The sequence below is a fragment of the Oncorhynchus tshawytscha genome, linkage group LG30, assembly GCF_018296145.1.
Source record: "Oncorhynchus tshawytscha isolate Ot180627B linkage group LG30, Otsh_v2.0, whole genome shotgun sequence".
In the NCBI taxonomy this organism is placed as follows: domain Eukaryota; kingdom Metazoa; phylum Chordata; class Actinopteri; order Salmoniformes; family Salmonidae; genus Oncorhynchus; species Oncorhynchus tshawytscha.
The window spans coordinates 26,007,217-26,151,395 of NC_056458.1; the positions used below are offsets into that span (position 1 = coordinate 26,007,217).

The following is a 144,179-nucleotide window of genomic DNA, read 5'->3' on the forward strand; positions in this document are numbered from 1 at the left end:
ACTACAATAAAATGGGAAATGCATCTTGTTCAGAAAGCTCTTCTAACCGAGGATTGAAGATGTTTGCTATGGAAAACTATTACTTGCAATAAATGAAATTACCTTTTTTATAAACATTTCCCAACTTTTATTGCCCAGGTCCTTGACTGTCAAGATTTTATTTAGTTATTTCTCAGATGGGATTAAATATTTTCAGCATGCTTTCTGGCTTTTGTTGGAAGTCGACACCGAAGCACTTTTTTCCAACCTGAAAATTACCACTACCAGGAAAAAAAACAGCTCCAATGACTAATTTCCCAGATTTTTGGCAAAGAAGCCATTTGCCTACTTCCCCAGTCTGAACAGGAACAGCTGGCATGCTAACATCCTGTCAATGTCATTGCGCTAACGTTAATTAGCATTGGCTCGTGAAACTACCTCAAACTTTCTTCATACTGAATGCAGAGACAATGATATCCACGATGGTATTGTTGCAAAAATACCAAAATATTTTAATTGTGTACCCCCAGTTTTAAAAGATCATGAGTAGAGTTTGCTACAGTTGATGTAAACTCAATGCATCAAAGAATGTATGGAGATTAAAAACTGCTGTCACACTTGAACCATGAGACCAACAACATGAGAACAACTCCCCTCCAAGGTGACAGCCCTGTAAATCGGCGAAGCTGAAGAAAAGATCTCCACCCAGACAAGTATGTGGGGCTAACTGTTCAGGCGGAGTTAAAATGAACACATTTGAAAAATAGGTAGTACTGTACATGCATTACTTTTATTCTCCAGATACCATTCATATTTGTCTGTGTATAAAACCTTATGAAGACTCATGTATACAACATTTTCCCATTTCAATGACTGGTTCCAACAATCTGACATTATGGCTGACAATGCCTTATGAGTCAGAGTTGGCATGTCATGAGACAGACTATTTTAGCAAGCGTTGACTAAGTATTCACAACAGCGCTTCATTATTATTTTGGTTGTTTGGAAAGCAGTGGGATAGCTGTATATGAAGGATGGCTCCCTTAACGGACTCAGAAACTGAAATGGTCCTTGATCTGTTTCATAATTTCTCCTATGTGCTCTCCCCTGGAAGAGAGGGAAACAACACTGCTAGATCATATTAAACAAGACTGAGGACCAACATTAAACAGTAGGGACAATGTAAAAAATTTGGGACCATATCCAAACAACGGGTCAATGGGTATCATACAACCAGCAGGCTGGCATAACACCCAGGGAAGAGCTGCTCATACTCACTGTTCTTTTATAACCCCCTGGACATACTTCCTCTGGTGCAAGTTGAGGGTGACAGTAGCCCTGGCTGGAGACACCCCTTTGTCCATCTGTTTCTTCTGGTACTCCTTCATATTTACCTGGGAGAAGATAAGACACTAGCCCAGTTATTGCTGTGAACCAGTACGAGGCTCCATGAGGATGACGGAGACCCCAAGAGGGCAGCTCACCTGTTTGATGCTGTTGCCCAGGTGACGCAGCTGGTCGTTGATAGTCTGGAGCTCTTTCTTCATGTCTTTCTCACTGTCAGACAGAACAGGCAGCTGACTGCGCAGACTGCCCAGAACCTGCTTCGGCCTGGAATAGTTGATGTAATAGAAGCTCTGAAGCAGATAGCTTTTTTTGAGAGAGAGTTAATCAGTTCTTATGTTGCTTGGGTGTCTGACTGTTTTGAAGACTTTAAAAACAAAATGTATAAACAAATGTAGACTTCTGAAACAAGCCATGAAGATTAGATTAGATTTGAAAGAGGAGCGTAGAGTGACGGGTGTATCTAGCTACCTGTTCATGGTGGCCTCCTGGCGATACTTGGCATCCCCGTACTTATCAGCCAGACGCTCTGCAGACTCTCGCAGTCTTTTCCTATTGATAGAAAAATAAACACAAGATGAAGAATAGCTCCAAAGTATATGAAATGCATGGTAAAGCTCATGAAGCCTCAGTACTTCCATCACTGTAATTCAAAGAGTTATGTTTGGCCTCTAATTGCATTATCAACCCCAGACTGCCAGTCAAACCAAATCAGTCACATCACATTCAATTACATATGAATGTGACCTCATTGAATAATCATATTATATGTACACTGGGAGCAAACAGGATAACAAATACACATGAGTACATTTCTACCAATGCTGATATCTAAGACGCACTGTGAGAAGCCTTTTCCAAATCTGCAGCTACCACTACCTATTCTTCATGCAATACATGTCCCTGTCTTTACCTCATCCTGTAAATAGAAAAAGCATAGCATAAGTAAAAATGCATTAGTATTACAATGTTTCATTATTATTTTAAGTGCTTTCATTGTTATAGCACAATTCTGAGTTGCTGTAAGCCTTGGGAGTGCATAGCTATGGCCATCAAGCACTAAGTTTATTGGGAAACTCTATTTACCTCTCCTCTCTGCACAAGGCTAGGTCCTCAAGCTGCTTGTTCCTCTGTCCTGTCAGCAATTTCACCCTGAAGAAGAAAAACCCATCAACAACATGCTTCCTGACATGGCCGTGTCCAATTACCCATACTTGAGTTCTAAATAGTACGCTTTTTGGGTATGCCTGAAATGTTTAATAGTATGTGACATTTTGAAAGTTTTGTATGCTTTAAATGACAGGATGTCATACTCAGCATACTTTTCATCAGGTAGAATTCACTGAACACATTGAGGAAGAGAATAGTCTTTTCACATTCACGTGTTTGACACAGCTGATAGTGTTTGACACTGAAATGTACGATTGGCGGGGAACTAACACGATTGAAATTTAGATGACGCCTTCTCAGTGTGGATGAGTAGTATGTTGATATGTGTTGCTTACTGCATATGTTTTTACACAAAGTACGTTATAAATAGTATGTAATAATATTAGTACACAGTATTGAGTTTTAGTAAAAAGTAAGCAAGAAAGATTTTGTACACGGCCTGTGTGTGTGTATCAGAACTACAACTACAAGTGATCATGTGTGTTGTTGATTAAATGTGTGTGTATTTATCTGTTAATGAGTGACATTGACCTTCTCTGCATCTCCTCGTGGGCCATATCCTGTTTGAGGATGTACTCCTCTCTGAACACATGAGTGGCTCTGCTCAGCAGCTGGAGACACTCTGGAGGGGACGATGTGTCCTTGTCCCCTGCTCTAAAAGCACAGGACAACACGATTGAGTCCACACAATAAACTAAGCATAATAGTGGTCTTTTTGTTTATCGTGGAAGCTGGGCATTCTGTAAAATGTGATCTAACCGTTATCAAGCCAGTTCATTGAGAATAAATTGTCATTCCAAAAACAGCCACAAGGGAGGATACTAAATGTCAAAATGGCTCAGCATGATGCCAAAGCATGTTGCTGTGGAGTCTAAATAAGCATCTGTACAAATCCAAGATCATCCTACAGGGGTGTTTTCAATGTACTGTGGTGAGTGTGTTACCTCAGCATGAGAGGATTTGTGGAGCTTTTGGCTAGGATGTTTCAAATGTGCTGTTCAAAGTAGTCGTTGTGCAATCCACACAGAGGAGAGCTAGCTGAGCCTACCCCTGGGTAGGAACACAGCAGGAGAGGAGAGGAAGGCCGGATGGAACTCCTAGGACACACATAGACATGCACCATCAGCCTGTGACACACTTTCCTATCCATATATATTTTTTAAACGTTTGGACTGATAATGCTCCCTATATAGGGTTGCACATTTTGGGGAATATTCAGAGGCGGAAACTTTCTGTGGGAATTAACGTGAATATATGCAAATGAACATGAATACCATTTAAACATAGATGTTTTTTGCATTGAATATATTTACCATATCATATGGACAGAAACAAACCTTTTACCTTATCATAAGTAGACATAATTGCAAATGATTAAATCCTTCCATTATATATATATTTTTTAAATTTAGTTATGAATTGAACTTGAATTAAATGAGTTGACTCTTCACATGGGATGATTTCACTGAACAACAAAAGGGAATATTGAATGATCCATCGCATCTCCCAAAAACATTTTTAACATACATCAGTAAAATTATAGTCTAGAAACAAAAGCTTTGGTTATCTTCCTCTCAGGCTTCAATGTCTTATCCCTGGACATCCTCAATGTCCACCCCTTGAACATCAGACTCTGAGGCCTCATCTTCACTGTCACTTTCCAACCTGGTTGAGGATGGCTCGTTGTCAGGCTCAAAAAGCCTCAAATTTGCCCAGATGGCCACCAATTTTTCAACCCTTGGTCAGCCTGTTGCATGCTTTTGTGAGTGTGCTCCCAAACAAGGACAAGTTGCGCTCTGATGTGGCTGATGTTGGAGGGATTTTGAGGATGATGGTGGCAACAGGGGAAAGAGCCTCAGATCCACAAAGTCCCTTCCACCAGGTGGCTGATGAGATATGTTGGCACGACTGCCATATTGCATCTCCATCCCAAAGCCCTTGCTTGGAAGTGTACTTCGCCAGACTGCCAAGAACCATGCATTCATCCAGGCCAAGGTGGCGAGACATGGTAGTGATAACACCATAGGCCTTGTTGATCTCTGCACTAGACAGGATGCTCTTGCCAGCATACTTGGGGTCCAACATGTACGTTGCGGCATGTATGGGCTTCAGGCAGAAGTCTTCACACTTTTTTTATGCATTTCAGAACTGCAGTTTCCTCTGCTTGGAGCAACAGTGAAGTTGGCAGGGCAGTACGGATTTCTTCTCTGTCATCTGCAAGCAGAGTCTGAACATCAGACAGGATGGCATTGTCTCCCTCAATCTGTGCAATGGCTACTGCTATAGGTTTCAGGAGTTTCAGGCTGCTTACCACTCTCTCCCAAAATACATCATCCAGGAGGATCCTCTTGATGGAGCTGTCCATATCGGCAGACTGTGATATGGTCATTTAGATTGCTGCTATACCTTGATGACCCTTCACATACATAACCATTTCCTTGGCTCTCTTGTAGAGTATGTCCATTGTTTTCAGTGCCATGATGTCCTTGAGGAGCAGATTCAATGCATGAGCAGCACAGCCAATGGGTGTGATGTGAGGGTAGGACTCCCCCACTTTAGATCAAGCAGCCTTCATGTTCGCAGCATTGTCTGTCACCAGTGCAAATACCTTCTGTGGTCCAAGGTCATTGATGACTGCCTTCAGCTCATCTGCAATGTAGAGACCGGTGTGTCTGTGCTCTTGTAGAATACTGGTTGAGGGGTGGAGATGATGCAGTTAATTATTCCTTGCCCACAAACATTCGATCACTCATCAGAGATGCTTGCAATACAGTCTGCTTTCTCTATGAATTGCTTGACCTTCACTTGAACTCTGCATCCAGCAAATGAGTGGATAAAGCATGCTGGTTGGAGGGGTGTATGCTGGGTGAAGAACATTCAGAAATCTCTTCCAATACACATTGCCTGTGAACATCAGAGGTGAACCAGCTGCATACACAGCTCGAGCAAGACATTCATCCGTATTTCTCTGACTACGTTCCTCCATTGAGTCAAAAACACTTCTGATTCCAGGAGGACCATGGGCTGTTGCTATCGATAAGGTGTCCGATTCACCATTTTCACCTTGAATAGAAGTAGAGGGACTTTTGTCAGAGGTTGCTTGTTGTGAGCACTGAAGAAACGTTAAGCACTTGGCCAGATGATTCTGCATCTTTGTTGCATTCTTCACATATGATTTGGCACAGTATTTGCAAATGTACACAGCTTTTCCTTCTACATTAGCTGCACTGAAATGTCTTCACACATCATAGTCCCCGTGGCATTTTCCTGTAAAGATTAGGAAAAAATGAGTAAAAAAACAACAAATACAATTCCATGTACAGATAGATAGTTAAGCAGTTAGATTAAACAACTCTTTTGTAAGATAAATGTTTTTAAATGAAACATGTATGGAAACAGGTGAATTAACACTTCACAGTTAGCAGGCTCAGGCAAGCTAAAACCCACTTGGTAGCAAAACTAACTAGCAGAAAGTGGTAACAAGTTAGAAATGATTAAACACACTTTGCTGTAGGCTACTAGGATTTACTAGTTAACAAAAAATAATGTATGTCATATAAAATATATTCACCCCACCCAGTATTGTAATCAAAACTCACCCAGAAAGCATGTAGTCCTTGGCTCAGACAGTGTAGTAGTGTGGGCTCAATAGCATCTCATTAGTGTGCAAGATCTTGAGAATCAGCTGTACATGTGATGGAAGAGTGCACTGCACATGTGATGGAAGAATGCACTGTACATGCAGAGAGTTGTAATTCCATTGAATTGGCGATAGTTTAACCAAAATATGCCACAAGACCTAGAATTGCCTTATGTGTATCCCACAAAAAAGGTTCACTGTTATAAGCTAACTTTTTTGATGAATTTAAGCAAAAATTCCAGGCTTAACTTCCCATGGAAAACTTCCGGAAATTTAGCGGAAAGTTCCCGACCCTTTGCAACCCTACCCCTATATAATGAAATAAAAAAGAATAGTCTTTTGAACCGTACAGGAGAGGCAGTCGTAGACACTCATAATGCAGATTATGCAGCACCCAAAGACAGGTCAGACACAATCCAGAAGACCCGTACTGGAGCTGACAAACTGTGGCCAAAGAGCGAGAGAGAGATGTTTTTTACATTTTGAGAAAACAACATTTACTGCCACGTTGACAATCTATGACAACAGTCCCAAGTTGGTACTTATGACTAAGGAGTGCCAAGCAGAATCTCAATCTAGTCAATGACGTCATATTAATATCTGGTGCCTTGATAGTTGTAGTGCTACCTTCTACTAAGAGGCCTGGTACAGAGGATGTGCTCTACGACGCAGTGGTGTTCAGCAGCCAGCTCCTGAAGACTATCCTTGTCCTCCTCATCTGTGGAGAGAGCATTATGGCACATCAGGCAAATTAATGCACTAACATGCACTAACCACCTCCGATTTATGTGGTAAACAACGCAATTGAATTGACACCCCATCTGGACATGAAGACTGGAGGAACTTGTGCAGTTTGTTGAACCAAGTGAGGCCTACACTGTGCACTCCTGTCTCATGCCTGCAGTGGTATCTGTGCTGGCACAGGGGGTCTGCAATAGGGCATGAAGCAAGTTTCAATGAAACATAAAGAACACCACAGAAGAAAAAAGATCACATTCAAAGTACATTTGACAAACATGATGATGGGGTGTGGACTTTGATACATCGAGACCTGGTGAGAAGCAACAATGGATCCCATTATAGAATTCAACTATATCATCCAATCAGCATGACTCACTCACCACTGTGCAGTCTGATTGGGCAGGTGAAGTCAGACTCCACAGGTGCCTCATCATCCCCAGCGGCCAGTTTGAGGGTGAGCTACAGCTCCACACACTCAAACACATAGAGAGAGGGCACCACCTCCCAGCCCTGCATCCACCTCTCCACTGCCTGTCAATCACACACAGAGAAGAAAATTCCTCCATGGACATAGCGTGAGGTGAAATGTTCAGAATTGTACAGATATATGTAACGAATAGAGCCAACACGATTCCCTGTTCTACTGGATAGACAATCATATCTGTTTTTCACAGAACATTTCTATCTAAATATTCTGTTGTACTGTCTGTACAGTACTTACTCCTGTCTCCTCCTCCTCTGCTTCCAGCACCCCGCAGTGATACAGTGTGCCCGTTTCCATGGCGATGACCAGGATGTTGGGCACGCAGGGCAGGCAGAGCACGGCACAGTTATCCTCTGCCGCGGGGTACATGGGTAAGGGCCCACTGGGCTTACTGAGGCTACCTGAACTGAAAGACAGAAAAATAGGGTCTAGGAATGAGATTCCTATTATGGATGATATTTTATTACATTTTCCTCAAACAGTAGCATAATATACTGAACAAAAATATAAATGCAACATATAAAATCTCCCATCCGCACAACAGGCGTATTTCTCTCAAATGTGCACAAATTGGTTTACATCCCTGTTAGTGAGCATTTCTCCTTAATAATCCCTCCACTTGACAGGTGTGGCATATCAAGAAACGGATTAAACAGCATGATAAGTACACAGTTGCACCTTGTGCTGGGGACAATAAAATGCCACTAAAATGTGCAGTTTTGTCACAACACAATGCCACAGATGTCTCAAGTTGAGGAAGCGTACAATTGGAATGCTCACTGCAAGAATGTCCACCAGAGCTGTTGCCAGAGAATTGAATGTGAATTTCTCTACCATAAGCCGCCTCCAACTTCGTTTTAGAGAATTTGGCAGTACGTCCAAACGGCCTCACAACTGCAGACCACGTGTAACCACGCCAGCCCAGGACTCCACATCCGGCTTCTTCACCTGCCGGATCATCTGGGAACAGCCACCTGGACAGCTGATGAAACTGAGGAGTATTTATGTCTGTAATAAAGCCCTTTTGTGAGGAAAAACACATTCTGATTGGCTGAGCCTGGCTCCCATGTGGGTGGGCCTAAGCCCTCCCAGGCCCAACCATGGCTGCGCCCCTGCCCAGTCATGTTGAAATCCATAGAATAGAGCCTAATTCATTTATTTAAATGGACTGATTTCCATATATGAACTGTAATTCAGTAAAATCGTTGAAATTGTTGCATGTTGTGTTTATATTTTTGTTCAGTATATATTTATAATGTCGACTGAATAAGCCTCACCGTGTTTTATTCATTGGAATTCAATCAGAACAAGCCAGACAACACAACTAACTGGAAGCCGACTCTGGCTTTCCCAGCCTCATACAAATCTTGGTCGATCGAGTCATCTGTTCTTTCCACCAATTGATTGTTCGAAATGTTAAAACATGCATATCTCCATACATACAGTGCATTCGGAAAGTTTTCAGACCCCTTGACTTTTTCCACATTTTGTTACTTTACAGCCTTACTCTAAAACCGATTAAACATTATTATTTTTTATCAACTTATACACAATACCCAATAACAACAAAGTGAAAACAGGTTTATACATTTTTGCAAACTGAAATATCTTATTTACATAAGTATGCAGACCCTTTGCTATGAGACTCGAAATTGAGCTCAGGTGCATCCTGTTTCCATTGATCATCCTTGATGTTGCTACAACTTGATTGGAGTCCACCTGTGGTCAATTCAATTGAATGGAAATTATTTGGAAGGGCACTCACCTGTCTAAATAAGGTCCCACAGAACAAAAACCAAGCCATAATGTCAAAGGAATTGTCCGTAGAGCTCCAAGACAGGATTGTGTCGAGGCACAGATCTGGGGAAGGGTACCAAAAAAAGTCTGCATCATTGAAGGTCCCCAAGAACACAGCCTCCATAATTTTTAAATGGAAGAAGTTTGGAACCACCAAGACTCTTCCTAGAGCTTGGGGGGAGAAGGGCCTTGGGGGGAGCAGGGCTTAGGTCAGGGAGGTGACCAAGAACCCAATGTTCACTCTGACAGAGCTCCAGAGTTCCTCTGTGGAGATGGGAGAACCATCCAGAAGGACAACCTTCTCTGTAGCACTCCAATCAGGCCTTTATGGTAGAGTGACCAGACGGATGCCACTCCCCAGTAAAAGGCACATGACAGCCCGCTTGGAGTTTGCCAAAAGGCACCTAAAGGACTCTCAGACCATGAGAAACAAGACACTCTGGTCTGATGAAACCAAGATGGAACTATTTGAATGACAAGTGTCACATCTGGAGGAAACCTGGCACCATCCCTACGATGAAGCACTGTGGTGGCAGCATCATGCTGTGCGGATGTTTTTCCAAACGCCAGGGACTGGGAGACCAGTCATGATTGAGGAAAAGAACGGTGCAAAGTACAGAGAGATCCTTGATGAAAACCTGCTCCAGAGTGCTCAGGACCTCAGACTAAGGTGAAAGTTCACCTTCCAACAGGACAACAATCCTAAGCACACAGCCAAGACAAAGCAGGAGTGCCTTCGGGACAAGTCTCTGAATGTCCTTGAGTGGCCCAGCCAGAGCCCGGTCTTGAACCCTATCGAAGACCTGCAAATAGATGTGCAGCAACGCTCCCCATCCAACCTGACAGCGCTTGAGAGGATCTGCAGAGAATAATGGGAGAAACTCCCCAAATATAGGTGTGCCACGCTTGTAGAGTGATACCCAAGACTCGAGACTGTAATCACTGCCAAAGGAGCTTTAGCAAAGTACTGAGTAAAGGGTCTGAATACTTGTGTAAATGTCACAAAATTCTTAACCAGTTTTTGCTTTGGTATTATGGGGTATTGTGTAGATTGATGAGGGTAAACAAGTTAATAATTTTATCAATTTTAGAATACGGCTTTAACGTAACAAAATGTGGAAATAGTCAAGGGATCTGAGTCCTATGGCCTATTTATTGCCTACCTCCTCATGTCTTTTGCACACACTGTATATAGACTTTATTTTTTCTACTGTGTCATTGACTAGTTTATTGTGTTATTGGCTTGTTTATTGTTTACTCCATGTGTAACTCTGTGTTGTTGTCTGTGTCACACTGCTTTGCTTCATCTTGGCCAGGTCGCAGTTTCAAATGAGAACTTGGTTCTCAACTAGCCTACCTGGTTGAATAAAGGTGAAATAAAAAAATAAAACAATCCTCGTTTGGACTGCTCATTGGCCAGCTCATCCTCCACGGAAGTAAGGCATAATACTTTATGAATAAATGGTAAGTATTTTATAGTTTGAGGAGGAGTTTAAGTCGTTTTTTCCCTATGTATGACTTGGCCACAAATACGAGTACAGGACGAGTCAACAGCATTATTTGGGTAGGAGTTAACGGAACATGAACTTTCAAAAGTTAGATTTTCACTGGACAGTTACTTTTTTTAAATTCTCAGCTCTATGACAAAATGTGTAGAATTGCAACTCTAAACGCATTCTGCTAACTTTGACACCGCTGCTGGAAAAAATATATAGGAAATATTGGGTTCAGACAAGGCCAACGTGAAAGTGATTGCATATTGTGCCAGGAATTAATGGGAGTGGCAACTGACTGTAATTACACTGCAAAGACTATTCTATCTAATATAATTCGTTTAAAAAAACTTGTCAGAAAGTAGCTAGCTAGATGAACAACCAACCTTTAAACACGTTATCTAGTAATTTGACGTTACTCACCTGGTATATCACAGTCTCAAAGCTGTCCTCTGAATTGAGCTGCCTAAGGTTTGTCGTGTAAAAAACACTGTCTGCGTCATCCGACAAGAATAAGTCGCCATTGAGGTATAATGTAAGACTCTTTGCAGTTCTTCTGCAATTCGCTTTGGGTTCCAAATCGAGTTCCTCTCGTAATTTATAAAAAAATATCATGACTTGGTAGCTCGCTTCGCCATCGCTCTCCAGCAAACGCAGCCATTTTTCCTGTCGTCTGAATATTACGATTTTAGAATCCTACCAATGAAAACCAACGAAAACTTCAGGATTCATTCAACTCAATAATCCAATCAGATCCAGAGGCAAGCTGAATATGTAAAACAAATGGGAATTTGAGTTTTTACAACCACTGATATTGAAACGAAAGTTAGCTCAAGAGTTGATACATAGTAACAGCATAGTTGCTACAAAATGATGCTATGTAACAACAGTCAAGGAAGTGAAAATGGTTGCAATATTCCATTTGCCAGACTCACACAGCATAACTGCACACTTGCCGACATACATTGAAAATGCTTTCAAATGTAAGGTACACAATGCATTTTTATAATTATTATTACTACACATTTTTGGGTATTTGGGAAATACAGGACTTCAGTAGGCAATTATAAAATACTGCCAAACAAAATTGTGGTAGAGGTTTATTACTGTTTATAACATTTGCTTATAAACGACAATGCCTTCCTGTGGTTGTCAGTGGCATTACGTTAGCTGCAGACGTGTTAAGTATGTGTCCCTGCATCTTGTATTGTCTCTGCCAACAGAAACGTTCCGTTCTCGCTACACGGTCTGCTTCAACACAACACGCGCGTGCGGCTGTGCTATTCACTGCGAACGACATGGAACCAAATGGGCTTAAAAACGAAGTCGTCTGAACTGCTTGTGAATGAATACAATGTCCAATTTTAAGGACACGAACTCTATCCCAGATGGGTACAGGGCTCTAAACACCAGTGAATTGCAGGAGCTTTTACAAGATGAAGAAAAAATGGACCAGATCGTCCGACTCAATGAGAAGGTATTTGGTTCTACAGTGTGATAACTATCGAATAAAACCACAGTTTTGCTAAATGTATCTGTCAGTTACATGTGGTTGATATGACATTTTCCAGACTATTAGGCTACATTCAAACTCAAATAGGTCTCAACATTATGCTCTCTGCTGATTTCTATAGAGCGCGAAATAATTGCTTTGATGCCTCATCGTATGGCACATCATGTAGGCTATAGGCAATGCATGCTTTATTATCCTCCTATGACACTATATTATTGTGCGTGGCTTCCAATGGGAAAAGCCTTTAATGTTTCCCCCCACGTTCTCCTTCAATCCGATAGAGTTTACGTGAATGTAAATAGTATGTACAATTGACATTGTTCACATTCCATTCGTTTTTTACAGAATGTTTTTCCATACCAATCGGCCTGAACAGGGAATTCCTGCTTGCCATACAGGACATGTTCAGTGAGCAGCAGGATCAACCTATTCAAAATGCTATAAAAGCACTAAAATGTTAATTTGAAAACATATAATCAGTCTCTTTGTCCCACACACATGCACATTTAAATGCAAATGCACCTCATTCTGTCTTTCTGTCTTATTCCTCACTAGAACATCTATTCCTAAATATAATGTTAAATTACGAGGGCAGTTTGTTCTTGTTCTATTTGTCTTGCACAGTTAAAAAAAATGTGATTCATGGTACATAGCCCTCTGCTTGAACTCATCAGGTGTGGCATTCATTCTTGGACAGAGAGAAAATCGTTATTCATTTGGGACTGGATGCGCATGTGTCCAATTCAGATCAAGACATGACATTTGAAACCTGCTTCACTGCTGCAGCGAATGAATTAGAGAGATGTTTCCAAAGTGGTTGCATCTCACTGAGAGAGGCCATGGAATGCTCCCAAGGGACTGGATAAGAATTACTTAGCTAGAGGCATGTTAGGGATTTCAGTAATGGTTGTAGTAGCAGCTGCATTTGACTTGACCAAGACATTTGATTGAACATACATTTACATGCAAGTGTTACATGCCAGTAATAAGCTAGGCAATATGATACTGTAGGTTAGTTGAGACATTCACACACAATTCTCATTTACAGTTTGTGTAACTAAACATCAATAGGGTGTCTGGGTATGCCCCCCTCCGATTGTTTTTCTTACAGTTGCCATTGTTAGTTTAATAAAGCCCACATATGCATGGTTGGCTGACATGTGAGCATGTGGTAGTGGTAGTTGAACTTATTGTAGGGGCTGGCTCCACAGCCCCTACGATCCACTGGTGAGCAGCGCTCCAATTCATTAACACTTTGGGGTATCCAAGGGCAACCGCTCTGAAAGCATCATTAATGACACAATAAGATGGACGCTTGTGTATATAGCCCACCTCTCACTAGCTACTGGCTAGCTCCCTCTAGAGAATGTTCTCAGCCTCCTGACTGGCATAATTGCTATCCTCTACTGGCTCCATGGGATTTGACATGGGTAATAAGCACTAAATGGGAAAATTAAATTACAGTCATCTGGACACTGTAACTGCTCCATTTGAAGACACTCAGACGCTGAGCACCTCAGCTTACCACAAATGGCAGTGAAAGAGTAGAGCAACACTCAAGCCCTTTTCCCTCAAGATAAATCTAGCTGGTAAATTCTTGCAGATTGTACAGACTTGATGGAAAAGGAGCCAGTATCCCCACGCTGGCATATTAAATCATAACACATTCATCATGTTTGTATAATATATTTCCCAATATCAAATGTCAAATAATAATATTTTATACTTGGTTCACATACATTTTTATTGTATATCCAGTTTTTGTGTCTTCACAGAAACTGCCACATCAGTACATTTTCAGCTCGAGAAGTTCACACAACATTGTTCTTCTTTCCAAATCTGAAGTGCCCTTCAAGTGTTTTTTGTCAGTGCCGGTGAATACTGTCTGGTGGTTTGCTTTACAACCAGTGCATCATCACAACCACAGTCCCAGGGGCTCCTGAACCTCCCGCTTGCTAAACAGGGGTAGGAGCAGCCACAGTAGGAAATGGAAGGTCTGATGCTATTCCTGTTTAGGGAAAAACGCTAGTGATTATGAATAGCCATGGATGACAGGGATTTGGAGTGAAATAAGCTGTACAGTGTCCTTGTAGTCACAGGAAATTCAAGGGAGAACAGTGGAGCTGCAGTGTCTTTGTGTACACCGTGCTTATTTTGACTCTGGGCCAAATGCTCCAGATTCTACAGAACATGGGGCTCTGATTGCCTTGCAAATGATCATTATACAAACCACAAGTGTGAGAGAAATGAACAGTAAGACACTTGTGAAGGGACTGAAGTAGCCCAGTGTTGAGGGAGACTTTTGAAAAACACTTGGAGCTAAATTACACTTTAGAAAAATCACAGGAACTGTTAGACACTGCTAGAATCTTTAGAGCACTTTCAAATGGGCTGCAAAGATTTGTGGTTTCTCTAAATTGCATGCGGGCCCACACAGTGTGGCGTCATAGAAGTAGTTTAATACCCTGTAGACTTTGCCATCTTGCCTGCTGTGATGTGACAATGCAGATATTTCAAGCTTTTCCGATGACAATAATTAAGTATGCACAAAGAGGTGTGACAAGCATAAGAGACAGGATATTGGCCCAGATACAAAAACTAGAGGGGCTCAGTTTAGAAAGTACGAATGCATTTGGGAATGGAAAATATACTCCATAAACCTACAATGAATAACTAGACTAAATGTTAACATTCAGATTATTTTACTACATGGAATGAGTGTTTTAAATATTTAATTCTCAAGTAAAATGAATACAGAAGTGGAATGCAAGAAGCAAATACCCCACATTTGGAGGATTCGTAACACAGAAAGGAAATCCAACCTCAAAGCAAACACACACACACACAAGTCAAAATGTATTTAAACATCTTTTTCATGCTTATATATTTTAATTTGAACACATTTTAAAGTTACAATATTCTTAAAAGCAATCAACAAGTAATCCCAAAAAATGTAGCCTGTTGGGCATATACTTGTTCAGATTAAGTTGTCAATGAAAAGGTATTGAAATCATTTATCACTCCACTAGATAATCCACATAAAGTAAATCTTGACCTGACAAAGAAAAATTGGTCAAGAAACAGTTCCAGGGAAAAGTGTTGGCACAGTATCTTGGGTAACATCTGTGGAATAAGTCACACATTTTCCTGATGACTTTCACCGTCAATGGTTGCTTTGAAAATTGTCACCTGACCGGCAGTAAAACAGCAGATGAGATGTTTCTCTGGGTTGAATTCTAACCTCTCAGCATCAGATGGTCAAGGTAATCGAAGAGAGCTGTCTAAAACGAGATCACATATGCAGCTGTGATGTCCAGAGCCATGATCCAATTGAAGCCACAGTCTTTTATTCCCTGTGGCTTCCTAGTGGGCAAAAACTGGTTGAATCAACGTTGTTTCCACGTCTTTTCAATGTGATGACATTAAATCAATGTGGAAAACTGATTGGATTTGCAAAATGTCATCAACATAAGGGCATTGTGTTTTGTTCACCCAACTTTAAACCTAAATTCAATAACATGGTGAATTTGTTTGTTGATTTCACATTGAATTCACATTAGTTGACAACTCAACCAAATGTAAATCAAAACTAGACATTTAACTGACATCTATGCCCAGGTGGTTGTGACTGAGATCAGTGGAAATCATATTTCAAGCCATCACTACTTCATTAGATTATGCATTTATCATGTTGTACAGTACATCCCCCACAGTGTATTTTTAGTAATTGTAACACACAGACATACTTCTCATTTGTGTATACAGTCAGTCAGTTAGTGGTCTGAAACATTTGTATGTCCTTACATACCCAATCCTCCTGATGATGCTGAGTGAGAAGGCTGGGCCCTAAGCAGTTCTGAGAAGGCCCCTTCATTCATTTGAGAATGGGAGCCCTTGATAAAAAAGTCCCTAAGACTTTTTGTTCTTTTCCTCGATTTGATTAATCATTTAAAAAAACACAGATTAAAGCCTTGCTTATACATTGCACACTCCCCTCTCCTTTCAGCCTATCATAGCTAAATGAAATACTTTTTTCAAAGTGATTCTTCAACCTCGAAGTCTGAGACAATTAGGGGTTTAAGTATCGAAGGGGAAATAAATGTATTTTGGACCCGCAAAGCTTCTTTGATTATTACAGTGCAAGGTTTGTAAAAAGCCTGATATGTCCAGCCAGACACATTCCACTGAACTGGATTCCTGGGAGTGATGACATAGTTTTGTAGTTGGCCAAAGTTAGAAACAGCCTTCTTCAGGCTGACTGCCAAGTGAAGCTTTTAATTAGCAATTGATTATCACCCTGAGCCAGAAGTCTTGAACTCAACCCTCTTCTCAGATAAGGTGGGCAATTTGAAATGTTCTCTCGTTCCCTGTACATATAACTTGCTCCAATTAAAGAAGTCTTATCTAGCATCTTGCTCTGCAGTTTCAGCTTGCAGGAATGGAAATATTTAATCAGAAGAAGACTATATTCCCTCCATTTTGGGAGGTGTGAGGCATACAATGTGCCTTTGCTTGGAGACCACTATGATTGGATCAGTGGTTTCTGACTTTCTCTGGCTGGGGGGTGGCATTCGCTTTGGTTTCCTGTTGCAAGAAACTCATGTGGTTTCAGTCGAGAAGTGAGGGTTATACGTAAACTCTGAAGTCGAAAGAAACCACTGTTGAGGAGCCATTGACTGAGCATTTCAAAACTGCTGCAAGGAAAGTCAGTGCTACCCAGCTGCATCAATAACAAAGATTACTATCAGTGATTGTGACTCAGTAACTTGGGAAACATGCCAATACAAGCTGTAGATAATAATCCTCCCACCTAATTCCCTTTGGCCACTCTGCAACAGTACGCCCTCTCAGTCTCATTAATTTTACCTCACTTAACACCACTTTCTGATGTCACTGAGAAGCTCTTCCTCCTTGGCTCTTTTTCAGTCTAAAGCACTTTCAACTGACCCACTTTGTTGTGTGTTTGTTGATGATGCAATGAACATAAATTCTCACATTCCTGTAAGCAAATTAATTTCAAGTGGAGGCATGCCCCATGAGGGGAGCCAAACTGTTTTTGGTCACGAGCAGAGTATTAAGTGAGGCAAAAATCTCATTATCATTTAACAAAATAAACCATTTATCCTCGGTATACTTTGGTGAGCTCAGCCAGAGTTAACAATATCCCTGAGGTTTTAAACAGTGCAATTGGCAGCTAAAGAATTCATCATTTTACTTCAGGCAGAATAGCAAATCTCAATAAAAGCCTCCACGCTCTTTTGACTTCAGATAATTTGAGTTAACAGTGGGGTTTGTGGTTTGCCATCCTGTCTGTGCTATGCCAATGTCGTTTTAGGAACAAGATGGACGGCGCTACAGATGACAAGCCACAGAATCCCTTCATCATGCAACTGTGTTTTTCTCATTGGGTCTAAGCGATGCATAAAATGCCACTGGACTCACCATTAGTCCTGACCGCTGGAATACTTTGCAATACATTTTCTAATTGTCCTTTAGTTTGGGGATTATTCCCATATATTGACACTTACTTAAATGCAAAATACATTTTTGTTTAATTGAAACCTTTCACCTCGATCAAACTGACAGCGCCATTGTGTTTTGGTTCACCAGAAGTACATACATTTCCAATGGAATGTTGCGTTTGCCTTGCACCATTACATTGCAGGCAAACACAACCACTATTTATCCAACTTATGCATCAAATTGTATGCGTAGACTTGACAGAAATAGATGCAAAAGGTAAATGTTGAACTTTTGTTGCACATACATTACTAGTCAAATGTTTGGACTCACCTACTCATTCCAGGGTTTTTCTTTGTTTTGACTATTTTCTACATTGTAGAATAATAATGAAGACATCAAAACGATGAAATAGCACACATGGAAACATATAGTAACCAAAAAAGTGTTAAACAAATCAAAATATATTTTATATTTTATATTCTTCAAAGTAGCCACACTTTGCCTTGATGACAGTTTTTCACATTATTGGCATTTTCTCAACCAGCTTCATGAGGTGGTCACCTGGGATGTATTTCAATTAACAGTTGTGCCTTGTTAAAAGTTCATTAATGCGTTTGAGACAATCAGTTGTGTTGTGACAAGGTAGGGTGGGTATACAGAAGATAGGCCTATTTGGTAAAATACCAAGTCCATATTATGGCAAGAACAACTCAAATAAGCAAAGAGTGTCAGATGTGTGCGTACTGGTAGCGAAGTCAGGTGCAGGAGAGCAGAGATTTGTGAACAGGCGCACACTTTATTTAGGCAAAAGTGCAAAACGCGCAAAACAGTCACAAGAATTATGTTTCGCAATAAACATCTTCGTGAAAAAATAACATGGAAAAAACAAGCCAGTCTGGCGCGTCAACAATACACACGTAACACAAACAATCTTACACAAAGACATGATGGGGAACAGAGGAATAAATACATGTAGGTTGATTGGGGAATGAAAACCAGGTGTGCAGGGAGCAAGACAAAAAAACAAATGGATACATGGAAAATGGAGCGGCGATGGCTAGAAAGCCGGTGACGTCGACCACCGAACGCCGTCTGAACAAGGAGAGGAGCCGACTTCGGCGGAAGTCGTGACAAAGAGAAACGACAGTCTATCATTATGTTAAGTCATGTAGGTCAGTCAATATGGAAAATTTGTGAACATTTATTTTTGCAGTTGCAAAAACCATCCAGCGCTATGATGAAACTGGCTCTCATGAGGACCACCACAGAAAAGGAAGACCCAGAGTTACCTCTGCTGCAGAGGATAAGTTCATTAGAGTTAACTGCACCTCAGATTGCAGCCCAAATAAATGCTTCACAGAGTTCAAGTCACAGACACATCTCAACATCAACTGTTCAGAGGAGACAGCGGGAATCAGGCCTTCATGGTCGAATTGCTGCAAAGAAACCACTACTAAAGACACCAATAATAAGAAGAGACTTGCTTGAGCCACAAGCAATGGACACTAGACCGGTGGAAATCTGTCCTTTGGTCTGATGAGTCCAAATTTGAGTTTTTTGGTTCCAACCTGCTTGTCCTGGTGAGACAGAGTAGGGGAACGGAGGATCTCTGCATGTGTGGTTCCCACCGTGAAACATGGGATGAGGAGGTGTGATGGTGCTTTGCTGGTGGCACTGTCTGTGATGTATTTAGAATTCAAGGTACACTTAACGAGCATGGCTACCACAGCATGCTGCAGCGATACGCCATCCCATCTGGTTTGCACTTAGTGGAATTATCATTTGTTTTTCAACAGGACAATGACACCTCCAGGCTGTGTAAGGGCTATTTTGCCAAGCATCAGATGACCTGAACTCCACAATCACCCAACCTCAACCTAAATGAGATAGTTTGGGTTGATGGACTGCAGAGTGAAGGAAAAGCAGCCAACAAGTGCTCAGCATATGTGGGAACTCCTTCAAGACTGTTGGAAAAGCATGAAATACATTCCAGGTGACTACCTCATGAAGCTGGTTGAGAGAATGCCAATAGTGTGCAAAGCTGTCATCAAGGAAAAGGGTGGCTACTTTGAAGAATCTCAAATATAGAATATATTTTAATTTGTTTAACACTTTTTAGATTACTACATGATTCCATATGTGTTATTTCATAGTTTTGATGTCTTCACTACTATTCTACAGTGTAGAAAATAGTGAAAATTAAGAAAAACCCTTGAATGAGTAGGTGTGTCAAAACTTTTGACTGGTACAACATATCCACAAAAATTTTGGATTAGATCATGGAAAAGTTTGACTGAAGAATTTATTACGCAGTATTGATGCAATGATGCTGTCGGTCTGATCAAGGCGTTAGTCTGTGGAACTGTCACTATTAATGACTCTACATGTATACATTTTCTTGCTGTGGTATGAAGATTCTTGAAAGTGTAAGCAATAGCCTGACTTTAGTCTTGAGTTTGGTTTTTGAACAACTTTAAAGGGCTGATATGTGAAGTAAGTAAAATGTTACTTCGCTAGTGCCAAGTCATCAACTGAATCCTCCCAGTGTGTATGCCAAAGCCACAAGCGTATCATGCGGTCCATGTGTAACATGAGTGAGGCTCTTGACTAGGAATTCAAAGTCCGCTATTTGCCAGAGGTGGAAAGTCACATTGGTTTGGGAATGTGGCCTGTAAGTTGTTTTTTTTAACATCAATTTTTATTGATCTTGTTTAACACATCTTGACTTAACCTTCACATGAAATTAACTATCAAATGCCCTCAGTTTTATTAACCCTGACTGGGAAAGTCATTTGATATATTCAATATTTAGTATAGACCTACCTACTGGTTGAAGTTCACACCTTGGAACAAGTTTTTGTTCTTAAGTAACTCACCATCAAACATTCATGTATATACAGTACACCCTTGTTCCTTCCTGTGTTTCTGGCCCTCAATGACCCTGCTGTTTCTCACAGTTTCATACTTTCCACATTGACTAACCCCTTTGCTGTTGCTTTCTCTGCTCAAACCCTTTGAGAAAACATTTTCCAGCTCAATACATTTCAAACTCAGTGTGTAGAGCATTTCCTGCAGAGTGAGGTTAACCTTGAAGATCGATTGTAGCTTGACACATTTTTTATTTAACTATGAATTCTGTGAAGGCTCAGTTGAGCAGATTTGTAAACATCAATCTTTAAATAGCTAAATAAATATGTACATTTCCAACTGTTATGCCAACTTTAAACTCCTATTCATCAAGATGCTATAAGTAGGTTGATACACATACACCTGTATTACTGGAATACTATTTTAAACATGGCACCCTACCATCACAGTCTGCTATTGATTCAGTTAATCCATTTACCTTTTCTTTGTGTGTGCTGAGCTGTACATTCTCAGGGTTCTGACTCCATGCCTGTCTCCAGTTTCAGGAGCTGCAGGTGGACAGAGAGATTCTGCTGACCTCCAACCGGAGCTTGGCCGAGGAGAGCCTCGCCAGGCGACCCCGCCTCAACAACGGCAAACTCCAGCTGGCTGAGAAATATAGGGATCTGACCAATCTGGCAACCGCCTGCTGGGAAAAACAGAGTCGGCTCGGTGAGTCTACATGTGACCAAGAGAGGCAGAGGAGAAAGGAAGATTGTCTCTGTTTCTGGGTGTACATGGAATATTGCTGTCAGCCATGAGTCAGGATTAAGAATATAAAAATACAGCTGGATAAGAATTTATGGAAATATGATGTCTGTGTGCGGAGTGATCATAGACCAGGGAACGAGATTTTGATGAGCTGTTGTAGCTGCAAAATCTACAATGGTTTATTAATAACATCTAAACAACCCCAGGGTGTGTGCCTTTGTGTCTGTGGAAACACATCACAGAGAAACACTGTTCCATAACAACGCCCTAATGTCGGCTGTTTAATTTATGAGGCCCGCGCTGATCAGTGTCGCGACCTCTTGTGTGGATTGTTATTACATTTGACAGGTTGGTGGGTGAAATCTGCTGGCACTGTTGGGATCCAAACTCTGGACCTGGTCCATGCCCCTCCCCTCCAGTCCCGCTCATGGGTGTGAGGGGTGGAGGTGGGGTCTTGCAGAACTATCGTGTCCCCATGGGTGAGCTCAGGCAAAGGGGTTCCCAACTGGCTGTTCCACCTCTCTTTCAACACTAGCCAAGAGTAACCACTGGAGCATGTATGAAATAGGACTCCTGCTCCACATGAGCCTGTTTCATTTCCCAAACAGTTAACAGGGGCGCTCCTCTGCTAAGGGAGCTGTTTTTTAAAATGTTTATTCTATTTGGCCAAAATGACTGAATATTGTGTTTCTCCTGGTTTCCTTCTTGGCAGTGTAAGAAGCTGAGTGTATTCTCACGGTCAGACAGACTCGCACATCTCAGGGTCATCTTTGACTCGCTGAATCAAAGAACATGTTATTTAAACAGACAAACAAATAAACAGAATAACATATTTTTTCTTATGGTACTGTTCATGCAACTTGCTGAGCTACCCATAAGGCCAAAGTAAACTAGGCAGAAACCTCAGTACCCAAAGGAGCGCCATCACGCTAACCTCCTTGGGCTGAGTAATTGCATGGTTTAGTCTGCGGTGGGCCTCATTGCCTTACCTCGTGTTTTCTAAGAGACAAAGGGGCCCCTTTTTGGGGCAGTCCTTCCGAGACTTGAGAGAGAACTTCAGTCTCGCTGTCTTATCGTAGCCCTTTACACTCAGTTGAAAATGGCAGATTTTGGCACTAATACTGTAAGTGCTTAAATTGAAACATAGTGGCTGTACAGTAACATGCTATACATGACGCCAGAGTTCTGGCTCTGCACTTCACAGCACTGTATGGGTTTTGACTGACAGAACTGCGTCCGACAAGAAGTTGGCCCCATCCCTCCCAGTAATTTGAGAAATTTAGAAATGTTTTGGGTTGCCTGAGTGAGGGAAATGCTGTAAATTAAGTTTTGGAAAGACAAGACATTGAGGATTATAAAAAATACCACTTGGATGTCATAAAAGGAAGCCAAACACCCGTGAGTCCAAATGTACACTTCATTTCCAAATCAGAAAACTCATGTCATATACAGTGTCAAAGTTTATGATCACTATGTTTGATGTACAGCTACAAGATGACATAGCTTCATACCCTGGGTTGTTCTGAACAGAATGAGCCTATGTTTGTTTATTGTGAAGAAAGTTGGCGCGTCACACTTCACCTGAATGCATTCATGACCTATGTTCCCTCAAAAATGTTTATCACTGAGCAAATTTCAGGTCTGCTGAGCGCAAACATGAACGCTGTGAAAACTTCCGGGACACGTTTACTGTGGACACAGGCTGTACCCGCTTTAAGTAACAGTTTTAAGTAGGCTACTATGGCTATTTGATCATAATGTAGGACTATCAGAGTGGGCCACAATCAAAAACAATGGACAAAATGCATCCCATATCATTTTAACATGGAAATAGCTGTTCAATCTTCAGCCTACAGTAGCAGCCAATGTGTGTTCATTGTAGCTCTACATTCTATGAGACCTTTGAAAAAAAACATGCAGCACTTGACGTTAACTTGTTTATAACCACTTGTCCTTCAGACAAGGAGGTGACTGAAAATGTTGTGTTGTTTGATGCAAGAAAACACTTTGCAAAATAAAATGCATAATTATTCCCATGCCGTTATTACAGAGAATAAGGCAAATCATGCTACCCTCTGCCAATTGGCTACTTAGCTTATTCAAGCTTATTCAAGTCTCAAAATACAACACTGCACCTTTAAGACAAAAAAGCTCTTTACCTGACTTGCTTTTGAAAGATGAAATGCACAGGTTTTGTAGGAAGCAATCACTCACCCATTGCTGACTACAACTTATCTGTAACTGGGTTAATAACTCAGTAACTAGCAAAGGATATGAACAAATGCACAACTGTGCATACTTCACTACATGTAGCTCTGACTTTGATCTCAAAACAAGCACATCCACTCAGGACCGCTCATGCTGTAAACACAGTCCAGCTCAACGTGAATGGCACAGATCCATATATGGCAATCGTCTATTTGTATATAGGCCTGCTGTAGCTCTGATTGGTTATGGCGTACCGGTCTGTGTAGAGTATGGGCCTGAGTCATGCCTGTCAATGCAATACAATCCTACTCAGATGCATTTCTCCCTACAACAAAATCTCTTCTTGTTTCCGTATGTTGCATTGAAAGCGGCTAATATTGTGTTAATTTGATCACAATTCCCACAGTAAAGGGAAAAGTTGATAGTGTTAACTAACGGGAAAACTCTAGAAAGTTTAGTGAAGTTCAATCTCGTGTTTCTCTGTGCGGGTTTATATTTATTCTGCATAGCAGTCCCGGGGAGCTGCGTGCCCGCACACAGTTTAGAGGGAACATTTCTCATGCCTCCTTTCTATGCACACCAAAATTACGATCTGTTTCTCTGATTTGCCTTGTGAAACCTAACACTGTAAGATCATATTGTATAACATAGCTAGTTATGTTGGCAATAGAACAAGCTTTCAAATCATGCCTACCTGTCCCAGATTGCCATTTATAATGGACCGTTTTTGGGATTGTGTAAACAACAGTAAATGTGTGATGGTGGGTTGTGTTCCAAATGAAATGACTAAAAGTGTGCTTGCTCTAGTTCCTCAATGGCACAGCTAAGAGAGCAAAAAAAAATATTATTCTTTGAGTCATAAAAGTGAATTGACATTGCTTAGGAACTGTGCGCATTTGGAGACACCAGTTCGTCCTCTCATTAAAACCCTTGTAATGTTTTTGTCTTATGTTGCACCTATATAGACCAATTCCCACGAGTGTAAAGGGTTAAACGGTCATCTTTGTTTGAACTCCACTCGGCTCTTCAACAACCCGTGCTCAGCGCATTGCGAATTTAGGGGATCACAAAACAAAGTCTAGATTAGCTATAAGTCTCCCAGGTGCACCAAGTCATGCAGTAGATATGAGGACAAGCATAGGAATGAGATTGCAACACCTTCTAACACTACTTTCATTCAATCCCACTCCCAACCTGCATTTCCCTACAGCCTCAGCCAGTGTTCTAGCATTCAAATCAAACAAGGAGATATTAATTATTTGTTGACTTTACCACCCCCCCAACTGTTGTACAGTCCAAGTGGTGCTGCTGGTGCTGCAAATCTACACTACAGTTCAGTTTTAGAATACCTACTCATTCAAGGGTTTTTCTTTATTTTTACTATTTTCTACATTGTAGAATACTAGTGAAGACATCAAAACTTTGAAATGTGTTATTTTATGTCAAATTCTTATTTACAATGACAGCCTACCAGGGAACAGTGGGTTAACTGCCTTGTTCAGGGGCAGAATGACCGATTTGAACTTGTCAGCTTGGGGATTCGATCCAGCAACCTTTTTTGGTTACTACATGATTCCATGTGTCATTTCATAGTTTTGACGTCTTCACTATTAGTCTACAATGTAGAAAATAGTTTAAAAAAACAACACCAAAACCTTTTGACCGGTAGTGTATATGAAAGGCTTTTGTCTGCTGCTCTCCCACTAGCTGGTAGTTCAAAGACAATGGCACATGACTGTGTAGATAGTTGCTTCGAAAAGCCTCTTAAGACAGACGGCCCACCCCTCAGGCTAGGTTTCTGCTGCTGTAACTGTGTGCAAACTCACCAGCTAATGGTCATGGGAAAGATTGGGCGCATCAATGCCAGCAGGAAACTGAGCAGTTGTCAGGGGATTTGGGGGTGGAAAGGGGCCTTGTCTTTGCTTAGCAGAGGCATGATATTGACAGGGCGACAGTAGAGCTGCACCAGTGGGGTATGTTAGAGCTCTTAAATGCTTTAGCAGAGCAGCAGCCGCTCGGTAGAGGAAGCTGTAAAACCCCTCTTCTTGAGCCTAATGGGTGAAACTCAGAAATATGTTACTTTTTCCTCAATTGGTGATAAAGCAGGTGCTGCTCAGATCCACAAATGTTTAAATCAGTTAAATTGCCGAACACCTATTTTGATGTTTTGACGAATTTATCCATATTATTTACAGAGGAAATCTCAAAAGCACCCGATTTAAATGAACCCTCATGTACAACAGGCATGTTTTGAAGCCAATCGTTCCTCCCCTTTTATCCCCATCTACAGCCTTAGCAGCTGTCCAATGATGGAAGGAGGGTGGAATGTTCACCTTCTTGTCACCACACACACATACTGTACCAACACTCCAGCTGCACCAACAAAGCAGGATGGTTGGGAGTCTGTCCTTCCTCCACAAAACATCTGATTCTCGTTTGGCCAGAGGAGAGGGAAAAAGGTGAAAAAAAGGAAGAATTCCTGAGACAAGAAATCGCAGAAGAGTTACACTGTGTTCTGGCTCAACGTATTGTGTGTATTGCGTAATGCAGCTTGCTTAGAGATGGAAGACATCAAGTGCGGAATGTGGTCAAGGTTGCTGTGGTCACAGGTGGACCTGCAGCCTTTGTCTGTTTGTCTGTCACTTGTCACATCAACTTCCCACCACCAGCTCACATTCTATTATTTTCAGCTTGTTCCCACAATTGATAATTAGTAATGTAATAACCTTGTTAAAACCAGGTATAGAGTTTATTTGTTATAATTAATTGGTATTAGATTTAAAAAGTGATCGAATTGCTCCTGAATTGTAATGTTGTTAATTCATTTCTTCTGAATAAATATTTATTTAATGTACAAGTGAATAGGTTGGTTTACTTTTAAGTTAAAATTTTGACTAATAAGGTAGATTGTTAAGCTGTGGCCAATGGGAGAGTTGACCTCGTTAACAGGAGGCCTGGGGGAAAGAGACATCAGTGTTGGTGAAGAAAAACTATAAAAGATGATAATAAAAGTATAACAAAACCCACATCTACTGAGTTTTGAAGGGAAATACTGATATGATTTTATAATAGAGTTATTATTTTGTTAAGAAAGACTTAGTAGAGACTGAATCTACCGATGTGCCGTCTCATCGCGGAGGTATTTGACAGCTCGAGGTCAGCCTAGCAACGTGCGAGACTTGGAGAGAATTGCTTGTGGAAGATTAACGAGTTCATGTTTCTATGGGATATCTGTTGCTGCTAAGGAGTACTGTCTGCATTGATAGCTGTGCTTGCTGTGGATCTTGTGACACCTGCACGGAACTGCTATAAGTTACTTCACTGAGGAAATGTCTACAAGTAGTGAGTAACCACAACGGTGGGGTGCTTCGGGACTTTGTGTGCAGTCATTTTTTTTTATAGCTCCAACACGCTCCAACGGGTTTAAGCAAGCTTGCAAGTAATTTGGACATGGGTTGTGCACAACTCATTGGGGTTCATTATTTTTTATTTATGTTGATGTGGTACATTGAAAAGTTGGTAATATACATCTTGATCCTTATATCTGTTGCATCGGTGGAGTCATTTACTGTTTCAGTGTCATTTAATGCATGGGAAAGCATATCCTTATATAATAACATAAATCTATAATCAGTCTATCTGAAGTTAATACCCTAATTGTCATCACCCTTGTCACGTGAGCTCCCTCTCCGGCCTCTAGGTCACCAGGCTGCTCGTTATGGTGCACACCTGTCACCATCGTTACTCGCACCTGCGCGACATCAGACTTACCTAGACTCCATCACCTCCCTGATTACCGTCCTTATATATATATATATATATATATATATATATATATATATGTCACTCCCTTTGGTTCCTTCCCCAGGTGTTATTGTTTCTGTTCCAGTGTCATGTCTGTGTGCTGTTAGTGTTTCTTGTTATGTATTATATTCTGTTTGTCTTATTAAAACACACACCTCCTGAATTTGCTTCCTGACTGTCATCGCACATCGTTACAACCCTAGCGAGTTTACAATAGGGATTCTTATTGGAGATGTCCTTCTCACCTAATGTCCCATGCTGTTCAGATATTCTAAGTAATGCCGTGAGAGTCAAATTCGAGCTTGGTGAGAGGGTAACAGTAGTATTGACTTCCAAGCTTAGATATATTTCTCCCCCTCGTTTCAAATTACTGTCAGCTCTGAGGCTTAGGCTTATTTGTGGGATTCAAAATACCCAGAAGGTGAATTCAGAGCTGTTTTCCTTTGAGTTGTGAATTTTGTTTGCACACGTTTGGGCTCTAACTTCTGACAGAAAGTAGGCAACAAATCTGATCTATGTATTTAGAGTATCTTATTTTTCTCTATAGACGGCATGTGTTTCTGACGTCACCTCCTCTCTTCAGAACACACAGAAAGAAACCTGTGGTCGATGCTTCCGCCCACATTGAATGTACACAGAATGGGACTGCTGCAGAAAAGTATGCCCCCCTGATCTATCTACAACGTGGGCTCTTCCCACCCACAGATATCTTTCAGTGTGACTTGAGATACATCTGAAACTATTACAATAAATCACGTCATTATACATGCAAACGTGAAAAGAAGCACCAAGACAAACAAAGCCCACTTCTCTGAGTGACCATGAAGCACAAGGATTTTATTGGCCGCTTACACTCCCACGGATTCAGACTGATTGGAAGCCAGCCACTTTAGTGCTAGGGTGTGAGATTGCACTGTGACTGGTGGGAGTCAGTAATTAAGTCAGTTTCATTTCGGTATGTGTGTTGGTGGGGGTAGTTATCAAAGTTGGATTAAGGCTACTGAACTCCCCTTACACAGACCTTACCACATGGGGGGAGAATGGGGCCCTTTGCAGGCTTTTGTACTCAATCCCCCTGGGAATCAAACCACAACTGCCAGATAGACAAAGACAGCCCTCACTTATGTGTAACAAATGATACATAAAGTAGTTATGTAACAAAGGGAAAACAGTTTTTCTCAACATTGCACATTCCAATGGGAATTGTGTACCCATAGTTTCACACACACACACACAGCTTTGTACAAGAGAGAGAGTAATCTCTGCAGCATGAGGAGACCTTCAGTGGTCTGAACAAGGATTTTTTTTGCCCGCACCCATATTTAACTAAATTCTTCCCATGACCTTGACCTTTTCGAGATCTGTTAAATCTGACGGTGGTGGGTGGGTGGGGGCGGATAATTAAACATGTTAGCATTGGCCTAATTAAACATGTTAGCATTGGCCTAATTAAACATGTTAGCATTGGCCTAATTAAACATGTTAGCATTGGCCTAATTAAACATGTTAGCATTGGCCTAATTAAACATGTTAGCATTGGCCTAATTAAACATGTTAGCATTGGCCTATGTAAGGAGCTTTACCTCCATTACCTCACACAGTGTAGGCCTGCTGTATACTGCCAAGTTGTCATAAAGAGATTGTGAAATTATATGCTTGATGTCAAATTTTTGGGGGAGCTGTAAGGAGAAAATAAAAATACCCAACAAATGTGATATAGTGGTGAGCTGTGAAAGCACACATTGTTGGAAGATATCTAGAGACAAAATCCTTCACCTTTCAACTCGCCTGAAGTTGTAATCAATCTTGCTGGATTTGTGTTTTGAATTCTCATGTTATTTTTTGCTGATGTAGAGAAACAGTTATCGTTAGCTGCTGAAGGCACTAGAAGATGCTAACGGTGTTGCTATTGTCAGACTGTGGTAAAGTAAAGATGAAGCCACTCGGCTCCAATCCGGAGTGCTAGCACTGCTCTAACCTCCTCTGCACACACACACTCTTCTTGGATTTGAGGAGAGCTGAGAAACCATTCTGTACAAATCTCATTACACAAGATGCTGGGGCCTCATTTATAACCGTTTCGTAAGTTTCACACTAAATATCTGCTTGCGCCATTTCTGAAAAGAATACGTACATCTAAAAATATTGAGATTTATAAACTTGGCGCATGCCATACATAGGCTACGCATGTTTTCCGTTCTAAATCAGACCTGTTGTAAAACTGCTGTGCGTGTGTGTAACATGGTGGGTTATGTGTCCACTTGACACCTCAGAAATATGTATTTACAGTGGGGCAAAAAAGTATTTAGTCAGCCACCAATTGTGCAAGTTCTCCCACTTTAAAAGATGAGAGAGGCCTGTAATTTTCATCATAGGTACACTTCAACTTTGACAGACAAAATGAGAAAAAAATCCAGAAAATCACATTGTAGGATTTTTTATGAATTTATTTGCAAATTATGGTGGAAAATAAGTATTTGGTCAATAACAAAAGTTTATCTCAATACTTTGTTATATACCCTTTGTTGGCAATGACAGAGGTCAAATGTTTTCTGTAAGTCTTCACAATTAATTTGATCTATATTTCTGCTTTTTGTGACTCCTATCTTTGGCTGGAAAAATGGCTGTGTTTTTTTGACTTGGCTATGACCTAACATAATCATATGTTGTGCTTTCGCTGTAAAGCATTTTTGAAATCGGAAACGATGGGTAGATTAACAAGATGTTTATCTTTCATTTGCTGTATTGGACTTGTTAATGTGTGAAAGTTACATATTTCAAAAAAATATTTTTGAATTTCGTGCGCTGCCTTTTCACCTGAATGTTGTCGAGGGGTTCCGCTAGCCTGCCCTAGAAAGGTTAATAAAACCAAAAGTTTACCTTTACTTGGAAGAGTTCTAGTGTTGAATGGCCATAACCACCTAGCAAACATAGCATCACTTTCTGTTTGAGCTGGGTGTTTGAGTAGGGTGAACTAGTTAGCTGCATAGCTAAGTGAAAGTTTAAAAAAAACTAAATATAGCTAGCTCTCTCTCTCTGGTTTCTTCTTCATTTTTAAATGAATACATTTGTTCAAAACTGTTCAACTATTAACTACTCCCCACATTTTATGCACTGCATAAATGTACTAGATTAAACTAGATTAAATGTAAATGTACTTCAGTACTAGATTCATTCTCTGATTCTTTGATTGGGTGGACAACATTTCAGTTCATGCTGCAAGAACTCTGATAGGTTAGAGGACATCCTCCAGAAGTTGTCATAATTACTGTGTAAGTCTAAGGAAGGGGGTGAGAACCATGAGCCTCCTAGGTTTTGTATTGAAGTCAGTGTACCCAGAGGGAGGACGGATAATATACACAGAGTAATGAGGGGATGTAAATCAGGTGTAAATCAGAACGCCACCCGAACAAGGAGAGGGACCGACTTCGGCGGGAGTCGTGACAGGAGCCTCCACTGATTTAGATTTTTTTTTGTCACTGGCCTACACACAATACCCCATAATTTGTACAAATTCATTCGAAATGAAAAGCTGAAATGTCTTCAGTCAATAAGTATTCAACTCATTTGTTATGGTAAGCCTAAACACGTTCAGGAGTAAAACATTTGCTTAACAACTCACATAATAAGTTGCATGGACTATGTGTTAAATAATAGTTTTTAACATGCTTTTTGAATGACTACCTCATCTCTGTACCCCACACATACAATTATCTGTAAGGTCCCTCAGTCAAGCAGTGAATTTCAAACACAGATTCAACTACAAAGACCAGGGAGGTTTTCCAATGCCTTGCAAAGAAGGGCACCTATTAGTCGATGGGTAAAATAAAAACAGACATTGCATATCCCTTTGAGCATGGTGAAATTACACTTTGGATGGTGTATCAATACACCCAGTCACTGCAAAGATACAGGCGTCCCTCCTAACTCAGTTATCGGAGAGGAAGAAAACCGCTCAGGGATTTCACCATGAGGCCAATGGTGACTAAAACAGATACAGAGTTTAATGGCTGGAAAACCTGGTTCAGTTTGCTTTCCACTGGGAGATAAATTCACCTTTCAGCAGGACAATAACCTAAAACACAAGGCCAAATCTACACTGGAGTTGGTTACCAACTGAGTGACTGAGTTAACGTTTTTTACTTAAATCTGATTGAAAATCTATGGCAAGACCGGAAAATAGTTGTTTAGCAATGATCAACAAGCAAATTGACAGAGCATGAAAAATTATAAAATGGGCAAATGTTGCGCAATCCAGGTGTGGAAAGCTCTTAGGGAGTTACCCAGAAAGACTCACAGCTGTAATCTCTGCCAATGGTGATTCTAACATGTATTCACTCAGGGGGTTAATCTAATCAAGATATAATAAATAAATAAAAAATGTAAATAAATGTTAGAATTTTTCTTCCACTTCGACATGACTGAATATTTAGCTTGCATGCTCTAATTGTAATGGCCGCAATAACTCCCTGCTAATTCACAATGATTTTCACACTACATTTCATATATAGTCATTTAACAGACGCTCTTATCCACAGCGACTTACAGGTGCAATTAGCGTGAAGTGCCTTGCTCAAGGGCACATTTTTCATCGAGTCTGCTCTGGGATTTGAACCAACAAACTTTCGGTTTTTGGCCCAACACCCTTAACCGCTAGGCTACCTGCCAAATCAAGAATCTACAGCCATCAACATACTGTTCTCCTGCACGTCTAATGTGCTTCCTTGTGTCCATCGTCAGAATAAACACCAATCAACTGGGATCGCTGGCTGGACAATCCTTTCTTTAAAAACATAACGCAAGAGTTACTTACACTGGTGCCGAGACCAGTCTCCTTGTCTATGCTGGACATCTGTTACATGTGAACAAGCATTAAAACTTTGCCTGGAAAACACCCTCCATTCACCTTTTATGGTGACAATAACACCCTCTATTTTCTGTATAATTTGGCACTATTGGAATTGGACCACTGCAGTTTGTAAAAGAAAGAGCAATGGCATATTTGATCACATTTCTGCAGAGGTTTGGGTGAACATTTAGATATTTTACTGTGAACTTTTCCAACTAAACATGCATGCTGCCTATAGCGAGTGCCTGTCCATGCATTCTGAAAGATTGATTGCATATTGGAAACAATTTAAAAGTAGGCTACACACTTCTATGCAAGAGGACAAATTGTTGTTCAATATTTTGTTCATCAATAGATTGTAGATTGTTGTGTTTCTATATCCTGCTTTGGTATAGGCTCTGAGATAAAGTTGATGATTTTGCGCTCCTATCACACAACAATACTGTAGCCCACCCATAGGCATACTGTCAACTATTTTTGCAGTAATTGATGCTGTATTTGGCAAAGTTATGTGACATTTAATGAAAGAGAAAACAATAGCAAACCTGTCAGCAGAATGTTTGAATCCAACAATGTTTTGCTTTGACTTTTCCCCCAACCTTTTCCCCCTGCGAATTATGAAACATTGTCTAGGCTAGTCAAAAACAAATTTAAATTACAGTAAGCTACAGTGGTAACATACACTACATGACCAAAAGTATGTATGTGGACACCTGCTCATCAAACAACTCATTCCAAAATGATAGGCATTAATATGAAGTTGGTCCCACCATTGCTGCTATAACAGCCTCAACTCTTCTGGGAAGGCTTTCCACTAGATGTTATAACATTGCTATGGGGACTTGCTTCTATTCAACCACAAGAGCATTAGTGAGGTCAGGCACTGATGTTGGGTGATTAGGCCTGGCTCGCAGTCGGTGTTCCAATTTATCCCAAAGGTGGTTCGTTGAGGTTGAGGTCAGGGCTCTGTGAAGGCCAGTCAAGTTCTTCCACACCGATCTTGACAAACCATTTCTGTACGGACCTCACTTGTGCACAGGGCATTGTGATGCTGAAACAGTAAACAGTAAAGACTGCGTGAATCATCACTCCAGAGAACGTGTTTCCACTGCTCCAGAGTCCAAAGGTTAAATAAAATACAACTTTATTGATCACATACACATGGTTAGCAGATGTGGTGGTGAGCTTTACACCACTCCAGCCGACGCTTGGCATTGCGCATGGTGATCTTAGGCTTGTGTGTGGCTGCTCGGCCACGGAAACTAATATCATGAAGCTCCTGACGAACAGTTCTAGTGCTGACGTTGCTTCCAGAGGCAGTTTGGAACTCGGTAGTAAGTGTTGCAATCGAGGACAGACAATTTCGGTGGTCCCATCCTGTGAGCTTGTGTGGCCTACCACTTCATGGCTGAGCCGTTGTTGCTCCTAGATGTTTTCACTTCACAATAACAGCACTTACAGTTGACCAGGGTAGCTCTAGCAAGGCAGAAATTTGACGAACTCACTTGTATGTTATTTTTTTTAGGGGGTGGATCAGCTTTAATATTGCTGTCACGCCCTGACCTAAGTTATCTTTGTTTTCTTTATTATTTTGGTTAGGTCAGGGTGTGATGAGGGTGGTATGTGTGTTTTTGTCTTGTCTATGGTTTTTTGTATATCTATGGGCTTTGGTATTGTCTAGGTAAATGTAGGTCTATGGTGGCCTGAATTGGTTCCCAATCAGGGACAGCAGTTTATTGTTGTCTCTGATTGGGGATCCTATTTAGGTTGCCATTTTCCATTTTGGTTTTGTGGGTTATTGTCTATGTGTAGTTGCATGTCAGCACTCGTTATTATTAGCGTCACATTCATTTTGTTAGTTTGTTTAGTGTTCTTCGTATATAAAGAAGAATGTATTCAAATCACGCGGCGCTTGGTCTCATCGTTACGACGAACGTGACAGTTGCGGATAGATTGTTGCTTCCATCAATGTAATTGTCTGCATCATTTCCAATCCCCCATATATTTTTTGGATAATTATATATATATATATACATTTGAAGTTGGAATATTACATACACTTAGGTTGGAGTCATTAAAACTCATTTTTCAACCACTCCACAAATTTCTTGTTAACAAACTATAGTCTTGGCAAGTCGGTTAGGACATCTACTTTCTGCATGACACAAGTAATTTTTCCAACAATTGTTTACAGACAAATTATTTCACTTATAATTCACTGTATCACAATTCCAGTGGATCAGAAGTTTACATACACTAAGTTGACTGTGCCTGTAAACAACTTGTAAAATTCCAGAAAATTATGTCATGGCTTTAGAAGCTTCTGATAGGCTAATTGACATCATTTGAGTCAAGTGGAGGTGTACCTGTGGATGTATTTCAAGGCCTACCTTCAAACTCCGTGCCTCTTTGCTTGACATCATGGGAAAATCAAAAGAAATCAGCCAAGACCTCAGAAAATAATTGTAGACCTCCACAAGTATGGTTCATTCTTGGGAGCATTTTCCAAACACCTGAAGGTACCACGTTCATCTGTACAAATAATAGTATGCAAGAATAAACACCATGGGACCACACAGCCGCCATACCGCTCAGGAAGGAGACGCGTTCTGTCCCCTAGAGATGAACGTACTTTGGTGCGAAAAGTGCAAATAAATTCCAGAACATCAGCAAAGGACCTTGTGAAGATGCTGGAGGAAACAGGTCCAAAAGTATCTATATCCACAGTAAAACAAGTCCTATATCGACATAACCTGAAAGGCCACTCAGCAAGGAAGAAGCCACAGCTCCAAAACCGGCATAAAAAAGCTAGACTACGGTTTGCAACTGCACATGGGTACAAAGATTGTACTCTTTGGAACCAGCTCTATGCTCCAGAACTCCAGTACGGAATCCTCCAGTGATGATCCATGGCACGAAGCCTCTAGTGATGATCCATGGCACGAAGCCTCCAGTGATGATCCATGGCCCAGAGCCTGCAGTAAGGATCCATGGCACGGAGCCTCCAGCGACGGTCTCCAGTCTGGAGCCACCAGCGACGGTCCCCAGTCCGGAGCCTCCAGCGACGGTCTCCAGTCCGAAGCCTCCGGCGACGGTCTCCAGTCCGGGGCCTGCGGCGACGGTCCCCAGTCCGGGGCCTGCGGCAAGGGTCCCCAGTCCGGGGCCTGCGGCAAGGGTCCCCAGTCCGGGGCCTGCGGCGACGGTCTCCAGTCCGGGGCCTGCGGCAAGGGTCCCCAGTCCGGGGCCTGCGGCAAGGGTCCCCAGTCCGGGGCCTGCGGCGAGGGTCCCCAGTCCGGGGCCAGCGACGAGGGTCCCCGCATCAGAGGTGCCACCAAGTTGGGGGGAACCGGAGCAGGACTGGGGACCCTCGCCCCGAACCGGAGCCGCCGCCAAGGATAGATGCCCTCCCGGAACCTATAGATTCAGGTTTGCGGCCGGGAGGCTGCACCTTTGGGGGGGAGGGGGGGTACTGTCACGCCCTGACCTTAGAGAGCCGTTTCATTTCTCTATTTGATGAGGTCAGGGTGTGATGTGGGGTGGGCATTCTATGTTTTGTATTTCTTTGGTTTTGGCAGAGTGTGGTTCCCAATCAGAGGCAGCTGTCTATCGTTGTCTCTGATTGGGAATCATACTGAGGTAGCCTGTTGGTGGGATCTTGTTTTTTGTTAGCTCTGTGAAGCCGGCAGAACGTAACGTTCGTTATTCCTTTTGTTGTTTTTGTTTGGTGTTCTGAGTATTAAAGATCATGAACACTTACCACGCTGCACCTTGGTCTACTTCTTCAGACGATCGTCACACTGGGAATGTGATGAAAGAAATAAAAGCTGAAATAAATCATTCTCTCTATTATTATTAATTTTTTTACATTCTTAAAATTAAGTGGTGATTCTAACTGACCTAAGACAGGGAATTTTTACTAGGATTAAATGTCAGGAATTGTGAAAAACTGAGTTCACTTGTATTTGGCTAAGGTGTATGTAAACTTCTGACTTCAACTGTACGTACTGTTTATAAATGAGGCCCCAGGTATGCATTTTATCCGCCTCATCTACATCCTAAAAGATTTCTGGGAACTCTACCAAACTTGTCAGAGGGAGGCATAGCAGATGTCAGCACAGTGCCTTTATGTTATAAAAAGCTTGAAACATTGCAAAGAGACAGGGTGACACATTCAGGAAACATCACTGTGTGTCTCTTTGTGTGAAGCCCATCAAGCTCATTTTATCATCCCCATTCAAGAGGAGCAGCAGCAGACCGCAGTATTTACAGTATCTCCACATACCAAAGAGAACACCCACTGTTATGACAGGAAGAGTGTGTGCGTGTGTCTGAGGGAGAGGGCTTTCATTTCGCTGAATAAAATGGTCTAGGAGCTTGCGTGCTTTGTCTTTTTCATCCTGACCTAATTTGAGAGAGAAGACATGTTGTGCTATGTAGGCATCTAAACCAGGCCAGGGTCCTGCAGAGTTATAATTTACTGCTGACCCACTGGCTAATTTGAGGGCTCTAATACACCAAGCCCTGCGACACCCCATCTGTGATACTATGACCTATTTGCATAGCATCAGTATACAACAGTATGAACTTCCACGTTAGATGTCTTAATATGAATTCCCATATTAATTTGATAGGACACTACCATTGGAAAAAGTTCATTCCTGTGGACACATGTCCATTTATTTTTATTTAACTAGGCAAGAACACATTCTTATTTACAATGACGGCCTACCCCGGCCAAACCAGGACGACGCTGGGCAAATTGTGCACCGCACTATGGGACTCCCAATTACAGCCAAATGTGATACAGCCTGGTCCTTGCATTGGTGTCTATATGCAGTGCTGCAGGCATACCAGTCAGCAGTAATGCTATCTAATAGCCATTGACAAGAGACAATGTCAGCTGCAGTTCAATCATAAAATCGGTCTTCTTTCTGTTGGCTTGCTTGGAGAACAGACCTTTATACTGTATGTTTTACTGAAGGAGTCCAAGGAAGTGATTGGAATGTACTACATACTATTTTTCAAATGTGCAAAATCCTAAATCCTCTGCTGTGGGTGTCAGCACGCCAACCGCCACTCCCAGAGGATGGGGTGGTGTTGCCCCCCCCCCATTTCCCCCAGAGGTGGACCCGCTACCGCTAGTGCTATTGTGTTAGCCAGTTAGCCTTCAGGCCTGCTGAATTATTTCTGCCCTCAATGTAGGTCACATGCAGCTGCTCCTGTAGTGTTTGGATGTCTGTCTCCTCCCATTACACCCCAACATCTGTAGCACAGGTCATGCACGTGACACTCATCACGATTTCCCACATGCATGGTTCTCACGTATTTGAAGGTACATGTTCACACAGCTCTTGCCAGAAGAGGCTTTAATGTTGGTTTGGATTATTCATGTTCAGGCAATGGAGACATGAATGGAGGCGTAGGTGCAGAGTTGTCATGGGCTTGTTATTGGAATGTTTACTATGGTTTGTTGTTTTTGTGTGAACACTGCCTGTGGTGCTCTGTATAAATCATTAGCATGCTAAATCCATTATGATAGGTCAACTGAAGTGACATGTTAAAGGGAACATCTTGTAGAGACATGTTCAACTAAAACTATGCTGAAAACACCACTAATTGGCTGGACAAACAAGGAGATCTGTGTACAATTAGCTATTATGCATTTGTTGAATAATAGTAGGCCTGTTTGCCACAGCTGTTGGGCTGGTCTTTGCTTATCCTGCATTTTTAGCTCCATCTGTCCAGATACAAGGGTGGGGGCTTCTCTCCGTGGTGCAGAAAGATAGTGTCATCACCGTGACCTTTCTTTGCTCCACGGTTACGCTGGCCAACTTGCCTGGGCGACTTACTACCCTGCGGCCGTAAACAAATGAGGGCACGTTAATATGATGACACGTTTCCATAGTAACAGCAAAGCTACACTTCAAGGGACAAGCCCCCATTTTTCATCAGCTGGGTTGAGCTAATAGATTGTGTTTGCCTTATTCCCCTGCCCCGGGGCCTACCGATGACACTGCAAACATTATTCAATGGAAGTGGAGCCTTGCTGTATGAGGATGCCTCTTTCTTGTGTTGACAGGCTGAGAGAGAAAAGCTAGAGGTTTTTCTTCATTTGGGCAAACCTCAATGTTTTTAAATGTTTAAAAACGGGACAACGGGACGTAGCGCAGTGTTGCAGTGTCGTTTTTCACCACAAAAGAGGCAGTTCCTTGTAATACCTGGAAATTGAGACCCGACGTATCATTCCTTGCGAATACTGAGGGGCAGTATTAAGTTAGTTTTGCAATGTAAGTCCCGTCCCTGTGTCTACGTCATATATTTTCCGGTATCCCTTCTGGTGTAAACACAGAAGAGATGGTCTGCTACTTCACTTCTACTACTTGCAAGCTTCCTTTTTTATGCTTTTTAATTTGAGATTTGCTATGTGCAATTTTGTCTATGTCCAGTTTGGAGGAGCGTCTGTGCGAGTCGATGAGGCAATACGAGAACCTTTACAACCCTTCGATGCGGTTATATTCGGACAAGCCAGCAAAAGTCAACAGCTGGAGGGAGATATCACGGAATTTGAACACCGATACTGATATCAAAGAAACATGTAGAAAGATTCGGAACTGGTATGTTCACAGTCTGAAAAGTGAATTTGGCAAGAGGAGTGGGGCTGCTGGTGGTGTATGTCCCACCGATTCTCAGACAACTAGATGGTGTTCACGTGAAACATCGTCAGACAGACACCGATATGCCAGATACAGTATGTAGTCGTTATGCAGCGAGTCCTTTGTACATTATGTGTGTGGGTGTTTCTGATCTTATGTTTAGCAGACCTAGTTAGAACATATGACATCAGCTCTTTTCTGGATGGGGGAAACTGTGAGTGGGATATATTCAATGCTTGTGTTATAATAATGATGGCAAGTTCAAACATCAGAAAACAGATGGTGTGTGTTAATTAGATTGAGATGTTTATCAAATCAAATCAAATTGATTTATATAGCCCTTCAGCTGATATCTCAAAGTGCTGTACAGAAACTCAGCCTAAAACCCCAAACAGCAAGCATTACAGGTGTAGAAGCACGGTGGCTAGGAAAAACTCCCTAGAAAGGCCAAAACCTAGGAAGAAACCTAGAGAGGAACCAGGCTATGTGGGGTGGCCAGTCCTCTTCTGGCTGTGCCGGGTGGAGATTATAACAGAACATGGCCAAGATGTTCAAATGTTCATAAATGACCAGCATGGTCAAATAATAATAATCACAGGCAGAACAGTTGAAACTGGAGCAGCAGCACGTCCAGGTGGACTGGGGACAGCAAGGAGTCATCATGCCAGGTAGTCCCGAGGCATGGTCCTAGGGCACAGGTCCTCCAAGAGAGAGAAAGAGAGAATTAGAGAGAGCATACTTAAATTCACACAGGACACCGGATAGGACAGGAGAAGTACTCCAGATATAACAAACTGACCCTAGCCCCCCGACACATAAACTACTGCAGCATAAATACTGGAGGCTGAGACAGGAGGGGTCAGGAGAAATCCATTTTATGAAATCCATTTTAACTACATGGAGCCCATAGAGATATTTTAAGATTGCTTGCATTGTATTCTAATGTATTCGCCATGTGCTTGTACTTGTTGGATGGCGGTGATGTTTTGGACAGTCCAGAGATGGAGATGAGGGCCCATCTACAGGTGGTTCATCGCCCCTTGATTCATCATCCCCCCCAGTCTGGTTCATCACCTGTCCGGCACCTCTCTCTAACACCTAGGCCCTTCTCACCAACACCCAACCCACTGTCCAGGCGCATCTGTGCCCTCTGCCATGCAACTCCATCAATCTCCACCCCATCTCCCCGAGAAAGACAGCTGAGGATCCTTTGGACACTGACATTATGCAGTGGGTGGATGACTTAAAGAAACTGCACCAGGAGTTACAGAAACAGAGTCCAGCAAAGGCCGTCTATGATGTCATGGTACAATGGATGTCGTCTATTCCTGATCAACGTCTCCTGATCAACGTCTCCTGATCAACGTCTCCTGATTGTCTCACTGCAAAAACTGTTTCTTTCTCATTCATACATACATTAGGGTGGTGGGTAATTTACTGGGGATTTTTTGTGCAGTACAAGTTTACTGTACATGAAATCAAATCCAAATCAATTTTATTGGTCACATACACATAGTTAGCAGATGTTAATGCGAGTGTAGCGAAATGCTTGTGCTTCTAGTTCCAACCGTTCAGTAAAATCTAACAAGTAATCTAACAATTTCACAACAACTACCTGATACACACCGGTGTAAAGGAATTAATAAGAATATGTACATATAAATATATGGATGAGCGATGGCCGTACAGCATAGGCAATACGCAATAGATGGTATAGAGTACAGTATATACAGTTGAAGTTGGAAGTTTACATACACCTTACACGGAACCAAAACCGGTTGCGCGTGTGCGCCATCGTGCATACATTTATTTCGATTTATTTCGATCACGACACACAGGTTAAAATATCAAAACAAACTCTGAACCAATTACATTCATTTGGGTACAGGTCGAAAAGCATTAAACATGTATGGCTAGTTAACATGCACTTGCTAGCTAATTTGTCCTATTTAGCTAGCTTGCTGTTGCTAGCTAATTTGTCCTGGGATATAAACATTGAGTTGTTATTTTACCTGAAATGCACAAGGTCTTCTACTCCGACAATTAATCCACACATAAAACGGCCAACCGAATCCTTTCTAGTCATCTCTCCTCCTTCCAGGCCTTTTCATCTTTGAACTTATATGGTGATTGGCATCTACACTTTTACCACGACAACCGGTAAAACATTTCGTCTTTCAATCACCCACGTGGGTATAACCAATGAGGAAATGGCACCTGCTTCTATAAACCAATGAGGAGATGGGAGAGGCAGGACTTTCAGTGCGATCTGCATCAGAAATAGGATGACTTCTATTTTAGCCCTTGGCAACGCAGATGCTCGTTGACGCGCGCGAGCAGTGTGGGTGCAATAATTGAATAACATGGATTTCTCAATTTATTTTGCGACGCTCGCGCACGCGACGTGTCCGGTCTGGTCAGCATGTTAGCCAAATACATTTAAACTCAGTTTTTTACAATTCCTGACATTTAATCCTAGTAAAAATACCCTGTCTTAGGTCAGTTAGTATCAACACTTTATTTTAAGAATGTGAAATGTCAGAATAATAGTAGAGAGAATGATATTTCAGCTTTTATTTCTTTCATCACATTCCCAGTGGGTCAGAAGTTTACATACACTCAATTAGTATTTGGTAGCATTGCCTTTAAATTGTTTAAGTTGGGTCAAACGTTTCAGGTAGCCTTCCACAAGCTTCCCACAATAAGTTGGGCGAATTTTGGCCCATTCCTCCTGACAGAGCTGGTGTAACTGAGTCAGGTTTGTAGGCCTTCTTGCTCGCACATGCTTTTTCTGTTCTGCCCACAAATTTTCTATGGGATTGAGGTCAGGGCTTTGTGATGGCCACTCCAGTACCTTGACTTTGTTGTCCTTAAGGTGTTTTGCCACAACTTTGGAAGTATGCTTGGTGTCATTATCCATTTGGAAGACCCATTTGCAACCAAGCTTTTGTTTCCTGATTGATGTCTTGAGATGTTGCTTCAATATATCTACATAAGTTTCCTACCTCATGAAGCCATCTATTTTGTGAAGTGCACCAGTCCCTCCTGCAGCAAAGCACCACCACAACATGATACTACCACCCCCATGCATCACGGTTGGGATGGTGTTCTTCGGCTTGCAAGCCTCCCCCTTTTTCCTCCAAACATTAGGATGGTCACTATGGCGAAACTGTTCTATTTTTGTTTCATCAGACCAGAGTACATTTCTCCAAAAAGTATGATCTTTGTCTCCGTGTGCAGTTGCAAACCAGTCTGTCTTTTTTATGGCAGTTTTGGAGCAGTGGCTTTTTCTTTGCTGATCAGGCTATGTCGATATAGGACTTGTTTACTGTGGATATAGATACTTTTGTGCGTGTTTCCTCCAGCATCTTCACAATGTCTTTGGCTGTTGTTCTGGGATTTATTTGCACTTCTGCACAGAAGTACGTTCATCTCTAGGAGACAGAATGCGTCTCCTTCCTGACCGGTATGACGGCTGCGTGGTCCTATGGTGTTTATACTTGCTAGGAGACAGAACGTGTCTCCTTCCTGACCGGTATGACGGCTGCGTGGTCCTATGGTGTTTATACTTGCGTACTATTGTTTGTACAGATGAACGTAGTACCTTCAGGCATTTGGAAATTGCTCCCAAGGATGAACCATACTTGTGGAGGTCTACAATTATTTTCTGAGTTCTTGGCTGATTTTTTTTAATTTTCCCATGATGTCAAGCAAAAAGGCACTGCGTTAGAAAGTAAGCCTTGAAATACATCCACATGTACACCTCCAATTGACTCAAATTATGTCAATTAGCCTATCAGAAGCTTCTAAAGCCATGACATCATTTTCTGGACTTTTCTAACCTGTTTGAAGGCACAGTCAACTTAGTGTATGTAAACTTCTGACCCACTAGAATTGTGGTACAGTGAATTATAAGTGAAATAATCTGTAAACTATTGTTGGAAAAATGACTTGTGTCATGCACAAAGTAGATGTCCTAACCGACTTGCCAAAACTATAATTTGTTAACAAGAAATTTTTGGAGTGGTTGAAAAACTAGTTTTAATGACTCCATCCTAAGTGTATATCAACTTCCGACTTCAACTGTACATATGTGATGAGTAATGTAGGGTATGTAAACATTATATAAAGTGGCATTGTTTAAAGTGACTAGTGATACATTTATTACATCTGATTTTTAATTATTAAAGTGGCTAGAGATTTGAGTCCGTATGGTGGCAGCAGCCACTCAATGATAGTGATGGCTGTTTAACAGTCTGATGGCCTTGAGATAGAAGCTGTTTTTCAGTTTCTCGGTCCAAGCTTTGATTCACTTGTACTGAACTCACCTTCTGGATGATAGCAGGGTGAACAGGCAGTGGCTTGGGTGGTTGTTGTCCTTGATGATCTTTTTGGCCTTCCTGTGACTTCGGGTGGTGTAGGTGTCCTGGAGGGCAGGTAGTTTGCCCTCAGTGATGCGTTGTGCAGACCTCACTACTCTCTGGAGAGCTTTACAGTTGTGGTTGTGTACCAGGCGGTGATACAGCCCGACAGGATGCTCTTGATTGTGCATCTGTAAAAGTTTGTGTGTTTTTGGTGACAAGACAAATTTCTTTAGCCTCCTGAGGTTGATGAGGCGCTGTTGTGCCTTCTTCACCACGCTGTCTGTGTGGGTGGACCATTTCAGTTTGTCCGTGATGTGTACACCGAGGAACTTAAAAATGTACACCTTCTCCACTACTGTCCTGTCAATGTGGATAGGGGGGTGCTCCCTCTGCTGTTTCCTGAAGTCCACGATCATGTCAAACCTACCACTGTCGTCTGCAAACTTGATGATTGAGTTGGAGGCGTGCATGGCCAAGCAGTGATGGGTGAACAGGGAGTACAAGAGAGGGCTGACAACGCACCCTTGTGGGGCCCCAGTGTTGAGGATCAGCAGGGTGGAGATGTTGTTACCTACACTCACCACCTGAGGGCGGCCCGTCAGAAAGTCCAGGACCCAGTTGCACAGGGCGGAGTCGAGACCTAGGGTCTCGAGCTTGATGACAAGTTTGGAGGGTACTATGGTGTTAAATGCTGAGCTGTAATCGATGAACAGCATCCTTACATAGGTTTTCCTCTTGTCCAGATGGGTTAGGGCAGTGTGTAGTGTGATTGCGATTGCGTCGTCTGTGGACCTATTGGGGTGGTAAGCAAATTGGAGTGGGTCTAGGGTGTCAGGTAGGGTGGAGGTGACATGATCCTTGACTAGTCTCTCAAAGAACTTCATGATGATGGAAGTGAGTGCTACGGAGCGGTAGTCATTTAGCTCAGTTACCTTAGCTTTCTTAGCCGAGGGTTAACACATTTAAATGTTTTACTCACGTTGGCTGCGGTGAAGGAGAGCCTGCAAGTTTTGGTGGAGGCTGTGTCAGTGGCACTGTATTGTCCTCAAAGTGAGCAAAGAAGTTGTTTAGTTTGTCTGGGAGCAAGACATCGATGTCTGCGACGGGGCTGGTTTTCTTTTTGTTTTTTCTTTTCTTTTACCTTTATTTAACCAGGTAGGCTAGTTGAGAACAAGTTCTCATTTGCAACTGCGACCTGGCCAAGATAAAGCATAGCAATTCGACACATACAACAACACAGAGTTACACATGGAATAAACAAAACATAGTAAATAATACAGCGGAACAAAAGAAAACAAAATGTCTATGTACAGTGAGTTGAAATGAGGTAAAATAAGGGAGTTAAGTCAATAAATAGGCCATGGTGGCGAAGTAATTACAATATAGCATTTGAAACACTGGAATGGTAGATGTGCAGAAGATGAATGTGCAAGTAGAGATACTGGGGTGCAAAGGAGCAAGATAAATAAATACTGTATGGGGATGAGGTAGGTAGATAGATGGGCTTTTCACAGACTGGCTATGTACAGGTGCAGTGATCTGTGAGCTGCTCTGACAGCTGGTGCTTAAAGCTAGTGAGGGAGATATGAGTCTCCAACTTCAGAGATTTTTGCCGTTCGTTCTGGCAGCAGAGAACTGGAAGGAAAGACGACCAAAGGAGGAATTGGCTTTGGGGGTGACCAGTGAGATATACCTGCTGGAGCGCGTGCTATGAGTGGGTGCTGCTATGGTGACCAGTGAGCTGAGATAAGGCGGGGCTTTACCGACCAGAGACTTGTAGATAACGGTAGTCATTTAGCAGTGGGTTTGGCGACGAGTATGAAGCGAGGGCCAACCAACGAGAGCGTACAGGTCGCAATGGTGGGTTGTGTATGGGGCTTTGCTGACAAAACAGATGGCACTGTGATAGACTGCATCCGGTTTGTTGAGTAGAGTGTTGGAGGCTATTTTGTAGATGACATCACCGAAGTCGAGGATCGGTAGGATGGTCAGTTTTACGAGGGTATGTTTGGCAGCATGAGTGAAGGATGCTTTGTTGCGATTCCAATTCTAGATTTAATTTTGGATTGGAGATGCTGAATGTGAGTCTACAGTCTAACCAGACACCTAGGTATTTGTAGTTGTCCACGTGTTCTAAGTCAGAGACGTCCAGAGTAGTGATGCTGGACAGGCGAGCAGGTGAGGCAGGGATCGGTTGTATAGCATGCATTTAGTTTTCCCTGCGTTTAAGAGCAGTTGGAGGCCACAGAAGGAGAGTTGTTTGGCATTGAAGCTCGTCTGGAGGCTAGTTCACACAGTGTCCAAAGAGGGGCCAGAAGTATACAGAATGGTGTCGTCTGCGTAGAGGTGTACCAGAGAATCACCAGCAGCAAGAGCAACATCATTGATGTATACAGAGAAGAGAGTCGGCCAGAGGATTGAACCCTGTGGCACCCCCATAGAGACTGCCAGAGGTCCGGACAACAGGCCCTCCGATTTGACACACTGAATTCTATCAGAGAAGTATTTGATAAACCAGGCGAGGCAATCATTTGAGAAACCAAGGCTGTCGAGTCTGCCAATAAGAATGTGGTGATTGACAGAGTCGAAAGCCTTGGCCAGGTCGATGAATCCTGCTGCACAGTAATGTCTCTTATCGATGGCGGTTATGATGTCGTTTAGGACCTTGAGCGTGGCTGACGTGCACCCATGACCAGCTCTGAAACCAGATTGCATAGTGGAGAAGGTACGGTGGGATTCGAAATGGTCGGTAATCTGTTTTGTTAACTTGGCTTTCGAAGACCTTGGAAAGACAGGGTAGGATAGATATAGGTCTGTAGCAGTTTCAGTCTAGTGTCACCCCCTTTGAAGAGGGGGATGACCGCGGCAGCTTTCCAATCTTTGGGAATCTCAGACGATACAAAAGAGAGGTTGAACAGGCTAGTAATAGGGTTTGTAACAGGCTAGACAATCCAGATCGTCTAGCCTGGCTGATTTGTAGGGGTCCAGATTTTGCAGCTCTTTCAGAACATCAGCTATCTGGATTTGGGTAAAGGAGAAATGGTAGGGCGGGTTGCTGTGGAGGGTGCCGGGCAGTTGACCGGGGTAGGGGCAGCCAGGTGGAAAGCATGCCCAGCCGTAGAGAAATGCTTATTGAAATTCTCAATTATAGTGGATTTATCGGTGGTGACAGTGTTTCTTAGCCTCAGAGCAGTGGGCAGCTGGGAGGAGGTGCTCTTATTCTCCAATCCGTGATTGACTGTAGACCCTGTCACATACAGTGGGGCAAAAAAGTATTTAGTCAGCCACCAATTGTGCAAGTTCTCCCACTTAAAAAGATGAGAGAGGCCTGTAATTTTCATCATAGGTACACTTCAACTATGACAGACAAAATGAGAAAAGAAATCCAGAAAATCACATTGTAGGATTTTTAATGAATTTATTTGCAAATTATGGTGGAAAATAAGTATTTGGTCAATAACAAAAGTTTATCTCAATACTTTGTTATATACCCTTTGTTGGTAATGACAGAGGTCAAATGTTTTCTGTAAGTCTTCACAAGGTTTTCACACACTGTTGCTGGTATTTTGGCCCATTCCTCCATGCAGATCTCCTCTAGAGCAGTGATGTTTTGGGGCTGTTGCTGGGCAACACGGACTTTCAACTCCCTCCAAAGATGTTCTATGGGGTTGAGATCTGGAGACTGGCTAGGCCACTCCAGGACCTTGAAATGCTTCTTACGAAGCCACTCCTTCGTTGCCCGGGCGGTGTGTTTGGGATCATTGTCATGCTGAAAGACCCAGCCACGTTTCATCTTCAATGCCCTTGCTGATGGAAGGAGGTTTTCACTCAAAATCTCACGATAAATGGCCCCATTCATTCTTTCCTTTACACGGATCAGTCGTCCTGGTCCCTTTGCAGAAAAACAGCCACAAAGCATGATGTTTCCACCCCCATGCTTCACAGTAGGTATGGTGTTCATTGGATGCAACTCAGCATTCTTTGTCCTCCAAACACGACGAGTTTAGTTTTTACCAAAAAGTTATATTTTGGTTTCATCTGACCATATGACATTCTCACGATCTTCTTCTGGATCATCCAAATGCTCTCTAGCAAACGTCAGACGGGCCTGGACATGTACTGGCTTAAGCAGGGGGACACGTCTAGCACTGCAGGATTTGAGTCCCTGACGGCGTAGTGTGTTACTGATGGTAGGCTTTGTTACTTTGGTCCCAGCTCTCTGCAGGTCATTCACTAGGTCCCCCCGTGTGGTTCTGAGATTTTTGCTCACCGTTCTTGTGATTATTGTTGACCCCGCGGGGTGAGATCTTGCGTGGAGCCCCAGATCGAGGGAGATTATCAGTGGTCTTGTATGTCTTCCATTTCCTAATAATTGCTCCCACAGTTGATTTCTTCAAACCAAGCTGCTTACCTATTGCAGATTCAGTCTTCCCAGCCTGGTGCAGGTCTACAATTTTGTTTCTGGTGTCCTTTGACAGCTCTTTGGTCTTGGCCATAGTGGAGTTTGGAGTGTGACTCTTTGAGGTTGTGGACAGGTGTCTTTTATACTGATAACAAGTTCAAACAGGTGCCATTAATACAGGTAACGAGTGGAGGACAGAGGAGCCTCTTAAAGAAGAAGTTACAGGTCTGTGGAGCCAGAAATCTTGCTTGTTTGTAGGTGACCAAATACGTATTTTCCACCATAATTTGCAAATAAATTCATTAAAAATCCTACAATGTGATTTTCTGGATTTTTTTCTCTTATTTTGTCTGTCATAGTTGAAGTGTACCTATGATGAAAATTACAGGCCTCTCTCATCTTTTTAAGTGGGAGAACTTGCACAATTGGTGTCTGACTAAATACTTTTTTGCTCCACTGTAAATGTGATTGATTGACTTTCTGTACAATAGAAGAGGTTTAAACCCAGATAGCTTTTAGGGAATCACTTTTGACCTTCTCTCATTGGGTTAAGGTAGGCCTAACTTTTCAAAGTACCATTCCCAGATTCCTAATGATGTCTCAGATTTAATCAATCGACAGCCCATGTATCTCGTAAAAAACCGGGGAGCCACAATAGAGCAGGAGTCATGTGACAGCCCTCAGTTGTCTCTCTCCAGAATGAAAGGCCTCCCCCAACCCCCCATAGCCTAGCCTATACTGTATGTCCACATCACATTTCATTAATAACGCTCTATATTCCACACAGCCGGCTCAAGGATCTTTACCATGAGCCACAACCTTCTGGCCTGCAGCCCTGTGTATCAGAATTCCTGCGTTGCCATATAATGCTTACAGTACGAAGTACAGTTTCTAAAACTGCATATTTAAGGCTCTGGTCTGTCCAACAAGTGAGGGTAAACGGTAGACATGTTCTCTGCAATCCCTTTTGTTTTCATTATTATTTTGGGGTATAAAAGGAGGGTCACTTGTTTGTTTTTTCAAGCATTCAGAGAGGGTTTAGGTCAAATATATTTTGCTGAAGACAAGGCCAACCATTTTCATTTCAGAGGTCCGATTTTGAAATAATGTTCATTCCCTGAAAGGTTATTTGTTTTTAAATTATTTAATCTCTCCTGGTTTCTCAGTGACTAAACCACCCTCAGTCTTGAGCTAGTCATAAGTCACTCTTTTGGTAGGCTCTTTTTCTTAACTGTTCCCTCTGTCACTGTCATTCCCTGTGAATAAATTATGTTTCTTTGTCCTTGCAGAGGCCGACATACAGAAGCACAGCCTCCAGACAGCACAGAATCTTCTCCAGGAAGATGTGGCGCGTGCTGAGGAACAGTCCGAGGTAAATCCAAAGCCTGAACTCTAATGTTTAGTCTTAGCATAAACCACTGAGTGTGTTCTTTGCATTGTCAGCACTAGTGTAGTATAATTGAAAAGCCTCCATGCCAGTCAACAGCCAGGCCACTTTTGTTCATTCTGCACTCCGGTAAAGACGGACAGATTACTGCTTGTTCTAGGAATAGTCCATGAAACTCATGCACACTTGAGTATTCAAGAATGCAGGAGTTATGATCCACACTGTACTGGTTGCCTTTTTCAAGTGCGATTTTTAAAAAAGAAGTGTTTTCTGTGCACTATACTACATCTATCTGGTCACGATTTCAATAGAAATGTCTACAGTTTGAAAGAGAGCATTTGCCTAGATCTTTATATTTCAAAAGAACAGGTTCTTTCAAATGTTCATTTGCGCTTTAAACACACAATGTTATGGACAACCAGACAGTTAACAGAAATCCATACATGGGGATGATCCGCTCCATTTCCAAAAATGTCCACCTAGACTGCGCAATAGTGTAATCACTGTTCAAATCAATCGACAGCCCATGCATCCCAAGAGAAACCGGGTAGCCACAATGGAGCAGGAGTCATGTGACAGCCCTCAGTTGTCTCTCTCCAGAATGAAAGGCCTCCCCAACCCCCATAGCCTAGCCTATACTGTATGTCCACATCACATTTCATTAATAGCACTCTGTATTCCACACAGCCTGCTCAAGGGTCTTTACCATGAGCCATAGCACAGAACCCCCCTAACACTTCATCTTAGTACGTGTGATATTCCGCAAATACCTGTGCGTGAAGGAAGACAGGGAATATTGATCATGTTTGCAGTGCTGGGAAATGTAACACTCAAACACTGACATGGTTGAGTGGATTTACAGATATAGGCCTACCTTTGATGAATTATAGCATGTGCCTACATTTACATAGATGTGTATATGTATATTCAGCTACTTTTTAATACGTACTGCAGGTTAACCGTCACGGTTTACTGAAAAATGGAAATACCTCAGTAACCTAAAGCATCAATTTAATATAACTACACTTAACAAAAATATAAATGCAATATGTAAAGTGTTGGTCCCATGTTTCACAAGCTAAAATAACAGACCCCAGAAATATTCACTAAAAGCTTATTTCTCTCAAATTTTGTGCACTAAGTTGTTTACATCCCTGTTAGAGAGCTTTTCTCCTTTGCCAAGATTATCCATTCACTTGACTGGTGTGGCTTATCAAGAATCTGATTAAACAGCATGATCATTACATAGATGCACCTTGTGCTGGGGACAATAAAGCACTACTCTAACATGTGCGGTTTTGTCACACAACACAGTGCCACAGATGTCTCAAGTTTTAAGGGAGCGTGCAATTGGCATGCTGACTGCTGGAACATTCACCAGAACTTGCCAGAGAATTGAATGTTAATTTCTCTACCATAAACCACCTCCAACGTCGTTTTAGAGAATTTGGCAGTTCGTCCAACCGGCCTCACAACCGCAGATCAAGTCCATAAACCGTCTCAGGGAAGCTCATCTGCGTGCTTGTCATCCTCACCAGGGCCTTGACCTGACTGCAGTTCGGCGTCGTAACCAACTTCAGTGGGCAAATGCCCACCTTCGATGGCCCCTGGCACACTTGAGAAAGGTGCTCTTCCCAGATTAAACCCGGATTCAACTGTACAGGGCAGATGGCAGACAGCGTAGCGTGTATGGCATCATGTGGGTGAGCGGTTTGCTGATGTCAAGGTTGTGAACAGAATGCCCCATGGTGGAGGTGGGGTTATGGTATGGGTAGGCATAAGCTACGGACAACGAACACAATTTATAGATGGCAATTTGAATGCACAGAGATACCGTGATGAGATCCTGTGGCCCATTGTCATCAAATCAAATGTATTTGTCACATTGTAACAGTTTTCTTCCGTTGAAGGAGAGGACCAAAGCGCAGCGTGGTTAGTGTTCATCTTATTTAATAATAAATCCAAACTGAACACTTCAATTTTCAAAAACAACAAATGTGAAAACTGAAAACAGTACCGTGTGGTGTAAAACACAGACACGGAAACAACCACCCACAAACACACAGTGAAACCCAGGCTACCTAAGTACGATTCTCAATCAGAGACAACTAACGACACCTGCCTCTGATTGAGAACCATACTAGGCCGAACACAGAAAAACAACCTAGACACACAAAACATAGAATGCCCACCCAGCTTACGTCCTGACCAACACTAAAACAAGGAAAACACAAAAGAACTATGGTCAGAACGTGACACACATACACATGGTTAGCAGATGTTAATGTGAGTGTAGCAAAATGCTTGTGCTTCTAGTTAAAGAATATGTACATAAAGATATATGAATGAGTGATGGTACAGAACGGCATAGGCACGATGCAGTAGATGGTATCGAGTATAGTATATACATCTGAGATGAGTAATGTAGGGTATGTAAACAAGGTGGCATAGTTTAAAGTGGCTAATGATACATGTATTACATAAAGATGCAGTAGATGAGTACAGTATATACATAGAGTACAGTATATACATATGAGATGAGTGATGTAGGGTATGTAAACATAATATTAAGTAGCATTGTTTGAAGTGGCTAGTGATATAATTTTTCCATCAATTTCCATTATTAAAGTGGCTGGAGTTGAGTCAGTGTGTTGGCAGCAGCCACTCAATGTTAGTGGTGGCTGTTTAACAGTCTGATGGCCTTGAGATAGAAGCTGTTTTTCAGTCTCTCGGTCTCTGCTTTGATGCACCTGTACTGACATCGCCTTCTGGATGATAGCGGGGTGAACAGGCAGTGGCTCGGGTGGTTGTTGTCCTTGATGATCTTTATGGCCTTCCTGTGACATCGGGTGGTGTAGGTGTCCTGGAGGGCAGGTAGTTTGCCCTTGGTGATGCGTTGTGCAGACCTCACTACCCTCTGGAGAGCCTTACGGTTGTGGGCAGAGCAGTTGCCGTATCAGGCGGTGATACAGCCCGCCAGGATGCTCTCGATTGTGCATCTGTAGAAGTTTGTGAGTGCTTTTGTTGACAAGCCAAATTTCTTCAGCCTCCTGAGGTTGAAGAGGCGCTGCGGCGCCTTCTTCACGACACTGTCTGTGTGGGTGGACCAATTCAGTTTGTCTGTGATGTGTACGCCGAGGAACTTAAAACTTACTACGCTCTCCACTACTGTCCCGTCGATGTGGATAGGGGGGATGCTCCCTCAGCTGTTTCCTGAAGTCCACAATCATCTCCTTTGTTTTGTTGACGTTGCGTGTGAGATTTTTTTCCTGACACCACACTCCGAGGGCCCTCTCCTCCTCCCTGTAGGCCGTCTCGTCGTTGTTGGTAATCAAGCTTACCACTGTAGTGTTGTCCCCAAACTTGATGATTGAGTTGGATGACCACGCAATCGTGGGTGAACAGGGAGTACAGGAGAGGGCTCAGAACGCACCCTTGAGGGGCCCCAGTGTTGAGGATCAGCGGGGTGGAGATGTTGTTACCTACCCTCACCACCTGAGGGTGGCCCGTCAGGAAGTCCAGTACCCAGTTGCACAGGGCGGGGTCGAGACCCAGGGTCTCGAGCTTGGTGACGAGTTTGGAGGGTACTATGGTGTTAAATGCTGAGCTGTAGTCGATGAACAGTATTCTTACATAGGTATTCCTCTTGTCCAGATGGGTTAGGGCAGTGTGCAGTGTGGTTGCGATTGCGTCGTCTGTGGACCTATTTGGGCGGTAAGCAAATTGGAGTGGGTCTAGGGTGTCAGGTAGGGTGGAGGTGATATGGTCCTTGACTACTCTCTCAAAGCACTTCATGATGACGGAAGTGAGTGCTACGGGGCGGTAGTCGTTTATCTCAGTTACTTTAGCTTTCTTGGGAACAGGGACAATGGTGGCCCTCTTGAAGCATGTGGGAACAGCAGACTGGGATAAGGCTTGATCGAATATGTCCGTAAACACACCAGCCAGCTGGTCTGCGCAAGCTCTGAGGATGCGGCTGGGGATGCTGTCTGGGCCTGCAGACTTGCGAGGGTTAACACGTTTAAATGTTTTACTCACGTCGGCTGCAGTGAAGGAGAGTCCGCAGGTTTTGGTTGTGGGCCATGTCAGTGGCACTGTATTGTCCTCAAAGCGGGCAAAAAAGTAATTTAGTCTGTCTGGGAGAAAGACATCCTGGTCCCCGACGGGACTGGTTTTCTTTTTGTAATCCGCGATTGACTGTAGACCCTGCCACATACCTCTTGTGTCTGAGCCGTTGAATTGCGACTCTACTTTGTCTCTATACTGACACTTAGCTTGTTTGATTGCCCTGCGGAGGGAATAGCTACACTGTTTGTATTCGGTCATGTTTCCGGTCACCTTGCCCTGGTTAAAAGCAGTGGTTCGCTCTTTCAGTTTCACGCGAATGCTGCCATCAATCCACGGTTTCTGGTTTGGGAATGTTTTAATCGTTGCTATGGGTACGACATCGTCAATGCACTTTCTAATGAACTCGCTCACCGAATCAGCGTATTCGTCAATGTTGTTGGGCGCAATGCGGAACATATCCCAATCCACTTGATCGAAGCAGTCTTGAAGCGTGGAATCAGATTGGTCGGACCAGCGTTGAACAGACCTGAGCACGGGAGCTTCTTGTTTTAGTTTCTGTCTGTAGGCTGGGAGCAACAAAATGGAGTCGTGATCAGCTTTTCCGAAAGGAGGGAGGGGGAGGGCCTTATCTGCGTCACGGAAGTTAGAATAACAATGATCTAGGGTTTTACCAGCCCTGGTTGCGCAATCGATATGCTGATACAATTTAGGGAGTCTTGTTTTCAGATTAGCCTTGTTAAAATCCCCTGCTGCAATGAATGCAGCCTCAGGATATGTGGTTTCCATTTTGCATAGAGTCAAATAAAGTTTGTTCAGGGCCATCGATGTATCTGCTTGGGGGGGAATATATACTGCTGTGATTATAATCGAAGAGAATTCCCTTGGTTGATAATGCGGTTGACATTTGATTGTGAGGAATTCAGGTGAACAGAAGGACTTGAGTTCCTGTATGTTGTTATGATCACACCACGTCTAGTTAATCATAAGGCATACACCCACCGCCCCTTTTCTTACCCCTTCTTTACCCCTCTTCTTACCAGAAAGATGGTTGTTTCTGTTGGCGCGATGCGTGAAGAAACCAGCTGGCTGCAGCGACTCCGATAGAGTCTCTCAGACAGAGTAGCGTGTATGGCATCATGTGGGTGAGCGGTTTGTTGATCAAGGTTGTGAACAGAATGCCCCATGGTGGAGGTGGGGTTATGGTATGGGCAGGCATAAGCTACGGACAAGGAACACAATTTATAGATGGCAATTTGAATGCACAGAGATACCGTTATGAGATCCTGAGGCCCATTGTCATACCATTCATCTGCCGCCATCACCTTGTGTTTCAGCATGATAATGCATGGCCCCATGTCGGAAGGATCTGTACACAATTCCTGGAAGCTGAAAATGTCCCTGTTCTTCCATGGCCTGCATATTCACCAGACATGTCACATGTTTGGGATGCTCTGGATCAACGTGTATGACACCATGTTCCAGTTTCCAACAATATCCAGCAACTTCGCACAGCCATTGAAAGAGGAGTCAGACAACATTCCACAGGACACAATCAACAGCCTGATCAAGTCTATGTGAAGGAGATGTGTCATGCTGCATGAGGCAAATGGTGGTCACACCAGATACTAACTGGTTTTCTGATCCACGCCTCTACCTTTAAAAAAAGAAGAAGGTAGCTGTGACCAATAGATGCATATCTGTATTCCCATTCATGTGAAATCCATAGATTAGGGACTAATGAATGGGTGGATCTGTCTCTCAAGTGTAGGGGCCTATGCCCACCCATGGCTGCGACCCTGCCCAGGCCATAGATGAATGAATTGATTTCAATTGACTGATTTCCTTATATGACTGTAACTCAGTAAAATCTTTTAAATTGTTGCATGTTGCGTTTATATTTTTGTTCAGTGTACTTTCAGCTCGATACTACAACCTATACACTACCCAGCAAACATGCCCACATTGGCACGACGTGGGCCCAATGCGGTCTGAAATGTATAGGCTGGCTACATTTGGCTGAGGCAAATTTGCTTATCGGTTCCACATTGGCTCCAATGCGCGTGCATTGCAATGATGTCCAAGGGGAAAAACGATGGCAATGTCTGAATACCCATATTTGCATCCTAAATAGGAGGCCGTTTGAGTATGTGGGAAAATAAAGTTTAATTGTGGGTGACATTTCGAAAATCTAGTAAACTTTAAAATGCACGGATGTCATAATACTTTTGGCTTTGATAACAGCTGATCAATTAGATATGGGGATGCGGTACCGAAATGAACGAATAGCAGGAAACAACGCCATCGCGCATGACGCATTTTCAGTATGCGAAAATAAAAATGTTGCATAGTATGTGAATTTTCTAAAAACGAGTATGCTTAAATGCCAGGATGTTAATGCTAATTTCAGCTCCTCATCTGGCATATCGCCATTGGAAGAGGTGGGTTGCGAGTAATAGTCCCTAGTTCTCTTCAAGTAGCCAAACAATACAACTGGGCTACTTAAATGGTGCCGAATAGCGATGTTTCTGCGTGGTGTTCAATAGTAGGCCAAGTAGTTTTTGTTCTCCTTCAAATTAACAAGATAATTGCATCGTATGTTTTTTGTTTTCTCATTGAAAAGTGTTTCTTGTTAGCTTGGCCTTTGTCAGAGCTTTAAAACTAAATAATCAACCATCTTTTGATTTCTGAATGTGTCAGCAGCAGGGACTCGGGGTGTGGCTGCGTTATTGATGTTAATCAATATAAAAATATAACATACACCATGATTTTGATATTGTTTGTTTTAGTTTTGTAGGCTAGGCTACCTATTTAATTATTTAAGTATGGATCAAGCTTCAGCAGTTAGTCTGATCTCGTTCCCAATTATCAGTGCTTTACATGCTGACCAGACCGGACACGTCGGGTGCGCAGGCGTCGCAAAATAAATGTAGAAATCCATGTTATTCAATTATTGCACCCACACTGCTTGCGCGCGCCAACGAGCATCTGCGATGCCAAGGGTTAAGATAGAACTCCTTTCTATTTCTGATGCAGATCGAGCTGAAAGTCCTGCCTCTCCCATCTCCTAATTGGTTTATTGAAGCAGGTACCCACGTGCCATCTCCTCAATGGTTATAACCACGTGGGTGATTGAAAGACGAACTGTGTTGCCAGTGGTCGTGGTAATACTATGAAAGTTTAGATGCGATCACCATATAAGTTCAAAAATGAAAATGCCTGGAAGGAGGAGAGATGACTAGAAACGATTCGGTTGGCCGTTTTATGTGTGGATTAATTGTCGGAGTAGAGGACCTTGTGCATTTCAGGTAAAATAACTCAATGTTTATATCCCAGGACAAATTAGCTAGCAACAGCAAGCTAGTTAAATAGGACAAATTAGCTAGCAAGTGCAAGCTAACTAGCTAAATTGCCATACATGTTTAATGCATTTCGACCTGTCCCCAAATTAATGTAATTGGTTCAGAGTTTGTTTTGATATTTTAACCTGTGTGTCGTGATCGCGTTTGGTGTAGGGGACAAAGTTTTATGTTGCTGTCTGGCGTTTCTGAATTTAGCAAAGACGACCAAGTTGTTGCTTTCATTCATACATTTTATTAGAGAAAATGTTAAGTCTAATATGTCACATGTACTTAAAGCTGGAATCCTTAAATGGTGAAACTGCCACATCCATTTGCGATATTACAACAACAAAGAAAGCTACTGCAAACAACACTTTTTTTCCACCTCGGACATCATTGCACGTGTGCTAGAAGAGCAAAATATGTACTGTATTTTTTTTTACCATGCTGCACGACGCTCCTCAGCTTGACAACAACAAAAAAACAATTACGGAGGTGGGGCGGCCAGTGGCACAATTTCCCCCTACTGCGGATTCCATCTTTGTCTTTATAAAGACTTCAATGTTGACAGTGTACAAGATCAAATATTTTTGGCGTCACACAACAGAACACTCTCAGTAATGGTTGCACAAAAAGAACTGTGTGCAAACCACACCCCAAAATATTCTAATGAGCCTCTGCCTCTATATTATGAAGTAGCTAGGCTTGGTGTGGGCTAGCCCATATTGGGCTTGGTGTGGGCTAGCCCATATTGGGCTTGGTGTGGGCTAGCCCATATTGGGCTTGGTGTGGGCTAGCCCATATTGGGCTTGGTGTGGGCTAGCCCATATTGGGCTTGGTGTGGGCTAGCCCATATTGGGCTTGGTGTGGGCTAGCCCATATTGGGCTTGGTGTGGGCTAGCCCATATTGGGCTTGGTGTGGGCTAGCCTGTGCACACCTTGCCAACCGCACAGGGCCAATGCAAATAGAGTCATGGGGTCAAATTTCCTGGGCACATATCGGTATGTTTTTACCCTTGTGAGAGAGGTTATTTTTTACCAGACAATTTGTGCAACCTCGACACTGTCCTAGGTGATAAAACATTTTTATTTGGCGAAGAACACATGGCACAACACATTTATTGAGCTTGATCCATTAGCAAGTGGTCCTTATAATCCTTCATTTCACAAACCCTTTAAGTAGGTGACCGAATGCATAACTGTGAACAGACTACAGTCCTATACAGCACGTTCCCATCAAGAGAAAGGCTTACTTCCAGAGACTACCCCCCCACACACAATCCTTCCTTCAGGTTTTGATTTATCCATGCAAGGCCGTCCAGCACAAAGACTTAAATAAACTGTGCTTCCTCCACCTCACACAACCCCGATTGATGGCTCCATTACTCAAAGTTGTTAGGTCAGCAGTCAGCCTGATTGATTGGGTGACCCTCATCATAATAGGACTGTGTTGAGTGATGGCTCTTAGCCAGCACTGAAAAAACATGGGTCTCTCAAAAATAGACGACCCTCAGGCCATTTGTTTATTAGATGGATTTCACAATCTATTTCTCTAACGTATGGCATTAAGGGTGGGTCCTTTTGTGTGTTCCAGCCTTCTGACACCATTTGGTTTTATGTATCGCCACACTATCTTTAGCGGCTCCCTGTTGAAGACGCCAGATTTCAGCCCTAGAGGCTGAAGGTAATATCATAGTGTTGATTATGTCAAGCCCTCTACAGCTGGCAAATGTGAAGAAAGAAACAGTGTCCAGGGCAATTATGGGGGTACTGTGGGGACCATTTGCGCTGCTCCGATATGGAAGAGACACAGTAATGACCCAAGCCTTTTTTGTGTGCGTAGCTAGTAGCCTGTTAATTTAGTAATTTCCATTGGCTGTGCTCAGACAGAGGTTAGAGTGTTTGGGGAGGTGGGCTGTGCAGACTAGACTGTCATGAATTATTCACTCCCCCCATACTGGGCTAGACGGGTCTTCCATCTGCTCCCCATGACTGGGGGCACAGTTGCCAGTCAGACTGATTACAGACTGATTACAATCATTCTAGGGCTGTGCCAGTGGAAGTGTGGTGGACACTGTATTAATGGAAAAACACAAGTTAATGTGAAATCTACTTTTACATGTGGGGCTGTGTTTGAACTGTTCCCAGGGGTTGGGAATCCTTTTGTTTTGAATTCCTGTCTCCTGATACCCATTTATTTGTGGGCCTCTGCTTTGCAGGACCTCCTGGAGAAGTTCATGGAGGGGAACGTGCCCCTGGAGGGGTTTCTGGACTCCTTCCAAAGCTCCAGGAAGAGCTACCACATTCGCCGTGCTCAGGCCGAGAAAATCCAGGAGCTCAACCGAGCCAAACGGAATTCCAGCAAACCCAAAAAGCCAGAGGAGCGAGAGGACAAGATGCGGGACGAGAAGCCGGAACCCCAGCGGACCAACGGCTTCATGGCCCAGGGCCCGCCCCGGGTCTTCCAGCTCCGCTACGGCCTCACCCCCGCCATCCTGCTTCCCCACTTCCCCCTGCCATCCTCCTCCACCACCTCGCCATCTGCCCTGACCCACACCAGTCTACCTCCGCTGGACTCCCAGCCGGGCCAGACCCAAATCCTGAGCCCCAGTGCCCCGCTCTCTGGACATGGGCATCCTGTGAACCTACGGGTCATTGGACAGTTACCCGGAGGCTGGTCAACCAGACCGATGCGGTTACAGCAGCTCTATAGGCCCGCCCCTCACCAGCCTGAGCCTCCATACCGATAACTGAGGCATGGGCCCTAGAGGTCTCTAGACATGGAACCAAACAGTGGCTACCAGACTCATGCACGCAAAGATGGCTTTTGAAGCTTTTGTGGAATTGATCTGAAACATATGTTCGCCATCCATGGCACAAAACGTAAACATACCTAAAATGGGATATAACCAGAAGCCATAAAGCACGGAATAAGTTTAGTTGAAAGCAAGGGAGTAAATGAAGGAGAAACAGGGCATGGTTTTCATTTTTATTTGAATGTTACACTTCCAGGGCATCACAGGGTTGTAAAAGCACAGCTATGATAAGGAAATGTCACAAATGGACTAGTGTCTCCAGCTTGTCATAAAGGACCCCATTGTCCATCCATCCGACTGAGAATTGCAAGGCTTCTATGAAATGGCCTGGTGTCGTTTTGCTGATGATCAATAAAGTCCAAATCATGGTTTTTATTATTAACCTAAATCCTTGTTGTTACTTGTTTTATAGTGCGATCCAAGCAATACAGTCATATTTATGCATCTTTGGAACCATTTCCAAGCCATCTTTCTGAAATTGCAACACAAAGATATGTGGCAGTGTTTATGCAGCTTCCCTTTTCAAATGCACATTTAGTGTAGATGGTCTTCAAAAAATGGTGTTGTCACATGGATTTTTTATTATTAATAAGAGTGGAGTGGATATGGGGAAACACAGTATTTGTTATCTTTGGCCCGGCTCCCAAATAGGGCTACATTTTCTAAAAGGTCACCAAGATTCTCAGCCGAAGTTGATTACCGTCACAAATAAACATTGAAGAGCACCAAACTCTGTGTTATTTCACAAACAGTGTTGAAGCATTCACATCGGCAAATGATTTACTATTTGAAATGACCAGCAACAAAGGCTGTTTATTTATTCTGATAAATGAGAAACTGCATTTACGTTTTAGTAATTTAGCAGATGTTTATCCAGAGTGTGTACAGACATTTTTTTGTACTTTTTCCATGGGATTTGAACCCACAACCCTGGTGTTGTAAGCACCATGCTCTACCAACTGAGCCACACAGGATCTTTCAGGATGTTTTTTTTCTCCTCCCAACTGAGTAGGAGAGCATGTACATTTTATCTCAGTGAGAAAGCCAACCTTCTGCAGGCTGATCTTAGACAGCACATACTGTTATGATTTAAATGAAACAATTTATTTCCTTACTACCAGTCCAGCATATACTGTAAGTGCACTTTGGGGAAAATAGGATAATTAAGCAATAAGGCCAGATGAGGGAGGGTGTATGGCCAATATACCACGGCTAAGGGCTGTTCTTATTCACGACACAACGCTGAGTGCCTGGATACAGCCCTTAGCCGTGGTATATTGGCCATATACCACACCCCATCGGGTCTTATTGCTTAAAGCTCCAAGGTGAGGGTGAACTTTATAGCTCAGATCTTGTGCCCTCTCATAGGAGAAGCCTGCCAGGGCAAGCCAGAGCGAAACCACCATGGCTTCACTGTGGTCACGAACAAGTCTTCCCCTATGTCCTCAATATGTTATTATGGCAATAAGATTGTACGGAGCTCATAAGTGACTTAAGGGCCTAGAATTAGAGGACTTTATTTAGCCCACATTAATTGTTTACCAGGCCTTTCAGCTCATGTTGGGAGTACTGAAGTTACTTGTGTTTTAACACTTGTGACAGTGTGGATTTGAATTCTAACCCAGATAGCGTCTGTTTATTATCATTAGGCCTATCACAGAAAGTCTTTGTGAAAGGGAATGGTGTACATATCAATGTGGGGTTTCCATTCTGTTTCAGGATCACAACTAAAGCTTTTAGCATTTTGTCCAGTATAGTATCCTTCTCTTCCCTCCAAGGTAACTGAATACTCATGCATCTTTCCTGACAATGGATGGGAATGTGAATTACAGTACATCAAATTGAATGTGGTGGTTATTCACTAGCCAAAAACAATACTATTGACATGAAAAGCCTACAGCTTTTCATATCAGTGGATTGTGGTGGCAAGCGCTTCTACAAAATACCCAGTGTATGTCAAAATGTATCTGTGTGTATTCCATTGAAAATGAGCACTATATAACACTCAAGTCAAGTCAATTTCTCCTTTCTGCCTGTTGTGTATTTCCCTGCAATGTCTCTGTATGAATGCGTGTGGCGTATGAAAATATGAGTGGGGCAGGCCGCTCCGAATAAGATTATGGCGTCTCAGTAGGTAAATGTCTACTTGTATGGATGTCTGGACACTGAACTGCCAGTGACCTGATTGCGTGAGGAGAAAAAAGAGTTGGCGCTCTGTGTGGTGAAGCAAACTAAATGAGAGACAACAATGATTCGTTACAATACTTACATCACTTACTATGAATTCATTGATCTCATTATTTAAGCTTGGCCTACATCATTCAACATGATACAATTTTAACACAAAGTAGAAATACACACAATGCTAAGCCTACAGTATATCGTAAATTAAAGACGTTGGCCTTACTTGTATTCCCTGCAGGCGACACGCAGAAAGCCTGGCCATCTTTCGGTTGACTCATCCCACCCCATGGGTCATCTGGAGTCTCATCAGCCTCCTGTGCTCTCTCTAACAGGCCCCAGGGGCAACACAGTGGCTGGACAGAGTGGGCAAGGCTTGACAATGGGTAGTAGAACCACAGGCCTTATCAAAAAAAGGAATGTTTCCTGATCTCTTCAGCAACATTTTATGTCAACAACAGCTTTTGTCACTGGTGGTTTATCTGACAAAATTGCCCTCTGTCAATAGCTCATTTCTAACCTTTAGCTCTATGTCTTTGGGCAAGGAGTTTTATTTTAGAAGTACCCATGCGCTGGGCGTCCTGAGTGGCACAGCGGTCTAAGGCATCGCAATGCTAGGGACGTCACTACAGATCCGTGTGCAATCCCAGGATGGGTCACGACCGGGAGAATCGGCGCTCAATTGGGCCAGCATTGTCCGGGTTAGGGGAGGGTTTGGCCGGCTAAGATGTCCTTGTACCATCGTGCTCTAGCGACTCCTTGTGGCAGCCGGGCGCATGTACGCTGACATTGGTTGGCAGCTGTACGGTGTTTCCTCTGACACAATGGTGTGGCTAGCTTCTGTGTTAAAAGAGCAGTGTGTCAAGAAGCACTGCGTCTTGGCGGGACGCAACATTTGCCTCTCCCAATGCGATGGGACAAGACTGTAACTACCATTAGTGGAGAAAACGGGGTAAAAATAATAACATTTAAAAAAATAAGTACCCATGCTCACTTTCTCCCAGTGTTTTTTGTCCCTGCCAATTTCATCTAAACTCAGCAAAAAAAGAAACGTCCTCTCACTGTCAACTGCGTTTATTTTCAGCAAACTTAACGTGTAAATACAGTGCCTTGCGAAAGTATTCGGCCCCCTTGAACTTTGCGACCTTTTGCCACATTTCAAGCTTCAAACAAAGATATAAAACTGTATTTTTTTGTGAAGAATCAACAACAAGTGGGACACAATCATGAAGTGGAACGACATTTATTGGATATTTCAAACTTTTTTAACAAATCAAAAACTGAAAAATTGGGCGTGCAAAATTATTCAGCCCCCTTAAGTTAATACTTTGTAGCGCCACCTTTTGCTGCAATTACAGCTGTAAGTCGCTTGGGGTATGTCTCTATCAGTTTTGCACATCGAGAGACTGAAATCTTTTCCCATTTCTCCTTGCAAAACAGCTCAAGCTCAGTGAGGTTGGATGGAGAGCATTTGTGAACAGCAGTTTTCAGTTCTTTCCACAGATTCTCAATTGGATTCAGGTCTGGACTTTGACTTGGCCATTCTAACACCTGGATATGTTTATTTTTGAACCATTCCATTGTAGATTTTGCTTTATGTTTTGGATCATTGTCTTGTTGGAAGACAAATCTCCGTCCCAGTCTCAGGTCTTTTGCAGACTCCATCAGGTTTTCTTCCAGAATGGTCCTGTATTTGGCTCCATCCATCTTCCCATCAATTTTAACCATCTTCCCTGTCCCTGCTGAAGAAAAGCAGGCCCAAACCATGATGCTGCCACCACCATGTTTGACAGTGGGGATGGTATGTTCAGGGTGATGAGCTGTGTTGCTTTTACACCAAACATAACGTTTTGCATTGTTGCCAAAAAGTTCAATTTTGGGTTAATCTGACCAGAGCACCTTCTTCCACATGTTTGGTGTGTCTCCCAGGTGGCTTGTGGCAAACTTTAAACAACACTTTTTATGGATATCTTTAAGAAATGGCTTACTTCTTGCCACTCTTCCATAAAGGCCAGATTTGTGCAATATACGACTGATTGTTGTCCTATGGACAGAGTCTCCCACCTCAGCTGTAGATCTCTGCAGTTCATCCAGAGTGATCATGGGCCTCTTGGCTGCATCTCTGATCAGTCTTCTCCTTGTATGAGCTGAAAGTTTAGAGGGACGGCCAGGTCTTGGTAGATTTGCAGTGGTCTGATACTCCTTCCATTTCAATATTATCGCTTGCACAGTGCTCCTTGGGATGTTTAAAGCTTGGGAAATATTTTTGTATCCAAATCCGGCTTTAAACTTCTTCACAACAGTATCTCGGACCTGCCTGGTGTGTTCCTTGTTCTTCATGATGCTCTCTGCGCTTTTAACGGACCTCTGAGACTATCACAGTGCAGGTGCATTTATACGGAGACTTGATTACACACAGGTGGATTGTATTTACCATAATTAGTCATTTAGGTCAACATTGGATCATTCAGAGATCCTCACTGAACTTCTGGAGAGAGTTTGCTGCACTGAAAGTAAAGGGGCTGAATAATTTTGCACAACCAATTTTTCAGTTTTTGATTTGTTAAAAAAGTTTGAAATATCCAATAAATGTCGTTCCACTTCATGATTGTGTCCCACTTGTTGTTGATTCTTCACAAAAAAATACAGTTTTATATCTTTATGTTTGAAGCCTGAAATGTGGCAAAAGGTCGCAAAGTTCAAGGGGGCCGAATACTTTCGCAAGGCACTGTATTTGTATGAACATAACAGGATTCAACAACTAAGACATAAACTGAACAAGTTCCACAGACATGTCAAAATCAAAAGTAATAGTCAGTATCTGGTGTGGCCACCAGCTGCATTAAATACTGCAGTGCATCTCCTCATGGACTGCACCAGATTTGCCAGTTTTACTGTTACACCACTCTTCCACCAAGGGTAAGTTCCCTGAAATTTCTGGGGGGAATGGCCCAAGCCCTCACCCTCCGAGCCAACAGGTCCCAGAGGTGCTCAATGGGATTGAGATCCGGGCTCGTCGCTGGCCATGGCAGAACAGTGAGATTCCGGTCTTGCAGGAAATCATGCACAGAACGAGCAGTATGGCATTGTCATGCTGGAGGGTAATGCCAAGATGAGCCTGCAGGAAGGGTAGCACTTGAGGGAGGAGGATCCCTGTAATGCACAGCATTGAGATTGCCTGCAATGACAACAAGCTCAGGCCGACGATGCTGTGACACACCGCCCCAGACGATGACGGACCCTCCACCTCCAAATCAATCCCGCTCCAGAGTACAGGCCTCGGTGTAACGGTCAGTCCTTCAATGATAAAAGAGAATCTGACCATCTCCCCTGGTGAGACAAAACCGCGACTCGTCAGTGAAGAGCACTTTCTGCCAGTACTGTCTGGTCCAGCGACTGTGGGTTTGTGCCCATAGGCGACGTTGTTGCTGGTGATGTCTGGTGAGGACCTGCCTTACAATAGGCCAACAAGCCCTCAGTCCATCCTCTCTCAGCCTATTGTGGACAGTCTGAGCCCTGATGGAGGGATTGTGCATTCCTGGTGTAACTTGGGCAGTTGTTGCCATCCTGTACCTGTCCCGCAGGTTTTTTAAATTTAATTTCACATTTATTTAACCAGGTAGGCCAGTTGAGTACAAGTTCTCATTTACAACTGCGACCTGGCCAAGATAAAGCAAAGCAGTGCGACAATAAACAACACAAGTGGGATAAACAAGCGTACAGTCAATAACACAATAGAAAAATCTATATACAATGTGTGCAAATGGAGTAAGGAGGTAAGGTAATAAATAGGCCATAGTGCAAAGTATTTACAATTCAGCAAATTAACACTGGAGTGATAGATGTGCAGATGATGATGGGCAAGTAGAAATACTGGTGTGCAAAAGAGCAACAACAAAACAATATGGGGATAAGTTAGGTAGTTGGATGGGCTATTTACCGGTTGTCCTTTGTACAGCTGAAGCGATCGGTAAGCTGCTCAGATAGCTGATACTTAAAGTTAGTGTGGGAGATAAGTTTCCAGCTTCAGTGATTTTTGCAATTCGTTCCAGTCATTGGCAGCAGAGCATTGGACGGAAAGGCAGCCAAAGGGGGTGTTGGCTTTGGGGATGACCAGTGAGATATACCTGCTGGAGCGCGTGCTACGGGTGGGTGTTGTTATAGTGACCAGTGAGCTGAGATAAGGCAGAGCTTTATCTAGCAAAGACTTGTAGATGACCTGAAGCCAGTGGGTCTGGTGACAAATATGTAGTGAGGGCCAGCTAATGAGAGCATACATGTCGCAGTGGTGGGTGGTATATGGGGCTTTGGTGACAAAACGGATGGCACTGTGATAGACTGCATCCAAATTGCTGAGTAGAGTGTTGGAGGCTATTCTGTAAATGACATCGCTAAAGTCGAGGATCGGTAGGATAGTCAGTTTTACAAGAGTACGTTTGGCAGCGTGAGTGAAGGAGGCATTGTTGCGAAATAGGAAGCCGATTCTATATTTATTTTTGGATTGGAGATGCTTAATATGAGTCTGGAAGGAGAGTTTGCAGTCTAGCCAGACACCTAGGTATTTGTAGTTGTCCACATATTGTAAGTCGTGCAGGCGGGTGCTGGCAGCGATCAGTTGAAGAGCATGCATTTAGTTTTACTAGCGTTAAAGAGCAGTTGGAGGCCACGGAAGGAGTGTTGTATTGCATTTAAGCTTGTTTGGAGGTTTGTTAACACAGTGTCCAAAGAAGGGCCAGATGTATACAGAATGGTGTCGTCTGCGTAGAGGTGGATCAAGGAATCACCCGCAGCAAGAGCAACATCATTGATATATACAGAGCAAAGAGTCTGCCTGAGAATTGAACCCTGTGGTACCCCCATAGAGACTGCCAGAGGTCCGGACAACAGACCCTCCAATTTGGCACACTGAACTCTGAGAAGTAGTTGGTGAACCAGGCGAGGCAGTCACTTGAGAAACCAAGTCTGACGAAAAGAATACTGTGATTGACAGAGTTGAAAGCCTTGGCTAGGTCGATGAAGACGGCTGCACAGTACTGTCTTTTATCGATGGCGGTTATGATATCGTTTAGTACCTTGAGCGTGGCTGAGGTGAACCCATGACCAGCTCGGAAACCGGATTGCACAGCGGAGAAGGTGGGATTCGAAATGGTCAGTGATCTGTTTGTTAAATTGGCTTTTGAAGACTTTAGAAAGGCAGGTCAGGATGGATATACAGTTGAAGTCGGAAGTTTATATACACAGGCTGGAGTCAGTAAAACTCGTTTTTCAACCACTCCACAAATTTCTTGTTAACAAACTATAGTTTTGGCAAGTTGGTTAGGACATCTACTTTGCGCATGACACAAGTAATTTTTCCAACAATTGTTCACAGACAGATTATTTCACTTATAAATCACCGTATCACAATTCCAGTGGATCAGAAGTTTACATACACTAAGTTGACTGTGCCTTTAAACAGCTTGGAAAACTCCAGAAAATGATGTCATGGCTTTAGAAGATTCTGATAGGCTAATTGACATAATTTGAGTCAATTGGAGGTGTACCTGTGGATGTATTTCAAGGTCTACCTTTGCTCTTTGCTTGACATCATGGGAAAATCAAAAGAAATCAGCCAAGACCTCAGAAAAATTAAATTGTATACCTCCACAGCCTGGCTAATCCTTGGGAGCAATTTCCAAATTGAAGGTACCACGTTCATCTGTACAAACAATAGTACACAAGTATAAACACCATGAGACCAAGCAGCCAACATACAGCTCAGGAAGGAGACGTGTTCTGTCTCCTAGAGATGAAAGTACTTTGGTGCGAAAAGTGCAAATCAATCCCAGAACAACAGCAAAGGACCTTGTGAGGATGCTGGAGGAAACAGGTACAAAAGTATCTATATTCACAGTAAATGAGTCCTATATCGACATAACCTGAAAGCCCGCTCAGCAAGGAAGAAGCCACTGCTCCAAAACTGTCATAAAAAAGCCAGACTACGGTTTGCAACTGCACATGGGGACAAAGATAATACTTTTTGGAGAAATAGAACTGTTTGGCCATAATGACCATTGTTACGTTTGGAGGAAAAGGAGGGATGCTTGCAAGCCGAAGAATACCATCCCAATCGTGAAGCACCGGGGTGGCAGCATCATGTTGTGGTGGCAGCATCATGTTGTGGTGGTGCTTGGCTGCATGAGGGACTGGTGCACTTCACAAAATAGATGGCATCATGAGGTAGGAAAATTACGTGGATATATTGAAGCAACATCTCAAGACATCAGTCAGGAAGTTAAAGCTTGCTTCGCAAATGGGTCTTCCAAACGGACAATGACCCCAACATGCTTCCAAAGCAAAATGGCTTAAGGACAACAAAATCAAGGTATTAGAGAGGCCATCACAAAGCCCTGACCTCAATCCTATAGAAAATGTGTGGGCAGAACTGAAAAGGCATGTGTGAGCAAGGAGGCCTACAAATCTGACTCAGTTACACCAGCTCTGTCAGGAGGAATGGGCCAAAATTCACCCAACTTATTGTGGGAAGCTTGTGGAAGGCTACCCGAAATGTTTGACTCAAGTTAAACAATTTAGAGGCAATGCTATCAAATACTAATTGAGTGCATGTAAACCTCTGACCCACTGGGAATGTGATGAAAGACATTAAAGCTGAAATAAATCATTAGCTCTACTATTATTCTGAGATTTCACATTCTTAAAATAAAAGTGCTGATCGACCTAAAACAGGGAATTTTTACTAGGATTAAATGTTGTGAAAAACTGAGTTTAAATGTATTTGGCTAAGGCATATGTAAACTTCCGACTTCAACTGTAGGTCTTTAACAGTTTGGGTCTAGAGTGTCACCCCCTTTGAAGAGGGGGATGACCGCGGCAGCATTCCCATATTTAGGAATATCGGACGTTACGAAAGAAAGGTTGTACAGACTAGTAATAGGGATTGCAACAATGGCGGCAGATAATTCCAGAAAGAGAGGGTCAAGATTGTGTAGCCCAGCTGATTTGTACAGGTCCAGGTTTTTTAGCTCTTTCAGAACACCTGCCATCTGGATTTGGGTGAAGGAGAAGCTGGGGAGGCTTGGGCAAGTAGCTGCGGGGGTTGCAGAGCTGTTGGCCGGGGTTGGGGTAGCCATGAGGAAAGCATGGCCAGCTGGGAGGAGGTGGTGACACAGTTTCCTAGCCTCAGTGCAGTGGCCAGCTGGGAGGAGGTGCTCTTATTCTCCATGGACTTTACTTTTTGGAATTAGTGCTACAGGATGCCAATTTCTGTTTGAAAAAGCTAGCCTTAGCTTTCCTAACTGACTGTGTGTATTGGTTCCTGACTTCCCTGAAAAGTTGCATAGCGTGGGGACTATTGGATGCTAGTGCAGTACGCCACAGGATGCTTTTGTGCTGGTCGAGGGCAGTCAGGTCTGGCGTGAACCAAGGGCTATATCTGTTCTTAGTTCTACATTTTTTGAATGGGGCATGCTTATTTAAGATGGTGAGGAAATTATTTTTATAGAACACCCAGGCATCCTCTACTGATGGGATGATGTCAATATCCTTCCAGGATACCTGGGCCAGGTCGATTAGAAAAGCCTGCTCGCAAAAGTGTTTTAGGGAGCGTTTGACAGTGATGAGGGGTGGTCGTTTGACCGCGGACCCATAACGGATGCAGACAATGAGGCAGTGATCGCTGAGATCCTGATTGAAAACAGCAGAGATGTATTTGGAGGGTAAGTTGGTCAGTATAATATCTATGAGGGTGCCCATGTTTACGGATTTAGGGTTGTACCTGGTGGGTTCCTTGATGATTTGTGTGAAATTGAGGGCATCTAGCTTAGATTGTAGGACGGCCGGGGTGTTAAGCATATCCCAGTTTAGGTCACCTAACAGAATGATCTCTGAAGAAAGATGGGGGGAAATCAATTAACATATGGTGTCCAGGGCACAGCTGGGAGCTGAGGGGGGTCTATAACAGGCGGCAACAGTGAGAGACTTATTTCTGGAGAGATTCATTTTTTAAATTAGAAGCTCGAACTGTTTGGGCATAGACCTGGAAAGTATGACAGAACTTTTCAGGCTAACTCCTCCTCCTTTGGCAGTTCTATCTTGACGGAAAATGTTGTAGTTGGGGATGGAAATCTCAGAATTTTTGGTGGCCTTCCTAAGCCAGGATTCAGACACGGCAAGGACATCATGGTTGGCGGAGTGCACTAAAGCAGTGAGTAAAACAAACTTAGGCAGGAGGCTTCTGATGTTAACATGCATGAAACCAAGGTGTTTATGGTTACAGAAGTCAACAAATGAGAGCGCCTGGGGACACACAGGGCCTGGGTTAGCCATTACATCACCCGAGGAACAGAGGAGGAGTAGGATGAGGGTACACCTAAGGGCTATTAAAACTGGTTGTCTAGTGCGATATGGATAGAGAATATAAGGAGCAGATTTCTGGGCGTGGTAGGATAGATTCAAAGCATAATGTACAGACAGGGGTATGGTAGGATGCGGGTACAGTGGAGGTAAACCTAGGCATTGAGTGACAATGAGAGGTTGCATCTCTGGAGGCACTAGTTATGCTAAATGAGGTCACCGTATGTGTGGGAGATAGGACAAAAGAGGTATCCGAGGCATGTTGAGTGGGACTTGGGGCTCCGCAGTAAAATGAAACAATGATAACTACCCTAAATACCAGTATACAAGGCATATTGACATTAGAGAGACATAAAGTGAGGCATAAAGCAATCACAGGTGTTGATTGGGAGAGCTAACTAAGACAACGGGTAAGACAACAACAGCTAATCAGCTAAGACAACAACAACAGGTAAAATGGCAATGAATGGGCAGAGAGGGTCAGTTAACTACACACAGGGCCTGAGTTCGAGGCTGGGGCCGACAGACATATAAAATAAACTAAATGGAGTACCGTGATTAAATGAACAGTCCAGCAGGCATCAGCTATGTAGCCAAGTGATCATAGTGATTTTCAGATGTACCGATCCTGTGCAGGTGTTGTTACACGTGGTCTGCCACTGCGAGGACGATCAGCTGTCCGTCCTGTCTCCCTGTAGCACTGTCTTAGGCGTCTCACAGTACAGACATTGCAATTTATTGCACTGGCTACATCTGCAGTCCGCATGCCTCCTTGCAGCATGCCTAAAGCACGTCCACGCAGATGAGCAGGGACCCTGGGCATCTTTCTTTTGGTGTTTTTCAGAGTCAGTAGAAAGGCTTTTGTGTCCTAAATTTTCATAACTGTGACCTTAATTGCCTACTGTCTGTAAGCTGTTAGTGTCTTAACGACCGTCACAGGTGCATGTTCATTAATTGTTTATGGTTCATTGAACAAGCATGGGAAACAGTGTTCAAACCCTTTACAATGAATATCTGTGAAGTTATTTGGATTTTTACAAATTATCTTTGAAAGACAGGGTCCTGAAAAAGGGATTTTTATTTTTTTGCTAAGTTTATTAGGAAGAAATAGTATTTTTGAATTCATGAAAGCAGCATTGATAATGTTAGAAATATGGACTGATCAGGAACAGCAAATACTTCAGGTTTGAGGTATTCACTTACATTAGAGCACAATGAATGCAGCATTTTGCTCTAGTCTTAACCTACCACACCCTAACATTGATGTGATCTTATAAAATGTGGTCATGTGTGGAATAATTACCATTTTCACCATAGTAACCCAGTCAATGCAAATTAAATGTTTTGGCACAGTGATTAGGTGGGCCTTCAATTTCCTTGAAGCTTATCTCCAGCTCCAATCCTTTGCATACACACCATAAAAATCATCAGCTATATTTCATAGTTGAATGATAAATTTGATCTATGAAAGCAGATTTGCCTTTTTCCTATGTACAGTATAGAGATTTAAGTCTGGTGAATGTTTGATGTTTAATGAAGGCAGAAATATTTATTTTCCCTTCAACTATTCACAGTATGGGATCAGGTGAAAACAATATGTGTGCGTGCGATTGTTTATGTTGCTTATTAGCCCTATCAAATGCCCCTGTAGGGGTTGTTGGGGGATGGGAGTTCAGTCAAGGGAAGGCCCAACAAAAGACAGGGCCAGTTGAAAGGCAACACAGGGAGAAGCTGTGATGTTCTGTCCAGACAGTTATCCGCCTTTGATATTTTAGCAGGGTCTATCTGGTGAGTGGTTTGAGTTAGAACTGAATTTGAGGAGAGGAAGGGGCAGGGCCGATCAATGTCAAATTCACGAGAGCCGTATCAAATTAACATAAGCCCCTGTGCCCCAAAGACAGGGGGCTGTAGCACAGCATATAGTCCATCTCACTCAGTCTCCCTTTCTCTGGCTGATGTTCTCTTGCTTGCTAATCCCCAATTTGGCACCCATCTGCATGTTTTAAACATCCCATCGTGAGTGTGCTACATGTTACGTAACTGGCACATCCCTGCTGACATTAAGATGCTGTGGGCGTAATAGGGAAAATGAAATCATTTTGACTAGAGCCCACACAACGCCTCCAGAGAATGCCACGCAGAGCGAGTGGCATAAACAAGTCCTGTACCCTAGAGAGAAACTCTATGGGAGGTTGGGGGGACTGAGGGGTAACCAAGCAAGGGGTGAGTACAGTGTCCACTTTAGTCAGGGAGCTGTTGTGAGAGCTGCCACAGCCTATTCAAATATGGGCTGACATTAATTGAGGGAGTCTTCGAGTGCATTCACAAACCAGCTCAGACAGAGTTTACTGGGAGAAATCATCCCTGTTGCTTCCGGACCTCCCTCAACCTGTTAAGCATACTTGTATGCACAAACGCAGGAATGAACAAACACACACACAGTAAGTGTGTATGGTGTATGTGTGCCTATTGGGAGTTCAATTGTGTTTATATCTGCCTGGTTGACTCAACATAAACATTCTCCCTACGGTTGATGTGTAAAGGGGGGAAATATCCCTATTGCTCTCTGTTTAGGATGTAACCAGTCTAATCAATTCAGATGCAACGAGTTGATGCATTTTGAGTGTGTATCATATTTGTCTTGCGTAATTGCCGCTCTCGGAGGGACTGAAAGTAAGCCTAATTGAAACTCTGTAACACTGTGGCTTTGACCATTCAGACTATGTTGCATAAGAGTTGTTATATGCTTATTGTCATAACAGAGACCATCGATTGTGTGTTGGCTTTGGTATCGATAGGTGAGGTTAGAGTGCTCTGTACTGAACAACTTGCATGATGTTGATGTTCAAAGTCTGACTAGGAAAACTACACTAAATATAACAAAATATTGCTATTATGGAAAGGAATGGAGTTATTTTTTTAAGGCTAACCTTACGCTCGCTCCTCTCCTGGGTGATGCTAATGCATCATCTTATGCCAACATGCCCAACAAGCATTAGTTGTTGAGCAATGGCCAACAAAGAAATCATGCGTCAAGTAGAGTTGGTTACATTGTCACAATAAATGGGATGTCATTTTTAAGGTGAAAGGGTTGTGGAATATGTTTTTCAAGGCAGGATCAAGCCAAGTATCCCTAGCTTTTGCCTTTAAAGGGGCAAAACCACTGTTGAAACAACAAAGCATTGCCCCCACCACTGTTTCCGTAAAAAGCTGAGGGATGGGGCTGGAGTAATGCAACCACTCAAATTCATAGACAGAGCTATGGATGTAAGTACTGACCATTATATCAAAATTATAGTTTTAAGCTTGTTTTGAGTCTATACAGAATCTGTTTACATTTATTTTGTTCACAAACATTGGAATAAAACAAGCTTAGGCTATATTTTGGGTTCTGATTGGGTATGACTGTTGAACTAAAGCTCATGAGGCATTTATAAGTAAAAATTTATGTGAAATAAATTGCCATCCTTGCACCTTTCTTAAATAATTCCCAATTTCTTCTAAAAAAAAGAGTTGAAATAATAATGAATAACATCTTGTTATTGGAGTTTCTACATTGCAGAACAAATTTGATTTTTTTGTAAACTTAAGTTATAATGGAGACAAATGACATGGACAAAATTATAATTATTGGCACCCCGGAGCTAGTACTTGATTACACAGCCTTTTCCCATGATAACTGCAAACAAACACTTATTGTAGCCATCAATGAGCTTGCTACACCTTTGTGATTTGGCCCCCTTTTTTTTTACCAGCAAACTGTTTTAATTCTTCAATGTTTGAGGGGTGCTCTCCATCAACTGCTGTTTTATGATCTCGCCGTAGATAATCTGCTGACTTCATGATGCCTTGCGCACGCATGTTTAAGTTCCCCAGTACCAGAGGCAGCAAAGCAACCCCACAACATTATCAAAACTCCCCATGTTTGATTGTTTGAGAATTTCAATAAATGTTTTACAAAAATATATTTATTTCTGTAATGTTAAAAATCCAATAACAAGAAAATCCAATAATCAATTTCAATTTATTTTAGAATAAATCGATTTTTTTTTAAAGTGCAAGGGTGCCAATATATATGGCCGCAAATAGATATTCTTCAAAAATCAGTGGGTACATATCATTAATTTATGTCCACAAATGGTAGTAGAAACTGAAGATTGGCCGATTAAACTAGGGCAGGGTTCCCCAACTGGCGGCCCGCGTGCCTAATTTGGTCTGTGGGTCATTTTACTTGGTCCCCAAGTTTTCTGAGCTGACATTTATTTTTAATTACATTTTGTAAATTTTTGGACATAAAATACTCTAAAAACACCAGCTCCAAGTGATTTTAATTTTGGAAATCTGTTCCAAAGTATTCACATGCATAATCAAGAGATATATGGGGCAACGGGGTCGTCTAGTGGTTAAAGTGTTGGACTAGTAACCCAAAGGTTGCAAGTTTGAATCCCTGAGCTGACAAGATACAAATCTCTCGTTCTGCCCCTGAACAGGCAGCTAACCCACTGTTCCTGTTGGTATATTAGGCAGGCACTAATTGACTTGCATAGGTTAAATAAAAATGTGATTGTATACAAATATAAGCAAGGTTTGAAATTACTATGTTTTAATCAAACGTTCTATCTGTTTGGGCTTCATGCGGTCAATTTGCAGTCTACAAATTATTTTTAATTATGTTCCGGCCCCTTGACCATCCGCTCAATAAAAAAAATCGGCCCACATGAATGTATTTGATGATCCCTGAACTAGGGGGAGGAGTGCCCCCTGTTGGCCTATCAAGACTTCTGCATTACAACTTTCTCAAGGAGGTGCTACTTTAGAATAACATGCTGCAAGGTAAATCAACTACCTTACTTTGAAAGAACATCGTTCATTGTGTTTTTCTATGAGTGCCTGCCTAATATACCAGTAAAATAATAACCAATTTAGCACAATACTAATGTATCGTTTCCAGGAATGCACCCACCAGTACGCTAGGCGGTGCTAAACCTTGTACTTACAAATCAATGTAGAAGAAGACAAACATCATATTCGAAAGATGGCGGTGATCAAGGAAAAAGATGGGAGACCAGGGAAACAGCCAGGAAAGGAATCTCAGCCTTTGATTATAGCCAAAACTCCAGCAGAGGAGCAACGCCTGAAATTGGAGAGATTGATGAGAAACCCTGTAAGTGGCTGGGGAGGTTCGGGCCTTTGAGGATATCTTCAAATGGCACATGTTTATCTCCACAGCTAGCCAGGCTAACTAACGACGTTAGCACCAGCGAATATGTGCTTAACGTTACGGTAGATATAACAGTGTGTGACTATAGCAAGTATTTAGTTAATTTATCGTAAAAATCTCTGAATACTCACGTATGTTTGCAGGATAAACCTGCTCCTATCCCAGACCGACCGAAAGAATGGAACCCCCGGGCTCCTCCGGAGTTTGTGCGGGATGTGATGGGTAAGCCTGCAATTTGGCGGATGAATTTGTGAATTCTCAGGTAGCGGCAAGGGCATGTACGATTCCCTTGTTTTGCTGTCCAAGAGTAGAGCGAGCCCTTGCAAGAGAGGCGTATGGACGCATTTTTCAAAAACACTAAAGCCTAAGCAATATGTTTTAAACCCACTGATGAGATATGTAATGAATCTTCTCCAGGCTCCAGTGCAGGAGCTGGCAGTGGAGAATTCCATGTGTACAGACACCTTCGCAGGCGAGAGTATCAGAGACAGGACTTCCTGGACAAGATGACTGAGAAGGTGGGCATTTTTTATTACGGGCTCCCCAAGGACGCCCGACTACATCGTTTCTCATGGGAACCAATTTCTTTCAAGCGGTGGGGGTAACCAATAAGATTTTAATAATAAAATGTTCTTGCAGCAAAAGATGGATTTGGACTATCTTGACAAGGTGTCAGATAACCAACAGGCAGCTGATGTAAGAACAGCCAAACGCAGGAAGAAAAGGTTGGTGCAGTAATCATGGACCCGCTAAATAAAATAAAAATGTATAGAGCATACATGGCCTTTATTCTTTGAATCTCTGCTGTAATTTGTATACTTGATGATGGTTTATGTTACACATATGTATGTGTATTTCAGGGAAAAGCTGAAGCAGAAGAAGCTTATGGCAAAAAAAGCCAAGCAGGATGCCAACAAAGGTGAAGGTAAAAGGAAAAAATGACATTTAAGTGATGGATTTTATTGAAACATGTTCCCCTCAGATGTTCAGAAGTGTGACGAAGAGCAAGTCCACAACTCGTGTTGCTATGGCCACACTTACAAAAAAGATAATAGTTTTGAAACTACAGTAAAAGTGTAGTAACTGCTGTCGACTGTGGTATTTTGGACACAGTAATTGCAGAATTACGGCAGTAAAAAACTTATTTTTGATGCGGTATTTGCAGCATACTGCACTGCAGTTATACTACACTCTGACTGCAATATTCTTCATAAGGGCAGTGCAAGAGCCAAATTGTACTTGCATATTGTGCTACAGAACAGGGCTAGGTTTCCCAATAGCATGGAACTTAAGCCTATGAGTGTTTTAATAATGCACTGTTTTTTTTAACAGACAAATATGTAACATGCGTTTCCCAAAACATATTTTCATTTTAGTAATTTAGCAGAAGCCCTTATCCAGAGTGACTTACAGGAGCAATTAGGGTTAAGTGCCTTGCTCAAGGGCGCATTGACAGATGTCGGCCTTTTGGTTACTGGCCCAATGCTCTTAACTGCTAGGCTAGCACGTAGAGAATGCTCACTAAAGCCTTGTTCACACTGGCAGTTTGAAGTGACTCAAATTCTATTTTTGCACATTTAAATCTGATCTTTTTTCCTATAGTCTGAATAGCCAAAGAGCACTTGGAATCAGATATTTCCAGCCAAATTTCAAACCACTCATAAATAAATCTGATTCCTGGCCATGCAACTCTTCTGAACAGTCAACTAGGTTGTTCAAACTTTACAAACAAATGAGTGATTTCTCGTCAGTTATCGTCACAGCTGTGTACATTCCCCCTCAAGCAGACACCAAGACGGCCCTCAAGGAACTTCACTGGACTCGATGTAAACTGGAAACCATATATCCTGAGGCTGCATTCATTGTAGCTGGGGATTTTAACAAAGCAAATTTGAGGACAAGGCTACCTAAATTCTATCAGCATATTGATTGCACTACGCTTGGGTGTAATACACTTGATCATTGCTACTCTAACTTCCGCGATGCATACAAAGCCCTCCCCCGCCCTCACCTTCGGCAAATCCTAACACGACTCCATCTTGCTCCTACTGTCTTATAGGCAGAAACTCAAATATGATGTACCAGTGACTAGCACCATTCAACGCTGGTCTGACCAATTGGAATCCACGCTTCAAGATTCTTTTGATCATGTGGACCGCGATATGTTCCGGTCAGCCTCAGATAACATTGATCTATACGCTGACTCAGTGAGTGAGTTTATAAAGCAGTGCATTGGAGATACACACCACGGACAAACTGAAATGGTCCACCCACACAAAGTGTGGTGAAGAAAGCTTAACAGCGCCTCTTCAACCTCAGGAGGCTAAAGAAATCTGGCTTATCACCCAAAAGTCTGACAAACAAATAAATTTGATTTGATGATTTGATTTGAAGGCCAAAAAGATCAAGGACAACAACCACCGCCTGTTCACACAGCTACCATCCAGAAAGCGAGGTTAGTACAGGTGCATCAAAGCTTGGACCGAGAGACTGAAACAGCTTCTATCTCAAGGCCATCAATCTGCTAAACAGGAATCACTAACTCAGAGATGCTGCTGCCTACATTGAGACCCAATCACTGGACACTTTTTAATGAATGGATCACTAGTCACTTTAAACAATGCCACTTTAATAATGTTTACATGTCTTACATTACTCATATCATATTTTATACCATCTATTGCACCTTGCCTATGCCGCCCGGCCAACACTCATCCATATACTTACATGTACATATTCTCCTCCATCCCTTTAGATTTGTGTGTAAAAGGTAGTTGTTGGGCAATTGTTAGATTACTTGTTAATATTACTGCACTGTCGGAACTAGAAGCACAAGCATTTTGCTACACTCGCGTTGACATCTGCTAACCATGTGTATGTGACCAATAACATTTTATTTGATGTGCTAGCAAGCTAACCAACCAGCTAGCTAGCTAGTTGACTGTTGTGGTAAGCCAAAAAAGACTTGATTCAAAACATCTTATTCTTTGAGGCTCTAAAAGTGTAATAACACTGATTTTTGAACATTCAAAGCAACTGGGATACTTCCAATGGCAGGCAATGACATCTTAGCTTACCACACAACTTTTGAGTGAGAGGAAGCACCACCACCAATTACCCTATGCCACTGCATGCATACCTGCTGTTACCATGACAACTAGCGTAGCAATGTCCGCAAATGACTACAGTCTGAACACACAAATCCAATGTCTTTTCCGTTCGGACAGTCAGTATTCCAAAAGGGATTTGAAAAACAAAACTGTTTTGAGCATTAAGGCCTGCAGTGTGAACAAGGTTTAAGTGTGTTGTTGTATACAGAGTGAACAAAACATTAGGAACACCTTCCTAATATTGAGTTGCACTACATCCCCTTTGGCCCTTAACTGTTGAGCATGATAAACCCAGCAGTGTTGCAGTTCTTGACACACTCAAACTGGTGCGACTGGCACCTACCATGCCCCGTTCAAAGGTGCTTAAATCTATTGTCTTGCCGGTTCACCCTCTGAATGGCACCCATACATAATCCATGTCTCAAAGCTTAAAAATCCTTCTTTAACCTGTCTCCTCCCCTTCATCTACCCTGATTGAAGTGAATTTAACAGGTGTAATCAATAAGGAATCATAGCGTTCACCTGGTCAGTCTGTCATGGAAATAAGTGTTCTTATTTTTTGTGTGCTCTGTGTATGTTAATATCGATAGGATCGAAAGAAGGCGACACTGCCTTCGGATCAGCTTTCTCTATTCACATTCTTACCCTCACATTAGAATGATTACACAATGACAAATATTGGAAAAATAAGTAAATGAAAATTATTTTAATATGATTGAAATATGTAGCCTATAAAAGCTATCTTGTAACATTAATGCAGTCATTGGTTTTCATTAGATCCTTTTTTATTTATTTTTACCTTGATTCGCTTGTTTATAACATTGCCATCTTCATATTTGTATTAAACTATGACGTTATTGACGGTCACAAAGAGACAGATACACAATTTGATCTGTGTTTGGCTGAGATCTTGTGTGTAAAGCTATATAGAAAGGGAACTCCTCTTTGTTTCTGCCATTATGGTATCTGACAGCATGGATAGCACCATTGAGGCCATCTCAATTTTAATAAAGCAGTACATTTTCTTCGGTTGTATTTATTATGGATCCCCATTTTTTTTTTCTGGTGTCCAGCAACGTACAACAGTTACATACAGTTTAAAATACTACATCGCATTACATTTCATAATTTCCACCACTGCATATTTACAGATTGACATGCATATTATTAATGTTAACTCTCTATGTATATCCAAGGGCCAGCTGTGCTGCCCTGTTCTGGGCAAATTGCAATTATCCTAATTCCCTCTTTGTGGCACCTGACCACATGACTGAACAGTAGTCCAGGTGCAACACAACTAGGGCCTGTAGGACCTGCCTTGTTGATAGTGCTGTTAAGAATGCAGAGCAATGCTTTATTATGGACAGACTTCTCCCCATCGTAGCTACTGTTGTATCAATATGTTTTGACCATGACAGTTTACCTATTTGAACAAACATTAAAAAGGGATGGCTTAATGTCATTTAAACCATGATATTGAGACAAAGTCCTTCGGTGAAGCCTGTACAGCCAACTACACTTTTAATTGTACACAAAACCAAGGAGAAAAAGCCAAACGTGTTGACTGTTTCTGGAGATACGTGAAAAACAAAGTAGGGTGTTAACATTAAAGTGATAAGGTATTTATTAATTAAACAGTAGCCCCAGTAGCAAATATTAAAGGTGAGAGACCTGCCCTATGAACATGGGTCGTATTCATTAGGCACCAACCGGGGTAAAAACAAACTAAAACATGGAGGGACTGGGCCTCCCGAGTGTCGTCGCGGTCTAAGGCGCTGCATCGCAGTGCTAGCGGCGTCACTACAGACCTGGGTTCGATCCCAGGCTGTGTCACAGCCGGCCGCGACCGAGAGACCCATGAGGCAGCGCACAATTGGCCCAGCATCGTCCGGCTTAGGGGAGGGTTTGGCCGGCCGCGATGTCCTTGTCCGATCACGCTCTAGCAACCCTGGCGGGCCGGGCGCATGCATGCTGACTTCGGTCGCCAGTTGTACGGCGTTTCCGCCGACGCGTTGGTGAGGCTGGCTTTCGGGTTTTTAAAATGTTTTTTTCAACCTTTTTATTTAACTAGGCAAGACCGTTAAGAACAAATTCTTATTTTCAATGACGGCCTAGGTACAGTGGGTTAACTGCCTGTTCAGGGGCAGAACGACAGATTTGTACCTTGTCAGCTCGGGGATTTGAACTTGCAACCTTTCGGTTGGCTTGGCAGGGTTGTGTTTCGGATCGGAGGTCACATGGCTCTCAAACTTCGCCTCTTCTGAGTCCGTACGGGAGTTGCAGCGATGGGAAAAGACTAACTACCAATTAGATACCGTAAAAAATTGTCCAATAACAAACACCCACCCAATTTGTTGCAGAGCATTTTGCTGTGGTGTGCTCTATTGAATAGAACCCTGTAGTTGCTGGCATGTGATGCCTAAGTTGCTAATCTTACCAATGGAAAAAATAATTTTAAGTAGTTGGCAATATCAGTGGGTTTTGTGATGAACGAGCCAGCTAATTCAATGAATGATGGAGCTTTTTGCCCAAAATGTCATTTTAAGGTGCTCCAAAGCTTTTTACTATCATTTGTCATTTATCTTTATTTCATAGTGTAGATTTATTTTTATTTGGTTTAATCACATGATTTCTCAAATTGCAGTACACTTGCCAATCAGTTGTGCAGACACTTATTTGCTATTCCTTTTTCCTCATCCCGCTCAGACAAACAATTTTTTAATTAAAATGTGGATTTAAGTTTTTACAGTATTTTTCTTAATGGGTGCATGCTTATTAGTAACTGGGATAAGCAATTTCATAAATGTGTCAAGTGCAGTGTCTGGTGTCCGACCTGCCTATGCCTGACTGTGCCTCTCGCTTTCGCTCGTGCAAGAGTTTCTGTTGTTTGAAGTAGCCTACGGCCACTATTCGGTCTCCTCCGTTGCAAAAATGCTGACTAGGAGTCGATTCTTAGTGAAAGCTAAGCTTTACACCCAGAAATGGGAGTCGACACCGGGAGTCAAAGGGCAAGGAGTCGAGGAATCAATTATTTTGGAGTCGATTCTCCACTAGCAGGTAGTGGTGAATGACTCCGGCTCCTGCTCTGACTGAAATTTGACAAAACGGACCAAAATTAGCACAAGTGCTACAGCTGCAGTGTCAGATGTGCGCACACACTAATTAACTGGGTGATTGATTATGAATGCATATGGAGCCGTCTGACAATGTATACTAACCTAAATATACAAGGCTAATTGGTAGCCTACGTCAGCCTAGCTGCCTAGGCAAATTGTATTTCTTTTTGGAGTCTACTCTCCCACTACGGGGCGGCAGCGTAGCCTAGTGGTTAGAGTGTTGGATTAGTAACCGAAAGGTTGCAAGTTCAAATCCCTGAGCTGACAAGGAACAAATCTGTCGTTCTGCCCCTGAACCCACTGTTCCTGGCCGTCATTCAAAATAAGAATTTGTTCTTAACTGATTTGCCTAGTTAACTTAAGGTTTTAAAAAAAAAAAAAAAATACACGTTTCTCACATACTTGATGTTTGCTAGCCTAGCATGGCTCTCGACTTGGTTTTTATAACGTCATTGATGACTTCAGCTTATAAATGTCCACACTCACCAAGATGATATTTGGTAGCTCATTTCAGCATGGTGGTGATTTTTACGGGTGTATTTTACCATCTTTACAAACCAGAGAACGTGCAGAGTTATGCTCACTGTAGTACAGATAATGGAGGCATTTTGAAGGAGAGTGTGTGCGTTGGGAGGAGATGGAGACAGTTTGATATAAATGCATTCAGGTAGCAAAACAATTATCAATTTACACTACTGAAATTGGGATAATATATCTACTACTTGAATCAAGTTGATAATACATTAATTTTAGCAAATATATTTTGAAGGCTTTTTTTTTTTTCATTCACGTCGGTTACACCATTGTACAATTAGCGTGCCAGCCCTAGTGCCGATCATTGCCTGATCGCTCCCAACCCAGAGAAATCCCCACCCTCTTGACTACTTTTTAAATGGTGGAAGCCATCAATGGCAATCTCTATGCTAAAAGGAGTTCCAGCCATCTAGAGCCAGCTTTCTACCTCAAGTGACTTGGGAATGCAAAATATAATCTAATGACACACTTGGCTGTTCTACGAGTGGTCTGATGCATTTGTAAGATTACAAGTGCAATGTTATTAACAATGGTTTTGGGAAACCGATCAGAGATGTTAACGTTTCTAAACCCGGTCCAGTAGTTTCTTAGTGGAAAATGGTCATGGTAAAAAGTTATGGCAGAAGAGACTGATTTTTACTATTTTTGGTGTCCCCTCTCTTTAGATTCTGAGAAGTCCTCCTCCAGCAGTGAAGAGGACGACCAGGAGAGGGAGGCTGAGGATGATGCAGAGGCGCCCAGTTTCGTCATGGGGAAGAGATGAATGCATGGCCCCGGGTCATGAGACATGCTCCAAGACGAAATTGAACGGTGGGACAACATCTAATACCAGTTCAGAAGTCAACACAGCCTAGCTTTGATCAACGTCATGGATTTGAGACATTATCTGAGCGAACCAAGGGAGATAAGCCTCTGTTAGGTAACTGCTGTTCTTCCCAACTTGTGGTTGTAGTTAGATTCTTTGAATTGAGGATGACAAAGCTGGGTTGTATTCATTAGGCACCAAATGGTCTGTAACAGGGAGGGACTACCTGAACTTGAAATAAGACTTGCTCGTTTTTGTTTTTCGTTGCAAAACCCTTTTGCTACTGTGTGCCCTGATGAATATGATTATCAAGGTGTTAATTTCACGCATGTCTCTACTTTGAAACTTGTTGTGTGGTAGCGTCATTTCTCACATTTTATTTTATACTATGCTTGTGTATATATTTTTCATAAGACATCTGGGAAGAATTGGGCCTATATTTGCTGTATTTTACCCCAATAGAATCTTCTGGAATGTATTACTAAATGATAACCCAATTTCACTAGATATACAATTACTTTAGGTAGCACTTTCAAGCTATTTCCACAATGCTGAGCAGGACATAATACTCATAGGGGTCACTCCACTCATTCCACCCTCCATGTGAAATTAATTTAGGGAAGGATAATAGAATTGGTCTAGTATTTGTAACAAGAGTAGTCTAGTACTAGTATTTGTAATCTTTAATGGAATGAGTTTGAACTAGTTTGCTGGTATGGCATACCTCTTGACCTTGACTTGCAAATCGGCTATTGGCGGTTCCATTGTACAACAAGATTGGTGTAATGCTTTATTTTCCTTCCTCAAATATGTGTATTGTTGGTTGTCAAGGACTATCACCCAGTTACTCAGTTTTCACACCTGCCAGACCGGTTCGGTGGCTATTGTCAAGGGTCCTCCAGTGACCTATCTCTACATAGATGAGGAATCAGGTTTTGTCCTAATTTGAAAAACACATCCTAAACCGTTTAATCTCTGTATCAAGTCCTACAGTAAGTGTTTGACCTGAATAGGATAACTTACTTTTTTCCCCTACTGAACTTATGTGAAGTTTGTGTATACACTATATATACAAAAGTATGTGGACACTTCAAATGAGTGGATTTGGCTATTTCAGCCACACCTGTTGCTGACAGGTGTATAAAATCAAGCACACAGCCATGCAATCTCTGTAGACAAACATTGGCAGTAGAATGGCCTTACTGAAGAGCTTAGTGACTTTCAACATGGCACAGTCATAGGATGCCACCTTTCTAACAAGTCAGTTTGTTAAATTACTGTCCTGCTAGAGCTGCCCCGGTCAACTGTAAGTGCTGTTATTGTGAAGTGGAAAAATCTAGACACAATGGCCCAGCCGCGAAGTCGTAGGACACACAAGCTCACAGAACTCTCTCGGTTGCAACACTCCTTACCTCTGGAAGCAACGTCAGCACAAGCACTGTTTGTCAGGAGCTTAATGAAATGGGTTTCCATGGCCGAGCAGCCGCACACAAGCCTAAGGTACCATGTGCAGTGGCAAGCGTTGATTGGAGTGGTGTCAAGCTTGCCGCCATTGGACTCTGGAGCAGTGGAAACGCGTTCTCTGGAGTGATGAACCACGCTTCACCATCTGGCAGTCCGACGGACGAATCTGGGTTTGGCGGATGCCAGGAGAACGCTACCTGCCCCAATGCATTGAGCCAACTGTATAGTTTGGTGGAAGAGGAATAATGGTCATTGTTTGGGCTAGGCCCCTTACCTGTTGAAAAACAAATGATAGTCCCATTAAGCACAAACCGGATGGGATGGTGTATCGCTGCAGAATGCTGTTGTAGCCATGCTGGTTACGTGTGCCTTGAATTCTAAATAAATCACAGACACCAGCAAGCATCATCACACCACCACACCACCTCCTCCATGCTTCACGGTGGGAATCACTAGGCTACCCTGGGGCGGCAGGGTTGCAAGTTCAAATCCCCGAGCTGACAAGGTACAAATCTGTCGTTCTGCCCCTGAACAGGCAGTGAACCCACTGTTCCTAGGCCGTCAATGAAAATAAGAATTTGTTCTTAACTGACTTGCCTGGTTAGATAAAGGTAAAAATAAAATAAACATGTGGAGATCATCCGTTCACCTACTCTGCATCTCACAAAGACAGGATCGATCCAAAAATCTCAAATTTAGACTCAGACCAAAGGACAGATTTCCACTGGTCTAATGTCCGTTGCTTGTGTTTCTTGGCCAAAGCAAGACTTTTCTTCTTATTGGTGTCCTTATTTTGTGGTTTCTTTGCGGCAATTCAACCATGAAGGCCCGGTTCACTCAGTCTCCTCTGAACAGTTGATGTTGAGATGTGTCTGTGACTTGAACTCTGAAGCATTTATTTGGGCTGCAATTCCAGAGGCTGGTAACTCTAATGAACTTATCCTCTGCAGCAGAGGTAACTCTGGGTCGTCCTTTACTGTGGCGGTCCTCATGACATCCAGTTTAATCAGCGCTTGGTTTTTGCGACTGCACTTAAAGAAACTTTCAAAATGTTCCGCATTGACTTACCTTCATGTCTTAAAGTAATGATGGACTGTCGTTTCTCTTTGCTTATTTGAGCTGTTCTTGCCGCAATATGGACTTAAACCTATTTGGTAAAAGACTATCTTCTGTATACCACCCCTACCATGTCACAACACAACTGATTGACTCAAACACAGTAAGGAGGAAAGAAATTCTACAAATTAACTTTTAACAAGGCACACCTGTTAATTTAAATGCATTCCAGGTGGCTAACTCATGAAGGATGGTTGAGAGAATGCCAAGAGTGTGCAAATCTGTCATCAAGGCAAAGGGTGGCTTCTTTGAAGAATCTAAAATATATTATGATTTGTTTAACACTTTTTTGGTTACTACATGATTCCATGTGTGTTTTGTCTTCACTGTTATTCTACAATGTAAAAATAAAAACCCTTGAATGAGTCGATGTGTGAACTTTTGACTGGTATTGTGTGTGTGTGTGTGTGTATGTATGTGTGTATATATATATATTTTTTTTTTTATATATTTTTTTACAAATTTAACCCCTTTTAGGGGGTTGGCACAAAACTATACTGTACTCAGAAAATATTCAGACCACTTGACTTTTCCATTTAGTTACTTTACAGCCTTTTTCTAAAATTGATTAAATAAAAAATCCTCAATCTACACACAATACTCTCATGGAACAGGTTTTAAATATGTTATCAAATTGATTAAAAAAATAGTATTCAGACCCTTTTGCTATGAGAATCTAAATTGAGCTCTGGTTTCCATTGATCATCCTTGAGCTGTTTCTACAACTTGATTGGAGTCCACCTGTGGTAAATTCAATGGATTGGACATGATTTGGAAAGGCTGACACCTGTCTATATAAGTTCCCACAGTTGACTGCATATCAGAGCATAAACCAAGCCATGAGGTTGAAGGAAGTGTTCGTAGAGCTCCGAGGTGGGATTGTCAAGGCACAGATCTGGGGAAGGATACCAAAAACATTCTGCAGCATTGAAGGTCCCCAAGAACACAGTGGCCTCCATCATTCTTAAATGGAAGAAGTTTGGAAACGCAAAGACTCATCCTAGAGCTGGCCGCCTGGCCAAACTGAGCATTCGGGGGAGAAGGACCTTGGTCAGGCAGGTGACCAAGAACCTGATTGTCAGTCTGACAGAGCTCCAGAGTAACTCTGTGGAGATGGGAAAACCTTCCAGAAGGACAATCATCTCTGCAGCACTCCACCAGTCAGGTTTTTATGGTCGAGGTGTGTCGTGGAAGATTCAGAATTTGTTGGTAACATTTGTAAGATGTTTAATATTCATCAAATGTGTGTAAGTTAATTCTCATCATAATGGTATTTTTGTATAATACTGTGGCGAGGTTGCAGTTATCTGTTCTATGTCAAGACTAAGTTGCATGGGCCGCTGAGAGGGGAGAGGTCAAAGTGTCATCATGTGTAAACATATCTTTTACTCCCTACCTTTCCCAGTGGGGAAAGGAGGGTGGCAGTGTCTGGAATCATTCTATGCTCCCTCTAATGTTGTTTCTATCTTAACCTATATCCTCATTCTCCTCTCCGTGAGTTTGTCCAGGAGGTGGTGTTTAGAGTGGGTTGTATCTAAATGACAATTTGATATATGCCTGTTGATATGGAGGATTGGTTTATGGTTCTGGGGTTTGGGAAAGGAGACAAAGCTGAACGATGAATTATGTCTATGCTGTCTGACTATGTGTGATCTTTGCTATAAAGGATCCCATTTTGCCATTGTGGGCGGACTCTCAACTTTTCATTTAGAGATACTGAACTGTTGAAAGTCAAAATGCTATAGAGCTTATATGATTAAAGATGGACTTTTATAACTAACTCTGACTTGTGTGTGTGTGGTCTGCTCTCATGATTTGGTAAATAGAGGAAATTTCCACGACAAGTGCCAGACGGAAGCCATTCCTCAGTAAAAGGCATATGACAGCCCGCTTGGAGTTTGCCAAAAGGCAGTTAAAGGACTCACAGAGCAGGAGAAACAAGATTCTCTGGTCTGATGAAACCAAGATTGAACTCTTTGGCCTGAATGCCAAGCGTCACATCTTGAGGAAACCTGGCACCATGATGGTTGCAGACGTTTTTCAACGGCATGGACTGGGAGACTAGTCAGGATCGAGGACAAGAATGGAGCAAAGTACAGAGATCCTTGATGAAAACGTGTTTCAGAGTTCTCAGGACCTCAGACTGGAGTGAAGGTTCACCTTCCAACAGGACAATGACCCTAACACAGCCAAGACAACGCAGGAGTTGCTTCGGGACAAGTCTCTGAATGTCCTTGAGCGGCCCAGCCAGAGCCCAGACTTGAACCCGATCGAACATCTCTGGAGAGATCTGAAAATAACTGTGCAGCGACGCTACCCATCCAACCTGACAGAGCTTGAGAGGATCTGCAGAGAATAATGGGAGAAACTCCCCAAATACAGGTTGTGCCAAGCTTGTAGCGTCATACCCAAGAAGACTCGAGGCTGCAAAGGAGCTTCAACTAAGTACTGAATAAATGGTCTGAATACTTATGTAAATGTAATATTTCAGTTATTTATTTTTAATAAATCTGCTAGATTGAGGGGGGGGGTGTAATCAATTTTAGAATAAGGCTGTAACGTAACAAAATGTGGAAAACGGAGAACACCATCGTGTTCGTGAGGGTCAAACATATTCGTTTGGTTGTCCAAATCATACCAATGTTTTCGTGAGAAGACCAAAAAATGTTTTCACGGAATGTCTCATGGTCTGACAAACACCGCTGTAGCTCGGCCACCTTCCACAGCAGATGCAGAAGGCAGCCATAGGCGGATGCGGTGGATTGAGACGTGTATCTCTAGTTTAAACTGACAGATTTAACCCCCTAAATTCAGGTTGGAAAACCTGTATTCATATGGAAAATATTTCTACTTCACCTAGAATTTGAGAGGAGAATCAATTGCTACCCACTATGCACAGACGTCAATTCAACGTCTATTCCACATTGGTTCAACGTCATATCATTGAAATGACGTGGAAACAATGTTGATTCAACCAGTGTGTGGTCAGTTGGTAGGTATAGTGTTCAGATCCAATTGGCATGACTGAACATGAATAGTGTGACCTCTCATACAGTTTGTTGCGCAATAACATGACCTCCCTCAATGGTTTAGCCAGTATTAAGAAATTATTATTATTATTTAATAAGTGCAACATGATCAAGATGACATGTGTCTCTATTTAAAAATATATTGCTGCGAAGTTGGATAGAAAGTCCATAACAGTGGACCTTGCTTTTTATACAACCTTCTAGTTCCACTCGACACATCCTACAGGTGAGTGTATCTGTAAAACAAAGAGGAAACATTTTAGATAAGAACCTTTTCTATGTCATTCTAATGAGCAAATGAGCTTTTCTATGTATTTATCTTTGTCCTTTTACAGTTTTATCAGTCAACAACACTCCTGCAATAACACCTTCCAGCTTGGCTGGGAAACTAACCTCCAATTCAGTGATACTGATGCCTCCAAGGTGTTACTTCGACAGTCTGAAAAATGAGTCCTGCTCTTCTGCTACCTGTGAAATATGGCTGGTACCGGCAATAGATACAGGTACTGGAATTCTCTTTTTTCAAAGGAAATATAAAACCATATGGCACACAGGAAGAGCAATTGAACATTTTTACATCTTTGATTGATAAATAAAAAGACATGCAATGTCAACATTTTAGAAAGTTTGGGTGCACCGAAGTTACTACAGTAGGAAGTACTTCACATACAGAAAGAACAAATAAAAAGGACAGAATTGAATTTTTGTTATTTCTTATTCTACATCCTTGTTACTGTTCAACGGGAGGCAGCACTTTTGATGCCGACAACACGAATTCCAACATTGACAATTGACAGCCTCTCATGATCTGACCACCTTCTCTTCCAATGCCTCGAATAACTAACCCCCCCCGATGGGAACTGTTCCACTATTAACTGTAATGGAGTATTGCCTGTTGATTCCATTGCCAGATCAGAACCCCTCCACCCCAATGCATTCATTGACTTTGGATCTAAGTTGAAGTACCATTTTGTGGATTCAATGCAACCAACCTTAATTATGACCTTCAAGAATATGATAATATGTCTTCTCCTTTTTCAGATTTAAGTGTGTTCCCAGCGAACTAGACAGTTGTTGCAGTTGTCTCTGGTCCAGCAACATCACTCTTTACTCTTGTAAGTGCTTCCCATACATTTTCTAAAACTTTACAGTCAATTGGAAATGTCCTTGTACCTCTGCTTAACTTAAAAACAATATCATTGTCTATTCCTCCAGTGAAAAACCCTGCCAGCATTAATGATGTTCTTGCGGGAAGGTCGGCGGCCATGACTGTCATAACATCTATTCTGTGTGCCTTCTTGGCCTTGCTGCTGCTGCTCATCATGATTATCTACGCCCTGTGAGTTACATAACCTACCTCCTTTCCCAGTTGAATTTCATAGACATCGGGACCGTTGTTGGGAAGTTCTATGTTCTGCCACATTATGCCCAAAACAACAGGTCCAGGAGTTGTGCTTGTTGGTTCATAATGGTTTAAAATAGGGATGGAGATGGTCCAGCTGCTGACGTGTGTATCTAAACTCAGCAAAAAAAGAAACATCCTCTCACTGTCAACTGCGTTTATTTTCAGCAAACTTAACATGTGTAAATATTTGTAAGAGCATAACAAGATTCAACAACTGAGCCATAAACTGAACAAGTTCCACAGACATGTGACTAACAAAAATTGAATAATGTGTCCTTGAACAAAGGGGGTGTCAAAATCAAAAGTAACAGTCAGTATGTGGTGTGGCCACCAGCTGCATTAAGTACTGCAGTGCATTTCCTCCTCCTGGACTGCACCAGATTTGCCAGTTTTTGCTGTGAGATGTTACGCTACTCTTCGACCAAGGCACCTGCAAGTTCCCAGACATTTCTGGGGGGAATGGCCCTAGCGCTCACCCTCCGATCCAACAGGTCCCAGATGTGCTCAATGGGATTGAGATCCGGGCTCTTCGCTGGCCATGGCAGAACACTGACATTCCTGTCATATAGGAAATCACACACGGAACGAGCAGAATGGCTGGTGGCATTGTCATGCTGGAGGGTCATGTCAGGATGAGCCTGCAGGAAGGGTACCACATGAGGGATGAGGATGTCTTCCCTGTAACGCACAGCGTTGAGATTGCCTGCAATGACAACAAGCTCAGTCCAATGATGCTGTGACACACCACCCCAGACCATTACGTACCCTCCACCTCCAAATGATCCCACTCCAGAGTACAGGCCTCGGTGTAACACTCATTCTTTCAACAATAAACGCGAATTCGACCATCACCCTGGTGAGACAAAACCGCGACACGCCAGTGAAGAGCACTTTTTGCCAGTCCTGTCTGGTCCGGCGACGGTGGGTTTGTGCCCATAGGCGAAGTTGTTGCTGGTGATGTCTGGTGAGGACCTGCCTTACAACAGGCCTACAAGCCCTCAGTCCAGCCTCTCTCAACCTATTGTGGACAGTCTGAGCACTGATGGAGGGATTGTGCGTTCCTGGTGTAACTCGGGAAATTGTTGCCATCCTGTACCTGTCCCGCAGGTGTGATGTTCAGATGTACCCATCCTATGCAGGTGTTACACGTGGTCTACCACTGCGAGGACGATCAGTTGTCCGTCCTGTCTCCCTGTAGCACTGTCTTAGGTGTCTCACAGTACAGACATTGCAATTTATTGTACTGGCCACGTCTGCAGTCCTCATGCCTCCTTGCAGCATGCCTAAGGCACGTTCACGCAGATGAGCAGGGACCCTGGGCATCTTTCTTTTGGTGTTTTTCAGAGTCAGTAGAAAGGTTTTTGTGTCCTAAGTTTTCATAACTGTGACCTTAATTGCCTACCGTCTGTAAGCTGTTAGTGTCTTAACGAACATGTGCATGTTCATTGTTTAAATCAAATCAAATTTATTTATATAGCCCTTCATACATCAGCTGATATCTCAAAGTGCTGTACAGAAACCCAGCCTAAAACCCCAAACAGCAAGCAATGCAGGTGTAGAAGCACGGTGGCTAGGAAAAACTCCCTAGAAAGGCCAAAACCTAGGAAGAAACCTAGAGAGGAACCAGGCTATGTGGGGTGGCCAGTCCTCTTCTGGCTGTGCCGGGTGGAGATTATGACAGAACATGGACAAGATGTTCAAATGTTCATAAATGACCAGCATGGTCGTATAATAATAAGGCAGAACTGTTGAAACTGGAGCAGCAGCACGGTCAGGTGGACTGGGGACAGCAAGGAGTCATCATGTCAGGTAGTCCTGGGGCATGGTCCTAGGGCTCAGGTCCTCTGAGAGAGAGAAAGAAAGAGAAAGAGAGAGATGTGGGGTGGCCAGTCCTCTTCTGGCTGTGCCGGGTGGAGATTATAACAGAACACGCCAAGATGTTCAAATGTTCATAAATGACCAGCATTCAGGCAGAACAGGACACACGGCCAGGTGGACTGGGGACAGCAAGGTCATCACAGGTAGTCCTGGGTCATGGAGGCTCAGGTCCTCCAGATATAACAAACTGACCCAGATATAACAAAGACCCTAGCCCCCGACACATAAACTACTGCAGCATAAATACTGGAGGCTGAGACAGGAGGGGTCAGGAGACACTGTGGCCCCATCCGAGGACACCCCGGACAGGGCCAAACAGGAAGGATATAACCCCACCCACTTTGCCAAAGCACAGCCCCCACACCACTAGAGGGATATCTCCAACCACCAACTTACCATCCTGAGACAAGGCTGAGTATAGCCCACAAAGATCTCCGCCATGGCACAACCCAAGGGGGGCGCCAACCCAGACAGGACGACCACATCAGTGAATCAACCCACTCAGGTGACGCACCCCCTTCCAGGGACGGCATGAGAGAGCCCCAGTAAGCCAGTGACTCAGCCCCTGTAATAGGGTTAGAGGCAGAGAATCCCAGTGGGAAGAGGGGAACCGGCCAGGCAGAGACAGCAAGGGCGGTTCGTTGCTCCAGAGCCTTTCCGTTCACCTTCCCACTCCTGGGCCAGACTACACTCAATCATATGACCCACTGAAGAGATAAGTCTTCAGTAAGGACTTAAAGGTTGAGACCGAGTTTGCGTCTCTGACATGGGTAGGCAGACCGTTCCATAAAAATGGAGCTCTGTAGGAGAAAGCCCTGCCTCCAGCTGTTTGCTTAGAAATTCTAGGGACAATTAGGAGGCCTGCGTCTTGTGACCTGTAGGTATGTACGGCAGGACCAAATCAGAGAGATAGGTAGGAGCAAGCCCATGTAATGCTTTGTAGGTTAGCAGTAAAACCTTGAAATCAACTCTTGCTTTGACAGGAAGCCAGTGTAGAGAGGCTAGCACTGGAGTAATATGATCAATTTTTTTGGTTCTAGTCAGGATTCTAGCAGCCGTATTTAGCACCAACTGAAGTTTATTTAGTGCTTTATCCGGGTAGCCGGAAAGTAGAGCATTGCAGTAGTCTAACCTAGAAGTGACAAAAGCATGGATTAATTTTTCTGCATCATTTTTGGACAGAAAGTTTCTGATTTTTGCAATGTTACGTAGATGGAAAAAAGATGTCCTTGAAATGGTCTTGATATGTTCTTCAAAAGAGAGATCAGGGTCCAGAGTAACGCCGAGGTCCTTCAGTTGTATTTGAGACGACTGTACAACCATTAAGATTAATTGTCAGATTCAGATTATGGGTCATTGAACAAGCATGGGAAACAGTGTTTAAACCCTTTACAATGAAGATCTGTGAAGTTATTTGGATTTTTACAAATTATCTTTGAAAGACGGTCCTGAAAAAGGGAAGTATCTTTTTTTGCTGAGTTTATCTGGATTTGACTGTCCATTTCCATAGTCTGCTGTGTAGCATGTATCTAATATGCTACCTGACATTAATTGATTTTTCCAACCCTCTATGTCCTCTGCAGTTGCTTTCGGATGGAGAAACAGACCATCCAATTTCCATTATCATTGCACATATATGCCACTCACAGCTTGAAGGATCCGTCCCCCTATGTAAACCCTGCTTATGAGGATGAGCCACAGAGAACCACAGCCTCTCGTGTCCAAAATTCCACTAACCCAATTAGGCTCAAGAGCTACGCTGACTATAAATTGCCAAAACCAGCCACAGAATTGTAGTGAGGGTTTGAAAGAGGAAAATGTTGCATTTAGTGGTCCATTCATGATCAATATGTTTATGATATTACGGCTGGGGGAGAATGCAAATTAATAACTAGTTTGATGGCTATTTAGAGGTCTACTTTTGTTGTTTCATTAAAAATAACTTGAGTTGAGCCATGTTTAAAATACAATGCTAAAAGTCACATATTATAGGCTACATGTATTTGGAGGCAATGATTGGGTGCACCAAGTGAATCAAGCTTATTTAACCTCATATTAGTTGTATTTTTTAATTTTTACAATAATTAAACTAGAAAGAGAAGAACATAATAATAACAACCCATTTCTCTCATGTCCCCTATATGGCGTCATCATTACTGTGTAATGTGTAAACACACCTGGTGTGTTCAGATTTGCAGCATTAATGTACAGTAAGGCCCCTAGCCCTTTTGGGGCCGTAAGCAAAATGTTGTTCCCCATAGGAGAACCCTTTGAAAAACTATTTTTGGTTCCAGGTAGAACCCTTTTGGGTTCCATGTAAAACCCTTTCCACAGAGGGTTCTATATGGAACCCAAAAGGGTTATACCTGGAACCAAAAAGCGTTGTCCTATGGAGACAGCTGAAGTTTAGATAGCTGGCTAGACTAACCTACCAACTGAATTTTTTTTAGCTGATATGGGCTACTTGATTGACTGTCAGTGACTGACATAACAAGAGGGAAACTGTTGATGCACGAGAGGTCTTCTCTGGTCCAAAAAGTTGGTCCCGAATGGACCCAAGGACAATCAGAACCGCACCCTTACTGACTCAATCAATAAAAAAGGGGGGGGGACTCGGGCCCAAACAGAACAATCAGACCCAAACCCGAATGGACCCTAGGACAACCAGTCCTAGATCCCGTACCCTAACAAGTCCGGCTCTAGACCAGACCCGATTGGACCAAAGTGACAAAATGATGTTTTTCAGCCAAATTCTAACTTTCAGCACTTTGTGACATCGGCTGATGTAAAAAGGGCTTGATAAATACATTTCATTGATTGATTGTTTGCTCTTCTGGTTAACAATAGATATTTCAATGTTGGCTAGGCCTTCTATAACTCAATAAATTCACCTTATTAGCATAAAATAAATATGCTATAGGCTATGTAGAGCCATGGTCGGGTCCACTCGGGTCTATCAGCTGTAGTTACATAGACCCAAGACCCGATGACAATCAAACAGGACCTGATCCATCCAGACAGAGGGACAAGTTAGAATTCTGGACCTTGGACCCGCTCGGGTCTCAGGCATTCTGGTTCAGGTAGACCTTGATGATGCAGAAACACATTTTGAAACATCACCTTGTGTATTCTACTATTCTAACTCTCAACACTAAGTTTTGTATATATTTTTGGTGGCGGGCCCCAAATTGGCCGCCTATATCGCTTATGCATAGGTCTGGCCCTGAGTAAAAGTATGGAAGTATATTTTGTAGGAATGTATTAATCTTATATTATGATTGGAGGCTTACGATTTTGTGGTTATAATTTAGCAAATTTAATTATACTTTTCAAGTTTTGTCCTTGACAAACGTTTGATAGCGTTTCTCTGGGAACTCCCACAGACTACTAATGTAACACCTACAGTTTTAGGGTACTGTACATACTTATAATCATACTGGCATTTATTTATTTTGTAGGAATTTATTAATCTTATATTATGATTGGAGACTTACGATTTAGTGGTTATAATTTAGCAAATGTAATTATACTTTTAAAGTTTTGTCCTTGACAAACGTTTGATAGTGTTTCCCTGGGAACTGTTAACTCCCACAGACTACTAACGTAACACCTACAGTTTTAGTTCACCTGCACACACCACAGAGAAGGCACGGTAACTTACTGGAAAATATATTTTGTCGAGCGAAATACTAATAGTAGAAACATCGGGGGCACATTTTTGACAGTATCAACCCCAAAATATCTGCGATGTCTTGGACGTACATGTTATCATATACATCTATCTTAAGTGCAGTTATGTTCGGAGTCCGACCGCAAAGTAAGTCAAGCCTATATGTTTCGGGGGAGGTAGTGATAACTTGGACAATGTTTGTTAATCTTTTAAATATTTTAATATGCCCACATTTTTTGAATATACCTAATACTTTATTTTATTCTAACCACCCTTCACGTATAAACAGGCTATCATGTTGAAAGAATGCTCTTAATTTAGTTTTTATTATATTTAAGTTATTGAAACAGGCTATCACTAATAAAGATCAAAGTGTTACAAGACCCAAATCAATGTTTGATGATCGTAAACAGAATACTTTATAGCTTTATGTAGCCATACTGGTTAACGTTTTTTATTAGCAGATTGAATGATTCAATTTGGTCTTATCAATATCAATTGATAAGCTAAAATTGATAAATGCTGTTGATGTAGAACAGGTCATAGAATCGTTTTTAGGGCAGTTTTACTCCATAAATTATGCTTTTGGGCAACATTAAAAGAGCACGAACAGGCGAAGGATGGTTACTTGAATATAAGTGTTTGTTTTTAGTTGGATGTGAAATGTGTCCTTATTCCAAACATGCCCTTCAATATTTTTTGAAAGGAAAAATTCCTCTTGAATGATAAATAATAGGATAGACTGGTTTTTCAGGAAAATGGACATGGTGCTTTCTCCTGCTCAGGGTGCTTACCCCCACGTGTTTTACTGTTCAACCTTAAGAGATGTTTGCAGTGCAAATGTTGTCTGTATACACCATGGCCTAGCTCCTCATTGAGCCACTACATGTGTGTGGGATTTTCACTATCCAAAACAAGAAATTAGATTTCTATGCACTTTTACGGCAGCATCAGACATCAGTACAGCTAGTTATGATATTAATAGTTACTGTAGTGAATACAATTATCCATATGAAAGTAATGACAATCTGAGAAAGCATAATTAGGCCTTTCTACAGTAATTATCATTTGAGCATGTATTGTCCTCCCATTGTCTGAGACTAGGGACAGATTCAATAATTTTGTAACATGACAAGACTGGGAGGAAAAACAAGAGTCATGTTTCTTATGCTCTCCCACAGATAGCATCCCAACCCTGTAGTAAAAAGTAGTAAATAGTTTTTCTGTTCTGTTTGTGTAGTTGTGTCTCTGGATCATATTCCTGAGATTCTCCCCTATGAGGCAAGCGGCAGGGTAACCAGCACTACCATTGTGCTGGGCCAGCCTCTGTGCTACTTCAACACACTGACCCAGCTCAAATGCAGTCAAAGCACCTGTCAAGTATGGGCTGCCATCGCCTCTGGACCAGGTAGGTCTCAACTGGATGTGGCAAAGTATTTAAAGACATCGAGGGACAGTATCTTAACTTTGATACAATCATTAATAATGATTCATCCATCAGATTACAATTCCAGTGCAGCTAAATCAAAATCAAATCAGATACTAGATAGATGTACGATTGTCCAGCCCATTGATCATTTTGTCTTTTCTCATGGCCCTTTTGCACATCAGGCATCAACAACTTTGACATTGACAAGCTGGTAGCAGTACAGATCGTCAGTGCCTCTCCATACCCTATTGCCTTCAGCAGCCAGACTAATAGAATGTACTTTGTCACCAAATTGGGTCGCCCTAAGGACTTCCCCTGTGGCCAGTTGCCTGGCATCAAGTACTTCAGAGTAGGTGCGGAGGGCAACTGCACCAACACCAACTGCAATGGGATCCTACCTCCGGGTTCCACTGTCAGGTATCAATACCATAGCAATATACATCAAGGATGCTTTTGTCATTGACAGTCTTGAAAGCAACCGACTTTTAACAGCTAGGAATGTCTAAATCCCAACTAATTGAAAAGTATAATTGGTGGATTTGTTGTGGTCTTTTTAAGGTCAGTCTTGGTCATGTGTAAATGTGTATTTTCTTATTGTTCAGGGTGAAGTACATCCTCATTGATCCAGTCTCCAGAGGAGTGGTCTCAGAGTCTAAATGGTCATATCCCATTTTTCTAACATCAAGTAAGATAAAGCCACTAAAATAAATTATGAACATTATTATTACACAGATATAGCCTATAATCAGCACAAGATGTTTAACGGTTGTTACACTTGGGGGAGCTAATAGCCCTGGCCTGAATTGAAAATGGTTCATTGTGTTCCCTCTTAAAGGCAAATTTTACTCAGAGGTAAAAAAAAAAAAAAAGTATTCTCTGTCTGTGCAGCGAGGTCCTGGTCCTCCATAGATGAGTGGACAGGGAAGCGCTCTGGGGGAATGGTGGTCATCACAGTGATCTCTTCCTGTCTGCTGGCTGTCCTGCTACTGCTGCTGGGAGCTGTGCTGCTACTGGATGGGTGAGGCACACACGTATTTGACATTTTAGTCATTTAGCAGATGCTCTGATCGAGAGCGACTTAAAATTCATGCCATACAATACAATACCATATCCAGAGTTTACTCTGGGATGTTTTTCAGCAGCGGGGGCAAAGCTAGTAGGGGGATATTTGTTTTTGTAGAATGACTGTGAGAAGGTCACTTTTGGTGACTTTTTGCAAAGGACATTCTATTCCAAAATGCATGAAAATGTAATTATGTTGAACCAATCTGAAATATAATTTACCCTTTAAAAGCATTATAACCTGTAGCCCAAGTGATGCAGCATATATGTTTTAAATAATTAGGCTACAGCATAGGGTTGCCCATCTAAATTTACCTAATTGAAAACCCCCAAAGGACTGAATGCATCAAAAGCTTTTAAAATGTCTTTAATTGCCACTGCTCACTCTGTTTGCTACAAATATACGTTGTAACTTGTCACTCTGAACTTAAAAGTGTGTGTGTGTGTGTGTGTGTGTGTGTGTGTGTGGTGTGTGTGTGTGTAGTACATACATATATACATACATACAGTTGAAGTTGGAAGTTTACATACACTTAGGTTGGAGTCCATTAACTTGTTTTTCAACCACTCCTTCTTATTTACAAACTATAGTTTTGGCATGTCAGTTAGGACATCTACTTTGTGCATGACACAAGTAATTTTTCCAACAATTGTTTACAGACAGATTATTTCACTTATAATTCACTGTATCACAATTCCAGTGGGTCAGACATTTACATACACTAAGTTGACTGTGCCTTTTAAACAGCTTGGGAAATTCCAGAAAATTATCTAATTGCTTTAGAAGCTTCTGATAGGCTAATTGACATCATTTGAGTCAATAGGAGGTGTACCTGTGGATGTATTTCTAGGCCTACCTTCAAACTCAGTGCCTCTGCTTGACAAACAATAGTACGCAAGTATAAAACCATGGGACCACGCAGCCGTCATAACACTCAGGAAGGAGACGCGTTCTGTCTCCTAGAGATGCAAGTACTTTGGTGCGAAAAGTTCAAATCAATCCCAGAACAAAAGCAAAGGACCTTGTGAAGATGCTGGAGGAAACACTCAGCAAGGAAGAAGCCACTGCTCCAAAACTGCCATAAAAAATCCAGACTATGGTTTGCAACTGCACATGGAGACAAAGATTGTACTTTTTGGAGAAATGTCCTCTGGTCTGATGAAACAAAAATAGAACTGTTTGGCCATAATGACCATCGTTATGTTTGGAGGAAAACGGGGGAGGCTTGCAAAGAACACCATCCCAACCGTGAAGCACGGGGGTGGCAGCATCATGTTGTGGGGGTGCTTTGCTGCAAGAAGGACAGGTGCACTTCACAAAATAGATGGCATCATGAGGTAGGAAGATTATGTGGATATATTGAAGCAACATCTCAAGACATCAGTCAGGAAGTTAAAGCTTGGTCGCAAATGGGTCTTCCAAATGGGCAATGACCCCAAGCATACTTCCAAAGTTGTGGCAAAATGGCTTAAGGACAACAGTCAAGGTATTGGAGTGGCCATCACAAAGCCCTGACCTCAATCCCATAGACAATTTGTGGGCAGAGCTGAAAAAGCATGTGCGAGCAAGGAGGCCTACAAACCTGACTCAGTTACACCAGCTCTGTCAGGAGGAATGGGCCGAAATTCACCCCACTTATTGTGGGAAGCTTGTGGAAGGCTACCCAAAAGGTTTGACCCAAGTTAAACTATTTAAAGGCAATGCTACCAAATACTAATTGAGTGTATGTAAACTTCTGACTCACTGGGAATGTGATTAAAGAAATAAAAGCTTAAATAAATCATTCTCTCTACTATTTCACATTCTTAAAATAAAGTGGTGATCCTAACTGACCTAAAACACTGAATTTTTACTGGGATTAAATGTCAGGAATTGTGAAAAACTGAGTTTAAATGTATTTGGCTAAGGTGTATGTAAACTTCTGACTTCAACGGTACATACAGTACTAGTCAAATGTTTGCACACACCTAATCATTCAAGGGTTTCTTTACTTTTACTATTTTTTACATTGTAGAATAAAAGTGAAGACATCAAAACTATGAAATAACACATGGAATCATGTAGTAACCAAAAAAATACATTTTACAGTCTTCAAAGTAGTCACCCTTTGCCTTGATGACAGCTTTGCACACTTGTTATTCTATCAACCAGCTTCATGGGGAATGCTTTTCTGACAATCTTGAAGGAGTTCCCACATATGCTGAGAAATTGTTGGCTGCTTTTCCTTCACTCTGTGGTCCAAATCATCCCAAACCATCTCAATTGGGTTCAGGTCGGGTGATTGTGGAAGACATCATCTGGTGCTGCACTCCATCACTTCTCGTGACATAGCCCTTACACAGCCTCTAGGTGTGTTTTGGGTCATTGTCCTGTTGAAAAACAAATGATATTCCCACTAAGCGCAAACCGGATGGGATGGCGTATCGCTGCAGAATGCTGTGGTAGCCATGCTGGTTAAGAGTGCCTTGAATTCTAAATAAATCACTGACAGTGTCACCAGCAAAGCACCATCACACCTCCTCCATGCTACACATGCGGAGGTCATCCGTTCACCTATTCTGCGTCTCACAAAGACACGGCGGTTGGAACCAACAATCTCAAATTTGGACTCATCAGACCGAAGGACAGATTTCCACTGGTCTAATGTCCATTGCTCGTGTCTCTTGGCACAAGCAAGTCTCTTATTATTATTGGTGTCCTTTAGAAGGCCTGATTCAATCAGTCTCCTCTGAACAGTTGATGTTGAGATGTGTCTCTGACTTGAACTCTGTGAAGCATTTAGTTGGGCTGTAATTTCTGAGGCTGGTAACTCTAATGAACTTATCCTCTGCAGTGGAGGTAACTCTGTGTCTTCCTTTCCTGTGGTGGTCCTCATAGCGCTTGATACAGTGCCTTGCGAAAGTATTCGGCCCCCTTGAACTTTGCGACCTTTTGCCACATTTCAGGCTTCAAACATAAAGATATAAAACTGTATTTTTTTGTGAAGAATCAACAAGTGGGACACAATCATGAAGTGGAATGACATTTATTGGATATTTCAAACTTTAAAACAAATCAAAACATTCTCCAGAAGTTCAGTGAGGATCTCTGAATGATCCAATGTTGACCTAAATGACTAATGATGATAAATACAATCCACCTGTGTGTAATCAAGTCTCCGTATAAATGCACCTGCACTGTGATAGTCTCAGAGGTCCGTTAAAAGCGCAGAGAGCATCATGAACAAGGAACACACCAGGCAGGTCCGAGATACTGTTGTGAAGAAGTTTAAAGCCGGATTTGGATACAAAAATATTTCCCAAGCTTTAAACATCCCAAGGAGCACTGTGCAAGCGATAATATTGAAATGGAAAGAGTATCAGACCACTGCAAATCTACCAAGACCTGGCCGTCCCTCAACTTTCAGCTCATACAAGGAGAAGACTGATCAGAGATGCAGCCAAGAGGCCCATGATCACTCTGGATGAACTGCAGAGATCTACAGCTGAGGTGGGAGACTCTGTCCATAGGACAACAATCAGTCGTATATTGCACAAATCTGGCCTTTATGGAAGAGTGGCAAGAAGAAAGCCATTTCTTAAAGATATCCATAAAGTGTCATTTAAAGTTTGCCACAAGCCACCTGGGAGACACACCAAACATGTGGAAGAAGGTGCTCTGGTCAGATGAAACCAAAATTGAACTTTTTGGCAACAATGCAAAACATTATGTTTGGTGTAAAAGCAACACAGCTCATCACCCTGAACACACCAATCCCCACTGTCAAACATGGTGGTGGCAGCATCATGGTTTGGGCCTGCTTTTCTTCAGCAGGGACAGGGAAGATGGTTAAAATTGATGGGAAGATGGATGGAGCCAAATACAGGACCATTCTGGAAGAAAACCTGATGGAGTCTGCAAAAGACCTGAGACTGGGACGGAGATTTGTCTTCCAACAAGACAATGATCCAAAACATAAAGCAAAATCTACAATGAAATGGTTGAAAAATAAACATATCCAGGTGTTAGAATGGCCAAGTCAAAGTCCAGACCTGAATCCAATCGAGAATCTGTGGAAAGAACTGAAAACTGCTGTTCACAAATGCTCTCCATCCATCCTCACTGAGCTCGAGCTGTTTTGCAAGGAGGAATGGGAAAAAATGTCAGTCTCTCGATGTGCAAAACTGATAGAGACATACCCCAAGCGACTTACAGCTGTAATCGCAGCAAAAGGTGGCGCTACAAAGTATTAACTTAAGGGGGCTGAATAATTCTGCACGCCCAATTTTTCAGTTTTTGATTTGTTAAAAAAGTTTGAAATATCCAATAAATGTTGTTCCACTTCATGATTGTGTCCCACTTGTTGTTGAGTCTTCACAAAAAAATACAGTTTTATATCTTTATGTTTGAAGCCTGAAATGTGGCAAAAGGTCGCAAAGTTCAAGGGGGCCGAATACTTTCGCAAGGCACTGTAGTTTCTTCAAATGCAGTCACAAAAACCTTCAAAGTTCTTGAAATGTTCCGCATTGACTTACCTTCATGTCTTAAAGTAATGATGGACGGTCGTTTCTCTTTGCTTATTTTAGATGTTCTTGCCATAATATGGACTTCTGTATACTACCCCTACCTTGTCACAACACAACTGATTGGCGCAAACGCAGTAAGGAGGAAAGAAATTCCACAAATTAACGTTTAACAAGGCACACCTTTTAATTGAAATGCATTTCAGGTGACTACCTCATGAAGCTGGTTGATGCTGGTGCAAAGCTTTCATCAAGGCAAAGGGTGGCAACTTTGAAGAATCTTATATAAAATATATTTTGATTTATTTAACACTTTTTTGGTTACTACATGATTCCATATGTGTTATTTAATAGTTTTGATGTCTTCACTATTATTCTACAATGTAGAAAATAGTAAAACATAAAGAAAACCCTGTAATGAGTAGGTGTGCCAAACTTTTGAATGGTAATGTATATATTGAAAATGTTTTATAGTTATTCGATTTTGGGGAGTGGCGTCAACATGCTAAATTATTATTGGGGATACACTGCTATACCATAGTAGCACATATCCTAGGAAATAGAATCTTCACCCTACCTTGCTCAACACAAAAATGACTTCAAGGTACTGGCAGCATTGGGGTTAGAAATGACAAAAATGTTGTACTGACCTGAGAATGTGGTTGCATATAAACATGTCAGCCTTATGAGAAACGTTGTGCTTCCTGCCTTTCCCTTAACACAGTTTGGGATCATTCCGTGGAGGCCATGACATCACCACTGGACCTGGGATACTGGGACAATACTCCTACTAACTTCCTCCACTCTCAGACCAGTACAGCACTCCTCAAGACATTTCTGTGACCATTGATGTGGACACTTCACTGTGCATCTAGCAGAGACCTAGGATGGAAAGATACATATGGTTAAACCTTATGTTAATGTTCTGATGCCATTTCTACATGAACATTGCCTTGCAAAAGTTTTCAGACCCCTTGGATTTCTTCACATAATTTTTGTGTTACAAAGTGGGATTAAAATAGATGTAATTGTCATTTTTTGTTAACAATCTACACAAAATACTCTGTCAAAGTTGAAGAAAAATGCAAGCATTTATTAATCAAATGTAGATAGACGTTGCATCAGTATTCACCTCCCTGAGTCCATACACATTAGAAACACATTTGACAGCGATAACAGCTGTGAGTCTTCTTGGGTAAGTTTCTAAGAGCTTTGCACACCTGGAATGTGCAATATTTGCATATTATTATCAGAATAGTGGCTAAACAGCAATTTTCTTTCCATAGTATTTCAAGCAGATCTAAGTCAAAACTGTAACTTGGCCACTTAGGAATATTCACTGACTTCTTAATAAGCAACTCCAGTGTAGATTTGGCTTTGTGTTGTAGTTTATTGTCCTGCTGAAAGGTGAAATCCTCTCACAGCTTAACTCCATCCCATTTAATTTTATCCTGAAAAACTCCCCAATATTTGCCGATGCAACCACCACCATGCTTGAAAATAACGAGATAGTTACTCAGTGATGTGTTGCATTTAGGCCAGAAAGTGTATTCCTTTACCAGGTTAATGTCCTTGTCCCATCGTGCTCTAGCGACTCCTGTGGCGGGCTGTGCGCATGCACGCTGACACAGTTAGCAGTTGGACGGTGTTTCCTCCGACACATTGGGGCGACTGGCTTCCGGGTTAAGCGAGCAGTGTGTCAAGAAGCAGTGCGGCTTGGCAGGGTCGTGCTTCGGGAGGACGCATGGCTCTTGACCTTCACCTCTCCCGAGTCCGTACGGGAGTTGCAGCAATGGGACAAGACTGTATCTACCAATTTTGGGGTAAAATAAATTAAATAATCATATCGGTCTGATCTAAGGGTAAGCTTTTCACCCACAGTAAGCACATGGATTTTATATTATCTAATCTACCTATAAGACAGATGGGTTCCAGCAGAGCTATAATGCCTATTGAAAGTCTACACGCTCCTTGCACAGTTGTCACATTTCGCAGCCTTGAAAAAATATATATAGAAACTTTTCCTAATTAATTAAAAATAGTAGGTGAAGTCGGAGTTCATCATGTGGGAGCTCAGAAATGATAGACTAGTTTACCACTAGTAATTACGAGTTGGAGGGGTGTTCAAGTGGATTTTTCCCAGTCGTATGCTCGTATTTAAGAATTGACTAGACATTATGAACACAGCATAAATATCCTCTGGAACCCTCTTCCCAATAGGTAAAGGTTTGAAACTTCTGTGCATGTGAGATTCTCTACTTTACGCACAGATTTGAATAAGATTCTACCTACTTTGCACTACTGTTGGGGCAACATACAGTATATCATAAATGTTTTGTTGTGTATTTTACCCCCTTTTTTCTCCCCAATTTTGTGATATCCAATTGCCTCAAGCACAGCGATGCAGTGCCTTAGAAGGCTGCGCCTCTCAGGTGGCATTCCATTGTTTTTGTCAAAATTGCTCAAGCTCAGTGGTTGGGAATCATTGATGTACAGAAATATTCAAAACTTGTCTCTGATTTTCAAGCAGATTTAAATCAGGACTGAGTCTGGACCACTCAGGAACACTCAACAGCACTTGGAAAACCATTCGGGTGTGTCTTTGGCATTAAAATGTGTATTGTCTCGCTGAAAAATAAAACTCCACCCAGGGGTATATTCAGAAGTCTGAGGCAGGTTTTCCTCTAAGTTTTTACTTGGGTTTTGCTTCTTTCATATTTCTTTTGATCCTAACAAACTCCCTTGTCCCTGCTGGTGACACGCATACCAATAACATGATGCTGCTACCACAATAATTGAAAATACAGAGTATCAACAACATTACATTCACTCCACATTACTGGACTGTATGAAAATATGTGAAAAGATGGAAGTTTGTGTTTAAAAGAATTACACTCCAAATAATCTATTCTGTTTGCAACAAGGCTGTTAAGTAATACTAAAAGACAACATGGAGGAAGTGAACATTTAGGTCTAAATTTAAAAACTTCAGATGTGATGGGTTAAATCCAATACAACACAGAGTGAAACCTGTATTTTCAAGTATTGTGGTGGCAGCATCATGTTATGGGTATGCTTGCCACCGGCAGCGACTGGGGAGTTGTCTGAATATCTAACCCTGGGATAGAGCGGGACAATTACACACATTTTTCTGCCAAAAACAGACCAGAATGGCTTTCCAAGTTGTATTGCTTAGTGCTTGAGTCTCAGTCCTGACTTAAATTTGCTTGAAAATCACAGACAATGTTTGAATATTGCAGTCCATCAATGATTCCTAACCAAATTCAGCCTACTGAGCTTGAGCAATGTTGACAAAACCAATCGATATACAGTATTTTTTACTCTAAAAGTTGTGCAAAGTTGTTAGAATCTTATTCAAAATGATTCACAGCTGTAATGGCATTCACAGCTGTAATGGCTGCCTGAGGTGCTTCCACCATCACAAAATATTAATGATTGGGTGTGAGAACATACACAATCAAGACATCATACTTAAAAATAATAATAATAATAATAATAATAATAATAATAATAATTGGAAAATGCTCTAATTTTCTTTCACTTTGAAAATGTCAAGTAGGTTGTGTAGATCGGTAGCAAAAGCTTTACCCGTTTTAGATCCCGTTTTAGATTTAAATTAAGGCAGCAAAATGTGACTGCAAGAGGTGTAGACTTTCACTAGCGACTGTATATTGTGTTACACTCCAGCACGATAGGCGGTGATAGAGGTACCTGTCGCGTTGAACTCAAGGGAAAAACTGAGAAAAAGAAAACGAAGGAAGTACACACGAGGAATCGTCAACGTTACCTCCTCGCGTGTTCTCTCCTCCATTGATGCCAATTTAGCAATTTGATGCTATATTTAGCAACTTTTCAGACTACCCTGACAACTTTTTTTCAAACAGCACCTAGCAACAAATTTAGCTACTTTTAAAAATGTATTTGGAACTTTTAGCAACTTTTGAAAAGTGACTCAAACGCTAAAATGCATTTTCCCTCTAAATGACACAAAAACGATTTTCATTCACACACTCAGTCACATCACACGTTCCATTTTAAAATGTATTTATTTTTTATTAACAACAAATCAATACATAAAGCACATGAGGGAACACAAGCATACATAGATTACAAACAATGGACATTCGAGCTAGGGGGTACAATATCACATTACAATTACACAAGGACCTTAAGGGACATGCATATACTTACAATTCGAACAGCTTTTTTGTTAGTAGAGCATTTAACCGTCTTAAAATACAGTTCAATTTATTTTTGTAGGGCACGAAAATGTGGTTTTCTGTTTGTAAATTTACATTTGTGTATATGAAATTTGGCCAAAAGAATAATGAAATGAATGACATAAAAATGTTTCAGCTTATTTATATTGTATGTAAAGAATCCAAACAGTACATCTCTTCACAATAGTGTAAAATCTTCATAAATGTGTTCAATTATAAACCTACTGATGTCTTGCCAGTTTTCTTACATGCATATAATGCCAAAAAATATGCAACACTGTTTCTGGGTGGTCATTACAAAAGGAGCCATTTGAGTTGATGTTTTCCTTAAACTTCTTCATATAGTGGTTGGCAGGATAATATTTATGAATAATTTTAAAGGAAACTTCCTTAATTTTGTTAACAAGTAGGTATGTGTGTGGCAACATCCAAACTTTTTTCAGTCAATTTGAGTAACGTTATTGTGTATTCCACCCAATGATCACAACGTCATTTAGCAGCTTTTAGCAACAAGTCGACCTGCCTCTAGCAACTTCCCCTGAAAATAATTTGGCAACACTGCTCTCCTCGCCTTTTTCTCAAAACCCATTGGATGAGAAAACCAGCTGGTCCAGACCTTCTGACCTGCTCCTCCAATGGGTTTTGAGAAGGAGGAGAGACGACTACGCGAGGAGAGACAATTGAGATTCTCCCATTTTTTTGTCAGCACGGTCATCTAGCTAGCTACAGTCATACAATATACGATGGCTACGTTTTTCGGAGAGGTTTTATCTGTTTACTCGCGTGCAGTCGAAGAAGACGACGATGATCTGGATGATGAAAACGAAGATGAGCGAATTCACAGAGAGATAGAAGAAAAGAGGTAGCTAAGCTAGCTAACGACTCACAAACTGCACGCTATTGAGCTTTCAGTTTCACTTGGCAACTAGTTAGCGAAGGCTTTGAAATGTTTCGCGTTTGTAGCTTATGCAGTAGTTGGTTATTTTGAAATATCCATCGCTTGTCAATAAAATAACATGTCCTCTGTTCTCAACTGTACACAACTCCTTTTATTATTGTAATACGTTAGTACACGGTGACTAAGTGTAAAGTTTTTGACTGACTGGTGTTCTGGTTCAACAGGGAGGTTCATATTGTGTGGTGCCCTGAAGTCGCACAATCACTTGAGGACTCTGGCAGCAACACATTGCAATGCTCAGACCTCATCATTGCCGTGGGCACTAATGCTGCAGGTAAGCTCTCGAGTGGCGCAGCGGACAAAAGCACTGCATCTCGGTGCTAGATGCGTCACTACAGACCATGTTTCGATTCCAAGCTGTATTACAACTGGTCGTGATTGGGAGACCCGTAGGGCGGCGCACAATTTGCCCAGAGTCGTCCGGGTTAGGCCGTCATTGTAAATAAGAATTTGTTCTTAACTGACTTGCCTAGTTAAATAAAAGCTCACCTGTGACGACTGGGGTGTATCCATTAGTCGGATTCCGTTGTAAAACGTTTTTACAACAAACAGTTTACTCAAAGCTCTTCAAAATGTGAAAAGCTGTTGAGTCCTGTTTTGTTCTTAAACGGAAGTTGTAGTTCAGTCACCTCTCTTAAAAAACAAAGTGACTGGCGGAAGGAACCCAATAGATTTCACTTTGGAGTATGGAAGATTTTGTAATTTATAGATGTGCAGCTTGTGCCAAGCGTTCTGCAGACTATTGGGATGGACATGGCAACGCATGAAAACCATACTTTTAAAATGAACTACAACTTCCGTTTAAGATCGAAATGCAACCAAACAGCTTTCTGTCAAGTTTTGCAACAGAATCCGACTAATGAATACACTCCTGGTCTAACTCTTTCTCTCAAGGAATGAAAATTCTCTCCTATTGTTTTCAGGATTTCTGTCTGCATATGTGTTGAACACTGAAAGCTGGGATGCAGTGGGCCATGTGTCACTATGGAATGAGAGGAGTAGGGGCTCCAGTAGACAGAGCATTGCCCCACTGCCTGGAGAGCCAGCCTGTCTCTTCTACAGACATAGGGACAACCCAGCAGTGAGTGGCTGATCAAACACAATGCACACCAACAATTGTACATAGGATACACTTAAAGGTCTAAGCCTTGTCCAAACCACAACGGCCCATCGTTCAGAAGCCTGTGTTTGGACACTAGTCTGTTGCAGCATTAATCCATCTGCTCGGTGCCAAGCAGAGAGGCATATGGTCCTGTTCATTGGTATGACTCAACCAGGGATCGATCTTCCAATTTCAGGATGGACACTAACCACAAGGCCACTGAGTTGGTATACAAATTAAACTGAGACGCAGTGATGTGACGTTGCAACGAGCAGTAGGATGAACCGCAAATATTGCAGATGAGCGCTATGTCAGACATTGCACTTTCCAAAAATAAAGACGCGTGCGCTTCACACTGCTGCAATATTATAGCTGCGGGATAAAAACAGAAGTTAAGCCTTGCGCTTCACCTTCATAAATGTTTCTTGATTGCTGACTCTACCTTTAAAGGTGTGTTCCAGCAATATTTTCATTGCTACTGTAGTCAGTGACTCAGCGATTATAGCAGATTCTGAAAAGCAGTGGTCACCAACCTTTCATGAGCTAAGATCACTTTGTCAAAATGCAGGCTGTGATAAAAAAAAATCATGACTTCATCCTAAGCCTATGCAACATTAACCTATCAAAATCAGTTCTGTAGCAGTGAGGTTTGTGCATAGGCTATAAGCTCAATACATTCTCAATGCATATAGACTATTCTTGAATTGCCCTGCCAATGTCGTGCTTCTCAGACCATTTAAAAATATATATATTTCAAAACCTGAGGTATATGATCCCACTGGTAATAGATAATTTGTAGCATTACTAATTGAAATGGTTTATTTTACTAGACTGATGGTGCCTGCATCTGATGGTCAGTCTCAGCAGAGGGTGGGTTTTGTGAGAGGCTACCTCTGATGGTTTTCTGACTCATGCACCAATTCATGTTACTCGTATGATCAGAGAACGTGAAATAGGCTACTCCTCGTTATTAGAAAGGCAAGCCGCTAATAGCGATGCAAGTCTCGATAAATTTTGTAGTGCAAGTGGATCAAATAAAATGTTATTCGTCACATGCGCCGAATGCAACAGGTGTAGACCTTACAGTGAAATGCATACTTACAAGCCCTTAACCAACAATGCAGTTTTAAGAAAAAATACCTCTGTAGTGGCTTGCGGTCGGAGGCCGAGCAGTTGCCATACCAGGCAGTGATGCAACCATGGTGCAGCTGTAGAACCATTTGATGACCCATGCCAAATCTTTTCAGTCTCTTTAGGGGGAATATGTTTTGTCGTGCCCTCTTCACGACTGTCTTGGTGTGCAAGGACCATGTTAGTTTGTTGGTGATGTGGACACCAAGGAGCTTGAAGTTCTCAACCTGCTCCACTACAGCCCTGTCGATGAAAATAGGGGAGTGCTCGGCCCACTTTTTCCTGTAGTCCACCATCTCCTTTGTCTTGATCACGTTGAGGGAGAGGTTGTTGTTCTGGCACCACACGGCCAGGTCTCTGACCTCCTCCCTATAGGTTGTCTCGTCGTTGTCGGTGATCAGCAAACTTAATGATGGTGTTGGAGTGGTGCTTGGCCGTGCAGTCATGAGTGAACAGGGAGTATAGGAGGGGACTGAACACGCACCCATGAGTGGCCCCCGTGTTCAGGATCAGCATGGCGGCTGTGTTGTTACCTACCCGGCCCGTCAGGAAGTCCAGGATCCAGGTGCAGTGGGGGGTGTTTAGTCCCAGGATCCTTAGCTTAGTGATGAGCTTTGAGGGCACTATGGTGTACACTGAGCTGTAGTCAATGAAGAGCATTCTCACATAGGTCTTCCTTTTGTCTAGGGGTGAAAGGGCAGTGTGGAGTGCAATGGAGATTGTATCATCTGTGGATCTGTTGGGGCAGTATGCAAATTGGTGTGGATGTAGGGTTTCTGGCATAGTGGTGTTGATGTAAACCATGACCAGCCTTTCAAAGCACTTCATGGCTACAGACGTGAGTGCTACGAGTCAGTAGTCATTTAGGCAGGTTACCTTAGTGTTCTTGGACACAGGGACTATGGCGGTCAGCTTGAAACATGTTGGTATTACAGACTCAGACAGGGAGAGGTTGAAAATGTCAGTGAAGACACTTGCAAGCTGGTCAGCGCATGCTATGAGTAAGCATGATCAGACAGTCGTCCGGAACAGCTCATGCTCTCATGCATACTTCAGTGTTACTTGCCTCGAAGCGAGCATAGAACTAAATTAGCTCGTCTGGTATTCTCGTGTCACTGGGCAGCTTTCGGCTGTGCTTCCCTTTGTAGTCTGTAATAGTTTGCAAGCCCTGCCACATCCGACGAGCGTCGGAGCCGGTTTAGTACGATTTGATCTTAGTCCTGTGTTGACGCTTTGCCTGTTTGATGGTTTTGTCGGAGGGTGTAGCGGGATTTCTTATAAGCTTCTGGGTTAGAGTCCCACTCCTTGAAACCGGCAGCTCTACCCTTTAGCTCAGTGCGAATGTTGCCTGTAATCTATGGCTTCTGGTTGAGGTATATACGTACAGTCACTGTGGGGACGACGTCATCAATGGCCTTATTGATGAAGCCAGTGTCTGATGTGTTGTACTCCTCAATGCATTGGAAGAATCCCGGAACATTTTCCAGTCCGTGCCCGCAAAACAGTCCTGTAGCTTAGCAAAACAGTCCTGTAGCTTAGCATCTGCTTCATCTGACCACTTTCTTATTGACCGAGTCACTGGTGCTTCACTGGGAGGTTTCTTTTATGGCTTGTAAATGTGACAGTGGTGAATAAAACAGCAGCTCTTTGCTGTATTTTTTGACAGGTTCTAGTCATGATTGCTAATGTTTTGAAATCTCACACTGAGTCAACTATCAGCTTCACTGTGGGCTTGTGGAAGCTCCAGACACAGTGATCTGAGCTATCTGATTGGCCAGTGGTAGACCTATGGGTGTACTTAATTTGCTCCCCGGGCGAGTAGAGTTTGTACCGTCAGACACATGAAATGGTTCAAATGGGAACACTACGATACCCGGTGTGAAGGGCAGTTGAATCAAGTGCACCTACCACAAACGGTGCAAAACTCATTTAAAAAATAGTAACTTGAGGCTTTATCGTTGGGCTTCTTTTTTTTTTAATGCCAGCTGTACAGTGTTAACTCTGACACATGGGTGCTACTGGCTTCCGGGTTAAGCGAGCAGTGTCAAGCAGTGCGGGTTGTGCTTTGGAGGACGCATGGCTCTCAACCATTGCCCCTCCTGAGCCTCTATGGGGGTTGCAGCTATTGGACAAGACTGTAACTACCAATTGGATATCCTAAAAGTGGGGAGAAAAAGGGGTAAAAAGTTTTTAAAAAACAAGGAAAGCCTTGGAGGAAGGGAAAAACTAGGAAAGCCTTGGAGGAAGGGAAAAACTAGGAAAGCCTTGGAGGAAGGGAAAAACTAGGAAAGCCTTGCGATCGACTGGTTGGTGACGACTGCTTTAAAGTATATTCTTGTGTTGCTTTTGAAGGTCCTGGTCTGCCAAAGCACTTGTTACATTGCGGAGGACCAACTGTTTCAATGGACAGAAAAGGTAATGTTCTTGTGATTTTATAGATGCCTTAGAGGTTCAGGTTGCCCACTGCTTGATATGACTATAAGTAGATGTGACTGTAAAAGTACTGGTCAACAATGACTACGGCCTCTTATCTTTCTCCCTCCTTCCCTCTGGTTCTAGGTGTTAGGCTGCCTCCAGAAGAGAGGGCTCAGTGTAATGGTGCTGTCGGACAGCCCTGTGGCTGAGTACAAAACGCCAGACTACCTCTACGGTAGCGCTGTCCCTTTCCTACGCTCCCTCAAGAGCAGTGCCTCCAAGGGCCAGGCCCTCTGCCCTGCACTAGAACAGCCAAACATCCTCACTGGACTGCCAGCTGCAGGTACCACCATACTGATGTCTTTGATTCCCTGGGTTGAAGTCTTCTATTTAATTCCACGTAATTAAATAATGGACTATTTTCAATTCATTAAATTGATCGACTTTGAAATGGAATTTGCACCCCAACCATGTTCAGGCATGTATTATTTGCGTAAAAGCACTTGCATTAACGGAACATGATTTAATTTGTCAAAGATTCTTGCCATATCATGCATATTAGCCAACTTGCTGAATTTGTCATTCTTTCTCCTTAGGACTTTTCTATGGATTACATTATGGTTATTTTTGGTTAATTTCTGCTTCCTTTTCACACAGAATAAACCAAATACTAAAATGGATCTCTATTCTTTCCTCAGTACTGAGCCACTGCCAAGTCCATCAGATTCCAGCTGTTCTGTACCAATGCTACACTGATGTCATCAGCCCAGACTCTATCACCATGGAAACCTACAAACCTGCCCTGTTGTGTCTAAGCAAGTTGGTCAAGGTGAGCGAATACATTGTAGAGCAGGGAGCAGAAAATGTTTGCGCTTTAAATTTGATTTCCTAAAATTCTGCCCATTTTGCCGTGGGGTGGAGAGAAGACTTTTCAGTTTTATAACTCATTTCCTGCAGTTCTAGACATTTTGCCATAAGATAGAGGCAAATGTTAGCAGTTTTCAATATAACTGATGAACAATGGGGCCTATCCCAGTCAGTAATTTGACCATGCTTACTACAAGTCTAGCGGCCAGCTATCAAAACTAACTTACAGATCAAACAAATGTAGCTTACAACCACATTTTGAAATTTCAGCTTTTGTATTCTAACTCAACGTTAAGTTGCAACCCCGACTAAGTCATCCCAGTATCAGTATCAATGTCCTAATGGTAGCTATTCATCACTGTTCAGGGTTCTCAAAAGCTTTGTCTTTTGCTGATCTCTCTTTCTCTCTCCCTCTCTCTCCCCACATTTTACCTCCAGTTGGAGCCTTGTCTGAGCGCTGACGTCCTCCGAAAGTTTGCCATAATCACTGAGGCTCAGAGTAATCTGTATACTTAAATGTAGAAGATGTATTTGTACTGAACAGGCTCTGTATTTGTCTTTTACCTAATGAACAGGTTCACTTTATTTTAACCAAATCTGTATTTTGGATGTATATGGCATTTTATAGAAGTGTCCAGACACTTTTTTGCAATTTCACTTGGTTTTGAGAAACTTACCCCACCAGCCATAGACTTCCTCATGCTCGTTCTGCAGTTGCAGGCGCACAGATATAACATGAACAAAAGCTCCAAAAACACCCAAATATGTCCTTTTAAAAACAGCATTGCTCTCAGTATAACGATGCAGGTCTTTAGACGTCATTCCAAACTTTAAATTCTAATTTGTTGGACTCAAGCGATACTTCTCCGTGTAGGCCTTCTCCGGGCATTGCTCAAGACCTGCATTGCTATACTGAGAGCATTACCGTTTCTAAAAGGATGTATTTGGGTGTTTTTGGAGAGTTTGTTCATGTTTTATCTGTGACCCTGCAACTGCAGAACAAGCATGATGAAGTTTATCACCAGTGGGGTAAGTTTGTCAAAACTAAGTGAAATAAAAAGTTTGGACATTTCCATAACATTCCATTTACAAAAAAAGTTTACCTTTTCATTTAAACTGTAAAATAATATGTAAGTAATGTTTTAATTTGGAAGAAGTGAAGGGCACCTTCATTGAAAATAAAAAGGTGCAACACTCAGCATTTAAAAACTCCTTGTTTTATTTAAGCAAAGTTCAAAAGCTTGATGTTTCTGCCATCAACGTAGTTCTGAGGAAGGCCATTGATGGCATTTTTACTTAGGATGTTAAGTCTCCCATATGGGGCACTTTGCGTGGCTCTGGAGCAATTCCGACTGACAGTTTGGTGTACGAGGCGCTGTTTGAATGTCATAGGGACCTGTGCCTCATAGTGCCCACTCTCGCTCAGTGGACCCGACATTTGCAAAGGGAGCGACATGTCACATTTTCTGCCCTATCCAGACAGAATCGATTTGCTCTTCCTCTGAGTAATTGATACATATATAAAAGGGGAGAGTCTAGCGAATCCAGCAGTTGTGGTTTCATCTCTGTGATATTCTCAGCCAGATTTAGAGCTCTTAACATGAAATAATACTAATTAATTTCTTAAAATTGAAACGACCACTTTTTCTTGGTCACAGATTGATGAAATCACGTTGTGCTTAAAGCTGAAGTAACGAGTCTGCACACATTTTAATTGTCTCTGCTGCTCAGTGGACATTTAGAAGAAATTCTGTCAGTTATATGAAATAGTGCCAATATTGATTGTACTGTAACGAAGTATGATCATGTTTATTTTAAAGAAAGGTGCAATTTTATAGTAAGTCATTTATAATTTGATTGTTACTATATTTACAAAGCATCAGTCATTTCAAGCCCAATTTCTCAATTTTTGTTGGATTGAAAGAAAAAATATCAAGATTTTTTCCCATTTCATATTTTCACTATGTACTTGAGCTTGTGTCCTCTAAAGTGAGTACACCTCAGCAATTTCAAACATTTTTTTCTCAGAAAGGTGAGTTCCAGACATTTCTAAAACTATGCAACATTACCTGTTATTGTTTATGGCCGTCATGAAAAATTTTAACTTTTGGGTATGTCTATTTAGGCGGAAGTCTACAGTTTGCCCCATCATTCAAGAGGTAAAAAAGACAATTTTAATGTTGAGCGAGCGTTGTGCCTTTTTACTTTTTCAAGTAATGTTACATTTAAAATGTAAATGAACACCCTGAAATTCTGTATTTTCATTCATCTTAACACTTTGAAAATTAACTGGTATTATTATAACTTTTTAGACGTTTCTAAATAAATACCATCCCCAAATCTTTGTCTCAAATATGCCTTAAAAGGTCAGACTACACTGACTATACAAAACATATTAAGAACACTTGCTCTTTCCATGACAGACTGACCCAGGTGAAAGCTATGATCCCTTATTGATGTCACTTTGTAAATTCGCATAGATCCGTGTAGATGAAAGTGAGAAGAGGTTAAAGAAGGATTTTTAAACCTTGAGACAATTGAAACATTGATTGTGTATATGTGCCATTCAGAGGGTGAATGGGCAAGACAAAAATATTTATGAATGAGGTATGGTAGTTGGTGCCAGGCACACCGGTTTGTGTCAAGAACTGCACCGCTGCTGAGTTTTTCATGCTCAACAGTTTCCCATGTCTTATCAAGAATGGTCCACCACCCAAATGACATCCAGCCAACTTGACACAACTGTGGGAAGCATTGGAGTCAGCATGGGCCAGCATGTCTGTGGAATGCTTTCAATACCTTTGAGTCCATGCCCTGGCCTATTTAGGCTGTTCTGAATGTGAAAGGGGGTGCAACTCCATATTAGGAAGGTGCGCCTAATGTTTGGTACTGTATACTCCGTGTATATGGCCCTGTCCGGTCCCAGTCAGCCGAGCGCCATACAGTCCATCCCCATAACAAGGTCTGTCTCCCAAATGGCACCCTATTCGCTGCATAGTGCAGAACCCTATGGGCCCTGGTCAAAAGTAGTGCACTATAAAGGAAATGGGGTGCCATTAGGGACTCCTCCCCGGTTACACTTGAGCCACTCACACATCTAATCCATAAGTGGAATGACTGGTGATGAGAGGCTACTTTTTTGCTGTAATATTTTAGTTGTTTTCTGGCTTCTCTTTCCTTCCTGTATGTCGCTATCATATGTAGCCTTGGCAGTGTGCTTATTTACCTTAATAACCAGTCCATTCTCCTGGGAGGGTCTCTTCCTTATGCTCTCTTTGTATTTTTCTAACCTATTTTTCTTTCTATCCCTCTTTCCCTTAAACCAACAAATTGTCTCCTATTCAGCATGTGAGACCTTCAATGACCACTTCAGTTTCTGGAAATCTACGTAGCAAATTTGGCACTTTTTTGCCCTCAACACAGTCGTGAGAGAGTAACAATCATTAAGTCTATGCTCAATGGTCAATCTTCTGTGTATGTTTATGAACAACATTTTCTGAATGAAGCACATTGATGATGAAGTGGTCTGGATCTTTGTCATGGAAGTCATGTGGTTCACATATACTTTAAAATGCATTCGGAAAGTATTCAGACCCCTTGACTTTTTCCACATTTTGTTACTTTACAGCTTTATTCTAAAATGGATTAAATACATTCTTTCCCTCATCAATCTATGCACAATACCCCATAATGACAAAGTGAAAATAGGTTTGTGGAAATGTTTGTAATAAATCAGCAAATAAAAACATACCTTTTATTTACATAAGTATTCAGACCCTTTGCTATGAGACTTGAAATTGAGCTCAGGTGCATCCAGTTTCCATTGATCATCCTTGATGTTTCTACAACTTGATTGGAGTCCACCTGTGGTCAATTCAATTGATTGGACATGATTTGCAAAGGCACACGCCTATCTATGTAGGGTCCCACAGTTGACAGTGCATGTCAGAGCAAAAACCAAGCCATGAGGTTGAAGGAATTGTCCGTAGATCTCCGAGACAGGATTTTGTCTACGCACAGATCTGGGGAAGGGTACCGAAAAATGACTGCTGCATTGAAGGTCCCCAAGAACACAGTGCCCTCCATCATTCTTAAATGGAATAAGTTTTGAGCTACAAAGACTCTTGCTAGAGCTGGCCACCTGTACAAACTGCAATTGGGGGAGAAGGGCCTTGGTCAGGGAGGTGACCAAGAACTCGATGGTCAGTCTGACAGAGCTCCAGAGATGGGAGAACCTTCCAGAAGGACAACCATTTCTGCAGCACTCCACCAATCAGGCCTTTATGGTAGAGTGGCCAGATGGAAGCCAATCCCCAGTAAAAGGCACAGAACAGCCTGCTTGGAGTTTGCCAAAAGGCACCTAAAGGACTCTCAGACCATGAGAAACAAGATTCTCTTGTCTGATGAAACCAGGATTGAAGTCTGCCCTGAATTCCAAACGTCCCGTCTGGAGGAAACCTGGCACCATCCCTATGGTGAAGCATGGTGGGGGCAGCATCATGCAGTGGGGATGTTTTTCAGTGGCAGGGACTGGGAGACTAGTCAGGATTGAGGGAAAGATGAACAGAGTAAGTACAGAGATCCCTTGATGAAAACCTGCTCAGGACCTCAGAGTGGGGCGGAGGTTCACCTTCCAACAGGACAACGACCCTGTAGCTTTTGGGACCTGAGTAGCTTTTGGGACCTGTCTCTGAATGTCCTTGTGGCCTAGCCAGAGCCCAGACTTGAACATCTCTGGAGAGACCTGAAAATAGATGTGCAGCAATGCTGCCCATCCAATCTGACAGAGCTTGAGAGGATCTGCAGAGAAGAATGGGAGAAACTCCCCAAATACATGTGTACCAAGCTTGTACCTTACCCAAGAAGACTTGAGGCTGTAATCGCTGCCAAAGGTGCTTCAACAAAGTACTGAGTTAAAGGGTCTGATTACTTATGTAAATGTTATATTTCAGTTTTACATTTTTTAGACATTTGCAAATAAACTGTTTTTGGCTTTGTCATTATGGGTTATTTGTGTAGATTTAGGGGAAAAACGAATTAATCAATTTTAGAATAAGGCTGTAACATAACAATGTGGAAATAGTCAAGGGGTCTGAACTTTCTGAATGCACTATATATAAAAAGTATTTGGATACCCCTTCAAATGAGTGGATTTGGCTATTTCAGGCACACCCGTTGCTGACAGGTGTATAAAACCGAGCAAACCGCCATGCAATCTCTAATCTCTACAACATTGGCAGTAGAATGGCCTTAACTTGGCACCGGCACCGTTCCAACAAGTCAGTTCGTCAAATTTCTGCTTTGCAAGACCTACCCCGGTCAACTACTGTTATTGTGAAGTGGAAACGTCTTGATGCAATAACGGCTCAGCCGTGAAGTGATTGGCCACATGCTTACAGCACAGGACCGCCTAGTGCTGAAGCGCGGATAGGGCTGCTGTGCTTCAAGCTCTTAGGAAACTTTGCAGTATTTTATTTGTGTTATTTCTTACATTAATAGCCCAGGAAACGTTTTGTGTTATTACATACAACCGGGAAGAACTTTTGCATATCAGAGCGGTGGTAACTCGCCAGCATTACAACCAGGAATACGACTGTCCCGAAACGGATCCTTTGTTCGTACCCCCCAGTGCAATTGAACTGATCCCAGAGGCTGTTCCAAAACTCGGAGTGGATTTTTAGTCCGACTCAGGAGGAGTGCACACCACGCTGATGTTCAGTTTCTGGATAATTAAGTTGAGAAGCTCAGGGCAAGGATTTCCTTCCAGAGACACACCAGGGATTGTAACATATTCTTTGACAGAAACATGGCTCTCTCGGGATATACTGTCTGAGTCTGTTCAGCCATTTGGGTTCTCAGTTCATCGTGCAGACAGGAATAAATATCTCTCCAGGAAGAACAAGGGTGGGGGTGTATGTTTCATGATTAACTACTCATGGTGTGATTGTGATAACATACAGGAACTCCAGTCCTTCTGTTCACTAGAATACTTCACAATCAAATGCCGACTGTATTACCTCCCAAGAGAATTCTCTTCGGTTATAGTCACAGCTGTGTATATTCCCACTGAAGCCAATACAACGACGGCCCTCTAACTTCACTGGACTTTACGCAAACTGGAAAACACATATCCTGAGGCCACATTTATTGTAGTTGGGAATTTTAACAAAGCAAATTTGAGGAAAATGTTACCAAAGTTCTATCAACACATTGACTGTAGTACTCGCACTGCTAAAACACTCGACCACTGCTACTCCAACTTCCGGTATGCCTACAAGGCCTTCCCCTGCCCTCCCTTCGGCAAATCTGATCATGACTCCATTTTGCTGCTCCCTTCCTATAGGCAGAAACTCAAACAGGAAGAACCCGTACTAAGGACTATTCAAGTCTGACCAATTTGGTATCCATGCTTCAAGATCGTTTTGATCACGCGGACTGGGATATGTTCTGGGTAGCCTCTGAGAACAACAGACAAATACACTGATACGGTGACGGATGTTTATCAGGAAGTGTATAGGAGATGTTGTACCCACTGTGACTATTAAAACCTACCCTAACCAGAAATCGTGGATAGATGGCAGCATTTGCGCAAAACTGAAAGCGTGAACCATTGCATTTAACCATGTCAAGTTGACTGGGAATATGGCCGAATACTAACAGTGTAGTTATTCCTTCCGTAAGGCAATCAAACAGGAAAACCATCAGTATAGAGAGAAAGTGGAGTCGAAAATTCAACGGCACGGACATGAGACGTATGTGGCAGGGTCTACAGACAATCACGGACTACAAAGGGAAAACCAGCCATGTGGCGGACACTGATGTCTTGCTTCCGGACAAGCTAAATACCTTCGCCCGCTTTGAGAATAAAACAGTGCCACGGACGCAGCCTGCTACCAAGGACTGTGGGCTCTCCTTCGTGGCCGACGTAAGTATGACATTTAAGCGTGTTAACCCTTGCAAGGCTGCCGGTCCAGATGGCATCCCAAGCTGCGTCCTCAGAGCATGCGCAGACCATCTGGTTGGAGTGTTTACGGACATATTTAATCTCTCCCTATCCCAGTCTGTTGTTCCCACATGCTTCAATATGTCCACCATTGTTTCTGTACCCAAGAAAGCAAAGGTAATTAAAGTAAATGACTATCTCCCTGTAGCACTCACTTCTGTCATCATGAAGTGCTTTGAGAGACTAGTGATATGATCCTTGACCTCTACCTTACCTGACACCCTAGACCCACTTCAATTTGCTTACCACCCCAATAGATCCACAGACGATGCAATTGCCATCGCACCACACACTGCCTTATCTCATCTGGACAAGAGGAATACCTATGTAAGAAAGCTGTTCATTGACAATAGCTCAGCATTCAACACCATAGTACCCTCCAAGCTCATCATTAAGTTTGAGGCCCAGGGTCTGAACCACGCCCTGTGCAACTGGGTCCTGGACTTCCTGAAGGGCCACTTCCAGGTGGTGAAGGTAGGAAACAACGCCTCCACTTTGCTGATCCTCAACACTGTGGCTGGCCCCACAAGGATGCATGCTCAGCCCCCTCCTGTACTCCCTGTTCACCCATGACTGCGTGGCCACGCACTCCTCCAACTCAATCATCAAGTTTGCAGACGACACAACAGTAGTAGGCCTGACTTCCAACAATGACGAGACCGCCTACAAAGAGGAGGTGAGGGCCCTGGGAGTGTGGTGCCAACCTCTCACCCAACGTCAACAAAACAAATGAGCTGATCGTGGACTTCTGGAAACAGAAGTTCCCCCCCATCCACATCTACAGGACCGCAGTGGAGAAGGTGGAAAGCTTCATGTTCCTCGGTATACCCATCACAGCGCCTCTTCATTTGGCTTGGCACCTAAATCTGGCTTGGCACCTAAAATCCTCACAAACATTTACAGATACACAATTGAGAGCATCCTAACGGGCTGTATCACTGGTATGGCAACTGTACCGCCTGCAACCGCTGGGATCTCCAGAGGGTGGCACGGTCTACCCAACGCATCATTGGGGGAAAACTACCTGCCCTCCAGGACACCTATAGCACCTGATGTCACAGGAAGGCCAAGATAATCAAGGACAAAAACCACCCGAGCCACTGCCTATTCACCCTGCTATCATCCAGAAGGCGTGGTCTGTACAGGTGCATCAAAGCAGGGACCGAGAGACTGAAAAACAGCTTCTATCTCAAGGCCATCAGACTGTTTAAATATCCATCACTAGCACATAAGAGGCAGCTGCCCTATACACTACCAGTCAAACGTTTTAGAACACCTACTCATTCAAGGGTTTTTCTTTATTTTTACTATTTTCTACATTGTAGAATAATACTGAAGACATCAAAACTATGAAATAACACATGGAATTATGTAGTAACAAAGTGTTAAACAAATTCAGATTCTTCTAATAGCCAACCTTTACCTTGATGACAGCTTTTCACACTTTGCATTCTCTCAACCAGCTTCACCTGGAATGCTTTTCCAACAGTCTTGAAGGAGTTTCCACATATGCTGAGTGCTTATTGGCTGCTTTTCCTTCACTCTGCGGTCCGACACATCCCTAAACAATCTAAAAAATAAAAAAAATTTGAGGTCGGGGGATTGTGTAAGTCAGGTCATTTGACGCAGCACTCCATCACTCTCCTTCTTGGTAAAATAGCCCGTACACAGCCTGGAAGTGTGATGGGTCATTGTCCTGTTTGAAAAACAAATGATGCTCCCACTAAGCCCAAACCAGATGGGATGGTGCATCGCTGCAGGATGCTGTGGTAGCCATGCTGGTTAAGTGTGTCATGAATTGTAAATACATCACAGGCAGTGTCACCAGCAAAGCACCATCACACCATAACACCACCTTCTCCATGATTTAAAGTGGGATATACACATTAGGAGATCATCCTTTCACACACACCGTGTCTCACGAAGACACTGCGGTTGGATCCAAAAAGCTCAAATTTGGACTCCAGACGAAAGGACAAATTTCCACCGGTTTAATGTTCATTGCTCGTGTTTCTTGGCACAAACACATTTTTTCTTATTGGTGTCCTTTACTAGTGGTTTCTTTGCTGCAATTCGACCATGAAGGCCTGATTCGCAGTCTCCCCTGAACGGTTGATGTTGAGATGTCTGTTACTTGAACTCTGTGAAGCATTTATTTGGGCCGCAATTTCGGAGGTGCTGTTAACTTTAATGAATGTATCCTCTGCCGCAGAGCACTATGGGACTTCCGTTCCTGTTCCGGTCCTCATGAGAGCCAGTTTCATCATAGCGCTTGACGGGTTTTGCGACTGCACTTGAAGAAGTTCTTGAAATGTTCCGTATTGACTTACCTTCATGTCTTAAAGTAATGGACTGTCGTTTCTCTTTGCTTATTTGAGCCGCTCTTCTGTATACCCTCCCCCACCTTGTCACAACTCAACTGATTGGCTCAAACACATTAAGAAGGAAATAAATTCCACAAATTAACTTTTAAGGTACACCTGTTAATTGAACAGCATTCCAGGTGACTACCTCATGAAGCTGGTTGAGAGAATGCAAAGAGAGTGCAAAGTTGTCAACAAGGCAAAGGGTGGCTATTTGAAGAATCTCAAATATAAAATATATTTTCATTTATTTTGCACTTTTTTTTGGTTACGACATGATTCCATACGTGTTATTTCATAGTTTTGATGTACTAATATTCTACAATGTAGAAAATGGTAAAAAATAAATAAAGAACCCTTGAATGTGTAGGTGTTCTAAAACTTTTGACCGGTAGTGTACATAGACTTGAAATCACTGGCAGCTTTAATAATGTTTACATATTTTGCATGACTCATCTCATTATATTCTATTCTACAATATTCTATCCTAATCTACTGTATGTGTCTAAACCTCTGACATTGCGCGTCCCGAAATATTTATATATTCTTAATTCCATTCCGTTATTTTATATTTGTGTGTATTGTTAGATATTAGTTGTTAGATATTACAACACTGTTGGAGCTAGAAACACAAGGATTTCGCTGCACCTGCAATAACATATGATAAGCACATGTATGTGACAAATATGTATTTGGATTTGATGAATCACCTGTCCTCGTTTGCAACACTCACTACCGAGTTCCAAACTGCCTCTGGAAGCAACGTCAGCACAATAACTGTTTGTTGGGTGATTCCTGAAATGGGTTTCCATGGCTAAGCAGCTGCACACAAACCTAATGCGCAATGCCAAGCGTCGACAGGAGTGGTGTAAAGTTTGCCACCATTGGACTCTGGAGCAGTGGAAACGTTTTCTCTGGACTGATGGACACACTTCATCATCTGGCAGTCCGACGGACGAATCTGGGTTTGACAGATGCCGGGAGTACGCTACCTGCCCCAATGCATAGCGCCAACAGTAAAGTTTGGGGTTGTTTTTTCATGGTTCGGACTAGGCCCCTTAGTTCCTGTGAAGGGAATTCTTAACTCTACAGCATACAATGACATTCTAGACGATTCTGTGCAAGTTTGGGAAAGGCCCCCGTGCACAATTTGAGGTCCATACAGAAATGGCTTGTCGAGATCTGTGTGGAAGAACTTGACTGGCCTGCACAGAGCCCGACCTCAACCCCTTCGAACACCTTTGGGATGAATTGGAACGCCGACTACGAGCCAGGCATAATCGCCCAACATCAGTGCCCAACCTCACTAATGCTCTTGTGGCTGACTGGAAGCAAGTAATATTCCAACATCTAGTGGAAAGCCTTCCCAGAAGAGTGGAGGCTGTTATAGCAGCAAAGGGGGGACCAACTTCATATTAATGCCCATGATTTTGGAATGAGTTGTACGATGAGCATGTGTCCACATACTTTTGGTTATGTAGTTTATATAAAACATTAGTAAGTAGTCTTCTCTTTAACTGATAAATTAACCTGAGCGGGGGTGTTTTTTGTCTTTCTTTAATTGTGCCTATTTCTCTGAATTTGCCATTTTTATTTTCAAATTTGCAATATTATATTTGTCCAGAAGATGGAGCAGGTCACCATACTTTCAATAAGCAAAGTCAGCCCTCTGTGTGACTAGACTGCAACACCTTTGTCACACCCTCAATGTATTCCTTTTTTTCTCTTGAATTCTTATTTCATTCATTCTTCATAGTTTGGCACTGGTGGTTTGCACTAATAAGGGAAAAGTGATAGAGGACTGGTATTGTTTAGTCTGAAAAATGTACATTTGTACTGCAATGAAACATCAATAGTTCTAAGCAGCTCTAATTTGAATGCAAGTAATCTATTTTATAATACATACGAGTAAGGCATCTTACATTGCATCTTGGTGAACAAACCTTGCACAAAGATTATGACCAGTCAGGTTATCCGGAATTGAATTAATCTTTTAAACTTGAGGTCTACCGAATTCTGATAAATGTTTTGCATACATCCTGTAATGTGAAAAGGAGAAAAATGACAGTCCCAATGAATATGATTACATGCCAGATAGCTTAATATGGGCATGCAATTCATTTGGTTTACATGGAGATTTGTTGAAGTGTGATGGTCCTTAGAGTTAGCATGATAGAAATCAACACTTTGCTGCAATGAGTAAAGATTTTCCTTACAAGTCTTCAGTGATCACTTCACGTTGAGAATTTCACAGTTTTTGCTTTAGCCTGGTTCTGGTGCTCATCTGTGGTTTTCAAAGAACTCTTTGTACTCACACTCCCTCCATCCTTCCACAGCCAGAGTGTTGGGGTGCTAATGATCGCTCCCTCCCCCTGACATACTGTATGTGATCATTACTCATCATTGAGCCAACATGGTGGCTCGTTGCCCAGTTGCCAGCCTGTGCCTTTTGGATGGGTGATGTGTTAGTGCTCAAGACTATCTCCACTGATATTCTGCTTCTGCTATTGCCTTTATGAGTTACTCTTGTCCCTGAGGGGTTTTTGTATAGCATGGAACACAGCGTCCTAGTGTTATTCACAGGCACTTTAGTTAAGATTCCTCAAGCATTATTTGCTGTTGTATTTATTATGGATCCCCATTAGCTGCTGACAAGGCAAAATTAAGGCAGTTATACAATTTAAAAAAACATTACAATACATTCATTGCAGAATTCACAACACCCTGTGTTCCCTCAGGCCCATACTCCTCTACCACACGTCCAACGCAAAAACCATATATACATGTGTGTATGTTGTGTGTGTATGCATGTGTCTGTGCCTATGTGTGTGTTACTTCACAGTCCCGCTGTTCCATAAGGTCTATTTTTACCTGCTTTTTGAATCTGATTCTACAGCTTGCATCAGTTACCTGATGTGGAATAGAGTTCTATGTAGTCATGGCTCTATGTAGTACTTCGCGCCTCTCATAGTCTGTTCTGGACTTGGGGACTGTGAAGAGACCTCTGGTGGCATGTCTTGTGGGGTATGCATGGGTGTCCGAGCTGTGTGCTAATATTTTAAATAGACAGCTCGGTACCTTCAGCTTATCAACACCTCTTACAAAAACAAGGAATGAGGAAGTCAATCTCTCTTCCACTTTGAGCCATGAGAGATTGACATGCATGTCATTAATGTTAGCTCTCTGTGTACTTTTAAGAGCCATCCTTGCTGCCCGGTTCTGAACCCAAGGTAGAAGCCACCGGAAAGGAAGACAGAACAGAGGAAGAAGACGCAGGAACCTCCGGAGCCGATCTTGAATGGGAAGCCCCCAAGGAAGGCGCGGCAACTTCTGGATCCAGGGCGGCAAAGCTGTTTCTGGTCTGTCAGGTCCAGGCTCAACATCTCCAAGGACCCCCTCATTGCAAAAAGCACCTAAAGACTCTGACCACGAGAAACAAGATTTTCTGGTCTGATATCCCTTTGGCCTGAATGCAATGCGTCTCCTCTGGAGGAAACCTGGCACCATCTCTACGGTGAAGCATTGTGGTGGCAGCATCAAGCTGTGGGTATGTTTTTCAGTGGCAGGGACATGAAGACTAGTCAGGATTGAGGGAAAGATGTACAGAGATCCTTAATGAACCTGCTCCAGAGCACTCAGACTGGGGCCAAGATTCGCCTTCCAACAAGACAACGACTCTAAGCACACAGCCAAGACAACGCAGGAGTGGCTTTGGGACAAGTCTCAACGTCCTTGACTGGCCCAGACTTGAACCCGAACGAACATCTCTGGAGTGACCTGAAAATAGCTGTGCATCAATGCTCCCCATCCAACCTGACAGAGCTTGAGAGGATCTGTAGAGAAGAATGGGAGAAACACTCCAAATATAGGTGTGCCAAGCTTGTAGCTTCACACTTAAGACTTGTCTGTAATCGCTGCCAAAGGTGCTTTAACAAATCACTGAGTAAAGGGTTTGAATACTTACGTAAATGTGAGATTTCAGTTTTTAAATACATTTGCAAAAATGTCACTGTTTTAGAATAAGGATGTAACATATATAAGTCTGAGTACTTTCCGAATGCACTGTATGTCATGTTCCTTTCTTACTGAGTTGTCTATAGATGTTTATGGTGTTGAGCATTGCAGAAAATATGGAAAGATTGGGGTTTACACAAGAAACCACATTACATCACTGATGACCCTGTCAGTATAATTTGGAATTCCCGAGATGACATCTTTCAAACATATATTCAGTAATGAACAATGATGGAAAATTATACTACGAATATAGTCTATTCTGCTGTTAAACATCACTTTCCAGTTACATACAATGCCTTCAGAAAGTATTCACACCCCTTGACTTTTTCCACATTTTGTTGTGTTACAGCCTGAATTTAAAATGGAATAAATATAGATTTTTCTTTTACTGTCCTACGCAAGATACCCCATAATGTCAAAGTGGAATTATGTTTTTGAAAGTTTTACAAATAAATTAAAAATGAAAAGCTGAAATGTCTTGAGTTAATAAGTATTCAACCTTTTTGTTACGGCAAGCCTAAAGTAAAAATAAAATAGTAAATATGTGCTTAACAAGTTACATGGACTCACTCTGTGCGCAATAATAGTTTTAAAAAATAAAATAAAAATATGACTACCTCCGCTCTGTTCCGCACACATACAATGATCTGTCAGGTCCCTCAGTCGAGCAGTGAATTTCAAACACAGATTCAACCACAAAGCCAGGGAGGTTTTCCAATGACTCGCAAAGAAGGGCACCTATTGGTAGATGAAAAATACAACACACCCAGTCACTACAAAGATACAGGCTTCCTTCCTAACACAGTTGCTGGAGAGGATGGAAACCGATCAGGGATGTCACCATGGGACCAATAGTGACTTTTAAAACAGTTTAATGGCTGTGATAGAAAACTGAGGATGGATCAGTAACATTATAGTTACTCCACAATACTAACCTAGTTGACAGTGAAAAGCCTGTATAGAATAAACATATTTTAACAGATGCATCCTGTTTGCAATAAGGCACATGCTATACTGCAAAAAATGTGGCAAAGCAATTAACTTTTTGTTCCAAATACAAAGTGTTATGTTTGGGGCAAATCCAATACAAACACATTACTGAGTACCACTCTCCATATTTTTAAGCATAGTGGTGGCTTCATTATGTTATGGGTATGGTTGTAATCATTAAGGACTTGAGTTTTTTAGGATAAAGGTAAATGGAATAGAGGCAAAAGCTTAGAGGAAAACCTGGCTCAGTATGCTTTCCACCAGACACAGGGAGATGAATTGACCTTTCTGCAGGACAATAACCTAAAACAGTGAATGTTCCTGAGTGGCCTAGTCAGAGTTTTGAATCTGCTTGAAAATATGTCAAGACTTAAATGTTTTTCTATTTATGATCAACAGCCAACTTGACAGAGTTTGAATAATTTTGAAAATAATGGGAAAATATTGTACAATCCAGGTATGTAAAGCTCTTCAGGGTTTAATGGAATGATCCCAGAAGAGCCCCCATTATGTTACGCATGCCTCTATGAAGAGGGAACGCAACACCCTACTACAACTCAACTCTCCGTGAAGTGAAAGAGGTATGGACTGTAGGTGCGAGTAAGGATGACAAAAGGCAGAGAATTTAGCATTTACTAGGAATCTATTCCTTCACATGGTAATATGGGGAAAAGGGGCTGGACGGAACCAAAGCAAAGAAAGTAAATATCAAAGCTACCTCTCCTATCTTACCTGCCTAACCACTACTTACCTAATTTAGCACCACCTGGTGCCTTAACCAAAATACAGGGGGTGGTCCACCCAGGTCTTACCTAGTGTGCCTAGACAGTGAATATACTACAGGTATATGTATGCCCGCAGGCCTCTTGCCTAAGCACTCCCTAGGTGCCTTCTCCCCTGGGAACAAATTAAACAGAATAACACAAACAATTTCAATAATGAAAACAGTGCGTCCTATTGACACATAGACATACCCAATCAGCAACATCTAACATAGTACATACCAAATCGCTTTCTGAGAAACAACCAACACTATATAACCCTCAGCTCCCTGAAAACCAACCAACAAAGCTCTCAGCAATTTCATTCTCTATATCACAATCAATCTCTCCAGGAATGATCTCTCTGCTGAACAACAGAACACTGGCTTTTATAACTGGAGAAGGAGTCTAATGGGATACAGCTGTAACTTGACGAGGGGGCGGGGTCAGCTCCAATTAGCCATAGAGTCGACCAATCAGCTGCTTGAGGGATTTCAGGATGCCATTTCCTGAAATACACACATGCAAATACACAAACTTCAACACAGAAACTGGGGAACGAAACACTTACCCAGAAAGACTCACAGCTGTATTTGCTGCCAAAGGTCATTCTAACATGTATTGACTCAGGGTGTGAACACTTATCTAAATGAGATATCTCTATTTTCAATACATTTGCAAAAAATTCTGAAAACATGTTTTCACTTTGGCATTATGGGATATTGTGTGTAGTGAATGAATAATGAATTCAGGCTGTAACAAAATGTGTAATAAGTCAATGGGTATAAATAATTTTTGAAGGCACTGTAGTTGCCTAAAGTACTCTACGTCCATAGATTAGACTGTAACGATTAAATGATTCGAGGTATTATCAAAGTTTCCAAAGCATCACAATTCTTGGGAAGAGCTGAAGGTTTGGAATGTTAGATGGGGCACTGATTCTGTTGTCACTGACACTGCAGTGTTAATCATGAATAGAAGTATGAAATTGCAGCTATTTGTCAGACTACTATCCTACCTACCTTTAGGGAGCAGGGAGTTGCACTGAGTAATCGGTCGTGTGTGCGTTTGTGTGAATGTGCTGATAGGATGCATCATGCCACCCTGTTGGTTGCTTCACAAGGACACTGGATACAATATGGGCTGGAGTCTGTGGGCATTTCCCTTGACAGATTCAAAGGTATTTCCTGACGTGTCACTACTAAGTGGGAAGAAAAATGTAAAAGTATGTTAAAGAAACAATTTTGGGCATTTCTTCTTTCAGTGGCATGTGAAGTGTCAGTTGATTTTTTGTTTTGTTTTGTAATGTGTTAATCATAACAATCTATCCTTTCATTCATATTGTCCACCCTAAAATCAAAACATTCAGTATGTTTCATGCTACACTCTTCATTGAGTAAAAACTTAATGATAATGTTGAGATGGAGTAGGAGTTTTTACAACTAAGCATCCATCTGAATGAAGCCCTGCATTTTCTTCTGAAGATGTAACTGAACTGGACCCATGCTAGCTTGTTGCTATAGGGAAGCTTGGTGTGATTATCATAGCCCACACTAACAGAGAGTCAACTCAAAAGCCTGCGTTAACTAAAGCGTCCACCATGTTCCCTCTGCAAGTACAGGGGAAATCCCTGGTGTAATGCAATACATCCCGTTATGCACGCACACACACACACACACACACACACACACACACACACACACACACACACACACACACACACACACACACACACACACACACACACACACACACACACACACACACACACACACACACACACACACACACACACACACACACACGCATCAGCCTCCTGCCTCTTACCAGCCAGCCTTACATAATCACTCTGTGTCTGTACTGGTGCTCTTTTTTAAATAAAGGAGGAATTACAGATTTGATGCAAACAGGCTGTCTTGAGTTCACATGTGAACTGTGATGATTTGATGACATTCATAACACAGTTCTGATTAAGTGAATGATAGTTACAATTTCTATGTTACTTGTTTTTAATGTCTGTGCACATACTCGTTATGCCAGTCCCCAGCATAATCTGTTGTTAAAAGGTTATCTGATTTGACCCCGGAGAGTTTCATATGCCTTTCCTTTCAAGGTTAGGATGTGATGACGTTAACCGCTTTAAAAGCGTTCAATAAAAGCCTGATTTTGTTTGAGGACAGTTGATGTTCCAGGTGAGGATCTGTTTTACTGTTCCTCTGGGTCGTATACAAGCTGATAGACTATCAGTGTTTGGTGTCATAAAACTATAAAGGTGTGGCAGTATCTATGTTGACACAGGTACAGACTACACTGAGTCACTCTGACACATTAACAGACCCCCACCCTACAGGTCAAACATTAGCTGTTGTGTCCTTGCTGAATGAGACTGCGATGACTTGGTTTCTTTCATATCTATATTGCTATATGACGTCAAAATATGCGCCTCCTTTTGTGCTGCGGTTTCACTTTGAATCATTGACGGTATGTTGCCGCCATGCGTCATATAAGCTTCCCTGTAAACCACAATGTACAAATCGTTCAGTTCAATGTGCACACTCAGCACATCTTCCAACACAAAGAGAGAAGTAGAGAGAATGTGTACTTTTCTTCTTGTAGGGCATAAGGTATCGAGCACCAAGGAGTGTACATATGAATCAGAGCTTTGAGATTTGGCTTGAGCTGTGTTCAAGGGAACCTTGTCTAGGTATTTCTGCAAATTTTTCATTTAATCTGAAATGTGCACATCTCCACTTCCGGGTGAGTCAACTGGCCCCAGCAGCACAATGTTCATCAAGCAAATGTTTGTTATATCCTGCTCTGTATATTAGCTACAGAAAACTCATAAGAACACACAGTTATTTCTTAATGGGACAAGGGCTTACCGGTTATAATGCAATAATGGGGCTGCCTAATCCATCATACAATAGCCATTTCCTCTTTATAGTGAGGTTGTTGATGTTGCGAATGGTGATGTTGATAATGTTGCGAATAAGTGGGAGTTGTTGAAATTTGGCAACGCCAACAAGTGCAAGTGAGAACATTTTGAAATGGTGAAGCAATCAGAAGATGACACATGCACTACCCGGGTGTTTCATGCTGATAGTGGTACATTATGTGTGAGATGCTCTGTATCATCACTGTTACTGTGTTTCACTCATGGGAACCACAGCAAACTTTTGATAATACGTAATTCTTAAACATTACACATTTTTCACCTTGTTGTTTTTGCTGGGTTTTACAGATGGATACTATGAAATGCTCAAGCCGTCAACATGACTTGTCATAATAAATTAAATATGGAGTTGACAAATCTGTTCAAATTTTGCTTATCACTTGTTTTCATTGTGGGAGTTTGGACTTTAAAGGAGCAATCTGTGATTGCTAGATATTTTTTTTTGACTTTTAAATTAATTATGTAATGTATACCCATGAATTCTTGAAGAATTTAACTTAGAAATGCCTCATGAGCTTAGCTCAACTGTCATACCCCATCAGAACCCAAAATATAATTGTCAATACAGTTGAAAGTATGGATTATATCCCTCTCGCTCTGCGCAGGTCGAGTAATAATAACAACAAAGTCACGCCAGTGACGTGACAGCGTGGGAGGACGTGCCCCACAGTTCATGTAAAACCATGCACTGTCTCCTATTTCTTCTCGCAAAGTTAGCTTAGCCGATTGCTCTGCGGCTCCTGTTTTTCTGATTGGTCTTCCCAGGTACCGGTTGGGTAATCTAAAGCTATTGTGTATACTGTCAGTCTGTAACCAACAGCCTGTGACCTGTGGTTCGGAGTGTGAAATTCGCCCTCCAAGGCTGTGACAGCTCTCTCCTACCTATCCCTTTTATATCGGAGGATATCGGGCTTCCTTGTCTTGTGCAGATTTGAATAAAATCAAATGTTATTTGTCACATGCGCCGAATACAGCAGGTGTAGTAAACCTTACAGTGAAATACTTACTTACAAGCCCTTAACCAACAATGCAGTTTTAAGAAAATAGAGTTAAGAAAATTTTGACTAAATAAACGAAAGTAAAAAAAACTAAAAAACCGAATAACACAGAACAACAACAATGAGGCTATATACAGGTGGTAAGGTACCGAGTCAACGTGCTGGGGTACAGGTTAGTCGAGGTAATTTGTACATGTAGGTAAGGGTAAAGTGACTATGCCTTTGTTAATAAACAGCGAGTAAGCAGCAGTGTAAATACAAAGGGGGGTTGATAGTCCAGGTGACTATTTGATTAATTGTTTGATTATTTATGGCTTGGGGTTAGAAGCTGTTAAGGAGCCTTTTGGACCTAGACTTGACATTCCGGTACTGCTTTCTGTGTGGTAGAAGAGAGAACAGTCTATGACTTGGGTGACTGGAGTCTTTGTCAATTTTTTGGGCCTTCGTCTGACACCGCCTAGTATGTAGGTCCAGGATTAGTCCACCAGGTAGTGTGTGTGTTGGCCACCATACTCTGGTGCTAACAATGTCAAGATATCCTCCACTGCCATGCTCGTTATCGAGGCCACCGGGCACTAGTCATCCTTTGACCATTTAAAACTCGAACAGGTCACTTTCCCTAGATAACAGTGTCTCAGCAGGCACGCCGTCTAGGAAGATTGTTAGCCTAGCCAGCTATACCATGTGAGATTCGGACTGTCTCACCCAGGCATCCCTCTCCCCTGGTATTACTAGAACGCTACAAGCTAGCTAGCTTACCAACACAACCTAGCTGCCACTATGTGTCGTCAGCTTGGCTTACCAAACGATGGCCATTCGTGGGCGTTTCGCATAAATACTCATACATTGGAGGGCCAGTAGGAGGCACTCTTTCCTCTGGTCTAAAACAAATATTTAAAAAAAATGAAGGCCTGATTCACTCAGTCTCCTCTGAACAGTTGATGTTGAGATGAATCTGTTACTTGAACTCTGTGAAGAATTTATTTGGGCTGCAATCTGAGGTGCAGTTAATTCTAATGAACTCTGCAGCAGAGGTAACTCTGGGTCTTCCTTTCCTGTGGCGGTTCTCATGAGTGCTAGTTTTATCATAGCCCTTGATGGTTTTTGCGACTGCAGTAATGATGGACTGTTGTTTCTCTTTGCTCATTTGAGCTGTTCTTGCCATAATATGGACTTGGTCTTTTACCAAATAAGGCTATCTTCTGAATACTACCCCTATCTTGTAACAACACAACTGATTGGCTCAAACGCATTAAGAAGGAAAGAAATTCCACAAATTAACTTTAAAAAAAGGCACACCTGTTAATTGAAATGCATTCCAGGTGACTACCTCATGAAGCTGGTTGAGAGAATGCCAAGCGTGTGCAAAGCTGTCATCAAGGCAAAGGGTGGCTACTTTGAAGAATCTCAAATTTAAAATATATTTTGATTTGTTTAACACTTTTTTAGTTACTACATTATTCCATGTGTTATTTCATAGTTTTGATGTCTTCACTAGTACTCTACAATGTAGAAAATAGTCAAAATAAAGAAAAAACGCTTGAATGAGTAGGTGTGTCCAAACTTCTGACTGGTACTGTATGTGTTATGGCTTTTCAACTTCTGCCATATCATGGATTCAGAGCTATCTATCTAATAGGACTCGAAGGGTTTTCTTTAATGGAAGCTTCCCCAATGTCAAACATGTAAAGTGTGGTGGTTCCACAGGGTAGCTCTCTAGGCCCTCTACTCTTTTCTATTTTTACCAATGACCACTGGCACTAAACAAAGCTTGTGTGTCCATGTATGCTGATGATTCAACCATATACGCATCTGCAACCACAGCTAATGAAGTCACTGAAACACTTAACAAAGAGTGGTCCTGAACATCTCTAAAACTACGAGCATTGTATTTGGCACAAATAATTCTCAAAGTTCTAAACATCAGCTGAATCTGGTAATGAATGGTGTGGCTGTTGAGCAAGTTGAGGAGACTAAATTACTTGGTGTTAACTTGGATTGTAAACTGTCATGGTCGAAACATATAGATTCAATGGTTCTAAAGATGGGGAGAGGTCTGTCCGTAATAAAGAGATGCTCTGCTTTTTTGACACCACATTCTTAAAAGCAAGTCCTGCAGGCTCTAATTTTGTCTTATTTTGATTGTCCAGTCGTGTGGTCAAGTACTGCAAGGAAAGACCTAATTAAGATGCAGCTGGCCCAGAACAGAGTGGCACATCTTGCTCTTCATTGTAATCAGAGGGCTGATATAAATACTATACATGCCAGTCTCTCTTGGCTAAGAGTTGAAGAGAGACTGACTGCATCACTTCTTATTTTTATACGAAACATTCATTTGTTGAACATCCCAAGTTGTTTGCATAGTCAACTTACACACAGCTCTGACACACACACTTACCCTACCAGACATGCCACCAGGGGTCTTTTTACAGTCCCCAAATCCAAAACAAATTCAAGAAAGCGTACAGTATTACATAGAGCCATTATTGCATGGAACTCCGTTCCATCTCATATTGCTCAAATAAACAGCAAACTGGATTTTTAAAAAAACAGATAAAGCAACACCTCACGGCACAACGCCTCTCCCCTATTTGACCTAGATAGGTTGTGTGTATGTATTGGTATTGATATGTAGGCTACGTGTGCCTTTTATTTATTTACTTTTTTATTGACGTAGTTCTGTCCTTGAGCTGTTCTTGTCTATTAAGGTTCTGTATTATGTCATGTTTCATGTTTTGTGTGGACAACAGGAAGAGGTCTGTACGAAAGGGTGAAAACAAAACGGGTGAAAAACATGGCCCACCTTGCCTGGCGAGGGTTCAGTCTCCTCGCTGCCCGGATGTACTCCAGATTGCGGTGGTCAGTCCAGATGAGAAAAGGGTGTTTAGCCCCCTCAAGCCAATATCTACACTCCTTCAGAGCATTGATGACAGTCAACAGCTGCCAGTCCCCCAAGTCATAGTTTCGCTCTGCCGGGCTGATCGTCCTCGATAAGAAGGCACAGGGGCAGAGCTTCGGTGGCGTACCCGAGCACTGAGAGAGCACGGCTCCTATCCCAGCCTTGGACGTGTCCACCTCCACTGTGAACGCCAAAGAGGGATCCGGATGGGCCAGCCCGGGAGCCGATGTAGATAGAGCCCTCAGGTGACCAAAAGCCCTGTCCGCCTCAGCCGACCACTGCAAACGCACCAGTCCCCCCTTCAGCAGTGAGGTAATGGGAGCCGCTACCTGATTACTGATTACGCACGGCTGAAATGCGGTCACTCTCCATATCCACCCCCAAGGTGGAAATGCGGTACCCTAGGAAGGAGGCGGACTGTTTGAAGAACAGTCATTTCTCAGCCTTGACGTACAGGTCATGCTCCAATAGTCGACCAAGCACCCTGCGCACCAGTGACACATGCGCGTGTAGCAGAGTATCAGAATGTCATCAACCCCACTACACCCTGCCCGTGCAGGTCCCTGAAAATCTCGTCTACAAAAGGCTTGGAAGACTGATGGAGCATTCATCAACCCGTACGGCATGACTCATAATGCCCTGAGGTGGTACTGAACGCCGTCTTCCACTCATCTCCCTCCCGGATACGCACCAGGTTGTAAGCACTCCTGAGATCTAGTTTGGTGAAGAAGCGCCCCCTGTGCATTGACTCAATCGCAGTGTCGATAAGAGGTAGCGGGTAACTGTACCTCACCGTGATCTGATTTAGACCTCTATAGTCAATACACGGGTGCAGACCTCCCTCCTTCTTCTTCACAAAAAATAAACTCGGGCAGGCGGGTGAAGTGGAGGACTGAATGTACCCCTGACGCAGGGATTTGGAGACATATGTTTCCATAGCCGCAGTCTCCGCCTGTGACAGGGGATACATGTGACTCCTGGGAAGTGCGACGTCTACCAGGAGATTTATCTCACAATCTCCCCGTCGATGGGGTGGTAATTGAGTCGCCTTCTTTTTGGAGAAGGCGAGAGCCAAATTGGCATATTCGGGGGGAATGAGACCTGGTCTGGACTACCCAACGTAGTAGCACCAATGGAAACCCCTAAACACCTCCCTGAGCACTCTCGCGACCACCCAGTGAGAGCCCTCTGTTGCCATGAAATGGTGGGGTCATGACGAGCTAACCAGGGAAGGCCTAGTACCACAGGAATTGCAGGAGAGTCAATGAGGAAGAGACTGATTCTCTCCTCGTGACCCCCCTTCCTTCCTGAGGGAGCCGAGTAAACGGTACCCAGGTTTATGTCCAGCTGTAGCAGGAAACCCTGGCACCGTGCCGCCGTCCCATCATACTCCCTGGGAAGGGCATCCCACTGGGACCGGATACAGGATGGACGAGTAGTGGTAACCCCTGTTGTGCTGGTGGAGGAGCTGGATGGACTCTCTGTCTCTCCCAGCGGTCCATGGTCTGAACGACGCGGTCCATCGCGACGCCGAGATGTTGTAGAATCGCCGCATGTTCTCTGACGCGCTCCTCGACTCCTTTAATCGGGGTACCTGCTCCTGCTGACTCCAGGGTCGGGTGTGGAATTCTGTTAGGTATGAGTAACTGGCTGTAAGGGAGTCAGGCGCAGGAGAGCAGAAGTTGGGTAGCCAAAGGAGCCTTTTATTTCTGCGAACAAAAACACAAACTGGCGCAAACCAGTCTAGCGTGCACATACACGAAACAACAAACAATTCCACACGCAGACATGGGGGGGGAACAGAGGGTTATATACACGTCTAATACTGAGGGAATTGAAACCAGGTGTGTAGGAAAACAAATGGAAAAATGAAAGGTGGATCGGCGATAGCTAGATAGCCGGTGACGTCTACCGCCACCCGAACAAGGAGAGGAACCGACTTCGGCGGAAGTCGTGACACTGCAACCGTTGAGGAAGAGAACCTATCTGACTACAAGTGTCCTTGCTGTCTGTCAAGGCAGGAAGTAGTGACGAACAATGTTTCACTAACAGGCTGAAGAGCAGTGTGACAATACAGGACTGTATGTGGAGAGTGGTGCCCCAGCTGGAGGAATGAGCACATCAACCTGCTAGAATTTCAGACAGTTTACCTAGCCCTGAAACACTTTCTGCCTGTTCTCAAACAAACACGTCCTGATACAATCAGACAATAAATTGAAAGTGTTCTACATCAACCATCAAGGGGGAATGAGGTCTTTACGGTTCCTACAGGTGGCCGAATTACTTCTGACATGGGCCCTACCACATCTGGCCTCCCTAAGAGCCATTCATCACCCAGGCAAGGGGAATGAGGTAGCAGATTTCTTGATATGGCAGAGGTTTGGAACAGCACATGTGGACCTGTTTGCCTCAGAGCAAACATCCCACTGCTCCCTCTGGTTCTCTCTGGCAGAGACAAACAGCCCCCTGGGCATGGATGCCTTAGCCCACACATGGCCAGGGGGCCTACTATATGCTTACCTCCCAACCGCCCTTATCTTAGCAACGCTGCACAGTGTCGCTCAGGCTCAGAACAGGCTGCTGCTTGTAGCCCCCAGATGGCCAGCGAGACCCTGGTTTCCAACCCTCCTCAGTCTTCTGGAGGGAGAACCATGACAGCTCCCTCACAGATAGGACCTGCTCTCACAGTTGGACGGCAGGATATGGCATCCGAGTCCAGACCAACTACGGCTATGGGTGTGGCCTCTGAAGAGCCAGACCCTTTACCGGTCGGATGCGATGCGATCATGCTATTATTGAGACGTTACTGAACGCCAGACCCCATCAACCAGGATGATGTATGCGGATCACTGGAAAGTGTTTACTGAATGGTGCTTTACCAGGGCAGAAGACCCTTTGTCTTTCTCTATGCCTGTCATACTGAGCTTCCTTCAGTCACTATTAGACAGGTGTATGCCTCAGCCATATCGGCAAACCATTTCCACATCGATTGTAAAGCGTCAGAGGCCTACTACCTCATCTGCCAATTCTTACAAGGTGTCCAGCGGCTGCATCCCCCCAGGGCCGCCCGCACGACATCCTGGGATCTGCCACTAGTGTTGGCGGCTTATACGAGCATACGGAAGAGCCGGACATAAAATGGGTGTCTTTGAAAACAGCTTTCCTCTTAGCTCTTTCGTCAGCGAAATGTGTAAGTGATCTCCACACACTGTCTATGAGTCCTGTCTGCCTACAGGACTCATAGAGACAGACGACCTAGGTGTGACATTATGACCCATTCCAGCTTTTTTGCCTAAGGTTTTATCACCCCTTCACATCAACCAAGCCATCAAGCTGGCAACCTACTGCCCCCTCTTTTCCAGAGTGCTGTGGAGTGAGAAAATCTCCTCAGTCCGTTCCCTCAAATGCTATGGGTTGTGGATGACATCGCTCAGGCCTACAAGGGTGTAGGTCTGCCTGTTCCAGAAGGTGTGATGTCCCTCTACCTGAAGTGTCGCCACATCCCGTTAATATATTTACCCAGATCATTAAGCTCTTTTCATCATCTGAAAAGCACGTCTGCTGTCGTATCCTCATCATGAGTCCATGATTCAGCTTGCCTGAATTTTACCACTCCTGTGTGGTTAATGTAGAAACAAACATTCCACAGTGTCAAGGGTCATTACAGATGCCTTGAATTAGAGAAAAGCAAGTTGGTGAAATGTTGGAGTTAACATGTTATGGAATAAACCTGTACCCTCTCTGAGCCCCCTGAATACATTGTGTTTGAGAGCCTGCAGTGTGATTGGAGTGTTGATGCAGACTCCGCCTCCAGCCTTAGGGTGGAGGGCTCACTTACTGGAAGTGGAAGTGGGTGGAATACTTCCCACTTCCAGGCACAGACCTACCTTGACACAGAGAAGCCTTTGCACTACTGTTTTGTCTTGGCCTCTACTGTCAAAGACAGATGGCAGCCTGCCACTTTAAACAAACAGCCAAGCCTAATTTGCTCTGATCAGATATGGGGCGATAAACTTCCCACAAGTTAGCACTGGCGGAGGCGTCAGTGTGGGGGCAGCATGCATAGTCTGCCCAAGGTTCCAAATACCTAAGAAATTTAGGGCCTCTCTCCTTTCACTTTGACTAAAGCATAGATTCAATCAGATCAAGTGCTAACCGCCGACAGACGAAATCTGCATAGCTGATGTTTTTCCACTGTGGGAGGTGTAACTGCGTTGGAGCTGTCAAATAGTTGAGCAGCTGCTCTTGATCATTGCCACGAAGCCACATCGGTCTCAGTCGAGTTAGAAGTATAAAACAAGAAAATGTAGGCTATCTATGCAATATGGCCCGGGGGGGTGTGGTATATGGCCAATGTACCATGGCTAAGGGCTGTTCCTAAGCACGACGCAACACGGAGTGCCTGGACACTCCCCTTTGCTGTGGTATACTGGCCATATGTCACAACTACCGAGGTGCCTTATTGCTATTATAAACTGTTTACCAACGTAATTAGAGCAGAAAAAATAGCTGTTTTGTCATACCCGTGGAAAACGGTCTGATATACCATGGCTGTCACCCAATCAGCATCAGGCCTCAAACCACCAATCAGCATTCAGGCCTCAAAACACCCAGTTTATAAATAGAAATAATGACACTCAAATAAAAAAATAATTAAACTTAATAATGAGCATTTATATCAGCCTAATAGAGGTGAAGATTACATCTCACATTCCAGTGTTCAAACTTATAAAAAAGGCTGCATGCGATTTCTCTTTTACGCGACTCCATATAGCCAATGGGAGTGTCTGCTTTAAGTGTAATGCCAGGAGCAGCTTGTGGATTTGACAGCTCTAATGCGGTTCCACCACCGCCACCCCAGAACCAACCCCTCGCCTCTGTCTCCTTCCCTCTATCTACCACCTCCCTCTCCTCTGTCCACCGTCCCTCTACGACCTCCCACTCTCCTCTGTCACCTTCCCTCTACCACCTCCCATTCTCCTCTGTCCACTTCCCTCTACCACCTCCCACTCTCCTCTGTCCCCTTCCCTCTACCACCTCCCACTCTCCTCTGTCCACTTCCCTCTACCACCTCCCACTCTCCTCTGTCCCCTTCCCTCTACCACCTCCCCACTCTCCTCTGTCCCCTTCCCTCTACCACCTCCCACTCTCCTCTGTCCCCTTCCCTCTACCACCTCCCACTCTCCTCTGTCCCCTTCCCTCTACCATCTCCCACACTCCTCTGTCCCCTTCCCTCTACAGCCTCCCTCTCCTCTGTCCCCTTCCCTCTACCATCTCCCACTCTCCTCTGTCCCCATCCCTCTACCACCTCCCACTCTCCTCTGTCCCCTTCCCTCTACCACCTCCCACTCTCCTCTGTCCCCATATCTCTACCACTTCCCTCTCCTCTGTCCCCTTCCCTCTGTCTACCACCTCTCCACTCCCTCCTCTGTCCTTTACCACCTCCTCTCCTCTGTCCCCTTTCCTCTGTCCCACCTCCCTCTTCTCTGTCCCTTTCCCTCCATCTCCCTTGCTCCTCTGTCCCCTTCCCTCGACCACCTCCCACTCTCCTCTGTCCCCTTCCCTCCACCTCCCTCTCCTCTGTCCCCATCCCTCTACCACCCCCACTCTCCTCTGTCCCCTTCCCTCTGTCTACCACCTCCCACTCTTCTCTGTCCCCTTCCCTCCACCTCCCCTCTCCTCTGTCCCCATCCCTCTACCACCTCCCACTCTCCTCTGTCCCCTTCCCTCTGTCATCCACCTCCCACTCTCCTCTGTCCCCTTCCCTCTGTCTACCACCTCCCACTCTCCTCTGTCCCCTTCCCTCTGTCTCCACCTCCCACTCTCCTCTGTCCCCTCCCTCTACCACCTCCCACTCTCCTCTGTCCCTTCCCTCTACCACCTCCACCTCCTCTGTCCCTTCCCTCTGTCTACCCCTTCTCCTCTGTCCCCTTCTCTACCACCTCCACTCTCCTCTGTCCCCCCCTTCCCTCTACCACCTACCTCCCACTCTCCTCTGTCCCCTTCCCTCTTCCCACCTCCCCTCTCCTCTGTCCCCTTCCCTCTACCCTCTCCCTCTCCTCTGTCCTCCCTCTACTCTCACACTCCTCTGTCCCCTTCCCTCTACAGCCTCCCACTCTGTCCCTTCCCTCTACCATCTCTCCCCACTCTCCTCTGTCCCCATCCCCTACCACCTCCTCCTCTGTCCCCTTCCCTCTACCACCTCCACTCTCCTCTGTCCCCTTCCCTCTACCACCTCCCCTCTCCTCTGTCCCCTTCCCTCTACCACCTCCCACTCTCCTCTGTCCCCTTCCTCTCTACCACCTCCACTCTCCTCTGTCCTTCCCTCTACCATCTCCTCTCTCCTCTGTCCCCTTCCCTCTTCTCCACCTCCCCTCTTCCTCTGTCCCCTTCCCTCTACCACCTCCACTCTCCTCTGTCCCCTTCCCTCTACCACCTCCCACTCTCCTCTGTCCCCTTCCCTCTACCACCTCCCCTCTCCTCTGTCCCCTTCCCTCCTCCACCTCCCACTCTCCTCTGTCCCCTTCCCTCTACCACCTCCCCTCTCCTCTCCCCCTTCCCTCCCCATCCCCACCTCCACTCTCCTCTGTCCCCTTCCTCTGTCTACCACCTCCACTCTCCTCTGTCCCCTTCCCTCTGTCTACCACCTCCCACTCTCCTCTGTCCCCTTCCCTCTGTCTACCACCTCCCACTCTCCTCTGTCCCCTTCCCTCTACCACCTCCCACTCTCCTCTGTCCCCTTCCCTCTACCACCTCCCACTCTCTCTCTGTCCCCTTCCCTCTACCACCTCCCACTCTCCTCTGTCCCCATATCTCTACCACCTCCACTCTCCTCTGTCCCTTGTGACCATCTCCACTCTCCTCTGTCCCCTTCCCTCTACCACCTCCCACTCTCCTCTGTCCCTTCCCTTTACCACCTCCCACTCTCCTCTGTCCCCATCCCTCTACCACCTCCCTCTCCTCTGTCCCTTTCCTCTGTCTACCACCTCCCACTCTTCTCTGTCCCCTTCCCACCATCTCACTCTCTCTCTGTCCCCTTCCCTCTGTCTACCACCTCCACTCTCCTCTGTCCCCTTCCCTCTATCTACCACCTCCCACTCTCCTCTGTCCCTTCCCTCTGTCTACCACCTCCCACTCTCCTCTGTCCCCTTACCTCTGTCTACCACCTCCACTCTCCTCTGTCCCCTTCCCTCTGTCTACCACCTCCCTCTCCTCTGTCCCCTTCCCTCCTCTACCACCTCCCTCTCCTCTGTCCCCTTCCCTCCTACTACCTCCACTCTCCTCTGTCACCTTCCCTCTACCACCTCCCTCTCCTCTGTCCCCTTCCCTCTACCACCTCCCACTCTCCTCTGTCCCCTTCCCTCTACCACCTCCCACTCTCCTCTGTCCCCTTCCCTCTACCACCTCCCATCTCCTCTGTCCCCTTCCTTCGACCATCTCCCACTCTCCTCTGTCCCCTTCCCTCTACCACCTCCCACTCTCCTCTGTCCCCTTCCCTTTACCACCTCCCACTCTCCTCTGTCCCCATCCCTCTACCACCTCCCTCTCCTCTGTCCCCTTTCCTCTGTCTACCACCTTCCCACTCTTCTCTGTCCCCTTCCCTCGACCACCTCCCACTCTCCTCTGTCCCCTTCCCTCCACCTCCCACTCTCCTCTGTCCCCATCCCTCTACCACCTCCCTCTCCTCTGTCCCCTTCCCTCTGTCTACCACCTCCCACTCTCCTCTATCCCCTTCCTCTCCACCTCCCACTCTCCTCTGTCCCCTTCCCTCTGTCTACCACCTCCCACTCTCCTCTGTCCCCTTCCCTCTACCACCTCCCTCTCTCCTCTGTCCCCATCCCTCTACCATCTCCCACTCTCCTCTGTCCCCATCCCTCCACCTCCATCTCCTCTGTCCCCCCTCCCAATCTCCTCTGTCCCCTTCCCTCTACCACCTCCCACTCTCCTCTGTCCCCTCCCTCTACCACCTCCCTCTCCTCTGTCCCCTCCCTCTACCACCTCCCTCTCCTCTGTCCCTTTCCCTCTCCACCTCCCTCTCCTCTGTCCCCTTCCCTCCACCTCCCACTCTCCTCTGTCTCCTTCCCTCCACCTCCCACTCTCCTCTGTCCCCATCCCCTCTACCACCTCCCTCTCCTCTGTCCCTTCCCTCTGTCTACCACCTCCCTCTCCTCTGTCCCTTCCCTGTCTACCACCTCCCACTCTCCTCTGTCCCTTCCCTCTACCACATCCCTCTCCCCTCTGTCCTTCCCTCTACCACCTCCTCTCCTCTGTCCCCATTCCCTTCCTCTCCCTCTCCTCTGTCCCCTCCCTCTGTCTACCACCTTCTCCTCTACCCCTTCCCTCTCCACCTCTGTCCTGTCCCTTCCCTCTACCACCTCCTCTCCTCTGTCCCCTTCCCTCTACCACCTCCCTCTCCTCTGTCCCTTCCCTATGTACCACCTCCCCTCTCCTCTGTCCCTTCCATCTGTCTACCACCTCCCACTCTCTCTGTCCCCATCCCTCTACCACCTCCCTCCCCCTGTCCCCTTCCCTCTGTCTACCACCTCCCACTCTCCTCTGTCCCCTTACCTCTGTCTACCACCTCCCCTCTCCTCTTTCCCCTTCCCTTTACCACCTCCCACTCTCCTCTGTCCCCATCCCCTACCACCTCCCTCTCCTCTTTCCCCTTCCCTCTGTCTACCACCTCCCACTCTTCTCTGTCCCTTTCCTCCATCTCCCTTGCTCCTCTGCCCCCTTCCTTCGACCACCTCCACTCTCCTCTGTCCCCTTCCCTCCACCCCCACTCTCCTCTGTACCCATCCCTCTACCACCTCCCTCTCCTCTGTCCCTTCCCTCTGTCTACCACCTCCCACTCTCCTCTGTCCCCTTCCCTCCGTCTACCACCTCCCACTCTCCTCTGTCCCCTTCCCTCTACCACCTCCCTCTCTCCTCTGTCCCCATCCCTCTACCATCTCCCACTCTCCTCTGTCCCCATCCCTCTACCACCTCCCTCTCCTCTGTCCCCTTCCCTCTACCACCTCCCACTCTCCTCTGTTCCCTTCCCTCTACCACCTCCCACTCTCCTCTGTCCCCAACCCTCTACCACCTCCCTCACCTCTGTCCCCTTTCCTCTGTCTACCACCTCCCTCTCCTCTGTCCACCTTCCCTCCTACTACCTCCCACTCTCCTCTGTCACCTTCCTCTACCACCTCCACTCTCCTCTGTCCCCTTCCCTCTACCACCTCCCACTCTCCTCTGTCCCCTTCCCTCTACCACCTCCCACTCTCCTCTGTCCCCATATCTCTACCACCTCCACTCTCCTCTGTCCCCTTCCCTCTACCATCTCCCCTCCCCTCTGTCCCCTTCCCTCTACCACCTCCCACTCTCCTCTGTCCCCTTCCCTCTACCACCTCCCACTCTCCTCTGTCCCCATCCCTCTACCACCTACCTCTCCTCTGTCCCCTTCCCTCTACCACCTCCCACTCTCCTCTGTCCC

The 144,179-nt window shown here is 43.1% G+C and overlaps 4 protein-coding genes and 1 pseudogene across 5 annotated transcripts; 4 read left to right on the top strand and 1 right to left on the bottom strand.

Moving 5' to 3' along the window:
- Positions 1 to 465: 465 nt before the first annotated feature.
- LOC112229103 lies at positions 466 to 7,993 on the bottom strand (annotated as a pseudogene).
- A 3,805-nt stretch (positions 7,994 to 11,798) lies between these two features.
- LOC112228507 (VPS37D subunit of ESCRT-I) lies at positions 11,799 to 59,856 on the top strand. The gene is made up of 4 exons (XM_024393879.2): positions 11,799 to 12,125; positions 21,032 to 21,203; positions 48,812 to 48,894; positions 58,535 to 59,856. Exons 1-4 carry the CDS (start codon positions 11,994 to 11,996, stop codon positions 59,063 to 59,065), a joined length of 918 nt encoding a protein of 305 aa, XP_024249647.1. The 5' UTR covers positions 11,799 to 11,993; the 3' UTR covers positions 59,066 to 59,856.
- A 14,814-nt stretch (positions 59,857 to 74,670) lies between these two features.
- On the top strand, positions 74,671 to 83,622 carry LOC112228505 (PRKR-interacting protein 1 homolog). Of its 2 annotated transcripts, none has more exons than XM_024393877.2 (6): positions 74,671 to 74,828; positions 75,029 to 75,107; positions 75,303 to 75,403; positions 75,525 to 75,610; positions 75,746 to 75,804; positions 82,311 to 83,622. In XM_024393877.2, the coding sequence occupies exons 1-6, from the start codon at positions 74,700 to 74,702 to the stop codon at positions 82,406 to 82,408; spliced, it is 552 nt and encodes a 183-aa protein (XP_024249645.1). In that variant the 5' UTR covers positions 74,671 to 74,699; the 3' UTR covers positions 82,409 to 83,622. The 2 variants fall into 2 exon arrangements, with proteins under 2 accessions (XP_024249645.1, XP_024249644.1); XM_024393876.2 differs by having other exon boundaries at positions 74,672 to 74,828; positions 75,746 to 75,810; positions 82,311 to 83,621.
- An 11,324-nt stretch (positions 83,623 to 94,946) lies between these two features.
- Positions 94,947 to 103,120, top strand: LOC112228504 (uroplakin-3b). Its single transcript, XM_024393875.2, has 6 exons — positions 94,947 to 95,159; positions 96,253 to 96,420; positions 96,624 to 96,858; positions 97,044 to 97,126; positions 97,330 to 97,459; positions 102,731 to 103,120. Exons 1-6 carry the CDS (start codon positions 95,090 to 95,092, stop codon positions 102,798 to 102,800), a joined length of 756 nt encoding a protein of 251 aa, XP_024249643.1. The 5' UTR covers positions 94,947 to 95,089; the 3' UTR covers positions 102,801 to 103,120.
- A 3,781-nt stretch (positions 103,121 to 106,901) lies between these two features.
- On the top strand, positions 106,902 to 113,921 carry psmg1 (proteasome (prosome, macropain) assembly chaperone 1). The gene is made up of 7 exons (XM_024393874.2): positions 106,902 to 107,109; positions 107,370 to 107,479; positions 108,129 to 108,286; positions 111,791 to 111,853; positions 111,998 to 112,196; positions 112,552 to 112,682; positions 113,159 to 113,921. Exons 1-7 carry the CDS (start codon positions 106,991 to 106,993, stop codon positions 113,234 to 113,236), a joined length of 858 nt encoding a protein of 285 aa, XP_024249642.1. The 5' UTR covers positions 106,902 to 106,990; the 3' UTR covers positions 113,237 to 113,921.
- The last annotated feature ends 30,258 nt before the right edge of the window (positions 113,922 to 144,179 follow it).

Coding starts and splice junctions, on each gene's coding strand:
- LOC112228504 (XM_024393875.2), top strand. CDS start 95,090: ATGTCTTGGACGTACATGTTATCATATACATCTATCTTAAGTGCAGTT. Junction 96,859..97,043: donor CCTCCGGGTTCCACTGTCAG/GTATCAATACCA, acceptor CTTATTGTTCAG/GGTGAAGTACATCCTCATTG. Junction 97,127..97,329: donor TCCCATTTTTCTAACATCAA/GTAAGATAAAGC, acceptor CTGTCTGTGCAG/CGAGGTCCTGGTCCTCCATA.
- LOC112228505 (XM_024393876.2), top strand. CDS start 74,700: ATGGCGGTGATCAAGGAAAAAGATGGGAGACCAGGGAAACAGCCAGGA. Junction 75,404..75,524: donor TGGACAAGATGACTGAGAAG/GTGGGCATTTTT, acceptor ATGTTCTTGCAG/CAAAAGATGGATTTGGACTA. Junction 75,611..75,745: donor GCCAAACGCAGGAAGAAAAG/GTTGGTGCAGTA, acceptor TGTGTATTTCAG/GGAAAAGCTGAAGCAGAAGA.
- psmg1 (XM_024393874.2), top strand. CDS start 106,991: ATGGCTACGTTTTTCGGAGAGGTTTTATCTGTTTACTCGCGTGCAGTC. Junction 107,480..108,128: donor CGTGGGCACTAATGCTGCAG/GTAAGCTCTCGA, acceptor TATTGTTTTCAG/GATTTCTGTCTGCATATGTG. Junction 111,854..111,997: donor TGTTTCAATGGACAGAAAAG/GTAATGTTCTTG, acceptor CTCTGGTTCTAG/GTGTTAGGCTGCCTCCAGAA.
- LOC112228507 (XM_024393879.2), top strand. CDS start 11,994: ATGAATACAATGTCCAATTTTAAGGACACGAACTCTATCCCAGATGGG. Junction 12,126..21,031: donor TCGTCCGACTCAATGAGAAG/GTATTTGGTTCT, acceptor GCCTGTCTCCAG/TTTCAGGAGCTGCAGGTGGA. Junction 48,895..58,534: donor GTGCTGAGGAACAGTCCGAG/GTAAATCCAAAG, acceptor TCTGCTTTGCAG/GACCTCCTGGAGAAGTTCAT.